Here is a 136979-nt window from a genome sequence, read left to right on the forward strand (position 1 = left end):
CTTTGCAGTATCGGCGGTTTTCTGAGCAGAGATGCTGCCTGCCTCCAAACTGATGCAGTGATTCCCTATTGCTCCCCTTGAAAGGAGCTGGAATCATAACCTAGAGAGTGAGCGAGTGATACGGCTGCTGCACAGAGAGCGACTGCAAGGAAGAAAATTGGAGAGACTGGAATATGTGCCTGCCTCAGCAGCACTGCAGTGGTAAAGCCACTGACTGACTACATGCAGGTTACTGTTCTTTATGCATTGCTACGGAGAACCCAGAAGTCGAGATGAAATGCATCACCCTCCTTTTCCACTGCTTCTCTATTGTCATTATGCATTAATTGCTGAGATTTATTTTCCTTCCTGTGGCTGACTGCGTGCATCTCTTCTCATACTGCAGGAGAGACAGTGAGGAGAGAGCACAGCAGCAGCCTGGTGTCCTGTCCCACAAGGAGGATTCTGCATGATGTGCCAATGCAGTCAGGGGCTGCTGCAGTGGTGCACAGAACCTCTGGAACAGCTGGATTTAGGATTATTAATGCTTTATAAAGGCGTCCCAGGCTCCATCTAGCAATTAGCTGGAGACATCGGCTGCCCTTTGGGGCTTGCTGACTGCTTTCTATTTTCCTCTCATTACTGGTTTCACACTCATCTGGGTCGACAGCATCTGAGCTAGGGGAAGGACTTTCTTGGCCAGAAATTGGAGGGTGCTCCGTGGAAAGTGCAGGTCTGAGCTCTGGAGGGAACTGCAGTCTGACCGGCCATGGCTCAAGCAGCTAAGCAGCTGAAGAAAATCAAAGATATTGAAGCTCAAGCTCTGCAGGAGCAGAGGGAGAAGGAAGAATCCAATCGCAAGCGCAGGAACCGCTCTCGGGACCGGAAGAAAAAGGTCAGTGGCACTGGGGCAAGCAGCCCTATATCCAGATGCCTGCGCTTGTGGCAGTGAGCGCTGTTTGCATTTGGGGGGGTGGGGGGGTGGGGAAGATGGCAGGGGAGCAGTTTAGTCCCTGTACATATCTACCTGCAGTCAGTGCAAGAAAGTCTTCCAAACAGAGGACAACTTTTGGGGCCAGAAATCTGTGAGGGGGAGGTATAAAAAAGCCTGGTGAAGGGAGAAAGGAAGTGAGGGGTTTGTCAAGGCAGCTGAAGAATCTCATTCAGCCCAGGAACAGTTTTGATCTCCACAATAAAATTGCTGGCTTCTAGCTTCATGCAGTTTCCCAGAGTTGCTCTGTGTTTGCAGAGCAAAAGGGCAAGAGACCCCCACCCCACTTCTCTAGAGAAGAAGTGGTTTTGATGTCCTCTCCATACCCTGCTTGATCTCTGCCAGAACACTGAAATCAGGGTACAGCAGGAGCAGACCACCAACAGAGAAAGCAGTTTTGTGCAGGGGACTGTGAGCTCTGCTGCTGCTTAGGTCAGGCTGTGTTTGTGAGGGGGATACAGGTCATCCCTCCCAGAAAAGGCAGGTTATTTGCTGGGAGCAGGTGAGTGGGGGGATCAGGAGAAGAGGTGCCTTTCCCCTCTACTGACACAGACATGCTGGAGCCTTGGGTTCGTCAGCTTTCCAAGCTGTAGCTCCTCTCTGGAAAGTCACTGTCAGTTTTTTCTTGGCACCAGCTTCCTGCAGGAGCAGGCATGTTGCTGAGAAAGCTTTGCTACCCCTTGAAGACCTCTCAAACTGTTCTTCTCACAGCAGGGCCTGAGGATGTATGTGCTATGCACCAACGCAGAGAGGCAGTGAGGAGAGAGGTGAAACCAAGGGTAATCAAGGATATCTGTGACAGGAGGTTGCAATACAGTGATGTCTTAGGTGGGCTTCTCCTCTGCCTTTAGCAAAAGACTTAGAGACTTCTTGTGTGCCCCCTCTGAGCAAAAACCTCACAGCAAAGCTCTACTGCTTGGAGCATCTCAATAGCTGTGTCCTGAGTCTTGCTGAGATGCTGGGGAGAGGCACTGCTAACCAGCCCTCAGGCTTTTATTCTTCCTGCCACGCGGCTGATTCAGGCTGTCTGGGCTAGTCCCGGACACTGCAATTCCTAGATTTCATTCATCACGGTTTCTGGTGAGGGCTCGCTTTGTGAGTCTTAGAGAAAACCATCCTCTTCCCTTCTGCCTCCTCACTGCACACCCCCCCCCCCCAAAGCACAGTGTATGTGTATCTTGGTGATGGCTTGGGACATCCAGAGATACCTGCAAAGTGTCTGGACTTCCTCATGTGGAAGGTACTGGAGAGGGCAGCTCCTTGTGAAAGACCGAGTTGCGCTTGCTGCCAAGACAAATGGTGACAGAAGCCGTGGAGCTGGAGAAGCACCACTGAACATACCCAGAGGGGTCTGCTTCCCTGGGGTGGGACAGACCTTAGAGCGGTAAACAGGCCTTTGGGACGGTCACAGCATGGGGTGCAGAGCAAGGTCTGCTTGCAGGAATCGACAGGGCTCTGGTGGCTGAGGGGGAGGTGATCTTCAGCTATCCCTTCCTGAGTGATGAATCCAGGGAACATGCCGGCAAGGGACGCCTGCCTGGGTGGGCTCGGTGGCTGCCGTCAGGGTGGGCAGATCTCCTGTTCACCCTCCTGTTCCTCTTGGGACCAAAGCTGGGCGTCAGCATGTTTGCTTTTCTCAATGCCAAGACATCTGACCAGGGCAGCCCAGGCGGGGTCTGTGTCTGCAGAAAGCAGCTGATTAGGGGATCAGTGAGCACATTCAGGACAGATGTGAAGTCTGCAGACAGCAGCTAGGAAGTTTGGTGTGGGGTCTTTTAGCTGCCACGGTTTCACGCCAAAGGCTGCTTTCTTCAATGGAAGCTGCTTACCGCATGCAGGCCCGAGGCTTTTCCCTGCAGGACCTCTTAACTCCAGGCTGACGGAGCAGCTTGTCTCTGACATTGCCAGAGGGCTGTAAAGGGGCTCCGATGAGAAGAACCACCAAACCAGGAGATTTTGCTATTAGGCCAGATCTCTCTTCCTAATCCCTGCCCCCAGAGCCTGAGTGTCTCCAGTGGTAGTGGCTTACTGTGCAAGTCTCCTTGGTGCCAGGCTGAGGGCTGCCAGAATGCGTTGGAGTTTCTCATTCTGTTTTGGCTGCAGCATTTGTGGGGGGTTAAACTGTGCCAGCCCGGGTGTCTGTTAGTGCCCTGTGAGTCTGCATGAGAGTCACATCACATCTGTGTGAAAGACATCTCTTTCAAACGGCTCCTGCACCAGCCGCTGGATTGGGCTGAACCCTCTGTTGTGTCACTGGGTCCTTCTGCTCCTCCGCCTGTGCCTGTCAGTTGTCTCCTGCTCCGTGTACAGATACAGGCTCTTTTGGGTAGAGACTGTTTATTTGCTCTGTGTTTGTACAGTGCAGGATATTGGTGTCTTGATTTTTGATTGAGCCCACCATGCGCCGCTGCAATGCAAGTTGTTAGCAGAGGGGTAACCTGTGATCCAAGGAAGTGCTAGCATGATATGAAGCAGTGGAGATGGCCAGAGGAAGGAGGTGATGGCCCAAGAACAAGTTTCTTCCTGCATCCATGCAAACTGATGTTACATCTTGGGGGATGAGAGCTTTGTATCCTTTAGTGTTCCCAGGCATTTTTGTGTGGTTGTGTGTCTCGTGAACTGCATGGTTCAGACCTGCAAGTACCTTGTGTCCTGTGATACCTGCAGGCAGTGGGGTTTTGTTATTTAATACTGTGTTGTGCAAAACCCTTCTCCTTGGACCATAGTTATTTTTGTTGCTTTTTAGTTTCCATGGTAATTTCTTGGCTTTTGTATTAAGTGCATGTAACAAGAACCTGATTGACCTTGTACTGTCCATTTTCATGTTGCATGCCTCTCATTTGTCTCTCAGCACGGGGGCAGACCAAGTGTATACCCTTGTTGCTCCTCCGGTGTTCTCTGCCCCCAGCCTTTGTAACTCAGACAATGAGAGCTGATGTTCAATGTGACAAGGGCTGCACCAAGAATTTAAGGAACAGTATCTTGTCACTCACCTTTGCTCTCTGTGCAGCCTAGCCGCACTTGCATTTTGGGCCGAGCTGTCCATTAAACACCCAGACATGTCCTGAGGAGTGCTCCTGCTCTGGGCTCTGCAGCATGGCTGGAGGTTGCCTCTGTCTGAGGATGGCACCAGGGTGCCCGGCAAGCATTCAGTAGTCCTGTCCATTCCCACATTTAGTGCAAGTGCTGTACTGTGAGGCATTATGGGGTCTAGGATACTGTGTTGGTGGCTTTTCAGGATGCCCTGCTGACAGGCGGGTATGGCAGAGAGCAGCCCCTGAGCAAAGGAGGGTGTGAACTGGAGAACAGAACTTCATTGCTATTAGAGAATTTGCCAAGGATCATCTGGGTTGGTTTCTTGCTATTCCTGCCGCAGTATCCTAGCTTCAAATCTCCGTACATTTTACTTAGATGGCCAGTTCACAGGAGATCAGAGCCACTTGGCTGTAGCTGCTAGGCTGCTTGTGGAGTCTCTGATGTGGCCAGCTGCACTGATAGGCAAGTGGTGACAGACAGTAGCCATATCTGTGCTTTGGATGCAGCACGCTCTCACTTTTTTTCTTGTGGTTGGTTCTGGGAGGTAGCAGTGGTCCAGAATGCTTCCTTCCACTGTAGGTGTGCTGTGGTCAGGCTGCCTCAAGAGGCAGAACGCCTTTGCTTGGAAGTCACGCAGAGCACCTAAAAGTTACAGTCCTGCCTTCTGCAGGATTTGTAGGATCGTAGAATCATTTAAGTTGGAAAAGACCTTTGAGATCATCAAGTCCAACTGTTAACCTAAGACCATCACCAAACCATGTTGCTAAGCACTGTATCTACATGTTTTTTAAGCACCTTCAGGGATGGTGACTCCACCACCTCCCTGGGCAGCCTGTTCCAGTGTGTGACCACCCTTTCAGTGAAGAAATTTTTCCTAATATCCAATCTAAACCTTCCCTGCTGCAGCTTAAGGCCGTTTCCTCTTGTCCTGTTGCTTGTTATCTGGGAGAATAGACCAACCCCTCCCTGGCCACAGCCCCCTGCCAGGCAGCTGCAGAGAGCAATCAGGTGCCTCCACGAGCCTCCACCTCTCCGGACTAAGTGCCCTCGGTTCCCTCAGCTGCTTCTTGTAAGACTTGACCTCCAGCCCCTTCCCCAGCTCTGTTGCCCATCTCTGGACACGCTCCAGCACCTCAGTGTCCCTCTTGCAGCGAGGGGCCCGAAACTCAACCCAGGATTTGAGCTGTAGCCACACCAGCACCACGCATAGGGGGACGATCACTGTCCTGGTCCTGCTGGCCACACTGTTTCGGACACAAGGCAGGATGATGTTGGCCACCTGGGCACACTGCTGGCTCATGTTCAGCCGGCCATCAACATGGACCCCCAGGTCTTTTTCTGCCAGGGAATTAGTGGGATTAGTGGGGAGCAGCACAAAACATTGTGAGGATGTGACATTTCGGCGCAATTTGTGAGGTTGGTCTGTAACTTATTATGTGAACACACTGTTATTGAGTCCTTTTGGAGCTGCATGTGGCTTGTTGTTGTGGTTATATATCAAAGGTTTATATATTAAAGGTAGAAAATGGACCCAATCCCTTCATCTCACACAATGCAGTCTTGAAAGGTAAAAGAAAATTATTCCTTGTAAGAAACTCTGCATAAAACTCCCTGCCTTTTTTCTAGTTGTCTGTTTCCTGGAAGCAGCACACAGACCAGTTTGAGGGTTCATGACTGTCCACAGTACAGGCTGGCACCCATCCTTGGTGCAGTGTTTCCTCTGCATGCTGCAGCAGGAAATATTTTAGTGCTCGCTATTGCACGCTGAAATACATCCCAGCAAGAAAGTCTGGGAGGGTGCTTCAGAGAAGGTAAACAAGAAATTTGTGAGAGAGGGTTTGAAATAGGTGGGAAAGAGAGAGGGGTGTTTCTGTTGGGTAGGAGCTGTGGCAGAGAAAGTTTTCCACCAGCTTGAATGAAGTGGTGGGAAAGGGCAAAGGGAGCACAGAGGATTGAACAATCCCTTTCGTATTCTCAAGTGCGGATAAGGAATAAATGTGAAGATAACCAGCCGACATCAACTGTCAGGAGAAACTCCAAGCTGGGGTGTATGAGGTGAGTTGGGAGGGGGACTAGGTCCTGGATAGGCAGCTCTGAGAAGGCTGAGGTGACTTGGAGGATACTAATGAGAATGTTTTTGCATGACAGAAATTTTGCATGCTTAGGAAGCTAGTGAAGTGTGGGAAGCAGAGCAAGCTATGTAGGGTTTGGAGCAACAGCCACAAGCGCAAACAGACAGAGGAGCAGTTACAGATGATTCCTTAGCAGGACAATCGAATGGTCACATAGGATGTCTACGCGCTTGTGCTTGTTATGTGACAAGCAGAAGAGCTCATTCACCTGCTGTTCACTGATGAGCTGTATCAGGGTGGAACTTAAGTCCAGGCTTAGGATCCCTGACATGGAAAATCCAGGCACCTCTGTCATAATCATGCAATAAGCACATGAGAAACTGGGGTGAGAAATCACTGCTGGAGTGGTACCAAGGAGAAGCCACTGGGGCTATTCTGTCTGCTTGCCTGCCACCCTTTTCAAAGGCTGTCACTAAGCAGCAGCCTTCAGCTTGTGCTGGGTTTAGAGGGACTGCAGAGGAGAGTATGATGGACAGAAGGAGAGCGAAGGATTTCAGCAGACCTAGGCTGCAGATAGCTCAGAACATCCCCAGAATAATTGGACCTCCGAGCACCATTGTATACTCCTCCCATAGATGTCTGGCCTGGTACAGTTGCTGGATTGGGCTACCTGGATTCTTGCATTCCATGGCAGTAGATCCTGCCAAAGACGTGATGTGGCTGTCAGGCACCCAGGGCTTCACTGGCTGCTGGGAGCTGTGTTGGTATCTAACCTGCAAGAAGCTGGAGCTCATCAGCAAGGGAAAGGACCATGCCACCTGCAGAGTCTCAGAGCAAAAAGCTGTTTTGTCTCCTTTCTCTGCCTGCTTCTAGAGCAATAGCTCCAGCTGCAACTTCTGTTGTCTCCCACTGCAAGTTTTGTCAGTTCCATCAGCCAAAACTCATCCTGTGTCTCCTTGCATTGCAAGAGCGATGGCTATGCACACACCTTCCCTGAGAAGGTAACCAGCCTGTGGTGTGGCACAGCATTGAAGAAGGCACCTTAGGACCAGGTGAGATCAGCACTAGGTAAGGCCATGAGGACATCGAATGCTGCAGCTAGGCTCCAGCTGTCGGCAGCAGCTCCTTGTAGCCAGGATTGGCTGTCTGGCCTCCAGTACTCTCTGTCGGAGGCACTTTTTCTGCAAAGGAATTGATACCATCTGCCTGGGGCATGATGCTACTGTGCAGTGGCAGGGAGAAGGGGCATGGGATGTCAGGACAGCCAGTGCCTTTGAGACTCAAGGAAACCCTAGCTTTTACCACTCTGAAAGTAACCAGAAGGACAACAAATTCTAGACAACAAATTAAATGGTGTGACTAGGAATAGGCTCAGCTGTGAGCTATCTAGCTGTTAGGTAGGCTTTCAAAAGGATTTTTCAAATCACAGGACCATCTTAAATCTTCCTGTGGGTTGTGTGTGTGCTAGGTTCAAAGCAGCAGTACGGTGTCAAATCTTTTCTGCTGTAAATGTCCAACGTGTAAAGCTAGGAAGGTGTTTTGTATACACGGCTGCTGGCAAATTGTGGCAAAGCACAAGCTCCTTTACAGGTGATCCAGTGCACTGAGGGATGGAGAAATTGTGGAGGATTTGCACCCCACCTCCGCCCAGCATGCCAAAATGGAACTGCTTTGTGTGACTACAAGGTAACTGTGACCCTCCAAGCTTTGTCAAGGTTGTTGGGGCAGCAAGTCCCATCAGGATTTGGGGAGGATTGCGTCAGCTGGCTGCACTGTCAGGAGATTCAGACCTCTGATTCATAGAAGCTTCATAAATATTTAGTTCTTGCTTTAGGCTGTGTTGGGAAGTACAGGGGCTGTGTGTGACCATGACTTCCTCTGATGCTGTTTATCTGACCTACCACTGGGGTCCTGTAGAAATGGAAATGCTGTCAAGATTAGAAAAAGCATCAGCACTATGATGTATCGTACTGCTCTGTCTGAGGCCTGTGAGGGGGCATTTGCCACTGAGGTTTCCCCTCCGTCTCTCCCTGTGTCTCTCTGATATGGAGTCAGCCGGAAGAAAAGGGGCTATTTCAAACTTACCTTTGACTAAACTCTGTCCAATTTCACTCGCCACTGCTCACAATCACCCTCTAGCAATTTTCTGTTAGGTTGTGATGCAGCATGCACTGGTTATAATGGGAGCATCTGTGCTCCCAGCCCTTGTGTTTTCTTTCCAGTGTTTGCATTAAGTATGGGGGAGGGATGGCAGAGGACAGTGCACAGTGTATTTGTGTGCAGGAAGGAAAACAGCAATGCAGAAATTATACTGATCTCAATGTTCCTTCACAGTGGGAAGGTTACAGGAGTTTCTGGCTGAGCACGATTTGTTGCAATGGGCACAGACCAAGAGCTCTCTCATATGGCCCAATTAAAGAAATCAGACCATTTATACGGTAGCAGTTCCTCTCTGGTGTTTACTTTTTTATTCTTTCACTCTCTACCTTGCCCTTTGCAGAATGTGGTGCCAAGAGAGCCTGGTCTTTCAGATAATGTGAGCTAATATATAATGAACCGTGTTTGACTTGGGAAGTCCATCCCTTTCCCAGTAAATAGTTGTCCGCAAGTACTAAAGTGAGTTGTAAGTGAGGAACAGCTTGTACAGTACTTAGCCAGCAAGGCATTTTAGAGCCTGTGACTGTGTCCTTTCCTGACATTTCCAGGCAGGAGGGAAATGCAGCACTGTGATGGGAGGGGGGAGTGGCTGTCGGGGAGAACATGAGCAGAATACAGGCATCTGGATGTAAAGGATGTCAGGTCAGAGCAGACCCTGCTGCTGCAGGGATTTGCTGATGGGGGAGGAGGTGCTGAGGGGAAGCTGGTGCCATTCTGCACTGCTGCTCTGCAGGCTCTTAAATTATTCAGGTAATAATGGAATCTATGTGGCTTGGTGAGCCCACCAGTTATCAAGGTACTGAAATGATGTGGGCAATGTCTGAAACCCTGTAACATTCAGAAATCTGTTTTGGGAGCAAGTTCTTTCAACTGTGCCCTATCCTCAGTGCCTGGTTCTGTGGCCAAGGTGTCTGCCTGAGCAGGATTCGTGCTGTGTACAGGCAGTGACCCCAGTCTAGAGCAGGTGCCTTCCAGAGGATAAGCAGCAAAGGACAGTGCCTTTTGTGGAAGCCCTGTGGGGCTGTTTGTTCACAGTGGGAAGCTGCCTGTAGTGTGCTGAAGCTGAGGTGCAGCAAGCTAGATCTGAGCTCAAAGGAAAGCAGCTTTACAGAGTGCTAAAATTAGAAGTTTAGTCTGAATTATGCTAATTTGTTTTAATTGTCTAAGTATGTCAAGGTTCTTCAGGAATGTACCCTCTCTGTGCTGGTCTGGAAAGGTGCAGCATCACTGAGAGGCATGATGGAAGGATAGGTCAAGGATTGCAGAGATTTCTGGGTTCCCTGCCTTAATTATATCTCTCTAGCAGTCCTCACCTCCAACTCTCAAAATGCTATGAGGGGACATTCTGAAAACATTAACCCTGGCTTGGATAGAGCATCCTTGTTAAAATCTTAGGTGAGTAGAGGGCAGCCTCCTGGGTGCAGGGAAGTTCCTGACACCTTCTCTCTATAAGGGGACTGTTCAGTATGGCAGAACCATCTGAAAGTTCACATTTCCTTTCACAGCTGAACTATATCATGTTTTGCACCACAATGCTGCAAACAGCAGCAAAATTCAAGCTCATATGCAAACCAAGTTTTGCTGACTGGGTGAAACATTAAGCCAGAGCCATACATGTCTGTGTAGGGGCTGCAAATGTAGGGGACAATGTTGAATCTATGACTTCAAAACGTTGCAGCCTCAGTGGAAAATCTACAGCAGAAACAGAGCAGCAGGTATTCACTTAAGTGTCTTGGGAGGTGGAGGGAGAGAATGCAGCAGCAGGAGAGTATTTAGAAAACAAATGACGTTTCTATATTTACACAGAGATGAAGAAAGGAGAGAGTGTGCATGCGCGTGCGTGTGTGTGTGTGTCTGGGTCACTGAGAACAAGACTGAGCAAAAAGGTACTGCAGCAAGACAAGCAGAAATGAAGGCTGTGGCCCTTCATTGCACTGCGTGACAGGAGTTTTCAGGGCTTGTAGCATGCATTCATGTGCATACGTTGGACCTTTTAAATGAGAAATGCAGAGAACAGAGTACTGAAAGCCTTTGCAGAGTATAAACTATGTTAGATTTTTAACTACTCCGATGGCCTCTGCAAAGGAATAGTAAATATTTTGACCTTTTTGCAGTGTAATTTGTCCAGAAAACTAAGGTTTCCAGATACTTTGCAGGAAATGCATAGTGTATTCATAGTCCGTTTAGTTCTGTCATGATGCCATGCCTGGAATGGGGAGCATTGTGTCTTTCCCAGGACTTGCTGATTGCGGCACAAAGCAAAGAATAAGATAAATGCTATGAGAATGTGCTGTTCCGGTGGGTGAGACAGACAGGTGTGGGGTGAACTAAGGACAGTTTCAGCTTTAACAGTGTACTTCCCAACTTGCACAGAGCATGTCTGAACACAGGAATGATGCTGCCCCTTTCTGTGGCTGCCCCCATGAGCGCTGCGCAGTTATCTGGCTGCCGGCCACAGGCAGCAAAGACACTGACCTGTCAATATATGGCTGCTCCAGCTAGATCTCGTTCCAGTTCTACCCCTGTGTCATGTGGAGCTTTCATGTACCTTGAGGCAGTACAGATGCCTGGCATCCTAGTGCACTGAGGGTCTGTCATCTGTTTTAAGGGACATACTGGGAAAGAGAAGAGGGTAGTATCTGCACCATCACCTCACAGGGACTAAGCTGTCTGCTCAGCTCTCAGATCAACGGAACCAGCCAGTGGTCACACAGGATCTCAGAGCCTTGTCTTGGGTGAGTGTGGTGGGAAATGCTGTACTAGGCTTTCCAAGCATTTGACCCTTCCATTGCCAAATGTGCTGCTGTTAAGTTCAGTGTTTTCTCAGATACTTCAGCAGCTTGCTCTCCTTCCTCTGTCACCAGCAGCAGGCACTGCCTCTGAGGCCTGACATCTGTGTCCTAGCGGGCCTACATTGCTCTGCATGGAGAAACTGTTCTGTTGAGCAGTAGATGTTAGTTTCTTCTATAGCTGTCCTGGTGTTGGACAATAGGCCAGCTTTAAGTTGCTAATTACAGGTTAGCTGTAGTGAATTGCACTCGGAGACCTTGGAATCTCTTGTGCTAATAGGGAGGGTCCTGGGCAATGTCATCCTGGGCATGTACCATCAACCTGCTAGCTCTTCTGGTCTAGCAGCCTTCTCGGTAAAAAGCCGGTGGGGTTCTTGTGGTGAGGTTGTTGTGCTGTTTCCTGGAGTATGCCTTGGCTGTAATCCTGGAGGTATATAGCCTGCTCTGCTGTGTGCCTGGTCTCTCTGACTCAGGAGATTGCAAAAAGATTCTTGCACTGGTGCTTTAGATGGACACTAACATGACTGGCTTTGCTGTTGGAACTGGAGAGTTCAAAACAAGCCAGTCCATTTTGCTTCATTGTTCTTGATAATCTTTTAAAAACAAAGTGAAGCTGGTGTTATCAGAATGTGGAAAGATTCAGAAACTTGCAGCCTTTTTAACACCTTGTATTAGTTGGCTGAGAGAAGCAGAATCTTAAAGTGCAACATACCAAAACTGTGAAAATATATTGCAACACAATGAAAATTCTTACAAGTCAGTTGTCCGTCTTTTTGTAGGTGTCATGCAAGCTGTAGTGATGGAGCAGAGAAATGGCTGCTTTGGGCTGTACCTTGCTTCTGCTGGATAGCATCTGTCAGAGCTTTAGGCAGAGATGAGACGCCAGCCAAGCTCTTCCATTCATCTGAATGGAAGGATGGGTGTGGTGGTGGGCATGGTGAAGGGAATAAAAGGGATCTTCCTTTGGGCTGCCTGGCGATCAGCTGTACTCTGTTGATGACTGAACTGTGAGCTTTTACTGTGTGATGTAATCGTATGCACACCTCTTGCTTCTCTAGGTTCTTACTCTGCTGTTTGAACCGTAACATTCTACTGTAAATTATTTTCATGGATTTGGTTATAGTAGTAAATAGTGTGTTCTTAAACAAGATGCTGAATTTCAATAATCTACTGTCCTTGTGAATCTCTGCATGGAGTTTCTCTTGGTTTTGAATGTTGGGTTTTATTCTCTCTTTCCCCCTCCCATTTGCTTTGTTGTGGGCGAAAGTACTCGAGCTGGCAGTGGGCATGGGAAGTGGAGCATAGGGTGGTGGCATGCCAGAGTTCTCAGAAAGGGAAAATGTACCTAATTAGCTTTTGATGTTGGACATGCTTTTAGTGCAGTGGGGAGTGTTATGGTTCTGCTTCCCATCTTTAATGTTGAAACAGAATTTCTATTCGTGGGCCACTGTCTTTGGCATGGGTGTATTTCAGCTCTAGTAGATGCCTGGATGGGGTCTGTATTTGGCCTTGCAGGCTGTAGTTTTCTAAGCTTTTCCATTCTCCAGATCTTTTCCTGGCAGAATCATCTCAGTTCACAGTGACAGTAGGTTTGGTCCAAGACAGAATTGTTCAGTGGAGCGTGGCATGGCAGTTCTTTTCACACGCAGCTTGGATGTGCCACTGCACTGATGCATAGCAACGTGCTCCTGTTAAAAGAGCAGCATGATGGTCAGCAGGCTGACCCCCTTTCTGTGGGTGCTGGGAAAAATGCTTCTTGTCAAGACCACTGTCACATGGCTGCAGAGCTGAGATTGCAGTAAGAGGAGCTGCAGTATCACAGGACAGAAGTATAAAATATCTGCTGCCCATCAGTACTGTATCAGCAAAACTTCTCAAAACCTGTGAACTCATCCCTGCCAATGGTGAAATACACCTCTCAGACCTGCCAGAGGAGTTCTCCAAGGCCAGAAGCAGCTCAATAAGACACAGACAAGATCACCCTCTCTCCATCCGAAATGTGAGGCAGCAGCATTTGCTGTCTCCTGACAACATCCCAGCATGGATCAGCAGCACTTCCCTGGGGGGCCTCTCAATACACTGCATGGCACCATCGTCAGCAGGAGCAGAGGGGTCACACGAGGGACATTTATGCTGTCTTTTTTGTACTGTGGGTAAATTGCAGATATTTGGGCAGAGAAGCTGGCATCTTTCCCTAATTCGCTTTGCCTTAGAGTCATACTTTGGAGCTAAAAGTACTGTGAGGACACTTGGAGCAAGCTGATCCAGAGGCTCTGCTCACAGCTGCAGTAGTGAAGTGACTTCTTCATGAAGCTTGGAGGTAAGGTCCATTCACTGGGAAGGAGCATTACATATTGGGAACTTTAGTCTGAAGAGACTTCATCTCTGCAGAGGTGGTGCGTTTTGTCCATTTAACGCTGGAAATAAACAGTGTTGCACACAAAGCGGCAGAATGGAGGGTGCCCAGTAATAACATATGAGCCTGTAGTTTGCTCTTGACAGAAAGAATCTGTTGTAACATACTGGGAGGAAAAAGTAGAGCTCAGCAGAGGAAGAAACTTCAGAGTTTCCTTTATTGTCTTTGTGAGATTTCAGGGGAAAAAATAAACAAAGCAAGTAACATGCTTTTTGTCCTCTTTCTGGAGCTGTAGCCACTGTAGTTAGCTCCCCACCCTCAAGGTGTCTGCTGTTTCCTGCTGAGCTTTGCCAGCAGATTACTGGGATAATGTTAGGCTTGTTTAATGATGAAAAGTGCCTGGGAAATATGCATGTATCATTTTTATGTTTGTATTAAAAGAGGTACATGACATGCCAGTGATGTGATTGGGAGCTGCCAGGAGACAACAGAGATTCAAGGAATCTCTCTGGGTGCCCAGCCATGAAAAGAGGGACCTCGTTTTGGCTATGTTTTCAAAGACCAACATGAACAAACACGCATACAAACATGTTGTTTGGAGGATGTTGAAGAGCCACTAAGGGTTGCAAAGAGGTAGGAGAGCAGACTGTGATGCTGGAGGCTTCCAGCAGGCCCACATTCCAGAACACGGTCAGCAGTTAAGGCAGCAAAGCAGCTGTAATGAAACCGGTGTGCTCTCATGTCTCTGCCACAGTTGGCATCCTGGCCAAAACACGTTTCTCAGCCTCGGCCTGCTGGCAGGTGAATATGGTTCCTCTTTTCTTTTGAAAAGAACTTGAGCAAGCCAAAAGATGAAATAATTAATAGGTTTTCTTTAATTCCATTCACAGGCCAGCACAGCCAGGGTATTCACTCAGCTATATACTCAGCAGGTACTTAAGACTCCCCCTATACTCCAAGTTAAAAGGAGGAAATCTGAAGGTTTTAGGTTGAATTACCTTTATGAGCCTGGTATTCGACATCCTCTATAGTTGCTGGCAAAGGTCCTGTGATGCTTTTCCACAGAGAGAGAGAGAGAGAACACATGCATGCACACACATGCGTGGATTGACTCCTCTGTTCAGCCAAAATCTTTCTCAGGTGATAGCATTCTGCTTCCTTCAAGTCCCTTGTTTCTCCAGTTCCTGGGATTCTCTCTACCGTTTCTGTGTCTGCTGAAGGCTGCCTCCTCTTACTCTGGGCATGGAAACACTAGTTTTAGTGAGAGGGTGAATGAATGCAAGGGAAACTTTGCAACTGTGGTATAGGCTGAGTCTTGAAAGTGGTGGAAATGGCAGAGTGCAGGATATGAACGTTCTCTCTGTAGGAGATGGCTACAGGTTTCTGTGTTTCATATTGTAAATTCTGCCAGGACTCTAGCATAAAACCCCCTCAAATGTTTTAAATCTCACATTTCAGACCACCTTGGATTGTACTGAACCACCCTAACGTGGTAGATCAGTAGGGCACGTGGTACGCAGGGGTCAGTATCTAATATTTTCTGGCACTGACAGCATTGTTTTTTTGCAAAGCCTCAGGGAATCCTAGTGCTAAATGCTACAAGAGTATTCATTTTTTGAGGGTAAGTAATTGTGCAGTCCTTCTGAGCTTGGAGGTTTCCTTGCAATGCAGGGGACCTTTGTGAGCTGCTGGAGATGGGATCAAGCAGCCTGCTCTTCCCGTGGTTTGTACAGCCTGTTTGTCATCTAGAACCAACTTCCTCCCTCCCTGCCCATGATGCAGTGGAAGATGGGGACAGCATTATGCTGCACGTTACTTGGGTCTGTTGGCTTTTCTGTGCCCTGTAACAGCCCTCCCTGATTCCTCACTCACTGCTCTGTGGCACTCTTCTGGTGCTCAGCTGCCGGTACTGGCTGCTGGCACTGATAACTGGGAGTAACAGCATCTCATTTTTGAACCTTTGGGGGGGAAGATTTTTTATTAATAACCCGAATAACCCCGTGAAACAGCAGCTTGTCTGATGTTAAATATTAAACTCCACTAAGCGGGTGAGCTGGAGCACAGAAACAGCAGCATGCTGGCAATGATTTGCTATGGCAGGAGATGGCAGCGGTGCCTGCCAGTGTGCATTAATCCTTGCTCCTTGGAGAGTCTTCCATCTTCAGGGCAGTCAGGTGCTCCTCCATGCAGCTCTCCAGCTTCTGAATGGCATTTTGCATGCTTTAAACAGATCAGCACATCAAAGGCTGGCGGATCCTCTCTCTGGCGTTGCCATGGCAGCAGCAGCTGAGAGGATTTGGATGTTTCTGAGATGGGATTTTGTTGCTGGGTGTGTTGGGGCTCTTCACATACCTGTGCCTACTGTCATCACCGACTTGAGCGTGCCTGGTGCTGCCAGTGGCATGTGCATCTCTTGCTGTGTAATGGGATTGTCTGCCCCAGTTTAGGGGTGCTGTGATGCAGACCTCTGCATCGGACTGCTCATCTCAGCTCCCTCTAGTCTGGGAGAAAAGGAGGGAGTCCTTCCCATGCTGCACCACACGTGGAAGTAGGTCAGCTGAATTATACCCTTAGAAATGCTTGTTTCTCTCCACTGGCTCTCAAGGGAGCCCAGACAGTAAGCTCTGCTTCAGCAGTTGACTCTGTAGGTGCCTGACACTGTTACGGTGAGTCTGTCCTCAGTACGCCTGCCCCAGGTGCCTCTTCTGTCCCCTGCAGCTCTGCACATGCAGGATACAGTGGATTTCCAGGAGTGAACATAAAGCTGAGCTTTAAACGTTATGAAAATATGACTTGAGTCTGGCTGGGCAGCCCAATACAGCAGCATGATCAAGGGGTCTTCTGCTGGGTCTTGTCAAGCTGTGTTTCCTTGGTAAAATGCCCCATCCTTATTGTGTGCTGTGAAATTGCCCTTGAGAATTTAGTGCTGGTTTGTGAGCATTTCTCTTTTGGGTGATCCTGGCATCTCCAGCCAGTGTCTGCTGAGGGGACAGGCACATGTGTGATTTATTCTGACAAGCACATAGCAAATGTCCTTTTGGGGGTGTGGTGGTGGACGCTCAGGAACAGCTGGGTGGTTTGATGTAGGAAAGCAGGTAATTCAGAGCACCCTGCCTTCTCCTTGTGCTGCCACAGCATAGACAACCAACCGTCAGTCTTGTGGTCTCAGTGCTGTTGGCCACTGCAGACTAAAGGAGGTGATGAGGTGGTAGTAATAATGCTGTACCATGGTTTGTCATGAGTGTGACAAACTGTCAAGTTCCTGTGCAATCACCTGAATTACTTACAAACTCATCTGCAACAAAAGGTGCTTTCTGTTTTCATTGCCTCTGTGTACACAGTATTAACTTTACTTCCTCAAGGCTAGGCTAGACTCCCTAATGGGGCTGGGTCTCAGTGCTTCTGCAGGCAGGGGCAGTCCAACAGATATATCTGTTTTCTACATAATATCTCTGAAATTATGCTCTTGAAGTAGAAGGTATCTTTACCTGTGGTAGCGGGGCTTGGAACTAGATGACCTTCAAGGTCCCTTCCGACCCAAGCCATTTTATGATTCTATGGTAAATGCAAAAAAGTGCATTTTGATTGCTCATCTCTGAGAATCAGGTAAAGTTCCTGTCTCCAGAGCTATGGCAGCCTACACTAGCTGTAGCCTATAAAACAGGCTTGTCTTAGGGCATAACTGGACTTTTTCAATAGCAGTTTCCTGCAGAAGGTCTAACTGAGGATCTGGGGTATGTCTGGTGTGTGTGTGCAGGGGTCTTCTCTCAGGAGCAACTTATTGCAGCATGTCACAGTATTTTCCCAGACTGTATTAACATTGTCACAGCTCTGACCTGTGCCTGCAGGTGCAAGACAGAGGAGCTGGGGTTCACATCAGAGAAGTAGGAAGGCAGGCAAAAGGATGTTGTTGACAGCAGTGGAGCAAAGACCATGAAAGTCATTATAAGAAATTTAATTTTCTCTTTGTGCATTTACTCTGAGCTAATTTTGCTGCCAGGCTGCAGGAGACCTGTGGGAGATTTTTCTGTAGCATGGCTTTACAGGAGCACTTTGGGGTTCTCCACTGCTGCCTGGCTGGTGACTTGCCAATGTCTGTTCCCTAAACTCTGCCTGGTCCTGCTCTGCAATGCAGAATTGGGTGCTGGACTGAGAGCAAGAGCTGTCATCCACTGCTGACATGCACAAGTTTTCCAGAGTTCATATCAGGGTAAGCTGATCCAGGAACCACTGTCCTCTGGTCCCATTTTTGCTCCCTTTCACTTCCACCTGTGCTTTAGTGCCCTGCCTCTAAGATCACAGAATCATGGACTCACAGAATGGTTTGGGTTGGAAGGAATCTTTAAAGATCATCTGGTCCAGCCACCCCTGACATGGGTAAGGACATCTTTCACTACATTGGGTTGCTCAAAGCCCTGTCCAACCTGACCTTTAATACTTCCAGTGATGGGCCATCCAGGGATTCCCTAGGCAAAATGAGGGTAGTTGAGTGAATATTTTCAGTCTGTATTACTCCACTGGCTCAGAAGCAGATTAAAACGTGAAAGAGTGTGTGATGTCCTTCCTTGCCACTCTCTATTCAGGCTGCCTGCATTTACAGGTAGTACTGGGGTGGCTCCTAGCGAGGGTTACAAGCTGATGCTGGGTTTCAGTGCATTCTGGAAGGATGGGCAAAGCACAGGGACTAGCTTCTGCCAGCCCTGAGAGCAGACTGCTCCTTATTGCTGTGCTGATGGCATCTCACAACCGGGAGAGCAGTGGAGTGAACAGATGTCTTCAGGCTACTTCCCGTGCTGCTGCTGTGTCCTTGCAGTTACCCTGTGTCCTCCTGGGCAGGCAAGCCTAATGTGTTTGCTGGAGCAGTTGGAAGGGCCTCAATACAGCATTGTTGATGCTCTGGGAAGCTGGATTAGCCTCTGTAGGTGCTGAATTAGACTCCTGAATGTCTCAGTAGGAGGAAATTTCAACCAAGTGTGACTCTGAGAGCCAAGCCTGCTGTCCTGAACTCCCCACAGCCAGGGGACTCCAGGACATGTCCTGGTCTGTCTGATGCATGCTCTCGCTGCAGTAAACTGCAAAAGGTCTGAATCCTGCCTGGGGTAGCAACGGGGGATGTTGACAGAGGCAGCATGCCCAGAAATCTGAAAGCTTGTTCCCATCTCTGTATGTATAGGTCTATAGGCACACTAGGCTGCAGGGGCAAGTGTGAACCCCAAGCAGGCTGCCTTGGGAGCGGCCGCAGAAGGGCTAGCTTTGCAGAGGCCTGTTTGACTCCTTGGTTAAGAAGGGGTTTGTGAGTTTGTGTGCGATGTGTAACTACACATGTCATCAGGATTCCTCCATCTTTTCTCATCATCATGCCTTTCTCTGAACTTGACCACTGGCCTCTTTTGGAGCTCAGTTTCACAATCCGTGTACCACGAGGTCTTTGCTGTATCAGGCTCACAGTATCCGTCTCTTGAGACTGTTTAGAGAGCCCTTTCCTGACAATGGTGATCCCTGATCTTTTCCTCTGAAGTAAAACATGGAATTTCTTCTCTGATTGATGTTGCTGCCTGGGCAGAACCTGCAAATGGTCCCACTACCCTGCTGGTAGTTCAAAAGCATTTGCCTGATGTTGCAAGAAAAAGGCTGCTGTTCCAGGAGCTCAGAGCTTGTTTTCCAGCATTTGGATGACATTTGAAGAAGAGAACAGTAAATCATTTGCTAAGCGAGTTGCAGGAAAAATCTCCCCTATTTTCTTTGGTCTACCCACACTGTGGAGCTGCATTTTTACATTACATGTTGAAGAAGGAATGGTGGGGACTGGGTTAGGGAAACAGTGGTAAGAGAAACTGTTTGTGTGTGAGCTCTGTGACTTCTAAACAAGAGTTGCTGAAGTGAGGCTGGTAGGGTAGGTTTGTTGGAGAGATTTTGGAAGAGCCCTCTGTGGCACTGGTGGGGGCTCGCACTGGTGTGGGTACCTAAGTGCTGCAGCACAGAGGTTTAGCCTTCCCAGTGCAGTGTCTTACGTTATCTTAAGAAGTAGGTAAATGAGCCATTGTGAAGCTGTCACAAATATGTCAGGGCCAGTTCCTGGCTGCTGTGTTGTAGAGGGCACAGTTAATGTGTCCAGTGATAGAACAGTTTTGTCTGTACCTGTGCTATAGCGATGGTGACTGCTGGAAGCTTTGTCCTCCTGGGAGAAAGTTCACTTTCAACAGTAAACACCCACACGTCTCCTGTGTGGTAGCTGACAGAGCTTTGAGGGGCAGGTTCCAGAAAGGCTTTGTTCCCAAATTTTTACTGCTGAGGCCAGGGAAAAGTGCTGATTCTGCAGACATTCAGTGAAAAAGCTCCACTGGGAGAAGTGAAATAGTTGATCTCCTTCAATTTTAGAACAACAGTGAGATTCCTGTTAGCTCTGCTACGTCAGTGGAGCTCTGTCCTCACTCTTATTCCTCAGAATCGTTCACTTTGCAAAGCAGCGTACGAGTGAGTATTTCTGGGACTCTGCTTCTCTCCTCCAGAGGCATCTTATGTAATTGAATTAGACCTTAGGAAAAGGTGAAATCATCCTAAATGCTGATCAGTGAGAGCAAGGCTGTGGGCATACAACAGAAATGTGCACATCTCTTCTGAATCATTACTTACCCTCAAATGGAACTCCATGGGTATGAAGTTTTCAAGATTTTCTGCAGATCTGCCAAGCTATTCTTCAGAGCATTGCAGTAACTGGTGAAAGGTGCAGGCTGTTGTACTGTGAGCAGGATGCAGTGGTGCAGGCTGTTGTTCTTGCTGTAATGTTTATATCAGATTGTCCAAGCATTGAAAGTATGGGGTGAGGTCTGAGTTCTTGCTCTCCTGCTCGATGCTCAGCAGCAGAGCAGATTTCTTTCCAAGAGGAGCAGAGTGCAGCCTGCCAGGTGGGGACCATGCATTCATCTGCTTTCGCAGGAGGTCAGTCTGCATTGCCTCCAGGCATGTACTGCAGCCAAGTGCTGAATAGCTCTTCATTTTGAGATCCCCAAATAGGCATAACATTTACGCATCTCAGTGGGTCTGTGATCTTGCAGGACCAATGGATCCAACAGGATCAATAGCTGGGGTGGATTAACTGCAGCCTGATAAGGGGCTTGTTAAGTCTTTCAGATTGGTACCTGCCTGAGTGAAAGCAGGAATCTGCACCATAAGCAGTAATTAAGAAGTGATTTGCCCTTGGCCCATATTGTGGGCATAATGCCAAAATATGAGTTCCCAGAACCAGGATTTTTCAGATTCATGCTGTTAGGTGATGCTTTTTTGCTCTCAGAGCTGCCTGGTCTCCAACACGGGGAAAAACAGCGGTGGTTAATCCTGTGGGTGAGATGTCTTCTGTCCCACTGGATAGGAGAGCTGGATGCAGAGGTTGCTGAACACTTTCTGTCCATGCAGAAACCTTCTTTGAAGCCAGGATAGCACAGAACTAAGCCATAGCATAAACAACGGGCCATGAATATTCCTTTCCTTTGGGAGCTCTGAAACCCTTTCATGTCTTCGTCCTGTGAATCTGACTTCCTGATTTTTTGTGCCTGAATGAGTACAGATAAGATAAATTGGTGTGATGAAATTTTCAGTTGCCTTGCCTAGCTCATCCAAATAATGAGCAAAAAGAATACCTTATGACTCATGTCATAAGATGTCGGAGAGGCACATACCATGAGGCTGTCTTTTCTGCTTAGTATGCGTGCAGGGGGGGGTAAAGGACTGCTAGACATCCCGATTTGGGGCTCAGACTACTTCCTCTCCAGGAACTAAACTGTGGTTATGATGGCACAAGGCAGCTGTCTCTTAGAGTAAGAGAGCAGGCTACTTCATCTCCAAAATCATGCCTTTGAAGGCAATAGTGCACATTTCAAGAAACACAATGTGAAGAACATCTATTCATTTTGTATTTCTGGATTGCCTTTGAGAATCTCACAACTCAAACAGTTTTGAACTGATGGATGATGACCATGAAATGGTTTCTTAGACCAGGGGTGTGATGGGTCGTACTGAGCTTTGCAAACCCAGTCCACCAGATTTCTTGCCAAGTTTTCATTTGTCCCATGCTTCTGGGTGCTGGTTTTTAGAACAATTTGGGGAGAAGTACTTGTAAATTGCCCCCCCCCCCCCCCCCGCCCCCCCCAATAGAGGAGATGGAGAGGGAACTAGGGAGAGAGCAAGGGCTGGAAAATCTGTGCATAGCAAATCTTTCTCCCTCTCCCACCACATAACAACACAGAGCTCCTCCTCTGACAGAAGCTGAAGAGCAGGTGTCAGTGTGCACCTTTCACATGCTTCCTCTGTTGCTCACAGCTGATGATTCCAGCACTTTGGAAGCTGAGGGATTAGCCACTTGAGAGGTGACGCACCAGCAGCTCCTGTGGACTTCCTGTGAAATTATGCATCACTGTGCCAGAAGCCATAAATGCCACAGGAAAGCAAGCTTCAGCCTTGCTGTGCTCAGAGGACTGCCTGCTCTGAGCTGCAGAGCACCCAGTTCAGCACTGCAGAGCATTGTTATCTGCTTATTTATGCCTGCATCATTGCTGTTCTCTCTTAACAGGAGGAATCAGCCTGACAGTGACACTGTTTTTCATCCCAGCTCTCTCCTTGAGTGAGTCTGAGTACCTTCTGTTATCCATGGTTGGGCAGCAGTGGCAAAATTGCTAAGGAGTTAAATTATTCAGCTTCTGTTGCTGACCCAGCTTTAAAATGGCATTTACATTTCCTAAGATAACAGCTTGTTGACCAGAAACAGGGAGCCTGGCTGCTCCTTGGAGCCTCAGCAGGTGACAGGAACACAGGGAGTGTTGTCCCCTTTCTGCTTACAGAGGAAATGCTGGAGCAAGGTGAATGCCTAGTGTACCCTTGTCCTTGTTCCAGGAGGGCACAGTGCATGCTCCAGAGAGGAGCAGCTCTCCTTTGGTGACTTCAGCCCTGGAACCATCCCAGCATCATTTCTCAAACTGCTGAATGCAGGAAGGGATGTACTTCGTTCCCTGAGCAAAAGCACATACTATTTCCTCAAAATACTGCAGCCCACTGTTAAAGAAAGTTATTTACTCTTCTCCAAGGAAATGTGTTTAAGGTTATCTGCTGCACACACTACATTCCCCATTCCCTTAAATGAAAGGAGAAGAACAGCTGAGGACAGACTGGCAGCAGCCAGCGAAGTGTCTGGTGCTGGGTGATCACTTCTCTAGTTACAGGGAAGATACCGACACAGAGGAAGGAGCCTTGCATTCCTTCACAGCTACATCATAGTGCAGTTGAAGAGTTTCTCCAAAGGTCAGAGGCAGAACTTTGTATCTTGAAAAAAACGAGAAATCTTTGTAGCTGAAGGGGTAGTTTTCCTTAAAGACCTCTTTTGCCTTCTAAATTTCTGACAGAGCTTCTCTCAACCTCACTGACTCTGTCTGCAGTTGCTGTTGGAATTCCATGTTTTTATCTCAGGTGTAAACCTGGATTGCAGTGGCACTGAGGCACCAGGGCTGCTGAGTCTCATCCTAGGAGCCATCTCAGGACAGCAGAGGGACAAATTATTTTTCCTGTGGGTATGATAGATATTATAGCATCCAGGGAACAGCACTTAAGACAATACTGGAACCCTGGCTCGCAAAAAAACCCTGAAGCCCACAAGGGTGCACAGTGGCCTAAGTGGGAGTTGACAGCTATTATTCACTGTTGGCCACTTCTTCTCAACATGAGTTTGCTCTTTCTTAGAGAACATTCCTGTTGTGTCCATTGTAAATCGTTTCCCTTTGCAGAGATCCAATTTAACCTTGTGTTAGCTTTTGTGGGTGCAACATGACACTGACCTGTACAATCTCGGAGGCCTTTAAGGGGACATCCATATGCTCAGATGTCACCACGGAGAGGACACAGTAAAAAATCTTAGGGAATGAGCAACCCAGCCACTCTCACTTCAGGATCTGGAAGCAGGTAAGTAGTGTTAAGGCACTGCCTGAGACCTTAGTCTTTTGAGATGTTTTAATTGAAATGGAAAGAGCTCTTGGGATTAAGAGCTATTGATTTATTAGAGCTGTATGTGTTATTTTTCAAGTTTTCCCAGGCTCTGAATTCTCAGACAGGATTATGGCCATACTGTTGGTTTCTCCAGAACCACAGGCTATGTCAAAGATGTTACTGTTAGGTATAACAGGCAAGGTGACGGTGACAAACTGCTACTAAAGCAAGTTGCTCTGGGGTATTAGTTTTCACCATTGATACGTGCAACTCACCAGTCTGCAGTTAGATAGGGGGAACTTCAGAGATGCCTCAAGTGAGGTGATAATGAGTGAATGAGACCTAGTAGAGGGATCAGCAGGAAGTGTTCTGAAAAAAAGTGATTAACAAAGGACAGCAATTAATGTAGCAAAGAGACTGATTCCCTTAGAGATGGAGCCTGCACCAGCTCCACAAACAGCCAAGGAAAGAAAGGATTATTAGTGTATTACATACTCAAGGCAAAATGCTCTGTTCTCCTCCTTCTTCAGCAAAGGGAGGAAGCAGGCACATACCTACCACCTCACAGAACCCTGTTCACTCATGCTCCTACAATCGCCTTCACTTCTAGGGCCACAGCAATGTGACTGATTGTAGAGTTTACCAAGTGAGCTCCATACAGTTGCCTCAAGACGTGTAACTAGTGCCCTGTGATATGCCCATCTGCTTCAGCTGCTGATCCATGGGTCTACTACAGTCCAGTACTTCCAGCCCAAGTGGGTGTCACTGACAGCCTGGGGTACGTCAGTGACCTGAGCTCTTGCTGCCTCCAAGCACCTCCTCTGAGGCATGGAGAAATCGCCGGAGGACTGTTTTCAGGCAAAACTCCGGGTCTCAGTGGGGGAGCAAAGGCTTGGTGGCTTGGCCAGGCTTGCTGGGACCGTGCCTGGTGGCACTGTTTCTCTGTCCCTTAAAGGAGCTCTGACCTGCAAAATCCCTGTCAGGGGCTCCTGAATTTAGGCACTTTTCTCATTTCTCATGGCTGCAGCAAGGCTCTGCCTCAGTGCAGTGGTGGGGACCTGGGACAATTCTTTCCTACCACCCACCACATGGCCTGCAGGCATGTGCCAAAGCACCCTGTGGTTACCACTACAGCATCCCACAGTAACCACTGCTGTCCACACTGTCCCAGGGTTTCCCTCCCTCGTCCATGCTGAGGCTGTGGGCATATGATGTGCACCAGGGCATCCTAGGCTGGAGCCGCAAGGTGAGGGCCATGTCACAGTGCAGGGCTCAGCTCTCCACTCTCATGGGGAGGATGTGGCATCACTGGGTAGCTACAAGTCTGTAGGACTGAGCCAGTCTGAGACTGGTCATCCCTTACAGCCAAAGGGTTTGCCGCCCCAGAGGTTATCCCATGCCTGAATTTGCCTGTAATGGCTTTGTGAAAGTCACCACTGCTGGTGCTCACTGGTGCCAGAGGTGGCACAAATCTAAGCAAAATCGTAGTCCCTGCTTAAGAGAGTTCTCGCAGTAGAAGTGGGGGGACACCCATTCAGCAAATTGGTGGAGCAATCTCATGGGCACTTTTGAGCTGCTTTTCCCTGAGGAGTGGTAGAAGGTAATCCCAAACGGCTTGGAGGGCACAGGTCTTGTTTCTAGGGCTTTGTCAAGTGTGTATGTTGTCCTGGTGGCTGCAGGACCTGGAGAAAGTTTGCATTATGCTGAGGCAGCAGCTTTCAGTAGGCTCTCAAACTCTGGCTGGTAAGGTCCTGTCCTCAGGGTGCAGAGGACTCATATTTGCACTCATGACATGCAGTTATGCAGGGTGCGGGGTGGAGGAGCAGGATCTGAGACATTGATGATGTTGCTCTGTAAGTTTAGAGCAGCTGCGCTTTTTAGAGCAAAGGTAGTGTGCCAGCCAGCAGTTGCAGTGCTCATCCTTTCAACAAATAACATTTGAGCTCTACCTGAACGGGAGGTGGAATCTATTATAGCTCAAATACCAGAGGGATCTCAGACTTTCAGGGAAATGCTAAATTGCACAGGACAAGGGGAAGGTGTTTTCCTTATATGGAGGTAAGGACTCTGCTTTGCTCTAATGCTTCAGTGTGGCCTTTTCTCAATATAAAAATCTCAGTTGCTCTGTAATGCAAAGCATTTTTCCATCCTAACAGGTTCTCTTGATCAGCTTTTCCTGCCTTTCAGCTGATATAAGCTTTCCCAGTAGTGAGCTGGGCTGTTTCATAGGAATTCCCTAAGGAGATGCAGCTGGCAAAGCTGTTGTTTCTTTCTCTCTGAAGCTGCAAGTGCCACAAGCCATGTTTATCTGTATGCTGCCCAGGCCTTTCCAGGTGTGATCACCTCATGGCATTGCACTCACTGATTCGGCCCCAGTGCCTGGGAGGGAGTGCCTTGGCCTTCTTGAATGTGTAACTGGCAAAAAGGGCCGGGTGAATGGTAGCTAGAAGCAGAAACCAAGCTGTGTGGCATCCCTGTAGTCCTGCAGTCACACTTTGTCAAGGTGCCTCCAGTTTAGCACTGGATCCAGGATGGGGACAGCAAAGCACTGGCAGGAGGCTGCCACCCCCAGCCAGGGGTGCTGGGTGAGCCTGGCGCTGCAGCGTGCCACCCTGAGCCTGAGCACGAGGAGAGGGTGGGACGGGAGCGGTCTCCAGGAGGTCTGTTCCTCTGAACAATTGGTGTGACTCCCTTGCGTGTCTTTCAGAGAGGGCATGCACCAACCACTGTGGACCCCTTGCCTTCTTGCTGCAAGCAAGGATCTCCTGAAGGGATGCTGGAGCAGGAGTCTGCTGTGCAGGTAGAAGGGGGGAAGGGGCGCGTTCGTTGTGTTGCAGTAGGCTCCAGGCCCTTTGTAGGGCCTGCTGTCACTAGACTTCATTTGCCACTCCAGTTCCATCTCAGTGTCCTTCATCTGGGACTGTGCCCAGCCAAGGTCTGAAGAGACCAGTGACCTACCTGGGGTCTTCTGCTAACTGCCTTTGGCTCGGCCTGCTTTGTGCAGTGCAGACCAAGAGACAGTGTGGTTCTGGCCACAGAGCTGTTTCATTTTGCTTCGCATTTCTGAAGTTTCATCTTCCCTTGTATAGTCTGAAGAGCAGAGTTCACATATGTGGGCTCCTCCCTGTTTACAGCTCACAGACATGTTTATGAAGCGTGCCTCAGGCATGACACTCTATGAACAACACTGTGTCCAGCCTGGCAGCTCTCCCCGGGCCCCTGACGTGGGACAACCTGTAATCTCCAGACTCCAGGCGGGAGCCTCCCCACTGTGCCAGCTCGAAGGCAGGCAAGTGTGGTGAGTGGTGATAGGGTGCAGCCCTGCTGCTGATAAACCTCTTCCAGACTGGTCGCTCACACTTGGTTCGGCTGCAGTGTTCAGTGTAAGTGGGCTGATCAGAGGTGCAGACCTTGGCTGTCCAGGGTGAGCTGACCTTCTCCTGCAGTGATGCCATGCCTGCATTGCTTGAGGGTGAGTACTTGGGCATGGTAAGGGGCTCACTGGGCAACACTAGAGGGAGAGAACCCAGGTCAGTTCTCAGGGCGTTGGTTTGCATGTGGGAGTTTAGGTGTATCCTGGCCGTTAACATGGACTTAAGTCTGGTCCAGGGGAAACAGTCCTTGTCCCCAAAAGACTGCAGCTAAATGGACCACAGAATGGCAGGAAGGGTTTGCTGCCTTCTTAGGTGGCTGGGAACTTGCCTAAGATCATGCTGGGACTCAGTGGCAGAGCCCGGTGTTGAATGGCTAGGTCCCCCTGGTGCTGTACTCACCTCGTCCTTCTCACCGTTGCTTCGTTGGCAGAAGGGAGGGGCCCCCCAAGTGTAAGGGGTTTTGTGCTAGTGTAATGGAAAATGTTGATTTCTGTGTTATCATCTTTCTTATTTTACCCACCCAAAGCTCTGGGACAGGTGCAGGATGACGTTTCTTTCTAGGCACAGTGCTGTACTAGCTCTACTGAGGAGCAGGTGGCTATGCTGCTGTGGCTTTGCTTGCATGTCCTCACCAGGGATCAGCTGGCAGAGATATATTGCCAGGCCTGTGCTTCAGGTGCTTTCCTGTCAATGCTTTCTTCCCTGCATGGCTTCCGGAGGCTGCACCGCAAGCGCTGGCCAGACCTGCCTGGCTGAACACTGCTGGCAGTAAATCTATTGCAGCCATGTCACAGGGACTGTACTGAGATTGCTCACAGCGTGCAGATCCGAGTAGAAAGCTCCCTTCTCAGTGCTTTTGCTCATGCAGGCAGGCAAAGCAGGTGTGGGCTACCCCTGCTGATGCAGAGGTAGAGGATGAGTCAGAATACACTGCAGAAATTAGGAGCAGTTCGTAAGCATTGCTAGAAGAAAGGACATTCCTCCACAAGGTGCCAGAGCAGACCCTGATGTCTAGACTCCAGCACATCTCCCAAGCACAAGGTCACTGCCCAGAGCCCAGGGCAGGATGGACGCTGGTCTGCAAGATGTGCCTTAGACCCTGGCTTGCATCAGATGGGCTCAGAACATGTGTCTTCTTTCACCCTTGCACTGGCAACCTGCTAGAGCCCGTTCAACTCCCCAGTGTTCATCGCACACACCTGTCTGAGCCATGCCATGGTCCAAGGAAGGAAGTGCATTAGAAAAGTAGGAGGTAAAAAGCAGTTACTGTGCTGCTGCATCTCTCAGCAGCTGTAAACCCTGTTATGTTGTTAGAAGTGCCTGAGTGAAAAGCTCTCGTGTATTGTCTTCAGTCACAGTCTATATGTTTTTCTGTTGAGGTAAAAATAGCTTTTCTTTTTCAGGATACGCAGAGAGCAGAGGCTCCTGCTAACATCAAAGGAGACTGACAGCTTTCCCCTGGGTGTGCATGGCCTCAGCTGTCAGGAGCAGTAGCTGTGTTAATTCTTGCCTTGCTTTGGCTCTGTGTGAAAGGAACAATGTCTTGGTCTCCAGACCTCTGGATCAGCCCCTGTTCCTCTCCTCCACTCATTGCTGCTGGACCCAGCGCTGTGCTTCATTGGGGAAGTACTGGTCTGCAAATGACCAAACAAGATCTTGATGCTACTGCTTACAAAATCCATTAGTAGCAGGTGGGACTGACATAGGCAAGCTTTCATAGAGCCATAGGCTGTAGCACCAAGGGAGCCTTATCAGAAGAGTCAGTCCTGTTTTGTAGGGGCAGCTCCCAAGTCCTTGCTCAATGCTGATTAAGCTGTTTCTGGTATCCACCCTCCTCAAAGTCCTGAAGCTGTTCCAGCTTCAGCAGCTAGCAAAGGGGACCTGTGAGGTGGGAGGAGGAGGGAGCCAAATGACAGTGCAGATGCTCTCTGTATCTGAACATGCTCAGCAGGGACAAAGTTAACCTTGGCCCTGAACTGTACCACCAGTGACGGTCCAGAACTACATCTCCTGTTGAGAGTGCATAAAAATGGGCTTCCTGGAAGCTAGTTACTCATGATTATGTAATGATGGAGGACTGCACATGATGGAGGGGCCAGTCTGGTGCCTGCACCTAAAAGCTTGCCCCCTTTTCAGTACTTTCAGAACACTACTTGACAAGTTGCCTCCCTTCCCACAAACCTGACAGGGTCCCTCCTTTTGCTTTGGGATTCCTCCTCTGCCAGTTGTGCTGAGTTCTCTTCCAGCTCTAACAGCCCCTTGCCGCAGGAACATGAACAGATCTTTCATTTCCCGCATGCTCCAATTTACCTGCTGCAAGATGGTTGGGCTCCCCTTTGCATTCTGGTCTGGGCACATAAGCCACTGGCCTCTGTGGTACCTGCCTTGGGGAGGCCTGGGGCTGTTGTGGAATCTCCAGTCAGCAAAAATGAGCATGGACAAAGGGTTTTCCCAGACTGGTGTGTGAAATGAGAACACACTTGCTTGGCAGATGCTTTCCAGAGATGACCTCTTGTGCCTTGAGTCTCATCAGTCCTATTAAGATCTGTTGGCCTGTCCTAAATCGTGTGGGCAGAGGTGAGGATGATTAGAGAACAGAACCTGGGCATATGGATTTATCTGTCTTAAACCATGGGGGCAGGGATGAGGATGATGGGGGAACAGAATATGGGCATATAGATTTATATTTTTATCTGATGAATTTTCCTGCTGCTTTTGCTTTTCTTTTTCATCTGGGTTTGCAGTATGTGCCTGGGTAGCCTGTTTTCCATGCTCCACTGGCTGCCTGCCTGAGGCTTTGCTACTGTGGCCTCTCTGGAGATGCTGTGCTGTGCTGAATGCTGTCTTCTACTTGGAAGGCAGAAAGCTGCCAGGAGGTTTTGTTTCCACTGCAGGGACCTCTGAGAGCGTCAAGTTTCTGCGAATACAGATAGGAGAGGAAGTTCCTGTAAGGTGGACAGTGTGATTTTCTGTTTCTGGGCATTTTGAGTTGAATCTCCGATTCAATTTTCATGATTGTCCCTGATCATCTTGGAGAGAACCCTAGATGCCATCTTTGACTTATGCTTTTAATCTTACCAGCTGTTCTAGTGTGTTTCCAGGACTGACATGTTCTTCTCATCTGATGAGAAAAGATCCAAGTTACCACCTGCAGACCTGGGCACTCGATATCTGTAAGGCAAGGAGGTCCAAATGAGCCCTGGCTCCAGAGAAATCCCTAGGTTGGCCAACTGCTTAAAAGTAACCACTGCGCTGGTGTAAGATTTTGCTGTCTCTGCTGGAAATAATCCCTCAAAGGTGAGGATCATGCCCACCACTGGACACAAGCCCACATGAGCAAAGAAATGCCAAAGCAAATGCCAAGGGATGTAGCAAGGTTTATTGCAGTACCTCCCCAGCTGGCAGCGCTGACCTTAGGTTCCAGCACCCTGGCACCAGTGACTGGAAGTGACTGGATGATGAACTCCTAGATGTGAGTTGGACCTTTCCACGCTGTTTAGGTAGGATGCCCATAGCAATACATGGCTTTGGTGCTAGGGTTCAGGTTTGCATCTCACTGCCAGTACGGGGGCTCTTTGCTTGTTGGGGCGACTGTGTGCTGCCGAGGCTGCCCAGTGTTTCCTTGCTGGACCTCCTCTGTCCTCTGCTCCATGAGCCATGTCAGCCTGGCTCTGTTTACCCCGCTGTTCACTGGCAGACTAGCCATGTCCAGGAGGAAGTGTGTCTGCTTGGCAGGGCCAAAAGCTACTGCTGCCTCCCCCAGGTAGGGCCAATGGTAAAGCTGTGCCTTCCCCTTAGCAGCAGCACATGACTCTTGGAAGTGGCCCTCCTGTTGCTGTTCCTCTGCTGTTCACACGATTTGCACATCCCAGTTTGCAAAATACCTCAGCTGACTTTGCTCCTAATGTACTCCAGAGAAAGGATGGCACATGTTGCTCCTGATAAGGGGTTTCTAGAGAGTGTTAGAACAATGGAGCTGCAAACAGATGCCTGCAGTGTGCAGAATAGGAGCTGCTAAGCTCCTTGCTGGAAGGAGCACAGGGCTTCCAAAGAATACAGAAAAGGCAAGAGAGTTTGAAGTGCAGAGATATCATTAATGCCAAAGCTCATGAGACAGCAAGAAGCCTGTGTAGTGGTGCTTGCTTTCAAGATCTTTGCTATGAAGCAGCCATAGGAAGCTTTTCACGTAGCAAAGCCTGCTGCTCCTCACTGGCAAGGTTTTCCAGTAGCTATGCCTGGAAGAAACAAAACTGAACAAGTGCCAGGGCTGGCAGGAGGGTGCTTGCCCCAAGGATAGTGTAGACAGGCCTGGTCTGCATCCTTCTGCCTCTGGCATGCAGGGACTAAGGCAAAACTGCCACACAGCCAGCTTCCCTCTCTTCCCCTGCAGGCATCAGCTGGGTGAGCAGACCCAAACTTCCTGGCCGCTGGGTCTGGCTGCTGTTTGGCAGAAAGCATTTTGCTCCTCAAGGTGTGGGAGGTAATTTGTTATTTGAAATTCTGTGCTGCAATTCCTCTTCTCTAGTATAAGAGCAGCACTGTTCTTCAGTGAGGCCAGAGACTCTGAAAGCTCCGTGGCAGAGACCAGGGAAGGGGACAAGCAGGGGCTGAGTGATGAGACTGAGTTGAGACTGAGAATTCCCTGTAGCACCGCATGTTTCAGTTGCAGGCCAGCTCTGGCTATGTGATGCCTCTGGGTACAGAGTGAAGAAATTACAGCCCATTTAAAAAAAAAACCTCACAGTGACTGCAAGCTGCCACACTCTCCCCTCTTTGTAACTAATCCTTGTGGCTTTTCCAATGGAGCAGGGAATCAGCTGGTTTTAAGCATCAAAGCACTTTGTGCGGGCAGTGAGGTCTGGTGGATGCTAGCAACCTCTGACTGGGTGTGCTGCCCCTCACCTGCCCATGCTGTGGCCTGGTGGTTGTGTGGCACTGGCAGGGCTGCTCTCCAGGGGCTGCTGGAGTGAGACACCTGTTGGAAAGGGCACGCAGTCCCTTTCTTTGGGCATCTTTGGCCTTGTCAGTAGCAGGACATGTTCCCAGGGAGTCCCACAGACCCATGTGCACATCCTTGCGGTGGAGGGATCCCAACTCCTCCAGAGCTCCTCAGCAAGAAGCCAGTTCCTCCCTTCCTCATGGTGGGTACTATATAAGCAGCAAAAGGAGTTGCAGTCCCTGCTCAGGCTGCCTTGTCACTCTAGCAGAAGACCTGCAGATAGAAGACACAAGTGGACAGTTAAGGTATAGAGGACAGTGTAGTGTAGCAGGATGCACATATGCGTTTTGCCAGTCTGGAATAGCGTGGCAACTTGCTTCTTGCCTGTCTTTGCCTGTCCCAGAAAACACTGTTAGACCAGAAGTCCCTGAACTCATTTGCACTGGGGATATCCACTTGCATCATTTAGCAGCTTGTACAGAGTGGGCTATTGACATCTTTCACAGAAGGAGGCAATGCTGAGACCCTCCCTTCCTTTTATCAGTGATGTGCAGGAGTTGGTAAGGGCTCCTCCCTGGGTGGGAGTGCAAGTGAGGTAGTGCCAGGAGAGATTAAAGCAGGACTCCAACCGCAGCCTGAAGACAGAGCAGGGTTACTGAACCTCTGTAACTGACTGCAGCCCTTGAAACCCAGCCTGAACCTCTGGTTTGGAGAACTTCCCCTTTGCTTATTGCCTTAGCCACAGCTACAGTGCAATGGGCTTGGCCAAGTCCAGGCTTCTCACGTTGGGTTGAAGTGGCTAGGACATTCACCCAGCAGCAGTAATGCTATGCGGGGCCAGGCTGTGAGAGCAGGAGGATACCTGTGAATGGGAACACAGGACATCACTGATCAGGGCCAGGAGAGGAAAAGGGAAAAATATAGATTGTCAGCAGGCAAGGGGAGCTTTTTCCTGGAAGAAAAGGAAGGAGAATAGAAGCACAGTCCAATGTGCTGTGCTATGGTTGTTTGGTTTGGGTTTTTTTTACTTTAGAAGGTGTTGGAGTATTTTGTGAAGTCCAGATCTGAGGCTTCTCCCCCAGGGAACTGCTGGCAGCAGCCCACTGACACTTCACAGCCTGAACATCTAGAAGTCTGTGGAGCACACCACCTGTGTGTGGGATTTAGCAGCTGCATGAGAGTGCAAAAGGTACACAATGGCAAGTGAGGCAGTTTGTTTTCTCCTCTGCAATAGCTCCTTCCTGGAAAATTGCTAGGAAGGCAAAGGAGAATGGAAAGAAACACTACAAACTCCGAAGAAAGGAAGACCAGCAGAGGCAGTCTCTGCTTCTGGAAGGAGTTGCGGTGTATCCCGGGGCATGTGGGTAGCGAGTGGCTGCGTGCATGTGTGTGTACAGAGTGGGGGGGTGCATGTAGCATGCCCATACTAAGCTTGGTGCTTATTAGTGGATGGTAGCTGTGCCGTGTGTGTGTTGGTATTCAGGTACGCTGGTGCGCTGGCTGGACTCTGTGTGTATCTTTTTGATATGCACATCTGCTTGTGCCCACAGGTCTCTGCGTTTCTTGCTGTCACTGCTCCCTTTTGCTGAAATTCAGGAGATGGCAGTGACCCAATCTGTACCCCAGTTCCCTAGTGAACGAATGCCCCGAGTGATAGGTGGGCACTCCCAACATGCACACTGACACTGGAAGGGCAACATATGCACACCTATTTCCTCTGCTTTTTTTTGAGCTGAGCTATCCCTTCTTCTCTGACTGCATGTGTTTTCTGACTGCTGGTGTCTGATGTCTTGCATCTCTCTATGCACCTCTGAAAGGTGCATGGGGAGCGGAGGGGCAGTACTTCTGAAGCAGTCATGCCTCAGTACTTTCTCCAAGGCCCTTCGCCCCCCCCCTCCCCCCCTGCATCCAGAGGGCTGGGAGGGAGCTGCGACCCCTCTCCTCTGTGGTGGGTGTTACCTGTGAAATGCCAGGCTCCCGGGCATGTCTGTGGGGTTGTTCTTTCTCTGCTGTTCCTGAGGTAATACCTGCAGCTCTGACCCGCTCCCTGCACTTGTCAGCAGTCATCTGCTTTCCGGAGGCAGCTTGGTACTAAATATCCTGTCTGACACAATAATGGAGAGAAAATGAACAAATTCCATTAGCGGCTGGCGATCCCTGCAGGGTCTGCGTTGGAGCGAGGAGGGAGCCTGTATTTTTAGATAGAATGCAATGTAACTTACTGGCTCTCTCAAAGCTGGGGAGTAGATAACCAAGGAGGGAGAGAGGGGACACCAGGCTCAGGTTTCAGCTGAAGTGCCGGACTATGGCAGCACGAAAGGGCAGGTCCGGTCCAGACGTGGCTGTGAGTATACAATGCACTTCTCCTTTGTGCCCACAGAGACCTCCGCTTTGCTTTTCTGCTTGCTTTCTGCCGGTAGACTCTGCTGCTGAGCGTGCTAGGGCTTCAGGATCCCTTTTGCTGCTGGAGCCTGTAGAGTTCTACCATTTTAATCTTCGAAGTTCCGTGCGTGTCCCGTGGGTGGGAGACCCTGGCTGAGCTGTACTTGGACTTTCCAAGGGGTTTGCTGTTGAAGGTCTGTGCTACGGCTGGCATGCTGGCAGTGTAGCTGAGGTGCTACCCTGTCCTTGATCCTGACCTGAGATGCCGAGGCTTCTAGCAGGGTCTGGAGTTGGAAAAGCTCTTTGCGTTCAACCTGTTGCTTGAAGCCGTCAGTGTTTCCTTGCTAGACCCAACAGCACGGAGAGCTCAGAGAGCAGATGTGCACTCCCAAGCAGAGAGCTGGTGCTGCCTTCTGCCCCTTACAGTAGATCATCCTGTACGAGCAGAGCACTGAGGCACCACGTCATGTCTCCTCTGTGCTCACAGCCCTCCGCAAAGCCGGCAGCTCTGCTGTGAATCTGGGGGCTCTTTCCAGATGGACAGGGCTCTCCCCTGAGGCAGTAGCAAGTGGAGCCAGCTGGCACAGGAGGTCAGGCGATCAGCATGTGTTCCCTCTGCATGTGGAGGCTGCGCAGTGGGACAGGGCATGGTGGTGCTGCCCTCCACTACCTGTCCCTCTGACCCTGCGGGCTGCCCCAGAAGGGGCCACAGCACCCAGCCACAGCTGCGGGAGCCCAGGCAGGATCCTGCAGGGTGTGCCTAGCACAGTGGGGGTCAGGACACCCTCTCTGTGGGTCTTCCTTCTGCAGGGGGTAGCAGAGTGATGGGCCCAGGACATGGCTACATTTCTGTGGGGTAAGAGGGTCAGGCAAAAAGGATGGGCTGGGGGAGGCAGATGGAGGAGAGCAGAAGGCAGCTGAGTTATGCTGCTTCGAAGTCCAAATTCAAATGACTGATCCTGCAAAGAGAGGGGAAGAGAGACACCCTGAACCCATGTGGTGCATCATCCTGCCTAGCTCTGCCTCCAGGGCTGTCCTCAGTGGCCATGCTGCTTCCAGCTCCTATCCAGGAGCTTCCTATTCCTGGGTGTTCCTCCACAGCCAGGCTGTGGGCACTAGAGGACAGCTTGGGATGGCAGGATATGGGCTTTTGTAGGACAGGAGGTCCCTTGTTCAGTCCCAGCCTGAGTGGTACAAGAGGGGTTCTGATTTTCTGTTGAGCTGAGGGCAGAGGAGTGTGTCACGCGCCCTTGCTGTGGAAGTCTCATGGCTCTTTGCTGCAGAGAGCCCTTAGGTCTGGACCTAGCAGGCAGGCAGCAGCTCGCAGTTACCAGTCCAAGGTCCAAGCCTCACACAGCCATGCCACTTCATTTCCACCCTGTTGTTCTACAGCTTCTGGTGAGCCATCCCATGGCCTTCATTTGCTGCCTTACACTGCTAAAGTGTTGCTTGCAGTATTGCTGTGCCTTGCCTGGGGTGGCTGTGTTTTAGTGGTGCAGGGAGGCACTGCCTTCTTTCTGTCAGAACAGAGAGTTATGACTTTCCTGGATGCGGGGCGCTCAGCCAGGGTCATTGTCCCTGGTGCCGGCACTCAGACTCGTCACCACAGCCAGCCGTTTCTGGAGGACAGCAGAGATGGGCTCACCACAGCTGTGGCCTAGGCTCCATCCATCACTGCAGTCTCTCAGCCAGGACACAGAGGTGTTTCTGGTTGCAGAGTCCCCTTAGAGGTTCCTCCCTACCACGCCTGCAGTGCTGGGACAAGCTGCAGACCTCATGTAGCTCTCCTGCCCTGTCATCTGGATGGCCTTCACTCTAAGTCCAGGTCCCAGCCCTGCCTCTTCCTACCTGATCTGGGGCACCTCAGTCTGTCCCTGCAGTTCCCACCTTGACCTGCCTGTCTCTGGAGTCATGTTCTCTGCAACTGAGGAGCTGGCCCTGTGCTGGTGATGGGGGAGGACAGAGGGACTCTGTCTCATGCTTTTTCTTTTTTTTCCCCAAGGCCGATACTGCAACTGGTTTCCTGAGAGCTGCAAGATCCGGGAATCTGGAGAAAGCCTTGGATTACCTCAGGAATGGGGTAGATATTAACACCTGTAACCAGGTATGTGAAACTCACAGGGCTTCTGGTGCCACCTCTGGTTCATGAAGCATGCTGTGTGGTGGCTTCCCTGGGCCCAGTGGCATCCACTGCACCCCCTCCTTACAGACTGCTCCCATAGGATGGAGGCAGGAAGGTTCCCCACGGCTGCTTTGCTTACTCTGCTCTGCGTAGCTGACTGGGAGGACCTGCCCTGATCCCGCAGTTCCACTTGTCACGGAGCAGAGAATACGAGTTGGTTGGTAATAAGTTGCTTGGTGGAGGAAGTTTAAAAAAATTGTGGGAGAGGCTGCCTGTCCTGACCTCCCTACCCTCCTGCACCTGTGTGCCTGGCTCCAGATGAAGCATCTGGGGGTCAGACAAAAGAGGTGCTGTGTCAGGTGGAGCACAGCAGCGACTTCACTGCGTGAAGGTAATTTCCTGGGGTTGATCTGCCCTGCAAAGGCACCATGCAGTCTCCAGGCACTTGTCTCCAGAGCTGTGGTGTGCCCAGCTGAGGGATGGGTGCACACCATTCTAGCAAAGCATGGAGCTGTGACTGCCAAGCCAGTGGGGGGATCCCTGGGGTGTGGACTTGAGTGTCCTGGCAGACCCCAACTCCTCTCACGTGCACCACCCCTGCCAGGCTCCAGGCAACCTGCAGCCCCTCATCCCTGCCTGTACCAAGCAGCTGGCACTGGAGCTCCTAACCAGAATTGAGTCCAGGGGAGGGACCACGAAGGGCAGACAGCAGCATGAGAGCAGCCCCTTGCTGGGGAGCCTTCCACAGCTGAACCGAGTAGAAACAGGTCCTATGCTGGAGAGGAGAACAGCTGACCAGAAGGCAGATCTGGAGCATCGTCTTTGGGGCAGGGGGAGCAGCACTAGCTGTACAAATCTGGGGAGCCTGGCAGTGCTAGCTGGAGCATAGCAAAGGGCATTAACAGGTAAGCAGAGAGGGAGATCTGGGGCTCCTTTAGGGTGACAAGCAACTGACAGTTGGAAGGGGCTCAGCTGCTTATCAGAGGGCAGAGGGTGTAGCAAGGTGGCTGGGATGTAGCAGGAGTCACTGCTGGGGATATTCTCCTTGCCTGCAGTGCTCAGGCTTTCAGATTCTCAGAAGTTGCAGCTTAACAGAAGCAGGGGTTGTTTGCAAAATGCCAGTCTTGGTGGTGTAGGAGGTGCTGGGCAGGTGTAGTGCCTCCTGGCCCAGGGCACAGGCAGGTCTGCCCCAGGCAAAAATAGCTGCAGGCAGAATTGTTTGCAAGTAATCGACAGAACGTTTTGTATCTGTGTAGCTGCCAAATGGAAGTGGCTCAGCCTGAGCTGGGGTAGGTACTGTAGGGAAAGACTCAGGGGGCTTGCGCTGAGCAGCAGGGGACAGACAGACTGCACTGTTGGCTGCTTTCCAGAGCAGTAGTGATGCTGGGGAGACTGACTCAGCAGGTAGCACAAATGTATATGCACCTGGTTTAGTATCAAGTGCCCAAATCAAGCATAAGTTCAGACCTACTTATTTGTGCACTGCAGTGGCCAGTGTAGTTACTGCGGGCAGGTTCCCCCAGGAAATGTCACCGTCTTTTTTTCTTTTCTGACTGATGCTATTGTGCAGGGATGCTGGGCTTCTGCAGACCCCTGGGGCAGACTGCAGCTTCCCTCCTCCTCTTTGGAACACTAGATGAGGTTTGGGGAAAGCTCAGGAGATGCTCATTTTTTTCATCCCTGTATTATCTGGATTATTTGTTCATAATCAGCATCCAGGTACTCTCAGACTTCTATGCTGGGGCTGTCTGGGGACATATGGGATTTAGATCAGAGGGTCTTGTAGGGAGAAGAGGTAGAAAGTGTTCAGTTTCAGAGTCCTTTGAAGATGAGTTTTTCCATGGTGTCCCCTTCATGGGTTAGAGGCTCTGACCCCAAAGGTACAGGGTTTGTAAAGAGAGGCCATGTGAGATGCTCTTAGCACTGGGCTGCGGGACTTGGCTTGTACTTGGCACTGAGCAGATTGTGTGCTTGCACCTGGGGATCTTCCAAGTTGCTGTGCTTTATTTCAGAATTTGGCCCAGTCATTAAACCACCAACTGCTCCTCCCTTAGTCTCTCTTGAAGGGGAGAAGAAGCCACACAGAATTGAGCCACAGCAGCAGGCCAGTCACTGGAAGCAGTCACACCGCTCTTGCTTCCACTTAGCCATAAACAAGCAGAGGTAAACAGGTGTTTCATGCACCCACTGCTCCCTTATGGACCTCTGGGAAAGCAAGTCACAAGGAGCAGGGAGATCCTGCTGCTGACATATGTGCTGCAATCCTCTCCAGGAAGGAGTGGGGATGCTGCCACGCGTGGCACATTCGTGCATGCTCTGTGTGTGTAGAAGCTAGAGCAGAGCCTGGCAGGGGAAATCATCTTACTTTGCCTGTTCAGAAGTGGCTCAGAGAATTCCCACCTGTCAGTTCCTGTGGTTGTCTGGAGGAGAGGAGCAAGAGTAGATGGGGGCTGTGTTTGGCCACGCTGGCCCATGCCTTCTGAGATGGGAGACTCCACACGCAGATCACGCCACGGATGTTCACTCATGTCGAATGACAAGCCTGAAAGTGGAGGAGGGATTTCTGCATTGTACACTACTCCTGTACCACTCTAGTGCAGAGGAATATGTGGTTCTGGAAAGGAGTCTGCAAAGAATTAAAACAGGGAGACCCAGCCCCAAGCTAAAGACAATAGCTTTGATCTTCTTCGTCACCCAGAAAGACAGTCCTCAGCTGTCTCCACTGGCCAGCTACAAGTCCTGTTTGCAGCCCGATTTCTGGTGCTGGTGAAGGGATTTAACACCTTGATGGGGAGCACATGGCTACAACAGTATGAGGCACTTCTTTTGGTGACGTCTTTGCACTGGTTCCTGCCATCTCCCTGAGGTTAGATGGCACTTTAGGGTTTCCTTCTGAGGAATATCAGACCTGTGAGAAAGGTCCAACCTCACATGTCCTGTATAGAATAAAGAGGGATATATGTGGTCAGACCTATCCCACAGGCCCTGTATTCTTACTCAAGTGCAGAGACCTTGACATGCCATCTGATCTTCATCCCTCCAATTTAATCCCCTTCATTGCTGCCATCTGCATCAGTGCCTTCATCATTCACCTCCATTGTGTTTCAAATTCCTGCATGCTCCCATATCATCCATGAGGAGCTGGAAGCCTGAGGATGGGTGCGTCTTGCTGCCAGGACCCTCACCAGCAAGAACAGCACTGTGCCAGCATGCGGTCCTAGGGGATAGTCTCTGTTGGGGTGGGCAGAGTGGGCAGTCTGTGGCATGACCCTGTTTTGGTGCAGGCAAAGTGCTAAGTCCTGCCTTCTGTGTTTGTCTGTAGGGCTGTGTCTGTCGCACTGACAGCCAGCGACTGGGATTTCTGGGAAGCGTTTGCAGCACTTAGTGAGGGGAATACAGCACCTTTGAAATTAAGTACATCTTGTGGCGGTTTTGGGTCAGATGATCTGTCAAGACAAAGCAGATATGCAAAACAGCCTGTATTCTTCCTGGAGCAGAAATATCGATGGGCCTCTGGGAAACTATCTCCTGCAAACGTTGTGCTTATTGTTGTAAGGCCAGAGAATAATGATTCCTCACAGGTTTTCAGCATTCAGAAGGTTATTTATGAATCCCTTGTGTAAAAGGATGTATGCTGAGGAGAGCAATCAAGCATCTATCTTGCACTCCAGGCATTTGTCGTGCAAGTGTAATGGAGAAAAAGCATGTGTGTCTGTGGCCACATATCTGACTTGTGAGCTCATGAAGGTGAGGGTGTCAGTGACCATCTGTGTGGGGTTGCATAGATGTTTCTTAGTCAAAGGAGCTGGGCTTGTCCGAGGTGATACGTGCCGTATAGCCAGGTCTGGTTGGGGACTGTTTCCTTTTGGTGGCTCTGTTCTGTGGGTTTTGCAACATTCCCACTTCATTTTCCCTTGGAAGCAGGCCTTTTGTGCTTGAGGCTCTTGGGAATTTTGGAGTTGGTGTGCTGAGGAAGCCTGTGAATTTTTAGGGGTTTTCTCTTTGTGCTTTAATCAGAGTTGAGAAAAAGAATCTGTGAGTCTTCAGCTGTGATCCTGGATAGCTGGTGCTTTGAGTAAGAGAGGGTGGGAAACCTTTTTCTAGTATGATAACACTCTTGAAGCTGTTCTAAGTTTAATTGGAGTGTTGAGTGCTGGAACTGGAGCTTCCCCAGGCATTTTCTGCTCCCCTACCTATATTCAGGTGGGGATGAAGCAATTCTGTGAAGTGACCTTCCAGTACTCTAGAGGAGCTGAAACAGATGGTTGGGAGGTGGAGTACTTGGGCAGGACTGCGTGCTCCCAGGGAGCTGATGTCTCTTTGCCACATGACAGCATTGCGTAGGGGTGAGTAAACATAATGCATCCACCTGGGAGAAGTGAGGGACAAGGGACATTTGCCTTATGGGGAAAAAGTGACATCTGACATTGCCTGCATATTGAACCTCTTTGCTAGCAAATATCCCAGACCTTTTATTCGCATCTGGGAAGCGGAAGAGGGTGTCAGAAATAATGGAGCAGAAGCTCTCTTTGCAACCTTTAGCATGCTGGCTGGCCTGACCCCTTCTGGTCAGGTCATGATGCTAAAAGGGTGCTGGCCAGCCCTCTGCACCTAGTGCACCTCATCTTTTCCATGTGTAGGAAAAAGATGACCTAAACTGGGGGTTTTGACTTCCTGAGAAGTCACTTCATTTGTTTGGGAGCTTCCTGGAACTGGTAGAGCTTAGTAGTGGCACAGCAAACACTTTCTCTGTGCTCTTTGCTGCAGTTAAACTCTGAGGGAGCAAAGCTGACCCTATGCTGAGCACGGGCTGCAGGATGGGGCTGTTGGTAGGCAGTCTGCAAAGCCAGGAAGAAGCCAGCTGGTGGACTGGAAGCTCCTGAACTGTTGTGAATTAAATTTGGCAGCTGCTTAATAAAATCATTGTCCCAGGCAGAGCTTCTCACTGCGCTTTTGTCTGTGTAACTGTTAAGTTTAAGGTTTGCATGTGCACTTACACATCAGCTCTGGTGCATCCTCACTCTGGGCCATGCACAAAGCTCAGCTTTGTGCTTCAAGTCTGAGAAGCCTGACAATCGTGTGCAGGAGCACTCCGAGGAAAGTCACTTGGGCAAAGACACAGGAGCTGACATCAGAGATGTGTCATGAGCAGGGAGGGACTGAAACAGTGCCTGTGGCACCAAGCACACACATGCTGAGCTGTGGTGCCACCCGTCCATAGGAAATTGTCTATGGGGGCTGTGTGTTTTGCTCATAGAGAAACCTTCAGCATTAGTCAGCAGCTCGGCATTCAGCTGTGTGCAGTTGCCCTGGCAGCATGGAGCTAACCATGGCTGTCATGCTGGGTGCCAACGCAGGGCTCAAGGGCAAGGCAATGACTTCTGCTCCCACCAGCCTGGACTTTCTCCAGCATGAGCCAAATGCCCACAGTCGTGTCTGCACAGGAGCTCAGAGTAGGGGCTTCGCCAGAGAGCCCCAGCCCCAGCATGTGAGTAATGCCCCTCTCCCACCTTTGCTTCCTCCAGAACGGGCTGAACGCCTTGCACCTGGCCTCCAAGGAGGGCCATGTGAAAATGGTGGTGGAGCTGCTGCACAAGGAGATCGTCTTGGAGACAACAACCAAGGTGAGGCTAAGGGAGTCTGGTCACATTACTCACAGTTCCGCACCCTGCCACTGCTGCCAGACGTGCCAGCAGTAGCTGAGAATGAGAGCAGTGAATCATGCTGTTTGCTCTCAGCCCCTGGAAAGGCTGTGCTGGTGGCAGTGCTGCTGGGCTGGGGCCTGGGACCCGGGCTCTGATTTCAGCACAGTTGAAGCTGTACTGGGTACCGCCGGGTGGGTGTGAGGTTCTTCTCCGCCCATGCCTCTCCCCTGTGGTGGCCATGGGGGCCACTGAAGGCTCAAGAGGGGAGTAACAGAAGCCAGAACATGTCCTACTACTGTTTTTACTCACATCTCCTCCTGGCACTGGCTGCACGCTCAGGTCAGCCCTTGCTGCCCCAGGGCAGCCCCTTCATGCTGCAACGCTGAGATGGCCTTGGAACCATTGTAGCAAACTTGGAAATCTCTGGTGCTCCTTAAATAGCATACCATTCCCTCCCTGGCATCACCACGGCAGGGAGTGGTTCTTGCTCAGTAACAAGCAAAACAACGCGCAGGCAAGCAGGGCTGACAAATGAGCAGCCTCCAGCACTGTCTGAAAGACTGCGAGAGCAGGAGGGGGCTGGCTTGCCACCTCCCCAGGGCTCTGGCACTCTGGCAGGGCTCAGGGCGTGGAGCAGGGTCTGGCATTCTGCCACACCACCCAAAGGCACAAGTCGGAAGAGCCTGTGTCTGCGTTTTTCCAGCCTGCTTATCATCCCCTAGCTCTGCTGGATGCCTTGGCTACCTGGGCACACACTGCAGTTTTGCCTGAAGACTGCCAGTTCAGCTCCCCCATCCTCCTTCCCCTCCTCATCTCTTGGTGCTGGAGGTACACAGAGCCTGACAATGCATACAGCATTTGCTGCCAGTAACTTCATGGGAAAGATGAAATCACTCTCTTCCCTGGCCAGCGAATGTGAAGGATAGCTGCAGGGACGGAGCATGGGGTGAGGGCCCCACAGGCTTCCCCTGGCCAGCTGCTCTGTTTGCACGTGTGTCAGCACGTGTGTCAGCACGTGTCAGCCTCATCTTCCCCTGGTATCCAGGGCTGCTCCAGCCCCTGAGCGCTGCCCTGTGCTGTCTTTCAGAAAGGAAACACAGCCCTGCACATTGCTGCCCTGGCTGGACAACGGGACGTGGTGCGGGAACTGGTGAACTATGGGGCCAACGTCAATGCGCAGTCACAGGTAGAGTGCCCTGGGGTGGGAAAAGCACCCAGCATGCGTGATAATGGTGCCCTCATGGTGGGAGCTGTGCCTGGCATGGGCACCTCTCTCTACTCCTGTTCAGGGGCAAGGATGACTCTGCCAGACTCCCGGAAGAAGATGAGTATGCAAGTGGTGGGGAGGGATTCTTGAGGGGTGTGGGGAGACCAGCATGGTCTCTCTGCAGAGGGAGTCCATGGCAGCACACACAAGCACGCTGAAGTCATCCAGGGAGGACTCATGGCCAATGCCTCCCTGGCACAGCCATAAGGTCTCCAGCAAACCCTGCAGCTTTACATGCTGTGCCTCCTTCGCTCTCTCTTTCTTGGGCCTGGTGGGGTTGCAAGCTCTTCAGCTTTTGCCTGATGGGAGAAAGGTCCCTGGAGCAAGGGAGAGTAGTGTCAGTGAGTGGAAGGCAGTGTCTCCTCAGCTGGCTCTTGTGAAGCATCTCCTGGTTCTTTCTGGATGTGGGGAGCCTCGGGCTCCAGGTCTCTGTGATTGCTCCACTGTAGCTAGTTTTTTCCTTTTAAACACCCACACTGTGTATGCTTTTGCCCCAGTTCAGTGAGCTGGGGGTGTGGGTGTTGATGGGGTGTAGATCTGCAAGGAACCTAAGACACTCAAGGAAAAGTTGTGTTGATGTGCATGGCCCTGTGTTTGCAGAAAGGATTCACCCCCCTCTACATGGCAGCGCAGGAAAACCACCTGGAAGTTGTCAAGTTCTTGCTGGAAAATGGAGCTAACCAGAACGTAGCCACAGAGGTGAGACCCTTGGGGAGGACCCTGGGGCCCTGCTTGCTGGGGCTGCTGTTGGATGTGCCAGATGCTGCCATGGCTCCTTGGCTCTCCCTCTCTCACCTGCCTCTCCTTGGCAGGATGGCTTCACACCACTAGCTGTGGCTCTGCAGCAAGGGCATGAGAATGTGGTTGCTCACCTTATCAACTATGGAACAAAGGGAAAGGTCCGCCTGCCCGCCCTGCACATTGCAGCCCGCAACGATGACACTCGCACAGCTGCCGTGCTGCTGCAGAATGACCCCAATGCTGATGTCCTCTCAAAGGTGTGTGGCTTTCCCGCCCTGTCTCTGGGAGTTTTCCCACATCCCCAGGGAGAACAGCAGCTTGGTATGCTGTATTTATCCATCCTTTCAGCAGGGAGCATGTGTCTGGCTGGGCTGATCCCTCCTTCTTTCCCCTAGACTGGATTTACACCCTTGCACATTGCAGCCCACTACGAGAACCTCAGTGTGGCCCAATTACTGCTGAACCGTGGAGCCAGTGTCAACTTCACACCCCAGGTGAGTGCAGAGTGGGAAGGCTGCTGGGACGGGTACTGCTTCAGCACCAGAAGAGGATGTTGTGCCACCTTTCCATGTAGGTGCAGCAGCAGCTGCCAGGGTACACTGGAGAGGTGGGACCGTGCAGAAGGTAGCACGCTGATGCGTGTCTGAGGAGTTGCCATTAATAACCAGCGTGGGCCCTTTCTACTATGTCTCCCCTTTGTCGGATGCAGCCACGCATCCCTGGAAGCTCTTTGGGACACCTTGTGTCCAGGCTGAGGGACAGCTGTTGCTGTTGCTGCAGGGCAGAGCTGATAGCCCCTGCAGTTGGTGTGCCTCTTCAGTCCCACGGGTGCAGCCAAATCCATGAGCTGATGCTTTCCTGCAAGCTCTGTGCAGCTTCTGTCCACAGCCTTTAGCTGCAGGCAGGAGCAGGTCCTCACCCTCTCTCTCTCAGCCCTGTGAAACAAGCTGTTCCCCTGCATCGTCCCTGGGCAGGGATTTAGATCTCCTCTGTCCTTTGTTCATACCGTGACTCCTTGCAGCCCCGCAGGGAAAAGAGAAGGGGTTTCTCCCTCTAACAGACTGCTGTTCCTTCTGTCAGAATGGGATCACTCCCCTGCACATAGCCTCCCGCCGGGGCAACATCATCATGGTACGCCTGTTGCTGGACCGCGGGGCTCAGATAGAGACAAGGACCAAGGTAAGACCACTTCTGAATCACCAGCAAGTACGCGGGCCATCTCCCTCCCTGAGCTCCCTGCATCCCCTGTGGACATCTTGCCGGGTGTGTGAGGGAAGGTTGCTGGTGCACTAAGGGGATGGGCCAGGTTTTTCCCTGGTGTACGTAGAGGTGAGAGGAGGCTGTATGGCTACAGTGGGTGCGCCCTGGGGGCTGACGGCAGACTCAATTTTGCCTTATTTTGCAAACAAGTCCGAAGCCCCTGTTACTGTGCTGCCTGAGGGGAGAGCTGTGCCCTCCCTTGCCTATGCTGAGCCCTTGAGCTTTTCTCTCTCCCCAGGATGAGCTGACCCCTCTCCACTGTGCAGCTCGCAATGGACATGTGCGAATTGCAGAGATCCTGCTAGACCATGGGGCTCCTATTCAAGCCAAAACCAAGGTATCCATGGGACTCTGGGGCTGTGCTTGGTGCCAGGTCCTGGGGCAGCGCAGGGGGTAACAAGCTGTGCACAGCTGCTGAATGCCACCCGTGGCTGGGGCTGACTTTCTGGCCTGCCAAGGTATAAGGAGCTTCCTGACCTCCTCCTTGGCCCTAGCTGGAGCCCTTGGCCTGAGGGCTGCATGCTTCAAAGGAACGAGCCCTGAGAAGGGGATGGCCTGGGGACAGCCTGCCCCATGTCAGCAGCTCTTCAGGCCCTGCCTCTGCTCAGCATCGCCTTGCAAGCCTCTGTGAGGGATTTTGGGGCTTCTCTCTGGTAGCACCCTGGGGAGCAAGCCATCATTTCTGGCCCAGAGCTGTGGCCAGGGGAGTGAGGCAAGGGCTAGGTGGGATGCCTGGTCCCCCTTCCTGGCCCAGCCCTGAGGCCCCGCTCTGTGGTCGTAGAATGGCTTGTCGCCGATCCACATGGCAGCGCAGGGTGACCACCTGGACTGTGTGCGCCTGCTCCTGCAGTACAGTGCTGAGATCGATGACATCACGCTGGACCACCTAACACCGCTGCATGTGGCCGCGCACTGCGGGCACCACCGAGTGGCCAAACTGCTGGTGGAGAAGGGGGCCAAGCCCAACTCCCGAGCCCTGGTGAGTGAAGAGGGGCAGGCAGGGCTGTGGCAGGGGAGAGGGAGAGCGTTCTCACTAATGGCTGTCCATTTGTCCATCTGCAGAATGGCTTCACACCCCTCCATATCGCCTGCAAGAAGAACCACATCCGGGTGATGGAGCTGCTGCTGAAGACAGGTGCCTCCATCGATGCCGTCACGGAGGTAGGTGGGTTGCAGCCCAGCCCCAGCTTTCCAGCTGCTGCCTGTCCCCGGCAGGCAGCACTGCAGGGGATGATGGCCCTGTTGCCTCTGCTGGTCCCCAGACACCTCCTTTATTGCGGCTTGGAGCTCTTTGCAGCTCAGAGACTGTTGAGCCTGGCAGCATCTCCCCACAGCCTGCTTCTTGCAGGGCAGGGGGACTGCGGAGGAGGCAGCCATTCCCCATGTTCCCCTTGGCTCACTTGCCAGGCTGCTGGGGCCGGCCAAGCTGGGAACCCAGAGTTTGCCTCTGTGCTGAGGTGTGCCCCAGGGAGGGGGAGAAGGGGGCAGGAAGAGATGTTGGGAAGGCCATCAGTCCCCATTTGGCTCCTGGCCCCTTTCTTTCCACAGTCTGGCCTGACCCCCCTGCACGTGGCCGCCTTCATGGGGCACCTGCCCATTGTCAAGACCCTGCTGCAGCGTGGAGCCTCTCCTAATGTGTCCAATGTGGTGAGTCCCATCTGGCTGGGGCTGTGGGAACCCAGCATGGCGAGGTCGAGCAGGAGATGGGGATTGCCCAGGTCAGGCACCCATTGCTCTCCTGAGCAATCTCTGGTGCCCCCTGCTTTGTGTTGGCAGCGGGAACTGGTAGGGACCAGAAGAGGTTGTGGGTACTGCTCTCCAGTGCTCAGGCCAGAGGAACAACCACAGGAAGGCATATCCCCTCCTATGGCCTCACCACTTTATCCTGTCCTTGGTGCAGAAAGTGGAGACACCCCTACATATGGCAGCCAGAGCTGGGCACACGGATGTGGCAAAGTACCTGCTGCAGAACAAAGCCAAAGCCAATGCCAAGGCAAAGGTAGGCACAGAGATCCTGTGTGATAGTCCAGCTCTGGGAATAATTAACGCAGGTTTCTTTGCTCTCGCTTACCCAGAGCCTGGCTTGCCAGGGGCTGTGCAATGGCAAGAGCAGGGCTGGGGCCCCTTTGGCACGGCAAGCAAGGGACTGGTCCCAATCTGCCAAAACAGCTCTTCTGCCTCCCTTGCAGGATGACCAGACTCCTCTGCACTGTGCTGCACGCATTGGCCACACTGGCATGGTCAAACTCCTGCTGGAGAGCAATGCTGAGCCCAACCTGGCCACAACAGCAGGGCACACGCCCTTGCACATCACTGCCAAAGAGGGGCATGTGGACACAGCCCTGGCCCTGCTGGAGAAGGGGGCGTCACAGACCTGCATGACCAAGGTAGGCTGCTGTGGCCACTGCTGCTGAAGGTGTGACCTGGCTGGGCCAAGGCTGGGCAGGCTGGTGGCACAGTGTCCCTGTCACAGGAGGGGCAGCCTCCTCCTGTGCCGCAGCATGCACCAGTGCTCTCCTCCTCATCCCTGACATCCTGTGATGGGCTGCCTTTCTCCTCAGAAAGGATTTACCCCGCTCCATGTGGCAGCCAAGTACGGGAAGGTGGATGTGGCAGAGCTGCTGCTGGCACATGATGCTCATCCCAATGCAGCAGGGAAGGTGAGTGCTGCTCCTGTGGCAGTGGAAGGAGTGGTGTGGTATGGGGAGAAGCTCTGTCTCACCTGTCTGTGCCCTCTCCCCCTCCCCAGAACGGCCTGACCCCACTGCACGTGGCTGTGCACCACAACAACCTGGAGATCGTCAAGCTGCTGCTTCCCAAGGGGAGCTCCCCGCACAGCTCAGCCTGGGTAAGGCTGGACTGAGTGTCCCTGGGGGTGTGGGGCTGTGTCATGTGTCCGTTGCCTGCTAGCCTGGGGCTATTGTTGCCCCTCATCCCTGGCACTCAGGGAGTGTACAAGGGTCCAGCCACCACTAGCCACTCTCCACACCTGCTGCTCATGCCCGCCTGGTCCCTTGCACCAGTACATGGGGCAGGCAGGGGTGCTGGGCAGCTGACCCCTTCTGGCAGACAGGCTACCTCAGAGACAGTCCGTGCCGGCAGCCTGGTGGCTGTTGCTTGGGGGTCGCGTCTCCATGGCAAGCCCTGAGGGGCAGTGCTGCAGTTTGGGAAACCACACACAAATGTTTGCATGCAGCTATGAAGCAGTGAGCCAGAAAACCCGTGGGCTCGTGAGTGTCGCCCCGCTCTGCCTGAGCATGGGAAACATCTCCCTAAAGAGCAGACCAGCAGTCTAGCTGTCCACTTTGTGTGCAGGATCTGCATCCTCAGAACAGACAAGTGGCTGCTAGTGCCGGCCCTCCCCATCTGGCACTCCTGTCTCCCCCTGCACAGGCTGCCGGCAGACTTGCTGGGCAGGCACTGGGAGCAGCCAGTACCGGCGCCAGATCCCCCGTTGGTCTGCGTCACTAACGGTCTGTGCATCACCCTGGGCAGAGGGTGTCTGCCAGCTGCAGCGTGGCAGCAAAGGCAATGCTCAATGCTCCACAGTCTCTGCCTGAATACTAATCCTGCACATTGTGAGTTTTGCTCCAGAGCTCAGCCAGACACGTTCCGGGAGGTGTCTGTCTGCCCTAGCCTCTCATGTCCAGGTGGCTGAATACTGCTGTAGAAATTCATGTGTGGAAAAATCCAGGACAGCCAATGCCAGTGGAACCTGAAGCAGGTGGTCTTTGAAACCCCTGTGCTGACTTGGCTGGAAGAGTGGGATTTGGCTCCAGTGCCAGGGCTAGGGGCTGCCAGGGAGATGGTTTGGGTGTAAGCCTGCATCCCTGAGCTCTGGAGGCAACGAGGAAGGGCAGGCCTGACCTGGAGAGACAAGGTGACACCTTCTGTCCCTGCTGGTCTGCTTGGCAGGGGCTGAGCACTGCAATGAGCCTCTCTCCCTGCAGAATGGGTACACCCCCCTGCACATTGCTGCCAAGCAGAACCAGATGGAGGTGGCCAGCAGCTTGCTGCAGTACGGGGCTTCTGCAAACGCGGAGTCTGTACAGGGAGTCACCCCCCTACACCTGGCTTCCCAGGAGGGGCATGCGGACATGGTGGCACTGCTTTTCTCCAAACAAGCCAACGGTGACCTAGGCAACAAGGTAAGTTGTCCTGGCATGTCCTGCCAGGCAGTAGCTGACAAGGTGGTAGTCCAGGCCCCAGTGCCTCCCTGCGTTTAGGCAGCAGTGCCCTGGCTAGCAGCACAGTGTTGGTCAATTTGCCAGGTTGGAGACCTGGCCTCAGAGTCTCTGCTGCTAGAGCTGCAGTGATGGCATTGCCACCACGCTGAGATGTCCTCTCTTTGCAGAGTGGCCTGACTCCTCTCCATCTTGTGGCGCAAGAGGGCCATGTGCTGGTTGCTGATGTTCTAGTGAAACACGGAGTCACAGTGGATACAACAACCAGGGTAAAGTGGTGCATTGACCATGGCTATGGTGAAAAATGTGGGGGAGCCATCTCTAGGCTTGCTTCAGGAGGAGCATTGCTTTTCTTTTTCTTTGTGCAAGTCTGCCCTCTTGCAGGCATCCTTACCATTTTGTCTCTGCCTTGGGGACTCTTCCACCTCTTCCCTCCACCTTCCTGGAGGGATGATTCTTGCCTGCTCCCACAGCTCACCCCTGTACCAACAGGCACAACCATGGTGTGGTCTGCAGTGTGCCTTCTGCCCTGGTCCTGGGCTCTCAGGCAGTACCTGCACACATGCCCCGTCCTTCATCTGTGGGGCCTTACCCATGGGATGAGCATACTGAAGCCGGAAGGGAAGGAAGTGCCACTGAGGGCAGGCTGAAACCTGATGTCATTTTTCAGATGGGCTATACTCCGCTGCATGTGGCCAGCCACTATGGGAACATCAAGCTGGTGAAGTTTTTGCTGCAGCACCAGGCTGATGTCAACGCCAAGACTAAGGTACAGAAATGTCCTGTGCTCCAAGGACCTTTCTGCCCTTGGCAACAGCATGCAGGTTGATGGGGAAGGCTTAGCCTCCCTCCCTGCTTCCACTTCCCCTACCCCCACATTGCTCCAAGCCCTCCTGTCTCCATGTCTGGAAGCTTCTGTAGTCTAGCTACAGGCCTGGGGAAAGTGCTGGGTTCTGCAGAGCCATTTTGCTTGCTCTGGAAAGAAGGGAGCCACGCTCATGCTCCAGGCTTGAAGCACAGAGTGAGGCCCCGGGGCACTTCTGGGGCAGCACACACCTGGAACTGATGGCAGCACCCTCTGTCCTCCCCTGCAGCTGGGCTACACCCCTCTGCACCAAGCAGCGCAGCAGGGCCACACGGACGTTGTGACACTGCTGCTGAAGCATGGTGCCTCTCCCAATGAGATCAGCATGGTGAGTACGGCGTGTGCCTGCACCTACTCGCCCCATGGCAAGCTGGGGTGCCTGCCTGGGCTTCCCTGTGGCTGCTGCTCACTCGGTATTTCTTCCCTGCACAGAATGGCACCACTCCCCTGGCCATTGCAAAGAGGCTTGGCTACATTTCTGTCACAGACGTGCTCAAGATCGTCACAGAGGAAACCGATGTCCTGGTAAGCCCCTGGGGACTGGGACCAGGACCCTGCGGAGGAGGGATGGGGCTGGGAGCAGCCCTGCAAAGGTCCACTGAGCATGGCTGGGCAGCGCCAGTGTTGACAGCTGGATGCCTAGCCCAGGGGTGAGAAGGGGGCTGCAGGCAGCTGTGCAGCAAAGAGCTGGCCTCCTCTGACTCTGCTCTGCTCCCGCAGTCAATTGGTGACAAGCACCGCATGAGCTTCCCAGAGACTGTAGACGAAATTCTGGACGTGTCAGAGGATGAAGGTGAGGGGCCAGAACTGGGCCCACCATCCCAGAGATCCGCTGGCTGGCCCAGCATGGCAGGCAGCAGTCTCAAGAATAGGCACTGGCATTCCTGCCGGGGGCCGTGGGGGAACTGTGTGGCCCCACAGTTGGTCTTGTGGAGAGGACAAGGGGAGCCCACCGGACTCCTAGGGTGGCACCTCCTGGTTCAGGTGCTTCCCTGCGCTATGCAGGAGGGATATGACTGGACCTCTCCATGGTCCCGTGCCCCAGGGACAGCGTGCAGAGAGCCCGTGGGCGTGCAGAGCTCACCGCTGTGACCTGCTCCGCGGGGTGGTACCAGCTCCCAGCTCAGCTGCAGCTGGTCTGCTCCTGCTCCCTCCCACCAACACCTCACCTTTGCCTCTTCTTACTTTGCAGGCACTGCTCATGTCACAGTAATGGGTATGAAATGTGTCCCCCCGCCCCAGCTCAGTGACCCATTTCACCCCATGGCCACTAACCACCCGCATGCCATGTCCATCTGCTGTGCCCTGGTGCTGTCCAGCGCAGGCCCTGCTGTCCTGCCCTGCCCACCTGTGTCCGTGCTGCTTGCCGTGGTGTGACTGCATGAACAGGCCTTGCCCCAGCCTGGGGGGAGCCCTGGCTCCTGGTAGGCCCCCAGCACTGTCCCCAGGAGGCAGAAGAGCCTGGTTCTGTGGCAAAATCTGCTGCCCCTCCACAACTGCCCTGTGCTGTCCTGGCCAGGGCAGGGATGAACCCGAGTGCTCAGGGTCTTGGTGCTGCTACAGTCCCCTCTCCATAACTGGGGCTCCCTCCCTGCTTTGGAAGGTGCTGGCCTCACTCCCATAGGGCATTGGCAAGACCCAAACGCTGGTGAACAGCTTAGCAGGTGTTAACTAGCAGCAGGCAGCGTTGGCTGGGCTTCTGCCTCCAAGGGGGGCGTGTGGCTGCACTCGGCCATGTTAGGGCATCCTTCCCATGTCCCCAGGCCTGCCTACATTCCTGTCCCCAGCATCCAACAGTAGGCTGTACTCTGTGCTTGGTGCTGTGGGAAAGGGGTCAGCTAGCAGCTGTGGCTCCTGACAGCTACCACAGCTCTTGTCTCACCGACCTGCAGCACAGGCTTTGGCCCTGCCAGCAGACCCCATCTGGCAGAGGGCAAAGCTGCCCCATGGCTGGCCGAGCCCCAGGAGGCAAGTGTGTGTGGCCAACAGTGGGAGCAGAGGTGGGCCCTGGCTCCAGACCTGTGGAGGGATGGGGACAAGGGCTGCACATGGGTGCTCCATTGTCCTTCTGCCTCTCTGCATGCTGAGCTAGCTCTCGGTTTCAGAGGAGGAGCTGATCACACCAAAGCCCAGGACAGCTGATGCCAGGGACCAGGAGGGCAAGAAGGAGATGCTGGAGTTTGTGACCATGACGACACTGGAGCAAACGTAAGAGGCGCTGGGTGGTGAGGAGGGAGCAGGTACAGGGCACAGGGCCAGCCTGGTGCAGGGCTGGGTTGCCAGTGGATCAGGGATAGGTCTGGGCAAGGAATGGATCACTGAGCCCCTATCAGCTAGCATGGCAGGCAAAGCTGGTTGGTATTGTTCCTGCACCAGGACACGGGTCTGCTCTTGACTTTGCCTTCATCCAATGGCTCTGGAACTCTCTGGGGAGGGCTAGGGGCTGAGGGGCTCAGGCTGACCACTTCAGCGGCTGTCATCCCTCTCCTGCCAGGGTGGAGTCTCCAGCTGTCCTGCAGGTCCCCTGCATCCCACCTGAGACTGTGGTGACCAGAGCAGAGGAGACTGAGCAGGTAGGACCTGTGGAGACAGAAGCTGAGCAAGTCAGTCTGCTGCATGCACCCTCGGTGTCCCCGCAGGAGGTGAGCATGAGACACAGCCTGCCACAGCCCCCGCAGGCATTATCTGCCGGGGGGAGCCCCCTGTCAGCCAAACATGGGGTGGGTGGTGGGGATGGACTTGGTGGTACAGGACTGCTCGGGGAGGGTTATGAGACTGTGGAGGAGTGGGCAGGCCCAGCACCCCCAATAGGTCCCTGTGCCCATGGGTCTCTTCCTTGCCTTATACAGCCCTCCAAGGAGTTTGATGAGGACTCCCTGATCCCCAGCAGCCCTGCCACTGAGACCTCAGATAACATCAGCCCAGTGGCCAGCCCCGTGCACACAGGGTGAGTGCCCAGCCCGTGCGCACTCTATGCATGAGCCAGCTGCAAGGTGCTCACCTGCCCATGCCTCTGCCCACTCCAGGTTCCTGGTGAGCTTCATGGTGGATGCCCGTGGTGGCTCCATGCGGGGCAGCCGGCACCATGGACTGCGTGTGGTCATCCCACCCCGTGCCTGTGCAGCACCGACCCGCATCACCTGCCGCCTTGTGAAGCCCCAAAAGCTGCCTGCACCCCCATCGCTGGCTGAGGAGGAGGGTCTGGCCAGCCGGATCATTGCCCTGGGGCCCACCGGTGCCCAGTTCCTCAGGTGAGCACAGCTAGGAACAGAACAGATGGGGCTGCCCACATCAGGGCCATCCCTCAGGACTGGGGATGGATCTGGGCTCCTCTGGAGTCTCTGCCAACTGGAACAAGACCTCTGTCCATCTCTGCTGCTGGGGCTCTGGTGCAGGAGAGATCCCACCTCTGGCCCGGTGCAGCCTGCTTCTGAGGTGGGTCGTTCCAGCGTAATGGAGCAGTGGCTGTGCTGTGGTAGGAAAAGCCTGACCAGCACGGTCCTGCCAGGCACAGAGCCCCACTTCCTTGAGAGAGGGGTGTGAGCAGCCTTGCCTTCCTCCTGCGGCAGCTGTGCAGCACGATGGGTGGGTGTTCTGCCCAGGGCTGCCTTGCTGCCTGCGTGTCCGAGCAGCAGCAGCGGGTGCAAGCGCTCTTCCTCTGCTGTCTGCAGCCCTGTCATTGTGGAGATCCCACACTTTGCCTCGTATGGGCGTGGAGACCGTGAGCTGGTGGTGTTGCGCAGTGAGAATGGCTCTGTTTGGAAGGAGCACCGCAACCGCTATGAGGAGAGCTACATGGACCAGCTGCTCAACGGCATGGATGAGGGTGAGTGTGCCAGGCAATGGGGGCTTGACACCATGCAGCTCCCCACAGGCAGGGCTGTGGCCGGCCTGGGTGGTGGGATGAGCTTGTGTGGTCAGTGCACCTTGGAGGGGGTGATGGGTAGCAGCCACAGGTTTGGTGTATGGGCATTGATGGCTATGCTGCCCTTGCAGAGCTGGAGACCCTGGAGGAGCTGGAGAAGAAGAGGGTCTGCCGCATCATCACCACCGACTTTCCTCTCTACTTCGTGGTCATGTCCCGGATTTGCCAGGACTGCGATACGATCAGCCCTGAGGGAGGGTGTTTAAAAAGCACACTGGTGCCCATGGTACAGGCCACCTTCCCGGACACTGCTGTCACCAAGGGAGTGAGGTTGGCCCTGCAGGTGAGCCCTGGGGAGCCTGGCCCAGGGCCCGGCTGGGCTCCTGCAGGCAGGGGTAGGCAGCAGGTCCAGGCTGTGCCCCAGCCTGGGGGAGACAGGCCCTGATGCCTGTGCTGGTGCTGCCGGCAGGCACAGCCCGTGCCCGATGAGCTGGTGACTAAGCTGCTGGGGAACCAGGCAACCTTCAGCCCCATCGTCACAGTGGAGCCACGCCGAAGGAAGTTCCACCGCCCCATCGGCCTCCGCATCCCACTGCCACCATCCTGGAAGGACAATCCCCGAGACAGCGGTGAGGGTGACACCACCAGCCTGCGCCTGCTCTGCAGTGTCATTGGTAAGGCTGCCAACCCCTACTGTGCAGGCAGTCGAGCTCTCTGGAGGGGGATGGGATGGGCTGCCTTGGTGGGGTGCAGCTCCTGCAAGCTGAGGACAGGTCACAGCGATGGAGAGGGCAGATGCCTGGGGGATGCAGACCCCAAGCTTACAGAAAGGCAGCATGCTTACCCTTTCTTTCTGCTGCAGGAGGGACAGCCCAAGCCCAGTGGGAAGACATAACAGGCACCACAAAGCTGGTCTACGAAAATGAGTGTGCTAACTTTACCACCAATGTGTCTGCCAGGTGAGTCCTGGGAGATCGTGTGCTCATCTGGGGACATCTGCTGCTCCTTGGGCCCTCCCAGGTTGCAGCCTGTGCCAAGAGGAGCCTCCCCTCCCTGTGCTCATTGTGGCGCTGCCCCATTCCCGTGTGCAGGGCAGTTGCCTCCAGCCTTGAGACCCCCATGCTGCCTCAGCACGCTTCAGGAAACACTCATGACAACTGTGTGTTGCAGAGGGAAGGGGCCGTTCTTTTTACTTGGGTGGGTCCCCATCATGGATGGGGCTGCTCCTGTACCCAGAGCTCTTGGGCACCCTCCGCAGTGCGGTTTGCTGTTGGGGTGGGGGGCAGCTCTCCTGGTGCCACTGGGGAACCTGCCCGGCAGTGCCCCAACCCAGCCCTCCCACAGGTTCTGGCTGGCTGACTGCCCACGCACAGCCGAGGCCGTGCACTTTGCCACAGTGCTGTACAAGGAGCTGACGGCTGTGCCCTACATGGCCAAATTCGTGGTGTTTGCCAAGATGAATGATGCACGGGAAGGCCGGCTACGCTGCTACTGCATGACTGACGACAAGGTTGACAAGACTTTAGAGCAGCATGAAAACTTCACTGAGGTGGCTCGCAGCAGGGACATTGAGGTTTGTCCCCACCAGCATGTTGAGGGGGGCAGCAGGGAGAAGGCTGCTCAAGCGAGGGGAGTCTGATGCTGGTGGAGGGGCCTGACCCCGGCCCAGGGAGGAAAGTCGGGGTTACCTGCCCTGTCCAGTGGCAGGATAAGCGACTCCGCACAGGGTCTGAGCCTGTTTTCTGCTCCGTGCCAGGTGGTAGAGGGGATGCCTTTGCACGTTGAGCTCTCAGGGAACCTGGTGCCGGTCAAGAAGGCCACTCAGCCCCGCACCTTCCTCTTCCAGTCCTTCCGCGAGAATCGTCTCGCCATCCCCATCAAGGTAACGGCAGGGTGCCGAGCTGGGCTGCAGCTGGGGCCTCTGTGCCTGTACGTGTCAAGCCACCTAACCAGGCTCTCGGTGCTCAGGTTCGGGACAGCAGCCGGGAAGCCAGTGGATCCCTGTCTTTCTTGCGCAAGGCCATGAAATATGAGGACCTCCAGCATGTGCTCTGCCACCTGAACATCAGCATACCACCCTGCACCAAGGTCAGTGCCTGGTCTCTGGCACCTCTGGGAGGGGGCTGCAGGGGCCCATCCTGCCCTCAGGTGCAGGAGACAGCCCTCACAGTCTTTTCTTCCTCAGCTGCTCTGCATGGCCACATCGTGCCACTCTGAGGCTGCAGGGGAAGCAGTGGTGCCAGGGCAGAGCTGCTGCCCTCTTTTCAAGCTGGTGACCCCTTGGTTTGTCCCCACTCTCACAGGCAAGTGGCAGCGAGGAGCGGAGGAGGACACTGACGCCGTTGTCTCTGCGGGAGCGATACAGCATCCTAAGTGAGACCAGTTTCGGTATGCAGCCTGCTAGGACTGGTCAAGCCTGGTGGAAAGGCTGGGCTGACCCTGCCGTACTCACACTCGTGGCAGCTTCCTTTTCCCTGCGGGTTTCCTTTTGGTCCTGCATGAGGCCCCCACAGCCAGCACCCCTTTGCCCTCCCCACCCTGGTGTGGGGCCCGGCGCAGCTGAAGCTATGACTCCCTCTTCTCCAGGCTCTCTGAGCAGCACGGACAAGGCAGACCAGAAGATGGTTGACATAGCAGAACAGCTGGGCCTAAGCTGGGCTGGTGAGTCCACACCTGAGGGCTCTGAGGATACACAGCACTCCTTGGAAAGCTGACACTTAGGAAGGCTGGAAATGTGCTGCAGGGTGGTGCGATTATGCTTTGCGCTGTCCAGGGAGCTGGGCCCTGGTGCAGGTGGTATGCACGCAGTCTGCACTAGCTCCTCTGGCAGGCTGTCTTTGCCTCCCAGCACTTCTGCTAAACCGTGAGCATACCGTGGCACTGAAATGAACCTTCTTGCAGCTGTGCATGCATTCAGACACATGTGCAGATACCAGGCTAGGGTTTTGTTCTGAGTTGCACATATTGCTGCTGTTTGTGGAGGCCCTGTGCTACAGATGCAGCCACGTGCCCAGTGGCAGTACCCACGTTTCTCCTTAGCATAAGACACTGCTACACCGGTCACAGCCAGCCTGGGCAGAGGGGCTTCAACCTCTGCCTTGTCCCAGCTCCTGCTCCTGCATGTTCTGTTGTGTTCAGTTGTTGTATGTGATGGGGACTGTGTGTTGGGTCTGGCTGAGCCCTTCACAGCGTCCCTAGCCTTATTGGCTCAGGGGGTGGCAGTGGGTGCCAGAGGGCGTGATGCTGAGATGTGGTGTCTCCCCCAGAGCTGGCACGTGAGCTGCAGTTTGGGGTGGAAGACATCAACAGGATACGTGCAGAAAATCCCAACTCCCTGCTGGAGCAGAGCATAGCTTTACTCAACCTCTGGGTCAGCCGCGAGGGCAAGGGTGTCAAGAGTGAGTATCTGCAGTGCCCTGTTACAGGCACGGAGGTGACAGGGCTGGCTGTGCCAGAGTGTGCTCAGGGGTCACTGGCTGGCTTTACACCACTGGGTCATGCACACCTACGCCTGCCTGGGGGGTGTCTGGGGCATTGCTTCGCTCCCCCAGTGACCAGTTTGCTGATAATGGCTTCCCCCTGCAGTTGAGAATCTGTACACGGCGCTGAGGAACATCGACCGCAGCGAGATTGTCAACACGCTGGAGGGCTCCGGCCGGCAGAGCCGCAGCCTGAAGGGCAGCTGGCGCTACACGGACAGAGACTACTCCCTCTCACCGTCCCAGATGAATGGTGAGTCCCGGCTTTGGGCAGGGACGGCGGGAGGCTCCTGGGGGCAGGGTCCATGCAGACAGAGCGGGGCTGGTATCTTACCTGACTAGGGTGCACCAGCAGCCCACTGGGAGTTCAGTGGGCCCAAGGCATTGCTGACAGACATGGCCCCTTCACCGGGGCTTACGCTGCAGGGAGCTTGGTCTTGCCATACTGACTTCTCCAGGTGGGGTGGTCACAGTTTCCTTGTCCTGACGTGCCAGTGAGAGGTGCCTGGAGCTGTGCGAGCTGAGCGGTGGCCAGGGAGCTCACAGAGTCCTGGCTGTCCAGCTGCAGTGGTGCACCCGGGCTGGGTCCCAGGCAGAGCATGCCTGCGTGTGGGGATGCAGCCAGGGTCAGCTGCAGGGTGTGCCGTCAGGGAGCAGGCTCACCTGGCAAGGGCAGGGCTTTGTGCTGCTGCAGCCCTGCACTGTGTCGCTGCCTGTGTAGCGCTGGCTCATCGCTCTCTCCCTCTCTGTCTCTCCCGTTGTTCTGCTCTCTCAACATGCCACCTAGCACTGTGAGGTGCAGGCACTCCTGTGGGTCACTTCTTTTCACCTCTCTCCTCTGAGCTCATCCTGGCCTGTCCTCCTCTCATCTTCCTCCACTGCCTGTCTCCACTGTCTCCACCTCAGCTAAGCCCTCGGGGAGCTGCGTCCTGCTCCAGCGACTGCACACCACCAGGGACTGCCCCTCTCATGGCTGTCATGCTTGCAGGCGGCCACCCCAGGCCTTCTCTTGCACTGCCCTGCACTCCTTCCCTCGCTGGCCCTGCATTGCTTGCCCCGAGCCAGGCACCCACACAGGGGAGAGGTGCCCCTTCTGTGCTGGGTGTCCCAGCTGTCCCTCCTGCCTCAGCTGCGGCTAGCCATCCCTGGATGCCTGGGGAGCAGAATGGGTTCTCTGACGATCTCCGGGGATGGAAAAGGGGCTAGTGGCTCAGAGCTGAAAAAGGCTGAGCAAAGCCACCTGCCTAGTGGGAGTGCCTGGCTTGGCTGTGGTCTGTATCAGTGTGCCTGGGCTGTGCACATAGCCCTGAGTGATGAGGATGTGGCAACTGTTTGTACCCCCAAAGACTCCAACAGGGCTGTAGGGCCCTGGCTGCATCCTGCAGGGCCTCAGGGTCGTGTGATACGTGCCATCCAGGGCCATCCTTCTCTGCTCATGGTACTGCTTCCAGCCTGCTCCTCTGTTGTGGAGAGTGCCTGCCAGACTTGGCCACCTGACTGTCAGCCAGCTGATGCTGGATGGGGGCCTGTGGGCAGGGACCTGGAGGCTGATGGAGCAGGATAGCAAAGAGGACACTGTCTCCTGCAGTGTGGATGGGGCATCTTGTGGGCCCCAGGCCAGCCCTCCCCATAGGAGTGGGCAGCCCCAGGGCCTGTCCAAACCAGCCCCAGGACTTGAAGGGAGGCATGGTGGCACTTGCAGGAACCATGCAAAGGCAGCAGCTGCTGCGAGCGCGGCCCTGCTCAGCCCAGCCACTGGGGTCTGTGGCATGACCATTGCTGTCCTTGGGGCAGGCATCCTCCTGGAGGCTATTTCCCTTCTCGCCCCACTGTGCTTGTGTATGCGTGAGACGGCTGCTGGAGATGTCGCCTCTATCTGCCCATATAGGTTACGCTTCGCTGCAGGACGAGCTGCTGTCCCCCGCCTCCCTGCATTACATGCTGCCATCCCCGCTGCGTGCTGACCAGTACTGGAATGAGGTGGCCATCATGGATGCTATCCCCATGGCTGCCACAGAACAGGATGCCCTGATGGAGATGTCCGACATGCAGGTGTGGTCTTCGGGGCTCACCCCCTCACTGGTGACTGCTGAGGACTCCTCTCTGGAGTGCAGCAAGGCCGAGGACTCGGATGCCACAAGCGAAGGCCGGTTCCCGGGGCAGCTTCTAGCAGACACACATGGCCCAGACCACATGGGCTCTATGGACCTGGTTGAGGATGACACAGTGGACTCAGATGCCATGAATGGCCTGATTGACCTTCTAGAGCAGGAGGAGGGGCAGAGGCCAGAGGGGAAGATGCCAGCCGGTGATCACCAGCCAGGGACCAGGGAGCAGGACCCAGAGAGTGAAGTCTCTTTTGTTTCAGTTCAACAGAAGGTGCAAGCCAGGATCACAGCATCACCTACCATTAGCCACGTCGTGGAGAAGAGCACTGATAGGTACTGCGGCCTGGGGTGCTGGGATGACTGTGGGAGGGGAGCAGAACTGCTTTGCCAGCTATTGCCCCGTACTGGGCCAGCTGCAATAATCTTCCAGCTTTGCCTGCTTCTCTGCTGGCTCTCCAGCTCTGGAGCCCGGGCATCCCTAGCAGACAGAGCAGTGGCTTGGGCAGAGTGCCTTGCACCTTTCGGGGTGGGAAGATCTTCTTGCAGAGCACCTGGGAGGGACCCCAGGCCCTGCATGTAAATTGTGCTTACCAGAGCCATCTCAGCTTGGGCTGCATCCCCGCACGTTCCCAGTGCCACTGGTCCTGTGAGGTCCCTGGCAGAGCCTGGCGATGCTCCACAGCATTGCCTTAGACCCTTGCAGCCAGGCTGCGAGGCTGTAGGGTGGGTAGGAAGCATGGCAGGGAGGAGGCCTGTGCTCTCTGTACATCTGCGTTTTGTGCTGCTTGTGCCAGGTGCGTGGCAGTGCTGTGAGCAGGGGAGCCCAGTGCCTGGTGGGGTGCAGGATGTGCCGGCATGCCTGCCAGAGGTAGGCTGGTGCTCAGGGTGCAGCCCTCCATGCCAAAGCTGACTGCCTCTCTCTCTCTGTCTCTCTCTCCCTGTCCCTCTCTGGTGCCCAGGCTGAGGGACTGGAATGCAGAAGGCTCCTTTATCTCCTGCCTACAGGACCTGACAGAGGGCTCCTGGCAGGAGGGGGTCACCCGAAGGCTGCTCCTGACGCACACCACAGCCTCCGGGGCACAGGGCCAGGAGCAAGAGCAGGTCCTGGCACCGGCCATGGAGCTGATGCAGGTCAGCTCCGCAGAGGACAGCAACTGGCAGCCCCAGAACCCCACGGGCGGCTGGCAAGATGAGGCAGACAGCCACTTCTTTGGGCAGGTGAGGGTAAGGGCAGGGGGACCCAGACCTACAGGTGGTAGAGACCCCACGCACGGCCCTTTCCTGAGCCTGCCACAAGGCCAGCTGGACACACTGGGTGCTAGTGGAGGCACAAGTCTCCTGCCACACTTCCTGCCCCTGGGGGTGCCTCTCAGCCCAGAATAGCCTGCTATGCTTGATACCTGAGCTCTTGCTCTCCATTTATAACCCAGCCAGCCTCCCTGCCTTCTTCCTTATTGATATCTGCCCTGGCCGCTAGCCCAGCAGCCTGCTGGAGCCAGAAATAGAGCTGGTCTGGGGGCCAGGGGTGGGGGTGGGCACCTTGCCACAGCCACGTGGAGCCGGCAAGCACAAGGAGAGGGCAAGTGCCTTTCCCCAGCCAGGGCACACAGCAGTCCCAGCAGCACAGCCATGCTTGGAGGTGGTTGCTCAGCTCTGCAGTATGCGTCTCCTGAGTCACGTGCAATTCCAGTGACACCCCGAACCCCTGGCTCCTGCCCGGGGCTTTATTTGTCCTGTGGTGGAGGACTGCATGATGCCCTTCCACTACAGCCAGGAAGACAGGTTGTTGGCGAGCTGATGGAGAAGGGAGACAGGGGTGTCCTGGTTAGTGCCTGGCTGGGCATGGGTGGTGCTGTCACAGTCCCAGCCCCATGACTTTGACAGAAGCTGTGAGTGCAAAGGGTGCCCCACCTGCCTGCTCCCTTCTCGCCGCCCCCCCAGCCAGCTGAGCTGGGCAGCTAGGGTTACAGCAGTCCTCCCGCAGAGCTGGCGAGCCCGGCAGGCTGCAGACCCACAAAGCTGCTCCTGCCCTGGAGGTTTTGCCTGTCCCAGCTGGACAGCATGGCCGGGCTCTGAGCTGCGGGCTCAGACCCACTGGGCACACGTGCAGCTGCACGTGCTGAGGCAGGATGTGGGCTCTCCTGGCCCAGCTGCTTATTGCCTTGGTGCTGCTGGCCTTCTTCCTGGTCAGCTGCCAGAACGTCATGCACATTGTCAGGGGCTCTGTCCGCTTCCTGCTCAAACACGCCCACCGTGAGCTGGACAAGGAGCTCGGGGAGAGCCAGAGGCTGGCGGACGATGAGGAGGCTCTCTCCACCAGGGTCGTCCGCCGGCGCATCTTTGTGAAGGTAATGAGCAGGGAGCCGAGGGGCTTCCCCCAGGGCAGATGAAGAGGAGAGCAGTGAAGGGATGGGGCAGGATGGGGCAGAGGCTGTGGGGTGCCTGTGAGCTGTACTGTCCTTGCCTGCAAAAGGGCTCCCCTCACTCCCCCTGAAATGCCCTGATGTCCCTCCTGTCACTGCAGGGGAACGAAGTCCTTCATCTCCCTGGAGAGCAGGTGACTGAAGAGCAGTTCACAGATGATCAAGGCAATATTATCACCAAGAAGGTGAGTGATCAAGGGCATGGTGGGGACAACTGCACGCGGCAGCTTTTCTCCTCTCCCCTCTGCCCAGCTGCCCTCTCCTCCCTGCAGCCCAGGGGCCCACGCAGGGCACTCACGTCCCGTCGTCTTTGGTTACAGTCACAGCACTTCTCCAGCCAGACCCTGTGCATGGGACGGAGGCTGCACGCCATGTGCAGTTTGTGGCCAGGCAGGGTGAGGAGGGAGGCATGGTGCCCTGGTGCCAGCTGTAATGCCCAACTGTGTGGTTCTCCACAGGTCATTCGGAAGGTGGTGCGTCAGCTGGGGCCTGGTGACACGGATGACAGGCAGGAACAGGAAGAGCTGATTCTGGAGGGCTCCCTGCAGGAGCCCCAAGACCTGGAGGCTGAGGATGATCACTTCATGAAATACTCCATTCTGCACCGGGACAGTCTGGGGGCCAAGGTACAGTGTGGCTCATAGTGCCTGCCGGTGTCCAGCACTGCCTCTGCAGGATTTGCAGGCTCTGAGGCTCTGCCACCCTTTGTCCTTCCGCCCTGCTCTCCTCTCCTCTCCTGTTTCCCCTCTAAGGCCTCCAGGGGCAGCTCTTGCCTAGTGCACCAGTCTTCTTGCTCAGTGTCTTCTGCCAACTGACTCTGCCTTTCCCTCTCGTGTCTTCTTCTGTATGTCTGTCTGTCCACCTGGGTGATCTCCTGCTTCCTGCCCCTGTGGCTTCCTCAGGAGGAGATGCGAGTGCGTGTCCCGAAAGTGGAGGTCTCTGGGGGCAGGATGGGGGCTCAGATAGTGAAACGAGCCAGCCTGAAAAGAGGGAAGCAGTGACCCCTCAAATGGCCTCTTTTGAGGTAACCCCACCTTTGCTCTTCCTTCTGTCCCAGCTCCCCATGCTGCTGTCTGCACTGAGCTGCTGGTCATGCATATCCTCCTGGGGAAAGTGTAACAGAGCCGTGCAGAGTCGGGTTGCTGTGCCGCAGCAAAATGCTGAGGGTGGGCAGTGGCATGCCCCTGCTGCTAACCTGCTCCTGGGGCCCAGGGTGTGGGTGCAATGGTTATGGGGTGCCCTGTTCTGCAGCGATGCTCCAGCCAGCTGCTGGTGCTGGGTCAACCTCTGTGCTCAGCACTTCGCTGCGGCTGCAGTGCTAGGGGCTGCTACTGCAGTCACTGCATCCTGAACACTTGGGGTAATGGTCCCCAGTGACAAGGGCACAGGGTTGTTACTCCTGGTTATGCTGAGCTACAGCAGAGGGGTGATCTTTGTCCAAAACCACTCCAGGGAGTGGACAGCATCTGTGTGGGGTCTGAGCAGAGCTGTCTGCATCACGCACGAGCACTGACTGTGCGGTCTTGTGCAGATGAGACCAGCCCTGGGAGCCTGGTGCCCCTGCCTCCCCTTCCCACGGGGTGCAGCCAGGCGCAGGCAGAGCCCTGAGCCAGATGAGGGGTGTCACAGTTCTGCTGGACCATTCCCTGCTGTCTGCTCGCAGCACTTCTGCGGGGCCGTGCGAGCGGCTGCCGCTGCCAGCCACACACGGCGGCACGAGAGGGCGGCAGTGAGGCTGCGGCTCCTGTCGCCGGGAAAGTAGGTGCAGGCGCCCTGGCAGGGTGCTGCTGGTGGACATCGGGACGGTAGGGAATGCAGCAGTGGCAGGGTGCAGGAGCACGATGCTTGTAGGGGTTGAGGTCAGGGGACTTGCCTTTGGCCCAGGCCATTTCTTCTTTTGATCCCCAGTGTGAGCACTGGATCATCCCCCAAGTCTTGCACATTCCCTGCTCCCCCTGCCCTTCCCTGTTGGGTGGGACTGGACCAGGGTCAAAGCAGGGTGGCTGGCACAACACACTTGGACCCAGTTGCATCACTGCTGTCTGCATGCTTGCTGCTGGGCCGGCAGTGCAGCACTTGGGGGAAGGTGCGGCGTGCATGCTCCCCAGCTGCCGGGCACTGCCTGAGCCAGGGAGGAGGCTGCCAAGCAGGGGCTGTCAGTCCTCTGGTCTCTGCTGTACATGCATGGCTGTGCCTGTCTGCCCTCCCTTGCCCTCCTCTTTCCACTGTGTTAGCGGGTGCATGACAGTCAAGAGGCTTGTGGTTGTGCACATGTGTTCATGCAGACCGTGTCCCCACACCTACTGCCTGCCCCACACCCCAGACAGTCCCTGGGCCTGCCTGTCTCTGGGACAGTGCTCCTGCTGCTTTGGACTTGCTGTTTTCCTTGGTGTGTTGTTGTGGCCTGGGGTGTGCATTAGGAACGCATGGGGTCTTCACCACTGTGAGGGTGAGGTGCAGTCACCCTGGTTGAGGCTGGGGGCTCAGAGCTGGCCTCCTCTATTCCCAGAGCCTACAGCAGCCCTCCCAGCACCACATTGCCTCTGGTGCAGCTCAGCACCCGCTCGTTGCTGCTCTCTGCACATGGGACAGCACAGCCAACACCATCTGCGGCATTGCCGGTGTTTGTAGGCACTTAATGGTGCTCCATTGCTGTCTCTCTGACACGTTCCCTATCCCCCAAAACTTGTCTTGTAGCTGGGCAGGATGGGGGTGTGTGGGACAAGCACAGGGTGTAGCAGGGGCTGGGGCTGCCACATACCTGGCTGCCCATCCCCTTTCTCCTGGCTGTGCCACCATGATTGCCTGGTAACCCCATCTCTGTCTCTCTGTCTATCCAGGATCTCACCTCAGCACCAAACCACTGAACTCCAAGCACGTTCTGACACATAACTGGAGAAGAGAGGAGAGCAGAGAGTGAAGGGGAGCAGGGCTGGCTGTACATGTTTCTATAGGCTAATGGCATGATTTCTGTATGAGACATACTTACCATCCTATCCGCATGACTGACTGACTGCAAGACGCATGAGCTACAGTACTTAAAACTGATGGAGGGGCCTCTGTCCCTGCCCCACTGCTGCCAGGAGCCCAGAGACAGCAGCTCGCACCAGGGACATCCTCTCAGTTCCTCTGGAAGGCAAGAGCTGGACTGGCAGAAAACAAGAGGGAAAGAGACGCCACCCTCATGCGTTCACGTGTGTAAATGCATCCCCATGCCGTGCTCCAGCTGCAAGAGGGAAGCTGAGGCAGCACAGCGCTACCCGCCACGGAAGGAGAGGGGGCTTGGACCCCCATCACCCGTGCTGCCTCTGCTGGACTTGCTTCTCGTCCCTCTCAGTGAGTGTTGGGTTATGGGGAGGGCAGCCGTTGCCAGGGGGTGTGTGAGAGGAGGGCTGCAGGGAGCACAGCTGCCCTGGGCAGAGGGGCTGGTGCAGGGCTGCCCTTCCTCTCCCCAGCACGTGCAACGTCTCCTGCCAGGGCAGGGCTCTGGGCTGAGCACTGAGCTCGTTGCTTGTGTTGAAAGTGTAAACTGTACAGCAATCAGCCTTGTGTATATGAACCAATAAATACTATGCAAACCCCTAGGGACACTCTAGCAGTATGTACAAAGCAGTAACAGCTCTGCTCCCAAATACCTCTTCAGGCTGCAGGACGGGCAAAACCTCTGGAGTACGTGAGGGGCTCTGGTGAATGGAGCTGGGAGGCTGTAGGACTAAAAAGGGCATCAGGCTGCCCTGTGCCCCTCTGGCTGAGCCTGGTCTCCCTTCCTGGCCTGAAGCGAGGGGCCCACAGGTGCAGTCCCATGGGCCTGTCCGTGGTGCAAGCCCCAGTTTGTGTTGCCTCCAGCTGGGGTTAAGCTGTAGATCTGCAATGAGGTGCTTGGGGCCCAGGGAGGATGGGTAGTGAGACAGAGTAGGGGATGCTTGTGCCACACACGGGGTTGTGCCTAGCTCTACTCAGCACAATATCTGCTCAGGACATGAGCCAGGAGCTGGCAGGAGCCAGCAGCCCTGCACTACGCACCCCATGCAAGGGCTTCGCAGGGTCCCCTGGCCTCCCTGCAAGGGCACAAGAGTGAGGATAGTCCAGTGACACCATGGATGCTGACCATCCCAGGACTAATCCCTGAGATGTGAGGAGCTGCTCCCCTGGTGGCTGCACTTTGGCCAGGTGAAATGTCCTGCTGCAGCAGCCTGGACCAAGCAGTCTCCCTGGGAGCTAGGGCAGCCCCAGGGCCAGCTGCTCTAGCAGGAAAGCAGTGATGGGCAGAACCGTCCAGGCAACTCTGAGGTGTGCAGTCGGTTGAATCTGCTACAGTACTTGACCCCAGGAGAGCAGGATGCAGGTAGTGGCAGCAGGTCCCATGTCCCTGACTCTGTCCTTTACTTAATCAGTGTGGGGGCCTGGCCTTTGTAGCACAGTGGTGTGGGCATCCCCTGCTCTTTCCCCTGGAGGTGGCCATGGACATGTTTCACGGGGTGCAAGTTTGCTCTCAGTGGCCAGATGCAGAATGAACCCACCTTCAGCTTCAGGCCATGCAATGGTGACCCTGGTAGGGCAGCCCTGTCTTGCCACGGGCGTGCATCTGCTGGGAAAGCCCCTGGCTCCTCTGCAGTCAGGAGGAAGCCTAGCTGCAGCAAAGCAAATGACCCAGCTTAGCCCTGGAGAGCAAAGCACCCCCTTCCCCACCCCAAAGTTGAGCCATATAGACAGACTCTCCATCCATCACCCTTGCTGTGTACAATAACGTCCCTAGACCCACTGCGACAGCTGACTCCGTAGCACCACCGTAGAGTTGTGTGTGGGTCCTGTGCTTTGGCCTTGTATCCGCCTTAGGGAATGTGCTGTGCTGCAACCGTGCCAGGCACCTGCAGTGACATTGCTTTGCGCCCGGATTGCTTGTAGGGCTGGTAGGGGGAGGCTGCACCCGACCTTGAGTCTAGAGAATGCTGCAGTCTGCACACTAGAAGCTTTTTAGAAGTTTTAAAAATTACTTTTATTTCCTTTTTTTAATTGTTATGGAAACAAGCCTTTTGGATTTCCCTGTCTTAGCCCTGATGTATAGATCATTTCCCTGTACACCAGCTATCAGACTATGAATTAATAAAGAAACCAACACAAACTCTGCTTTTCCTCTCTGCTTTTCCAAGGGTGTGAGGGAGACCGAGGCTCCGGGGTGCACCGTGGCGTGGGGCTCCCCTCCACCCGTACCCCATTGCCAGGTGGGCAGGGGCAGTGGTGGGTGCTGGCACCTGTTTGTGCGCTGCCAGACGGCTGGCGAGCCGCCCGGGAGGGTGCACAGTGCTGCCCTTGGCCTCCCCCGGGAGCTTCTGGGGGCGTCAGCGGGGCGGGGGGGGTGGCCCAGCTGCGCGGGGGGCAGCGGCACCGCTGTGTGGGGCCCCGCCGAGGGCACCGGCCTGCCGAGGGCACCGGCCCGCCGCGTCCCGGTGGCGCCACGTCCCGGCCCGTTCCGGCCGCGCTGTCCGGCATTCCGGCCCCGCATCAGCGGCGGTGCCGGTGCCCGGTGCAGGTGCCGGTGCCCGGTGCCGGTGCCCGGTGCTGCTCCCGCCCGGCGCTGTCCAGCGCCCGCGTCCCCCCGCCGCCGGCTTTCAAAGAGCGATTTGTCTGGGCCGGGCCAATCCCGGGCTGGCCCCGCGGCGCAGCCAATGGCGGCCGAGGCCGCCGAGACCCGGCCAATGGGAGCGGCTCCTGCGGCCGCCCGGCCAATGGGGGCCCCGTATTCTAATGGGGCTCATCTTTATCAGAGAAATGTTGGCGCTTCCCAAACCCAAGTTGAGTGTCCGGTGCCGCGGCCACCCGGGGTCAGGAGGGCGCCCGCGCCGCCCCCTGCCCGGGCCCCGGCCCCCGCCACCGCCCTGGGCCGCCCCCGCGGCCACCCAGGTGCCCGCCGGGCAGGGCGGACGCCGGGGCCCGGTAGCCCCCAGGCCGGTGGGGATGGGCTGGCTGTCGCGCCCCTGGGGAGCCGGACTCTGAGGGCTGCCTCAGCGCCGGAGCCATGGACGCCAACCTGCCGGGCACCTTCCTGCTCAACGGCCCCTCGCTGGGCCCCTTCCCCGAGGCCAAGGCTCCCGTCTGCCAGTACTCGGTGCAGAGCTCCTTCTACAAGCTGGGCCCCCCGGGGCTGGGTGCCCAGCTGGCCGCCGGCACGCCCCACGGCATCTCTGACATCCTCAGCCGGCCTGCGGCGACACCAAACAGCACCCTCCTCCCCGGCTACCCCCACGCGGGCGGATTTAACGGACTGAGCTCCCCGGGCGTCTATTACGGGCCCCAGGTGGGGGCCCTCCCCAAGGCCGGTGGCGATTACCTGTCGCGGGGCAGGAGCTGCTGGGCAGAGGCAGCCCCAGACTGGCGGGGCGGCCGGCAGTGCGGCGGCCGTAAGTACAGTGGGGCCAGGGCGGGTGGGTGCGGGCAGGCGGGTGGGCGCTGTGAGCGACAGGCACCCCGCAGAGCCCCGAACCCTCAGCACCGGCGACGGGACGTGGGGCAGCTGCCCAGGCCGCATCTTCTCTGTCACCCAGCGCGAGGCATGGCTGGTCACCCTGCGGGCTGCCCCAGGACCACAGGGCGGCCCCAGCGCCAGAGCTGCTGGACCTCAACCTGCCAGAGGTTTTGGCTCAAGAACAGGGGCAGCTCCAATGGCAAACGTTAACTCTTTGCTTAGTCCCCAGGCGAGCCACATCTGGCAAGGACAGGCAGAGCCCGCCACCCTGGAGATCCCCTGCCGCTCCGGCAGCCTCGCGAGGGCCAGTGCCTGGCCTGGCTCGGGGCAGGGGCAGGGGCAGGCAGGGTGGCCGACCCTGTGCTGGCAGTGCTGCCTGCCTGGTGGCGAGGGCGGGGGCATTGCAGAGCACGTTGCTGCTGTGCCAGAGGGTGGGTGGGACGGGTGCACCCGCTGTCCCGTGGGGAACCCCAGGGGGCTCAGGGCCAGGGGCTGGGTGCAGCTGCTCAGCATCTGCAGCCGTAGTCCCCTTCCCCTCTCTCCTTGCTCTTGGAGTAGGCAGGTCAGGCAGCTCAGCCGTCTGCTCCTAGCACAGCTCTGCCTGCCTTCCCATCACGCGTCCTGTGGGGTGTGGGGCACAGGGGTACAGTGATCCCAGTGCTGTGTGGCTCTGAGGCCGTGCACTGCTGCGAACGACCCTTCCCCTCTCGGCACAACAAGCTGGTGCTGTCCCCGCGCAGGGGGTACACAGCCTGGCACTGGCACAGGGGGCAGCTCAGCACTCCTGGGATGGGGCTGAAGCCCTGAGGCCAGAATACGGTTTTAATTTAGGGTGGAGCCAGCATGGAGGGACTCTGTGGGTGCTGAGGGCTGGCAGGTGTGCTGGTGCTGTGTTCAGGAAGGGGAGAGCTGCCCAGAGCCATGCACCGCAAAGCACCCAGGCACTCACCCACCTCCCTCATCCTTTTCCACAGCCCCTGCTCACCTGGCTGACAGCATCCACAAGAAGAAGCACACACGCCCAACCTTCACAGGGCACCAGATCTTTGCTCTGGAGAAGACTTTTGAGCAGACCAAGTACCTGGCAGGTCCAGAGAGAGCACGACTGGCTTATTCCCTTGGCATGACTGAGTCCCAGGTGAAGGTGAGTGTTGGTACCTGGGTGGCACAGGGCATGTGGTGTGGTGGCTGCTAACTGAGCTGGGCCCGTGGGGTGGCAGGTCTGGTTCCAGAACCGACGGACCAAATGGAGGAAGAAGAGCGCCCTGGAGCCCTCCTCGTCCTCACAGCGGGTGGGGGGCTCTGGTGGAGAGCAGGCAGCCTCTGAGACTGAGGACGACGAGTACAACAAGCCCCTGGATCCTGACTCAGATGATGAGAAGATCCGGCTGCTGCTGAGGAAGCACCGTGCGGCCTTCTCTGTGCTGGGCTTGGGCACGCACAGCGGCTGAGTGCCGGCACAGTCCCCTCCTCTGGGCTGTGGGGCACCTGGCCCAGCCGCCTGCTTCCTGCCAGGGGTGACCCCCCAGCAGATGCCCGGCTGTGGGTATGGGGTGGCTGTTGCCCGCTTCCTGGCAGCTCCTGCCCAGGGATCACAGCTTGCAGGGCTGGGAGCAGCATGCGTGGGCAGCATCAGGCGTGGCCATGCTGTCAGCATTGATACAATAAAGGTCCCAGCCAAGTCCCAGCGCTTGCTTTGTGGCCGTGTGGTCCAGGGTCCCCTCGTGAGGCTGGGCCAGAGAAGGGGCTGGGATAGCATGAATGGGGCAGGGTCTGCGTGCCAGGCAGGGGAAGGGGCTGGGGCTGTGGTTCTGTGTGTGTGGCAGGAAAGCCCACAGGAAGAAGGCAGCCCTGGGACTCTTTCCAGGGTTTTCCCTGGTTTGTGTGTGCATGGGCAGCAAGAGGTGCTGGTTCAAAAGTCACTTGTTGGGGCCTCATGTTGGAACCTCTTAGCAGCAAATAAATATCATTTATCTTAATGGTGTGAGTGGGAGCCCATTCACCTGTCGAGGCTACAGGATTGATGTGGTGTCAATAGCTCCGGTGTGTTTGCCTGCCAACCTGGTGGGCCCCCCTCCCCATGCTGCACCCCTGTACAGCAGGGGATGCACATATGCACACGGGTGTGCATGTGGGGCTGCACACCCCCTGCTGTGGCTCCTCATGGTCAGCCCTTGCACACCAATGGTGGGTGCCACATAGGGCCATCTGTCCCCAGCTGCTCAGGATGCCAAAGGGAGTCCTTTGGCACAGGCATAGTGCTGGGGGCCCAACGAGCTCAGCAGTTGTTCAGCCAAGAGCCAGTTAAGTGCCAGCCAGGTGTGAGCAAACAGACCGGCTGTGTCTTGGGCAGAAATCAATAAGAGATAAGGTGCTGCTGGCCCATCATATACTGATTAGCAGTGTGGCATGGGCATGGAGGAAGTGCTGGGGGCTGCATCCCAAGCTGCTCTCCCCTGTGGCTGCAGGCAACATCTAGGGATGGACTGGTGGCCACGTCCACCCCCGGGGACAATCAGTGCCCCTGGAGCACTGGGGCTTTGCAGCGGCCCTGAGCACCAGCCTTGTGCCGTGAAGCCGTGGTGTGGGGCTGCAGACCATCACTGTGCAACCCGTCTGCCCAGGCCCCGGGGCCCACATTTGGCTTCAAGTCCTCCAACGTGTCACTTTCTGCCACGCGCTGGGGTGGAGGGACTTTGCAAGGAGCACTGACTTCTTGGCAGCACTTTCCCAGGGCTGAGGAGAACCAACCTCATCCCGTAGGTCCCTGTCAAGCCCTGCCGCAGCGAGTGTGGCGCTTGGAATGCTTCCCTCTCAGTTGCCTCGATGGGACAAATGCCAGCGGGTAGCAGAGCTGATAGACCCTTTGCAAGGGCACGGGAGGGCAGGTCCCACGGGTAGTGCAGTGCACGGGGCTGGGGCAGAGGCTCTGTGCTCCATGCGACCCATCTGTGTGGCAGGGCTGGGAGAGCCACGTCACCATCCATGGGCAGCACCAGCACTCAGCAGGAGCAGGCTCCACACGGCAGAAGTGAGGAGCTGCTGTCAGGATATTTTTTTGACATTTTCTAAGCTGCCCAGCGTGGCTGACAATTTTTAATGTACTAACTGCCTGGTCCAGTGAGCTGATTAATTGGTGCTGTGGAGATCAATACAAAACAGAAAATTAAAACAATTTTAAAGTGATTAAGTAGTTTAACACCTGTCTGATGCCACGTCAGGACTGGGAGACAAATAAAGCAGGTGGCAAAGGGCCTGCTGTAGCTGGGGAGGGTGACAAATCGCAGCCGCAGCCTGGCTGCCCTGTGCATTCCTGCAGCTTGGCTGCCCTGTATGTCCCTGCAGCCGGCCGGGTCCCCCAGCAGTGCTGCTCTCTGCAGGCCCCCGGGGCGGTGGCCAGGACCACCCTGCTCTCCTGCTCACTCTGCCCACTGCTGCTCTCTTCCTGCACAGCCAGCACTGGCCGCTTGCTGCTGCGGCTTGCTGCAGCAGAGTGGTTCCCCTGCCAACACCAGGTACTCAGCAGGGCATGCGAAGCCCGGTCAGTGGCAAGCACCAGCTCTGCCCTCCCCAAACCCACCCTGCGCCCCTCAGCTGGGCCCTACCTGGGGCTGGGCAGCCCTGGGGCGTGTGGGCAGGGCTCCTGCCAGTGTGTGGCAGAGCCTGGGGCTGGTAGCCCCAGGGGCGTGTGGGCGCGAGCGCAGGCAGGGCAGCCTGGCAGGCAGATGGATAGCTGCTCCGCTTCAATTCTGCATCCCTTTTCTCCCAGACAAACCCCGTCGGATTTTCATAAATCAAAGCGCCACACTCTTTAATAAAAATTTATTGACTTACAAGTGATTATTTATCAAAAGGCCATTAATAGCGGCTCCGGGAATGATGTGCTACTGGGTGGTGCGTGGAGACTAATAGCAAATCAATGCCAGCATCCGGGCAGAATCCATATGAGGGCCCCTGGCCCCAGCAGGCTGCATGGCTGCTGCAGCCAGAGCCAGCAGCACCTACCCTGCGGGCCGCCCAGCGCTTCCCCCATGGTTATTTATCGCTTACAAATGAAATGATCGATACTTTTAATCTAGAGCTAAATTTATTAACTTTCTCATCGGAGAGAGACATATTGACTGGGGGCATGGGGAGGGGGAGCCAAGGAAAGATGGATGTGTGCCTCCTAACCTGTCCAGCCAGCTCCCTGCCTGCTGCTGAGCATCCCAGCAGGAGCAGGGCTGCTGGAAATGTTCCCCAAGCACGGCGGGGCAGTTGGAGGGCCTGCAGAGCTGGGAGGGCGGGCAGGCTCCTGCGCATCTCCACAGCCTCTGTGACAAGGGCTGGGGGACCCAGCTGTGGGCAGAAGACTTGTGGGCACCCGCAGCTGGGTCCAAGCACCCAGGGGTGCAGGGCACACTGCTGCAGGCACTGGAGTGTGTGTGAGGCCAGCGCAGAGCCCCTGCCCGTGCCTGCAGCGGCTGTGGCGTGGTGTTTGCATGACCTGAAGCCAATGCCCATACTCCCCCCGCCCCAGAGAGGAGGGCTCTGGGTGCACAGTCCTGGAGGACAGGAGGGATGTGGGTGAGTGCTTGGCCTGCTGCTGGCTGGGGAAAGGTGAAGGAGAGCCTAGAGATCCTGCCCAGGCAGCCCCAGCCCAGGGCTGTGTCCCCGTCTGCAGCTGAGCACGGGGAAAGGGCACCCATAGGACCCAGTGAGGGCGGCACTGCCTGGGCACCCCATGGCTCTCTGGGGTAGGGGCACCCTCCAGAGCCAGCCCAAACCACGGCACAGTGCAGCAGCCTAGGCCCAAACAGCCCCCTGAGCAAGGGAAAAGCTCTGCAAGCCTTGGAGCCTGAGCAGCAAAGCTGTTAGGCAAAACTGGGGCTCTTCTCCCCTGGCCAGAGGCTGCCAAGGCTGCCACAGAGGTCAGCAGCAGCTTTTTGGGTAAAAGCACATGACTCAAGCAGGAAATGGAGCAAATACAGCTCGTAAAATGCTATGATTACATGGTATAGAGCAAGGGTCCTCAAACTTTTTTAAACAGGGGGCCAGCGCGGATGAAGTGGCAGGAAGCCATCTGCGGCTGCTTGGTTTCCCTCCCCAACCCCCTGGGGGAGGGGGGGGCGGGAGCGTATCTAGCCCACGGGCCGTAGTTTGAGGACCCCTGGTATAGGGTCACTACAGGGTAACGCACACCTGCTTGGTAACTGACACTTAGCGATGCTACAGGTTAAGTCCCATAATGCATGTGCTATACCCAGCATTGCTTCTACAACTAAAAGATGGTCAAAAACTCTGTATGAATAGAACAACTGCCAAGGACCTAAGGGTTGCACTTTGCTTTTTCCTTTTCTTTTCTTTTGTTTTTTGAAGGAGCAAAGTACAGCCCCATCAGTTAACGGACACCGATGGAGGACTGGTGAACTGGTGTTAGGAGCCATACCTAACGAACTGGGTAAAACAAGTAAACTGAAATGCTAGTTAATAGGCCCTTGATGCTGTAATACACTCCTAATGAAGGAGGGGTCCTAGCCTGGGCAACCGAGGTGTCTGTCAGCAAGGAGTAGTCGTTCTGTCTTCTATTGGTAGCACAGGAGCATAAGCAATACACTTCAGTCCTGTAGATGTTAACTATCTCCTGCTTGGCTTCAGCTGCTTTTGTTCTGTTACCTTAGGTGGAAAGAAAATGGTATCAGGCTTTGTTGCTTTTTCTTCCCCACCCCCCACTCCAGATCAGTTGCCATAGCTGAAGTTGGGCAGGAGAAGAATGTGAAATTGGGGGTAACAGTGAAAAGCATGGGGCCAATAAGGCCATCTCCATCACCAAACACGAACAGCCTGGTTTCTCTTGGCAGGGCTGGATGTTAATGGTGATCATGTGTAACAGATCACTGATAATTGAATGCAATGTTTGTGCAGGTAATGTGTCTCTGTGTGTGTATTTATAAAGGATCCTATTTTGAGCACTATGAGAAGCAAAGGTAAATCAATTAGGTATAGAAATGTTTCCCCTAACTGTATGTTAGCAGATCATATGCTGCTAAGTGTAGCTTTACGTCACTGTAAGGAAGACTGTCCCCTCTCAGGTATCATACTGGGAGCAGTTCAGTTTATTCTTACATTAAATGATGGACCTGGCATAGGTGGATGTCCTGGTTTCAGCTGGGATAAGGTTTATTTTCTTCTTAGTAGCTGGTGCAGTGCTGTGTTTTGGATTTGGTGCCAGAACAATGTTGATTAGCACACCGATGTTAGCTGTTGCTGGGTGATCTTTATACCAAGTCAAGGACTTTTTGGTTTCCTGGGCCCTGCCAGCCAGAGGGCTGGAGGGACATGGGGAATCGGGAGGGGACGTGGCCGGGACAGCTGACCTGAACTAGCCAAAGGGATATCCATACCATATGACGCCATGCTGAGTATATAAACTGGGGGAAGAAGGCAGGGCGGGACATCCGGCATTACGGTGTTTGTCTTCTGAGTAACCATTACGTGTGATGGAGCCCTGCTTCCCTGTGGATGGCCAAACACCCGCCTGCACATGGGAAGTTTGCTTGTGTAGCTTTTGCTTTACCTATTAAACTGTTCTTATCTCAACCCTTGAGTTTTACACTCCTTTCCGATTCTCCTCCCTATCCCTCTGGGCGGGGGGTGCAAGTGAGCGGCTGTGTGGTGCTGGGTTGCCAGCTGGGGTTAAACCACGGCAGTGGAGAATAGCACACCATGGAAAATAGGGTTCCTCTACTATGGAGACAAGTTGTGCATCCCCTGCTTGCACATTGTGCACAGGTAAAGACGACCTAACCGACCCAAGAGAAATGTTTTGAAGCCACTAGCAATGCGCGGGAGGGAAGCTGCACAGAATGGGATAACGTGGGGGTATGTGCATCCTGTCTCATGAGAAAGGTTAGGGGAGTTTCTGAACCCTTCCTCTCTGTTGCTTTCTTTTCTCCATTTCTCTGTCTTGATATAGCGAATAAAAGGAAGCAGGCACTGAACTACCTTGAATCCATGTTAGTATCTAGCACAGGGAAATTCAGATTTCAGGACATTTATGCAGAATAGCTGTCCTGACCTAGGGGACAGCAGATGCCCGCCCCCAACAAACACCACGTGAGGTACAAAGGAAGCACTTCAGTGCTGCCTTCTCTAGCCTTCTAGAAAATGCAAGCAGGCTTCTGCAGGTAGCAGAGAAACAGTATTTGCTTGTAAGAGCAGGCAGAAGACCCAGTGAAAGTGCTAGTTTGTAGGAACATAAGGAAAATTGGAAAGTACAGGTGATGAATGCTCAAATACAAGTTGTTTTACTGAAAAATATACTTGCAGAACTGAAAGGGCAAGGGGTACCACCTCCAGCACAAGATTTCTGTTTCCTTGCAATAAGCTGAGATTATCTATGTACACGTTGGTGCATAACGAGATCAGATCCCACCATTTCCCTCAGCAGACACCTGAAAGGGGATCTCCTGCCCCACATTCTCAGCCTCTCCCACCCACCCTGGGCTCCACCACAGCACGTATTGATTCAAGAGCCCCACCTGCTACACGAGTGACAACTGCCTGGCAACCCGCAGTTCCAGGGGACAGAGGAAGGCTTCCAAGGAGGATGATCCTCACTGCTTGAGGAACCCCAGCAAAAAGGCTGTTATGCAGATGCTGGAGAAGCAATGGTCTGGGTCAGGCTATAACAGGAGGGCAGCAAAAGGAAAAGGAAAGGTTTCTCTTTCCGGAAGTAAAGCTGGAAATGGCCTCAGAGACCACATACTGCTCCTAAGGGGTTTATGCCACACAAATGGGAAGCACAGGCTCACGAAGACTCCCTTGGTTGTCAAGGCAGCTAATTTCAGTGCAGCTCACTAGTTTCTGTGCCATGGGAGACTTGTGACTGACACACATGTACATCAACACACCAGTCCTCCCCCTGGGCTTGTAAACACCGTATGGAAGCAAATGACACCATAAGTGTTTCATTTAATATTGCCCCTGCAAGGGGCTTCACTGTAACAATAACAAGAAGGCATCTTTGCCAAGACCTGCCCAGGGCCTGAAGACTCGAGGCAGTAATAGTGCCTCTGGGAAAGAACAGCCAGAGGATGAAGGAGCAAGTCCAAGCAGCTCTGGAACAGCCAAAGTCCAAAGATTCAGAGCTGCTTCAGACAAGCCCTGGCTCGTGCTGGAGGCAGAGGGCTCTGGCCAGGCCCAACACCAGTGCTGGAGGCAGAGGGCTCATGAGCGGCTCCGGTCTTCATGGTTGCCTACAATCATTTTGCTGTAGAGTTTCTGTTGCTCCTCCTTGAACGTGTCTTTCACCTTCTCCCTCTTTAGTCCTCCATCCCTGGGGAAAGAGTCATACCATCAGAGATGCTGCAGGTGTGCACCATCTGAAATTTCAGTTGGGGCTGCTCAGAGCAGGGCAGAGCTCCCGCAACCACCAGACAGCTACCCTTGTACCTTACAGTGCCAGGGCACGCTGCAGACCAACCATCCCCAAGGGGAGTTACTTTCACACCTTGCTCTGCCAGGAGCTGCACCCATGGCCCCACGCTGTGCTCAACATGGCAGTTCTGTCAGAAGTGTGAGCTGCTCTGATACCACTACAGGAGACTGCCTGCAGAGTCCCTCTGCCCCTCAGATCTCACTGCTTGAAAAAGGAAGTTCCCAAGCTCAACCCACTTCGCTGAGCATCAAGGTAGAACCAGAGTATCCCAGTGCAAGCTGAAATCACAGAATGAAGCCCTGGTGCCCAACACACACAGCAGAAGCAAAGACCTGGGTCACTGCTACAGAAGAGCAGTTTTGGAGGTCACAGGCAACATCCATCTCCATTTCTCCATAGCCCTACTGTGCCCCGTGCAAGACACAAACTTATCTCTGCAGCCCACAAGCACAGACAAGGACACAGGAACAAGGAACCCTGGCACCAGGAAGAGAAAAGCCTGCCTGGACTCACCAGAGCAGATCCACAAGGCCCCCCTGCCTGGCAATGGCTGACTTCACTCGATTGGCAAACTGGACAGCATCCTCTTTGGGCTGTGACAAAACAACACTGTTCAGCAGGAGCAAAGGGCCAAACAGACAGCAGATCAGATAGACCAGGTCCACCTTACTCACCTGCCTGGTCATTGGGGGCAAGTACCAGACACTGCAGACAATGGCCCAGCTAGTCATCATCCTAAGGAGGTAGGTTACCATGCCATATTTGCTGCTGTTCCAAAAGGCATCTCCAAACTGTGGGTCATACTACAGAGGCAGAAGAGCTCATCAAAGTCAGGGAGTGGCTGCACCCTCCCTGAGGCTCCAAGTTCCACCCCAAGCCCAGCAACAGGCCAGCCCTCCCAGAGCACTGCACGGAGTGACCTTGGCTTCCCCCTGCCCTCAGACTGGGCTGTTGACCTAGCAGCACCAAGACCGGGCTGCCAAGACTGAGCTCTCACACAGAGGGCTGCTTGTGCTGTAAGAATGTTTGCTTTGCCATACCTTGATAGCTACAGGGTAAACTGTGGCTCCAATTTCAAAGCTCCCCTTTTTGAACATCATCACAGATGTGTTGTTGATGCACGTTCCTGCAAGAGGCAAGCACAATCTTCTCAACTCCCCTTCGCAAGTCAGTTCAGAAGTCTAAGCTATACAGCCAAGGGCTAGGCCACAGGCACCCAGCAACTGCCCCCTAACACTCACTCCAAACCCTGTTCTCTGTGGGCACAGGACGTGCCGCTGGGACATCATATATCTGACTTCCACATTCTGGGTTCAGTCAGCTCTAAAGATGCAATGTCCCCCTTGCCTCAGGGAAGGGTCTCAAGGCCCTTGGCTGTGTAAGAAGGGAAGGAAGAGAGATGCTGTGCTGTCCCAATGGGTCACCTCCACCAGGTGCCTGTCTGGCCTTGCTCCACAACTCACCTTCTGGAAAGATGAGAATAGGCAGTTTGCTCTTGTCCTGGACGTGCTCTGTTAGCCTAAGTGGAAGAGCGTCACCAGTTAGCACAGGGCACAGCAGCTGTCACTAGCAACCCGCAGAGCATACAGTCCTTATCCTGGGGGCTACCTGGGTGCCAGCAAGTGGCACAGTTCCCAACACCCATGAGGCAAGGCAGTGTCTTCACCCAAGGGACGTGGGCAGCTCCCCCCACTTCCCCAGCCTCCAGACCTCCTCCTGCAGCTAGCAACTGGCACACCTTTTGGCGACAAGGTGACGATCTTTGACCTCAGAGCGTTCAAACCAGACGTGGGGGCAAGCTTTCACCATGGCCCTCTGTATCACACCCATGAGCCCTCCGTGGATCTGACCCACCTGAACAGGGCAAGAAGACACAAGTTACAAGACCAGGGGACACATGAAGGCCCAGGCAGCTCCTAGCTTCACGGCAAAGTTGTGGTTCATCTTTCTACCCTTGCCCTGGAAAGGCTGAGAGGAAAAGTCCCAGGCTTTGACTGGAAGGACAGATGTAGCAAGGCCCAAGTGCTTTCCACATTGCCAGAGGCCCAGCTGGGGAAGCACTTTGCTCTTCTGCGGACGGCAAAGCCCAGAGCTTTATTTGAAAAGCCATGCCCAGATTCCCCTGGTGCTCTGAGTCCCAAACCAAGCTTGCTGGAAAGCCACATGCCATGGGACATCTGTGCACAAGGTCTGAGAGTGCCCTGCGATGTCATGCAGGGAAAAGTAGTTCTGCATGCTCAAAAGCCTTTTGCTGCCTGCTCCTTGTCCCACGAAATATACTTGCTGCTCCCACCACATGTGCAGCCAGGCCCTGGCAGGCAGAGCTGGGGCTGAGGTGCAGACCTTACCATTGCGTAGTAGCCATCACTGGCCAGGATGATCACGTCAATGGGAGATGTGTGATTGGCCACACAGATGCCTCCATTTCGGGGTCTGTTTTCTCTAAATGCAAAACAAAGGTACAGATGAGGACAGAGGAACAAAACATAAGGCCTGCAAGAGGCACAGCACGGAGCAGTTAGTGGAAAGGGACACCCTGCAGCAGACAGTGCCTCCTTACCGGTCATGGTAGGTGATGATGGCTGTGAGGGCGCGCACACAGATCCGGTAACACATCAGGTGGACATGCTTGCTCAGGAACTCCTTACACCTGCAGCCCGGGACAGAAGCTGTCACCCCCTGGTTCTACAGTATCGCCTGTAAGGATGTCACTCAGCCCAGCTGCCCCAGGACATGAGATCCAGGCAAGACTTCACATCTCTCCCACAGGAACACATCTCATCCTGGGTTTTGCTGTCACCTTATGACCACCGATTCTTAACTCGTGAGAAGCAAACCTCAGCCTTTGCTCTCTTCTGTTATCTTTCCTTTCAGAGCCCAGGGCTGAGCTCTGCCATAGGCTTAGTGCTCACATCTAGGCCTTTTGTTTAAAATTACAGGGTGTCTCTTCCTGGGAGGCCACAAATGCCAAGACCACCCACCTTGTCTGCAGCAGGCAGAACAAACAGGCCTTGCAGGAAAACTTCAGGATTCTGAGGTCTCAAACTGCACAGGGGGCTCCCCATTCCCTCTTCCCTCAAACACAAACTCACCTTCCATTTGGCAAATATCCCACCACTGTAGTACCAGTCACCAACAAGCTGATGCCAGTAAACGCCAAGGCTATCCTGCAGGAAGAGGGAAGCTACACGCTAGCATAACCAGGCCACAGGCCCTACTCATCAAGTAGCCCACCTCTCCTGATCATGTTGAACAGGCTCTGTGGAGCTTGGAGACCAGCTGCACTTGCTGCAGTGGGAACATGCCATCAGCACCATCTCGGCAGGAGCACTCACCTGAGGGGCAGGAGGAAGCAGTAGCGGATGAGCACCCCCAGTCCCCAGAGTACAGTGAGGCGCAGACTGATATACTGGAAGTTGTAGTTGGTCCTGCTGAGCAGGTTCCAGGACTCCAGCTCTTCAGCTGAAAACCTCTTGGTCACTTCATCATCCATGATGGTCTCAATGCCTTTGCGGCAGAAATAGAAGATATCTGAGAGCTCAAACTCAGGGGTGTCCAGGGCTTTGCCACTGCCGCTCCGGCGGATCTCCTTGATCTCCTCTTCCAGTGATGTTGGCTCCTTTGCAATGATACCTGCAACATGCCACAGGCAGCTCTGAGCAAAGTATGACTTGCCCATTCAAATGCAGCCGAGAGCCAGGGCCCTTGCTCACTTGCCCACCCTCCACAGGGCCCCCTTCCCTTCTCCAGTTTAGACAGGCATAGACCAGCCCTCCCAACCCCGTAGAAATGAAGGACTGCCTGGGCGCTTCCCTCCCCTTCCTCACAAAACGGACCTCTCCATAGCTCCCTCCACTCCATCTACATGGAGGAGGCTTCCCAGAAAACCTCAGCTGCTCCGAGACACATTTACCTCATCTCCCTAAAAGAATTTTGAACTTCGTATGTACCCATGCAGGGCACAATCTTACCATTGACGTAGGGCTTGTATAATGGATGGTTCTTCTCCTTGGCACCACGCTCTATTCTCAGTGTTGCCCACTGCAAGAGACAAATGATGAGCAAGGTTCACAAGGCTTGTAGCTCCATTTCACACTACCCCTTGTTCTACAGTAGACTTCCAGGAAAGACCATGGTTAAGGGGAGAAGATGGGGCTAAAGCAGGAGGCTTCCATACAGAACTGGAAGAGTGAGTGGTGGACACAACTGAACCAAGGTGGAAGCAGAGTCTGGCCTGGGAGGAATGTTTTTACAGCAGAGACCTGCCTGCCCTGCAAGACAAGAGAACTGATGGGGAGGTGACTAGTACAGGCACAGGACAGCCATGATGTTTGTGCGCCACTCTGCATAGCAGAGCGCCACAGGGAAGCCGAGAGGTCAGTGCTGATATGGCACAGCAAGATTTTCTGCAGTCTCTGTGTCCTGTAGGCTCTGTTGCACCTGGCATGTGGTTGCCACTGCACAGCTTCTGGGTGGACCGTGCATCCAGCTGGTGTGGCCCACACCACAGCGCAGGAAGCCCATCATGGGGCTGGTGCTATTTTTCAACCCTTACTTCTTCCAAGCTCAAAGCAGAGACTGTGTTTTCAGGCTGCTGCTAAAAACATCAGGCCGATGACAGGATGGGATCCTTCCCTCTCAGATTCAGCTCACAGCTGCTGCTGCTTCTCAGCTGACCAGTCAGTCCAAAACTGCAGCAGCAAGCACCCTTAGACAGCTCTGTGGCAGCTGGCTGCCAGAAACCATGCCCAGACTACCTGTTAGCCATAGAAACCTCTCTCAGCTAATTCTCAAGGACACCAGCAAAAACTGCTGGCTGGATTTCTGATCGGTCTTTCTGCCTGCCCTCCAAGTAACCCTCTCAGCTTCACTCTCTTCTTCATTACACAGGCCTGGGAGAAGAAGCTTCTGAAGGAGGACTTGTGTACAGCATGCCAATTGCTCCAGGCTAGCTGCTCCATCAGGGATCTGTGAAGAAGGGGAAGCTGCTGGAAACTCCTGGCAACCCAGTCTCAGCCCGTGCCAGCATCAGGTCAGAAGGCAGTGATGTGGGAATGCTAACTACATATGCAGTTTCCAGCTCATCCAGCAGCTGCCTTTGCCAGCAGAAGGAACTGCAGGATTGCAGAAGATTGCCTAGACACTGCCATCCCAGAGAAGTCAGGAGAGGAGCTCTCACCCAGCAGGTGCTGAGCAGCCTATGGAGAAGGCGTTCGTTCCTTGCAAGCCCAGCTTGGGCTCTATCCTGACTGCATTAGCAGAAAACCCAGACTCCCATCTGGGGAACAGGAGGCATGTCTCCCTCAGCCACCAACAGTGATGTGTAGCCACCACCCCAACCCCTGCAGCTTGGGCTGTCCCCCCACAGGTTGCCAGACTGGACTGCTGTCCATCTGGGCTATGTTTGCAACACTGGCCTCTAGAGATGCGAAAATCTTTCAGGTAAATAACGCTCCTCAAAAATCCAATTCTGAATGACCAAACCTACCGAGTGAATTTTCCACCAAAACTGTAAGCAGTTGGGCCAGAGTGCTCCTCTCACCCACCACAAAGATTCTTTAATAAAAGCTGAAATAGACTTCAAAGTCTTTTCAGAAAAATAGTTTCAAAATTAAACACCAAAATAGATGCTGAGATTAAACATTCCTGAATTGAAGAAAGGAAAAAAACCCAAAAAACAAAAAAACCAAGGTGAAAAGTTCTATTGTAGATAAACCAAAATTCTTACTGATTTTTTCTCCCAGTTCAGTCACTACATTTGAAGTCAGGTCTTCAGACACCTGTGTTAACAAAGCACCTCACAAAGCCCAGGGTCTTCCCACCCGCACCTCAGGCTTTTTGGGAGGACTCAAGAGTTTAAAGAGCTGAACAGTGCAAATTCCAGGGCTGCCTTCCCAAGCCAGCCAGTACAGAGATACTGCTGGGGAAGACCACCCCTGTTCAAACAGCACTAGCCATATCATAAATCCTTTAGCAGCCTGAACTTCATATTTAAGAGCCTAAAACCTCCCTGTCAATCACAGGTCACCCCTTTGGCTTTTGCCTGGGCTGCGAGGGTAAGGTGGTGTAGGATCTTGGCAAAAATTCTCGTCTCACCAGGGACTTGCTTCAAGGAGACACGTTGGCTGTGAGACAGCCCATAAAACCAGCCTGCAAAAGGCAGGCAAGAGAACAGCACGACCCCAAGCTGGAAAATTCCACTTGGCCTCTCTTTAGCAAGAGGGTCAGCAAGGGCTGCTGGTCGTCCTCAGAGGCTGCAGGTGCAGCCATGGCTGCTGGGCCCAGCAGATGAGCAGGCAGCGCTGCTGAGGGTGAGAGCTGTGGGTTCTGGCCACAGACCTCAGGGCTTGCAGTACAGGAAGCCTTGCCTTACCTCCGGCTTTGGCTTCATCCAAACATGACCCGGAGAGAGGCAGCCTGCTGACTGCAGCCTTGCCCCTCCCCATCACACCCTACACCCCTTTTGGCTTCCTTCCATATCAAATTATACCAGGCACACTGCCTTGCCTAGGACATTAACCCACCCAGGCACACACCTCCTTTCAGCACATTGACAGATTCTCCCGCGCCACCGCATGCTTACAGGCCACGCTATATCCTACTGCTTTACTTACAACATTAATTACTGGGGAAAAAAATGCTCATCAACAGAGCTCTAGTAAACTACATTTGGATGAGATGACCCAAACAGGTCATGTGGCACCAGCACACGTCACCAACAAACCAACCTCTCACCCCAGTCACCTGCAATGCTCTGCTGAGGGGCAAAAGCCTCTCTCCCTGGCACAACCACGCTTGACAAGACCCCTGTAAACAGACAGAAAATTACGAAAACAACTTACCTGGAAAATCTTTAATAAAGTTTTCATGTAAACCTTGCGGATGCCAAAGGAGACCCCAAAAATTGCTGGCACAATGATGAAAACCAGAAGCAGAGTGAAGAGGACAGTTATAGAAATCCCCAGGAGATTAACAACCAGGCTGTCAAAGGGGAGCAGGAGGAACATGGTGAAGGGCCCAGGCAAGGCTGGAGCCCTGCAGCCAGACAGAAGGGCTGCCCACAGCAATAAACCAGTCCTCCTGTTATTCAACAACAGTCTCACACATGCACTGAGTTCGCAGCCTGCTCACAGACCCCATTCCAAAATTCACATCCTTTTCAGGCTCTGCAAGAGAGGGAACACAACAGGATCAGGGCAAGCAGTTGGGAAAACAAGCGAACAGTCTGCTGGAAGCCCAGGTGAGTTCTGACAGTGTGGGCTGAGGTGCTCAAAGACGATGGAACACACACAGAGGTTCCTCCATAGGTGTGCAGCGAGCACTGCGCTGACACAACTGCGCAAATGGATATCCTCCCAAGGCGCCGCTGAGCAAGTCCTGCTGTGGGGCGGCTTGTGAAGAACCTGGCAGCAGAATCCCCTTCTGGCTGCTGAAAGCATGCAGAGTCTCTTCACAGGGAAAAGGTGGAGTCCATCCCTGAGCCTGCATTGGAGGAGATCGAGGGAGTTAGCACTTGCAGGAGCCTACTGTGTGCGGAGCTATTGTTGTTCTTTCTGTGAGGACACAGGCAGTAACAGAGATCCTTGCATGACGCCTGGAACAAGTTTAAATCCGGAGGCCCCTGTCATCCACTCATGCTGAAGGGTCATTATAGACATGAATGAAGCCTGTGTCCCTGGAAAGCTCTTCAAACAGCAAGTTGGCTTCTTGGCAGATGAGGCACTCACATGTCACCAGCACTAGTGGAGGAAAGAGAAACCGAAGTCAGGCAAGTCACGGCACCTCGGAGAGATGTCAACTCAGTGAGGGTGGCAGGAAGCCAGGGACAGTGGGCTCTCAAACCTGGAAGATAGCACTTGGGCTGGTCACATCACTCAGAGCAGCTCCTGAGACACAGCAGGCTCAGACTGGCACTCCAGCTACTGCCTGGCACTGTCACCGACTTGGGAATTACCCCTGCTGCCACTCGTCCCGTATTTTCATACCACCCACACCTCAGATTGAGCAGACTTGTCCAGAACCACGCCTATTACACAGGACACTGCAATCTGGTCCCAAGCACAGGAAAGGAGTCAATGGAGTGACATAAAACCCGTCCTCACGATAAAGATCTTATCACTGCTCTCATTTCAGAGGCATCTGAGAGCGCTGAGCTAACCAGGTACCCAGATTCCTGGGAAGGAATCACTTCCTCTACTGCTGTACACACATTTCCCCCACCACCACCACCCCCAGCACACCAGGCAGCTTCACAAACAGCTCAGGACAGGGAGTTAGCCCAAGGGGACAATTAATGACGATGATTAGTCAAAGTGGAACTTGCCGGGGACACGAGACCGCCAAAGTCAAACACTCAGCACTACAGCCCTTCCGGGGCAGGACTGCCTCCATGCCATGGCTATGTGCAAGGCCAACCCAGGTAGTAAAAACAGATGAGTCTGTTCCGGGGGGACTCCCCTCCAGACACTGCTTTCACCTGGCTTCGAGCAAAGGCTTCGGAGCGCCAGCCTGAGGATGGGCTTTAGCCGGTGGGCAACAAGCACGCCGGAGCTGAGGAGAATCTGGAAGATCCTCTCGCTCCCCCCGTACAGTGTCTTCCAGCTGCTGGCATAGCACTGCCACACCAGTGGAGCCAAGAATGTTGCTGGCGCTCCAAGGAACACACACACCGTGTCCTGGGAGAGGCACCTCTGCAGCCACGTGTGTAACTGCCCACCACACCACAGCTGTCACCCATCGGGGCAGACCGGGACTGGTGCTGGCAAACTGGTCAGAGGAGCCCCCCGAGCCGGCACAGGGCTCGGCTATCACGTTCCTGCCCGGTGTCACCCCGCTGGGGCAGGTCACGCACCGGGCAGCCCTCGGGCCACAGCCGCTGGGCCGCTGGGCAGGACGGCGCCGCCGGCGCCCCCGGGCTGGCAGGTCGCCGCTCGGGCCGCACCGCCCCGGGGTGGCAGCGGCACCCGCCGGCCCGCGGCGAGGCCTAGGGGCACGGCGGCCGCATCCCGTACCGACTGCTCCGGGCTGCAGCGCCGGGCTCCGCACTGGCGGCCGCAGGCCGATCGCTTCCACTCGGCCCACGGACACGCGTAACGGCTCCCCCGGGGCCGCGCCCCGCGGGCGCAGCGAACCGCGGCGGGGCCGAGGCTCAGCACGGCGGCCTTCGGCCTCGGCGTGTGCGCGTCGGGCGACGAGCGCCGCGTGGGGCGAGCTCCCGCCGGCAGCCCACGGCCCCGGCCAGCCCCGCTCCCCCGCCCCGGGCCAGGTCGGGCGGCACTGGGCGCCGGGGGGGGCGCTGCGGCGCGGCCCGCACCATGGCGGGGAGGCCGCGCTCGCCGAGGCGGACACCGGTTAACGGTCCGCGGCCTCGCCCCGCCCGGGCGCGCAGACCCGCCGGGCGCGGCGGCCCCAGGCCCGCGCGGGGAAGCCGGGGCTGAGCCGCCGAACCGCGCCGCACGGGTCACGCACTCACCTGCCGCCGCCGCCGCCGCCGCCGGGCCCCGGCTCCGCCCCCGCCACGTGCCGTGCGCGCCCCTGCCCCGCGCTGCGTGAGTTGACGTCAGCGCGCCGCCCGCGGGGCCGCGCCCGCAGGAGCGCGCCGTCCCGCCCGCCGCCGACAGAGGGCGCCCGCCCCCCCCCGCCCCTCAGGCAGAGGCAGCATTCGCGAAGCGCCGTCACTTTATTAACTCCCCGTTACAGCACCAGCGACCGGACGCGACCCCGCCGCCCCCCGCCCCGCCCAGTGACCGCACGGCTGCCCCCGCGGCGAGCCCTCCTGGGGACCGTGGCTCGGGGAGTGCCCACGGCGGCAGGCTGGCAGGGCGGCTGCAAGCTGGGAGGTCTGCCGAGACCCCAGGCCCTGGGGGGTGCACACCCCACCCCAGCCACTCCACACAAGGCACTTGGGCAGCACCAGGACCCCCGTGGCTCACAGGGCTGGCTCTCGCCCAAAGCAGAGATGGGGTCCGCAGGCCTCAGCCATCCCTTTGTCACCCCCCTACTCTCACAGCAGCATCGCCTTGAGAACTGAGGGGCAGGACTTACACCCAGCAGCAGCTTCTAGCCTCAACGGCAGGAGCCAGCAGTGAAGAAGCTTCCACAGAGGCCAGCAGCTGCTTGTATGGCAACAAGCCAGACACATGGAGGAGCTAATAAGAACACCTGTGAGCAGCATCTTCTGCAGCTGACCCCTCCCCAAAGACCCTTGCACCATAATGAGAACACAGAAGGGACCTACACCTCTCCCCATGCTGATTTCCTACCAATAAGGAGCCTGGGTCTCTGAGCGCCGCCAGGTCTGCAAGTGAGAAAGGACCAGGGCGGCAGCCCGAGAAGTGCCAAGATGCTCCCAGGCCCTGCTGGAACTCTTCACGGCATGGGAGGGAGAGCAAATCATGCCTGTGTGGCAGATCCTGTAATTCCTCCCATGGTTGTTGTCCCAGTGGGTGTTCTGCCCACACTGGAAAGAGATGCAGAACTCTGTGGCCCTGCAGGAAATGGATGGCTTGGGCAGGGCAAGCTCAAAAGAGAAGATGTCTGTGTCAGCTGAGCCATATGTGCTATGCATGTACCGGCAGGAGATGTCCCGGAAGCTCTTCCAGCCATCAAAGCTGATGCGGACCATCACCTTCTTCTCATACTCGATGTTTCTGACCTTCACTGTCCCTGACAGGGCACGGTCCTGGATCAGGCAGTTCTCCAGGCAGACAAGGTTGCTGTGTAGGCGGCTGCGGAAAGTCGTGTAGTCCACAGAGGGCTGAGGGAAGTCCAGCACATACCTGCACACTTCTGGGCACAAGTCCTGCAGCCTAGGTCGGAAGCAGGCAAGGTCAGACAGGGCATGCTGTAAGTCACAGAGGTCCTCCTCGATCTTTGAGAAGAAGCGGACAGCCGTCAGTGAGAGCCCTTTCATGTCAGCAAACACGACTCTCTTCTTCTTCTGGCCCTTTGAGCTCTTGGTGCTGTCTCGCCGCTCGGGCTCTGCACTCAGTTTCTGGTTGAGACAGGACCGGAGGGGTTTGCGCCCACGGTTGCCCCGTAGCTCCTCGTAGGAGTTCAGCAGCTTGCGGATGGGGGGCGAGTGGCTCCCGCAGAGCCGCATGGCCAGGTCCACGGGCATGGCTGGGGGCGCGACGGCCCGCGCGCTATACACCTGGAAAAGCCTAGAGGCGAAGAGGGGGTCAGGCGGCGTGTTCCCGGCTGCGGCTCCCCCCACCCCCGCCCGCCCCGCGCTCACTCGCCGCAGCTCATCGCCTCCCGCCCGGTCCGGTCCCGCTGCCGGCGGCTCCGCGCAGTCAATGGAGCCGTGGGCGCGCCGGCGGCCGGGACACCCCGCGGCCGCGGCGGCAGCCAATCAGCGCCGGGGACACGCCCCCCAGCGGCCAATAGGGGCCCGGCGCTGCCCCGCCCCGGCGGGCTGAGCCCGCGCCCCCCCGCCGTGCCGCAGGGCCCCCCGGGCGGCGCGGCCCCCGAGGGAGCGGGGCACGGAGAGCCGGCCGGCCCGGGTGCCGAAGGCCACCGCCCCTGTGCCGGGTAGCGCTCCGGGCTGCGGCCTTCTCACCCTCCGGGACGGGGCAGAGCCCCGCTTGCGCTGCCGAACGCAGCCACAGAGCGGCCTAACAGGAGGCGCAGCACTGAGAAAGCTCCTAACGCCACAAAAACTTGCTTTTCAAAGGCAAACGTGTTCTGGACTGCCAACACCCAGAGGAAGCTACAGGAAGAAGAGGAGCGTGTTCCTCTCACACCGTCTTCAGTGGTGGGAGGTTTGAACCGTTGTTTTACATCCCTTTGCAGGCGCTTGTCTGAAGACAGCTACTTCCAGGGTGTCTGAGCATAAATAATGCCCCAGGCTCCAGGCTCACTCTCTACCAAAAGCAAATCTAACTCAAGTTTCTTACCCCAGATCCTTTGCCCTGAAAAAGAAATTCACTCATGCCTGAGCAGGCAAGAGCCACTGTGGTGTCCCTGACATCTATAATCAAAATCACCTTCTCTGTTTAGCTTGCATGTGACTCCTTGACAGAAAAGTCCGCCACATAAATCAGATCACCCCTGCCCTGTACTACCGGCTAATCTCTCCAGAGCTGTCTAGCCATTTATGTTAAGCAGCCCTGATTGCTCCTGCTGACAGCACAGATTTCCATCAGCTCATGACACAACCCACCTATCTGTATTTATATATGGCTCTCCATCACTACCACATCTGAATGTCTCCAGCACAACACAAGACACCTCTCACAACCACCAGAAGCAAGCTTGAACCCAGTGCCTGGCTGGAAAAAATCTGCAGTTCAGCTCTGGCTTCAGTCAGCAAAAACATCAGAAAAAGAAGTGAGAGACTCAAGATGGCACCATCCCCCTAGAAGGACGCATGGCACTTGTGTCACTGCTGGCCAGACGCTCCTGCCTGAGGAGCAGCAGGGCAGCCATCACCATCTTTGTGGGTGACCAGGAGCCAGATGTGCTCGTCTGGCTGGGCCCACAGCAGCTAGAGACATCTGCTCATGGCCAGGACTACCAAATACCAGCCCCCAGCACCAAAGCAGATCCATCTGCCAGGCCAACGCCAGGCCTCCTGCCACCAGCACACAGCTGACTCACTGTGCCACAAGCCTTGGGCTGAAGCCGTGGCTGGTAACCGCGCCAGAAGCAATGCTCCCCATTTCCAAGGCCAGCACCACATCCCTCTGCAGAGGTCAGCTGGAGGATCAGCTGTAGCATACTCACCCCTACAAGGTTTAACTGCAGCTGCAACTGCTCAGATTACAAACCCAAGCAAGATCCCACGAGGTCATGACAACAAACTGTCCCCCTTATCTCTGAACCAAGGGCTCATGGTCTTGCAAGTTGTCTGCTTTTGAACCTTTTGACTACTTGAAACTTTACTCCACGATTTCCAGTTGTTTCCCCATCGTGTAAGAAAGTTTGTGTGGTAGTTATTGTGACTAGGTAGTATTGTGACTAGGTAGTATACCAGTTGTTTCCCCATCGTGTAAGAAAGTTTGTGTGGTAGTTATTGTGACTAGGTAGTATTGTGACTAGGTAGTATACTAGGTAGGTGTGTGGTAGTATTGTGACTACCCTCCCTGAATCATGTTATATATTTGAGATCAATTTCCTGTAGATATCCAGGAAAAAAGAAATAGAACCACCTTTGGATTACTTTTCCTAATCAGGACTTTCAGAGGACATCACTTTCACAAAAGCCTCATCTTCTTGACAAAGTTGCAGACACTTCCCTTTCCCCCAGCACAGACAGAACAGAGGCTCAGTGTTAGCAGCAAGGTAGTATCCAGTCCCAGAAGTGTCCCAGTATTTAGTCATGGAAGGACACAAAAAGCAGACAGCAGCGTTTTCAGGTATGCCAAAACTGAATTTCATTGAGCCTGACTGGTTTTAGCCTACTAGCCATTGTCAAAAATCCTGCACTGCCTGTGATGACATTGCCACACACCAGCTGCCAAGACTCCAGAGAGGAGCTGTACTGAAGGCACTCTGGAAACAATCAGATTCAGTTAAGATCCAGCTGCTTGAAGAGGACAGGCACCCCTTATGCTCACATTGCCGCAGCCACGTGAGATACAGTGGTGAGGCAAGTACTAGCTGTCTGGGCAATTGTTCAGTCAAACTTAATAGGGCCAAGGAGAAAGTCTTCCAGACGTGTCACCTAGACATTCTCCAAGCAGCTCTTCCGTAGCACACTTCTGCACCAGCAGATTAACAATGACTTTGGCTGGGAGCTTCAGTCACCTCTGTGAAGCTGCCCGGGCTGTAGATATGGGCAGGGCAGAATCCACAGCCCTTTCTGGGGGGCTGGGCAGAGGTATGTGCTAATGATTCCTACGGATTAAACCCAGCCTCCTCTTAATGTCTATACTTAAAAGAATCTTCTTTACCTAAATGGATTTATTAGGAGCACTATAAACCAGGCATGCAAAGCCACTCACCCCACAAGATGCACTGTCACCCCCCACGTAGCAGAGGAAGGGGAGTGTCAAGAGGAGCACCAGGCTGCTCCTCACACAGACAACCATGCAGGCAAGACTGTCTCAAAGGAACAGGAGCCACTGTCTGTCAACGCACATGACAGACACGAAGCTGAAGTAGCATGGGACACTGGCTTCTCCTCCAACTAGAAGAGGCACACAGGGGCCAACAAGGCTGGAGGAACTTTTCCTCTGTGTGACCAGCATAAAGGAATTGCTGTCCCCCTTGCCCCAGCAGCTGTTTCAGCAGAAGGGAGCTTGACAGTCTGTACCTCACAACCGCAATCAGAAGCTGTACCAGAACCTCTCACTCTGTGGAGGGAGGGCATTCAGATCACACATAGTGCAAAGCTGTGTTTTCCTAAGCCCATGATTACAGCTGTTCCATTTTAGTGAAACTGGTTGCTAGTGGTCTTAAATAAGGCATCCCAACAGCTATACACTGAAGCTTTCCAGAAAACGCCCTCCAATTCGTCACTTTGCATTTGTTCTATTGATCAAGTCTCCCTGCACAGGGAGCTGAATGCTCTGCTGCAGAAATCTAATACAGGGCACTGGCCTGATAGGAAGCAACATAAATGACACAAAGCATAAAAGGTGATGTAAAACCAAGACTCCTGTTCTCATGCTGCAGCTATGGACTGTTCTGGGAAAGCTCTGCCAGCCTCATGCTCCAATATCATTCTGAACAACATGAAGGCACCACAAGCTTACAAAACTCCTCAGAGTTCTTCCACAGTGCTCAGCTGCTGACCATGCAGACCACCCTGTATAAGGGCTCCGGTTACTCTGGAGTTCACTGACCAAGGCAGTCTTGAGCTTTAGGATTAGCTGCAATCTCCCTGCAATTAGCTGCAATTAGTGGTGCAATCTCCCTGAAGTCAGCCAGTCCAAAGAAGCAGGTTAGAAAAGGCTGGAAAAGCAGCAAGGCCTCTCACTCTCCTTGCTGGACTTGATCCACACGCAGAATTTCAAAAGGTGAAACAGCAGCACTCAAACCCTCTGCGCAGGACCTGCTCTGGTGTTGGCTTTATGCAAAGCCTGTGCACGTAGCAGAAGCACAGGTTGAAACACAAATTTTACATGGGCAGTATAAAGACCCCATGGCTCTGGCACAAACGCCCTGGGCATGAACCAGTTGCTCTGGTTAAGAGGTTTGTGACAAACCTGTGCATGCTGTCTGACATTTCCAAAGCTTTGATTGTGGTTACACCACTCACAAATCTGATCAGAGAAAACACAGCTCCCCATGGCTCCTGGAGGCATTCACTTCTTGGCCCAGGCCAAGAAATGCCACTGTCAGCATAAGGTCCAGGTAGCAATTCCAAATCCAGGCCTACTGTGCATGCAAGTCTCAGATACCTGTAATGGCAAGGGTGGGTATTTCACAAGGATAGTGCTGTTATGGCCAAAATGCCAGGAAAAAGCAGCATAACTCCTCTCTGGCCCTATTAGAAGGGGCTGTACTGACACAACTGTATCCACACTGGAACACAGGCTACATACACAGAACAAAGCTTGTGCAGCCTGCCTTCCCCAAAGGCAGGGTCTTTCCAACTAAGGACAGACTTGCTGTTTGGCCTGCATAATGTTTCAAGGGAGAAACTGAGGGAAGTAGAAACCCTGAATTAGAACCCTACCTTCATGGCCATATCCTAGCTGTTACTTCGTCAGAAAGACAAAGGGAACAAATCTGGTAAACATTTCACCCTCCCCTCTCACTGCAGGTAACAAGCTCGGGCTAAGTTCTCCACACAGGACCCCATGACTCTCCCTTTGCTCTGAGCTGCAGTTCCCATCCTTAACGTGTTCCAAATCCCTCCTGCTCCTTCTGCAAGAACCAAGATTTGCTCTGCCACCATATATCATCATGTGTAACTTTTTTTCTCGATGGAACATGTGACAAAGATGGTGCAGAAGTATCCCCCCACCCTTGTTGCGGTTCACCTCAGAGGAACTGGCCACTTGCACAACAGCAGGTTGTGTAGATCCTGTGATGAGATCAAAGCTGATGGGGGAAGGCAGAGTTTACATAGCTGGTTGCCACACCATTTAGTCAGTTTCCACCCAATAGCCTAATTTAAAGAACAGTGATAAACTGGAACAGGAATGAACACAAAGCTGCAGGTTTAAAAAGAGAGCACCCTGCTATTTACAAAAGGTGTATTCACCTTTGAGTATAGATGTGCTCTGTCCACATCTGCTGTCAAACCAGCCTGGGATCTAGAGAGGCAGTAGCTACACTTGTCCCTCCCTCAGGACTCCAAGGGGACTATGCAAGGTTGCTGCAAAGCCTTGCTGGAGGGAGTGCTGTGACACAGATTGCCCTCGCTCAGCAGCACCAGAGAGGAGTCTGGCTGTATTCCAGGCATGTCATAAGCAATTAAAGAGTTCAATGAGCTGTGGGGGCAATGAGCCCCTCTGCATCAGCAAAGGTGTCCCGCTGCTTTATTTGCATGTTTTCAAGGGTACTCCTTTCAACACCACTGCTGCCCTCCCCAGCCATGCTGCTTACCCAGGTGGCCCCACAGCCCCACCCAACGTCCCCGATGACAGTGGTGGCTGCCCCCACCGTCACTGCGGTCCTGGCCCCACACTTACCACTCACCCTTCAGATGAGCTGCACCGCTCCCGAAGCCACCAGTGGGGCTATGGTCCTGTATCGGATGAGATGCTGTGAGCCCTCCTCCAGGTCAATGGCGTACTCTCTGCCAAGGACAGAAGTGATGCTGAGCTGCCTCTGTTGTTCTGCTGTAACCCATGTCTCTTCTGTGGGACTAGCTCAGGTACGTACACCATACAGGGAAGTGCCCACCTACCTCTGCTCATCTGTCTCTGGCTCAACCAGGATGTTCTCCTGCCGCTCCAACACCCTCAGGAACACAAAGGAGTCCAGGTTGGGCTTCGGAACTACAGACAAAGGATGCAGAGCACAAGCTCAGTATTCACTTATGCTCTTCTGCAAGACACTGAGCTGACAGAAGGGTACGAGGGACAGCAAACTCAGGGCCAGTAAAGGAATTGCCAGATGCTTCTGATCAGATGTAGTGTGCACAGCCTTGACTTAAGACAAGGCTCAACGGCAGGGGCAGCATGATCTTCTGACAGCAGTATCAAGCCATGTACCACACGGCAGAGCAGTGTTACGACACTGTCGTCACATCATCTTTGCTGCTACTAAGCACTAGCTGGAGGACTACGCTTTTTAACATTTCATGCTCCCCGAAGTCTTCCCCACACCCCTGCCACTGTAATCTTCAGATCACCCCAGAGTCTGGATGCACTCACCTGATTTTAGGAGAGACACTTTCTGTAGGTTGGGTGGCATGTGTTTTAGGGCCACGTTTTTCAGGTAAGTCTCTGTGTTTGCCATATACCTGAAACAAACCATTGGAGCATTTACTGGTTTAATCAAATACAAATTCTCAGGAAGAGTATTGACTCAAAATGCCAGCAAGTAACATCTCCCACTCCCACAGGCATGGCCAGAGGCAAGCCTAATGGCTTGTCCCGGTAATGGGCTCAGAGTTACTGGAGTTATTTTATTTCAGTCCACATGGAAACCTACCAGTAAAACCCATGATTCTTACTGCAAACCTAAGGCTAACAGTCTTAAGAACTGTTCAGCATGATACACGGGCAAGTTCTCCCTCCCTCTTTATAGGTTGTAGATGCATCCAAAACCTACTCACTCTTTAGCAAAAGCAAACTCCTCTGGTGACAGAATGGAAGGCTCCCCTTCGGTTCGAGACTTCTCCTTCTCCAGGACATGGGGGAAAAACTTCTCTATCTGATATTGGAACAAAATCCCAAAGACTGAAACTAGTCAGTAGTTTAGTGCCTACAGTCTCTGCTCTTCTCTTACAAGCACCAGTCCACTGCTGTAAAGGTTTATACAGCAGCTGCAGGCCTGCCCAAATACCTGTTCCTGCCTTAATGAGTGATATAGTCAACTAGGGTCTGCAAGCTACACAACTGTATGTGTACGTGGCAGAACCCAGGCAGAACACGCAAGCACTTCATTGTGTCATCCTGGGCTTAGACGGGGTAAGAAAACACTCATTGCAACGCTGTGATCTCCCTTCATTCAACAGAAAAATGCGTCTAAGGAATTAATTCCTTCCGGTTGCACTTAAGAGGATACAGATAGAGTGTGCTTTATTTAAGTGCCTTGCTGAAGCAGGCGGCCTTGTATGGGTAAAAATCACTCGTGAAGTCACCCTTTTTCATCCCCTGGGCAGCACAGCAAGCATTACCTTCACAAGCCTACATCGCAAGTAGCTGCTGAGCACATAACGGATCCTTTCAATCTCCATGCGGTGAATGCTGACCTTCAAGTCTCCTCTCTTTGCCCGTTTCAAGTTTGCCTCCTGCAAAGAAAGGTAAACAGAAATTAAACGGTTGAAACGCCAAACAAGAAACAGAGTGGAAGACAAGTTTTGTAAATAGAGCCCACAAAAATAGACTGCAGCTGTTTTTGGTGACACAAAGCATACTGTTTCCTTGCATCTCCCAGTCCCCTCTCAAGACAAGCTCGAAGAAGGTACTCAGATGAGCCTTGTACCCCAGCGACAGAGGAGCAGATAACCCTCGTAACCCCAGAGAGACCCAAGCACGCATCTGCCAAGCCAGGCAACCAGGGCCTGCCTACACCACCACCTTAGCCCAGCAGAACCTACCATATGGTCCAGCTGCTCCACAACACACTCGATGACCTCAGGTTTGCTCTCCAGCAGCTCTGGAGCAAACTTCTCATTCAGCCAGGCCTGAAAGAATGCACGATGTCAGCAGAAGCAAGGAACGCACCTGCCACATGCCAGAGTCCCCAGAGAGGCCAGGAACTCGGCCACCCCTCCTCCGGCAAGGCCAGAGGCCCAGCCCCGGCCGCCCCACAAGGGCCCCAGAGCGCCCCGGGCCCCGCGTTCCGTCATCCCCGCCCTGCCCCTGCCCAGGGGCCCGGGCCCGGCCGCTCCCCCCAGCCCGCACTACCTGCTCCAGGCTACGGATGAGCTGCGCCGGGGTGAGCACCAGCTCCTCGCTACAGCCGTCCGAGTCCGCCCCCGGGGCCCCACCGTCCGCCGCCGCCGCCGCCGCCGCCATTCCGCCGGTCTCCCGCCAACCGCGGCGCCCCGCCCCGCCCCGCCTGCGCGCCCCGCCCCGCCCCGCCTGCGCGCCCCGCCCCGCCCCGCCTGCGCGCCCCGCCCCGCCCCGCCTGCGCGCCCCGCCCCGCCCCGCCTGCGCGCCCCGCCCCGCCCCGCCTGCGCGCCCCGCCCCACCGGCGGCAACGGCGGGGGCGCCTGGAACGCCCCGGAGGAGCGCTCACAGCCCGAACCCCGCTGCGGCAGGAGCAAAACTCTCCCCCCCGGGTACTACCAAACAGGACACGGACATCGTTTAAGAAAAAATTTACTAATCCGTTAGTACTCCTGCCAATATTGCAACAGATGTGAAAGGCAAACACTGTTACAGTTTAGAAAAAACAAGTTTTATACAATTAAAATGTTAAACAAATCTCAAAAACCCAAAATAATCAGTGGCTGAGTAGTAAGCCTGGAATTTCAGATCCAGTATTAGCACCTACAGCACCACCAGAAGCCCAAACCGCTCTGCACAGGCCGTCTCCTCCCCTGAATGCTTGAATTCCTTCTGCAACTGCACACTGACGCTCTGAACCAAAACCAGGACATCCTTGCTTTGATATGGGAAAAGGATACAAGAGAAAAATGCTAAACCAGTCTGGTTGGTAGGAACTTTTACTTTTGCAGGGATTGCTGAGGAATGTCAATGTGTGGGGGATACGGAGTAACGCACAGCTCCACTGTTCAATAGTTGCCAGCAGAGAAAATTAAGAAACCACCTTACACAACATCTAAAAGTCCGTCAAACCAATGTTTTCCTATAAATTATATACAATAAATCCATAAAGAAAGTCTTACACTTCACATATTAATCAGAGTAGGGTAGGAATTGTTACGTTTATTGGTTCAGCATCCATTTTATTGTACTTACTGTTTTATGAATGAGTAGACCCCCCTCTTCTGGTGAGCATTGACAGATGCAGTAACAGCACAGACATAGTAGAAAAAACACCACTATTAAACTCCAGCTATTCCTCCCCCTTCTAGGAACAATGAAAACATTGAAACAAGTAACCCCTTGCCTTCTGGTTTTCCATGAGGATCAACACAGGAAATATAAAATCCTCATTGCCTTGAGTCACTTCTTGCCAGGCAGAGGCACTGTGTATCCCCTCACTCCAAGACTGAACTGGAGGGAAGGCCTCGTTTCTGGAAAATTCCCAACTCTGACTTGCAGTTTTCCAAAGCCCAACTGATGTACAGAAGGGTTTAAGAACTAGGGAAGAACAGCACTGTGCTTACGCAACTAGAAATAGACTTCCGTTGGGCTAAGTGCCCTCTTTCTTTCAGAAGAGTATGGTAGCTTTACCACTTTTGGGTTTTTTTGAAAAACAAAACAAACCACAAAAAAAAAAACAAATCACCACACCCAAAACCAAACAAAACCCCCAAAAAACTAAGAAGTGATCTAATTGCTTAAAAGTTTGCCACAAAATGGATGCTGACCAGCCAGGTCACCCCACGTGGAGCAGTTTTAGGAAGTTAGTCCTTGTAGTAGATGGCACTGTGGATCTGGCAGCAAAGAAAGGAATGATGCTCTGTAGTAGGAGGTAGGGGAACTTCGATACAGCAAGTCCACTGTTGAGCTATCTGCTAGAAAAGAAGTTTCATATTATTAGAAACTATTACTAAATGAAACCAGCAAAACCCTACACCAACCTTTACACAGCCACATTTTGTTATCTTAGGAGGTACACAGCGGGACAGGTAGGGTTACCACGTGCTGTGGTGAACGTAACAGCAACAGAAGCCAACACTCCGGATTTCATTTGTCTAACAGAAAATAAAGACCTCTACTTCCTTGCTTCTTTCTGCATAACCATCGTAAATATTTCCAAACTCTTTTCTGCACACATTGCCAACAACCTAGACTTACACTGCCATCCCCATGATCTGCCGAGTACTTAAGACAAGGGATCCCATTAAAATTTGAGCTTTCCAAGAGCAAAGCCTAATGAAAGTTCAACAGGTATTTTGGAAACCTGGTGATAGTAATTTTGCAGTTCTATACTGCATGCAAGTAGCATGATTCTTTATTTTAGCCTCTCTCTTTCAGGTACTCCCAGCACACTTTTCACTTCATAACTGCCACACAGTATCATGAAAACCAAGTGCCTTTCAGCACCTTTTCCCAGTTAAACCTACAGGTTGCTGGCCACTCTTAATTGAAAGCATCATGAGTAAAGATACCAAGGTGAGAACTGGAACTGCATCCAGCTGAAAAACTGCAATTAAAAGTTTGTGTATGCTAGCATACACTCAGGGACAGAGTCATACAGAGGTGTTTTCACTTAAATCTATTGGGTAGGATAAGGTCTCAAATACAGTAGTAGATCTCAGAGTTCCTCTAAATTTACATGCTGCAGAGACCATTAAAGTCTTACAACACGCCATCTAGCCTGTCGTGTCCACTACCACTATACTGGATAGAAAAACACATTTTGTAGAGCCCATGTAGGCTGCATTCACGAACAGATCATTCAGTACAGCGTGCAGGCTCCAAATGAGTAGGAGGAAGTAAAACTCCAGCAGGCTTACTTGAGTACTCATACTGCTTTCAAAACAGGTTTACTGACAACAAATATTTGCAATTCATCAAACTATCCAGAACTTCATCATACAAGTCCTTCTGCATTTCAGAAATTTCAGTTGTTTGAACACTGGCAGAAATAGCTTTTAAGTAATTGCTCAAAACCCACATCACCTAGAACAACATTCTGCAGTAACTGCTATGAAATGAGTCATGACCAATGCCTTGTGCCAAATATATGCAGATGCAGTTGATAAAACACTAACTTGTTTCAACAACAGAATACAAGTGCCATGCAACACAACATCTTCCCAAGTGCTAATAACCACATAAAGAAGGATACTTTGAGACACAATTGGCATCTACAAATGATGCCAAGTTACAAGTCAGAGTTGTTTAGAAACGGGTATGCATCAAAGAATCTTCACCGTATTGCTTTACCAGAACTTATGTCATGGTTTGCTCCAGTATGTGGTAGATTAACCTGGTTTATATGCACTGTAAACACGGGTCAGTCATGAGCAGACTACCAAAAGGGAAATCCTAGAGATACATAGCAGTGGCAGGTTACAAAAAGCACTGAAACAATTTTGTAACAGTACCAAGTCTAGTAAACTTGCATTTTCCTTTCAGGCTGTGTTAAGGCTTGACTCTTGGAATATATCATATTCTTCTAAGATTCAGGACAGCAGGTAAGATATTCTGTATTTATACAGTATCTTACAAAATGTTTCTGAGCAGCAAAGGAGTTCACTGTTCAGTCCCTCCTGGAACAGAAAAGCTACTATTCAACAGAAGTGAATCTTCTATATACTAGCAGCAAGAAGGTAAAATGTAATTACTCCCGTTGATTTGTTCAGGATTCAGGGGCTATTAATATTGACTTCTGGGCAAAATAGAAGGGGATCTTTAACATGCTGTGGTTATGACCTTGATTTCACAAGTGCTCAAAACATGGAGGCTTTTAATATAGACCCTGGCCTGAGGTACCACAGAAAATAACTTGAAAGGAAAAGCTGTATCTTTCACAGCAGTATAGGAAGAGCAGGTGCTAGTATAGTACCATCAACGATTTTTCTTGACTCTTTTTCTCATACTACTAGTACAAAAAACTATCTGGAAATCCAAAATAAGCATTTAATTAGTCACCTATTTTGAAGCCTAGATTTAAGGGTTAGTCTGAAGTTTGTCTGCTCAGAACCTTATGACAGAAAGGCTTCACGAGAATAAAAGAAGATCCTTTTCTCAACAGAACAGAGAACAATTTTGGTAACACTTGATCTGTATTAACATTCAGTGGCATAATGCCAAGTATTGGTATTTCTACTTATTCAGAAAAGCTAGTCCACACAGGATTTATGTGAACAGCCTTTGATTACATATAGTGGTGGGATAAATATTCTGTCTCAGTATGACAGAATCTACCCCTCTGAGCATAGGAAACTGGTTGAGAATGAGCTAGTGTAAGGTTAACATGTACCTGAGACTCCACAGTTTTATCTTCCACTGGTCATACCTCTGTCTTCATAAATGGTAATTTCAATCTGCACAGAAAAGCTATTAGGGAAACATACTATAAAAAGATTATGAAAACATAACAAAAAAAAAAGGCAGAAAAACATTAAGATTTTAGAACCTTTGATCTTTCTGCTTCATACCTGCTGTTTCAAGGCTAGTTTCAGAGCTACACAGCAAACAAATAGTACGCCTAAGAGATGCCCTGTCAGGTCAGATCAGTGATCGATCCAGCCCAGGACTGTTCTGCCAACAATAACACAAGATGCTGTGTATAGAGAGTTTGTGAGCCTTGCCACCTTCTGTTAAATTTCAGGAAAGGCTATGCATTAGACAAACATTAAAACTTCTACAGTTCAGCTACTAAGTCACTAATCGAACTGAAAATGAGTATTTTTTTTCCAGGAGGTGTGTGCACAGAAAAATGCAGAAAACATAATAACTGCATTCTTCTCATATTGGTGACAGCTAGAAGCTATTTAGACAAATACACAAATAACCCAACTGCAAGAAATTAGCCTTAGCACACATTTCATTGGCATTCTGTGTTTCAAGCTGCTCCGGTTTCAATATTCTCAAAAAACGATGTGTGTTAGTCACTCTATCGCTAGACTTGCTATTCAAGGTCTTTACAACCGCTAAAGTAATGAGTAATGACTAGATAAATGCCTGCAGTGTGGTTCAAGAATTGAAGAATAAAGGTTGAAATAAGCCATGCTAGAAGCAAAAGCAAGTTCTAGGCTGGCATCTACTCACAGTGATGTCATATGGCGAAATCTTCGCCAGAACCTGAGCTGAGGGTTGCAAATTAAATGGCGATCTCTTGCTTTCATGTCATTGATTTCTATCCTAACAAGTTCTTCACTTTTTTCAATCTGACAAACTGCATTTTTATAGGTCACTGAAATAAAGGAAGCATCTAAAGTGTTGGAAGTACTCTGTTTATACACATTGGATTTTCAGGAAGTCTGAAAGGATGGATTCCACTTTGATTGTCTTTCGATATGACAAATCTTAATGTACTAAGGGTCTGACCAGAGAGCACTACATAATGGAAACAAAACTAATCACATATTCTGCCATATCACAAACCAAGCATGCCACTGAGATAAAGAGACAGCACACATCACAGATGGACAAAGCAGGAAACAATCTAAGAAACCACAGAAGGATACAACTCTTAGTCCTCTTTCAATGGGGTCTGTCAGAAGGAGGCCCTGAGGAGCATAGATCTTTTCGTTCTGTTCTTGAATGAACTTGGCAATTTTCTTTAGAACCTGGTAACAGAAGAGCACAGAGGTCAGAGTTCCTTCATCAGGCTTCCGCACATTAGAGTCAGAGCCCCAGCAATATTACAGATACAGCAACATTAGGAGAACCTAGCACACAACTAGAGACAAAACTTGCACAATTCCTCTGAAGTACAAGTAATCATTATGTTACTTAAACTGACTAATAACAAGTCTGTCTGATGTATATGTGAAACAACTCTGCAGTAACATCCAGAGTCTATATGGAATTTGTACAATGGTGCAAGTCACAGGAAACTGACCAAGAAATAAGTCTTTGGTTGAATTCTGAGATATACTCCCTTGCAATTAAGAAGGTAAACAAAAGCAGCACACCTTTTCATAATGCGTTTCCATACACAAGAAGATGGTATAGGCAGTCAGACAGGCGAGACACCCTTCAAGGTAAGATTGGCCCCCAAGTTTTTCAGCTTCTGCATAGAGGTTATTCAGTGTTCGGACAGTCTCTTCAAACTGCTGCCTATCAATCTGCAAGAGAAGTCAAGTTTAGCTGTCACATTCTGCACGTTTCAGAGCTCACCGATATCTTCTGCCTTCATTTATTGCCTATTTGCACTTCCATGCTTTGCAGCCACTGTTTAGAGACAAAGTCTGAAGGACACCAAGTTACAGACCTATAGCTCTTCGTTGAGTATCTGCCAAGTGATTAGGCCAATCTGAATTCCAACACAATGTGAACACCAAACAATTAAAGAGTAAAGTAACTAAGCCAATGTGCGATTCAATTCGGGGTGGGGGTGTGGAGCTTAGTTCAGGCACAAGGAGATCTGCTGGATTAAAAAGAGCAGTTAGGGAGTAGACTAGTAACATCTTGCTGCTACAGTGCTGATCAAACAAGTGAGAAGTGCCACGAGAAAAAGAAAAGGCACTAGTAAGGAGTGTTTGTTTTGCTGTTAGTGGAAGATACTACATCTAACAGCATTAAACAAAATGAAAGTACCTGAGACAGTACTTGTGAGGCTACTGAACAGGCCCAGCAGAACTGGCTGGGCTCCACAAGGGAGGACAGTGTTAGTGCACAGCAGCACAACAGTGTACGCTTTATTCTCACAGACATAATCAACACATTCTACATTACTGTTACAAAAGAGAGCTGCTTTCTGCAAGGTTAAAGAAAGTACAACATGCCAGCATTTCATAAACAATAAAGAGAAGCATTTTCAAACTATTTTGCATGTGGCTTTTCACCACAAATTAAAAGTACCTGCTTACCGCAACTGATCAAAAATGCTATTTGGACAATAAACAACGCTATTATGCCAAAAAATAAGCAATGTGCAAAGCAGAATGTGCCTTACACTTTGAAATCATGCCTCTCTGGCACTATGCATAGGGCTGTAATAAGAAGAGAGGATTAGAAAGCACTAGCTGCCTTAAACTTAAAGACAGTAGACGAGATCTTCACACAGCATCCCTGGGGTGCGCCGGAGGGAGAGCCGTCCCAGGACAGGGACACGGGGGAGAAGCCCTCCCGGCTCCTGCCCCCAGAGAGACGGGACAAGGGAGCTGAGGGCTGTGCGGGAGACCCACGGCGTGCTTCACAACAGCGCCGAAGGGGACGCGAGTCTGTCGGGTCACTCGTGGTCGCCGCCGGGCGCCAGCCGGCCCCCGCCTGCACGCCGCGACACCCACGGCGCACGGGCGTCCGCGGGGCCGGGCCCTGCCCCACCGCCGAGCGGGCCCGCAAGCCCCGCTCCCGCCGCGGCCAGCCTGAGCTGCGGGCCCCAGCGGCCCCGGGCTGCCCGGAGGGCTCGGGGCGGGCCCGCCCCACCTTACCCTGTTCTCCAGCTCGGCCGGGAATTTGCTCTGGAACTGGCACCGCGTACCACCGCTGTAGTCGCGCTGGATGAACACCTTGCCCGACACGGGCGCCTGCTGCGGCCTCATCGCGCCGCCGCCACTCGCGGCCGCCGCCCGCTCCGCTCCACCGGGCACCGCCACTCACTTACGGCTGTCGCAAAAGCGTCAGGAGGACGCCGGGCCGGGGAAAGGGCAGGAGTGCGCTCTGGCGCACGCGTCGGGCCGCCGCCGCCGTAGTGCGCAAAAGCAGCTCGCGAGAGAGCTGAGCGGGGGGGTCTACGCATGTGCGCACGCCGCCCGGTCCCGTGGGCTGCGTGGCGACTGTTATAGTTGGATTTGAAATAACTAGAGTCCGAAATAAGTTCACTGAGTGTTTATTAAGGCAGGAAAGAAAAAACAGCGCTGGGCGGCCGGGGAGTCGCAGCTCCATCCAGGCTCGCAAATTCCGACAAGTAACACAGCCCTTTTATCCTCAGCTTCAAGGCCGGTTTAAGCAAACAGTTATGCTCTCAGTCCTGTAGCAAGAAGCTGTATATTACAAAACTAAACTATTTTTACACTAAAGTCTAGACGAAGACAAAGGTTGTCATAGTAACATGAGATTATGGTTTAACATTGGCCTTGAGAAGGTACATCTCGCAACCTCATGGGTAAGTTAACTCTTTTCTCGCCAGACAAAACATTCTCAAATGTGTTGCAGCAAGATCATTTCTTTTGTTCAAAACCCATCTGATCAGCAAATTACCCTTAGTTACTTATTACAGCGACTGTCCCTCCCATCACAGGCACAGCTACCCCACCTGCACGCCGCATGGTATAGCCCGCGTGACGCCCCCCTTCGAACACATGGTATAGCCCTGACGACGCACGCGCGTGCAGCCCTGCGCGCCCCGCCCCCCGCCCCGCGCGCAGACATGGCAGCGCTCCGCCGGGGCCGGGCGCGGCGCCGGGCGGTTTCCGCCGCGGGACTCGGCAGCTTGTGACCGGCGCGGCTCTCCTCCGGGAGCGGGGCGGCGCGGCGCGGCGCTCGCCCGGCTGCGTTCCACGCTGGTTTTGCTGGTGTACGGACCCGCGATCGTTTCCGGGCCCGTTAACTTTCGGCCTCGGGCGGTCGGCGGCTGCGGGGCGCGGGTGGGGCCGCAGGCCGCTCGGGTTCAGGAAGGCCTGAAGGCCCAGCGCGCCCGAGCCAGGCGGGCAGCCTCAGGCCGGGGCTCTGAGCTCTGGGCCTCCCCGGCACTGGCCTGGTGCTGCCGTGGGACTTGGGGGCCCGCAGCCCCGCCCCACGCCGTGCAGCCCCACCGGGGCAGGGACAGGGACAGGGTCCTGCTGGCTGCCCGGGGCAGGGGCTGTGCAGCTGTGCGGGAGCAGCCAGGTCCACCTGTGCCTCCGAGCCGAGCTCTGCTTGGGAGGGCTGTCCCGTCCTGTCCTTTGGGGCTCACTGTGGAGTCACTGCCTCCTCCTCCTGCCTTAGTGTTACACTCTACAAAGCTGCCTTGTCCCACTGCCAGGGGACTACGTGGGACAGGGTTGGACCGGTGGGTCTGAGGTGCTGAGCAGCGAGATGGGCGCAGCACCCCTCTGCCGAGGTCTTTGCCCTTGGCGTGCACAGTGCTGCATCACTGAGCAGCTTCAGAGCTGGGGTGATGGGCTTGAAAAGGCACCATGTACCTTCCAGAGCCTTCGGGAGCCCGGCAGCCTGCATGTGTGCAACAGACATGGGAGATTTGCAAAGAGATAGTTTAGTTTAAAATTTCTTTAGGTGGTGGGAAAATTCACATACTGCAGATAAATGGCCTCTGGATCTCATGACATTATTAAAAAAAAAAATTTAAACTGACAAAAACATAAGGTGAAGGTGAACCTCCTCGGGAGGTGAAATGCTTCTGTTCAGTATAACAAGTGCTGCAGACTCCACAACCCCCCTGAAAAATGACAGCACCCTTTCAGCTAATTCACAAACCAGGGGAACTGGAGAATGATACAGCTAATTGAAGATTTCTGAGGTCTCTATGGCAATCTGTACCCATGGGATCAAAAAACCAAGCAGACGCTGATTATGAGCACAGTTACTGAACCTGGGCTGCAGCACAGTCCTCAGCGAGTATTCATTGAGGTCACACAGAGGTATTGGGAGCAAGCCCTTCTGCAAAAGCCATCAGTGAGTTGTATGTCTGGGTTAATTAATGCAGTACTTGGCAGAAGTACTGTGAGATCTTGAGGTCCAATGGTAGCAAGGTCTTCAGCCAGAATTAGGAAATGTGCCTTGGTTGAACCACCCTGTGTGATCCTTGTTCCTAGTTCTGTGATTTGTGCAAATAAAGCTAATGTCTTGCCTTCAGCGTTCCTGAGAGTCTTTTTTTCTTGTCTGGAAGTTTTGAAATCATGGATGATCAGAGGATACTGTTCCAAGGTTCAGAAGTTAGCTAGTCAGTGACATGTTTAACTAAACAATTATTGGAAGCCATCACTTGGGTGAAAAAAAAGTAAAGGAAAGCAAAGCTTTTGGGACATTCAGTTTCATTATTTGCTTACAGCAGCTGCTCCTTCTCAGTCTGCTGATGCTTCCACTTAGAAGATGATATACAGAACAGTTCCCATGCATCCAGGGAGGAATGAACTCAAGGGCAGACACAGTGGCTTGGGCCATGCTCCATCTCTACCAGGTCAGTGTCAGAGCAGACGGAAGGGCTGACCTGCTTCCCATGAACCGGGGCACTGAGTCTGCTGTGCTGACAGGGAGGCATCCCCAGACATCAGCAAGGCTTACGGAGGGAGGCCACTGCCAGGCCGTGTGCCATGGCTGTGCGGGACCTGCCGGGACACTGTGGCGAGGGTGTGGGGTCAGTGGGCTTGCTGGCTGCAGGACCAGGGGTGTGGGGGCAAGCCAGGCTGTGGAGTGTCCCCAGTGAGGTGCTAGGATGCTGCTCTGTTGGCATTTGTCCACCTCTCCATGGATGCAAACTCCCTTACTGCCTTGGCAGGCATTACCTGAAAACTGTCTTGCTTCAAATCATAACGGGACTTGGCAGAGTGCTAGTGGGCATGAGTCCTGCCTTTCTGGATCTGAAGCTGCACAGGAAGAAAGGGATGCGTGCAAGTGTCTTCCTTTGTCCAAGTGCCAAAAAGAAACCGATGCCCATGTTCTTCCTTGCTGAGCAGCACAGGCTTTCACCCGTCGCTCTGCGGTGAAGTCTGTGGGTCACAGGCTCACCATCTGTGCCCTTCCGTGCCCTTACTGTGGTTTGTACAGATTAATTCATCTCCCTAAACCTCTTTTGTCTTGCAAGAGGATGACAAGAGTTAGCCCTGGAACACTAACCCGAGTGAAGTGAGAAAGCTGTGAACCCTGGGGATCTTTCAGCTCGCAGGCTGTCTCAGTCCTCGTGCAGCTTTGCCCTGGTGCTCCTGGTGTCCGGCTGCCTTGGGGCTAGCATGTAAGGAAGAGGAGAGCTAAGGTCCCTCTGATGCCCAGGGCTGTCATAAACCACAGCACTGCTCTGCCTGCTCCTTCTCACAGCAGTGCTACGGGCTGTTGAGCAAGACAGAGATGTGCCTGTGCTCAGTAAGGGACCATGCACACCTCCAGAGAGCAAAGCTTTTGTGTAAAACAGGGGACTAAGGCCTGGGAGAAAAGACATCATTTTACTGCTTAAATTGGTCTCATATTTTACCTCCAAAACTCCTGCTGTCTTGGTCAATGGGAGCTCTGTTAATTAACTATCAGTGTGGGTCTGAAATTATTACAAATTGGGAAATAAATAAAAAATGTCTGATGTTTCAAAACTTGCTTGGGACCCCCTCTTCAGCACGTGTGCTGAGATGTATTCGGAGGCAACCCAGGCTGTATGGGTCCTGCAGCAGAGCAGGTGTGGAGCGTGTTCTGCCATTCTGATGTGAGCCAAGATTTTATTAGCAATTGTTGCTGCACTTGTTGGCACATCTGCAAATGTACATGGAGCTGAGTGCTGCAAGTGCAAAATGAGTTGACCCATCTCTCTTGAAGAAATGTTCTGCCTTGGTTAGTTCTTGGCATCAACCTGTTTAAAGCACTTCCTTTTTTTTCTGAATCTTTTTCATTCTTGCTGTGAAAAGGATTATGAAATTTTACAATGCAGTAATAAACTATTATTATTTATTAAATGAGAGAGCCCTGTAAAAAATAGAAGGAGAATTCAATCCAGATGCTATCTATTCCAAGGACATTTGAAATTCCAGATGCTGATAGTAAGACACGGTCTCTAATTCATGCTTTTGGAGACAGAAAATACTCCTGGCTGGGTAACCCATCCCTGCTTAATGCACCACAAGCCAGCCTTGTGTTTAGAAGCAGCCATGGTATTTGTCTGTAGGGTTCAACTTTTTTCCTTTGCTGAACATACTGCTCTGCATTTTTATGGCTAAGAGCAAGATTGTAAGCACATCAGATCAATGTTGTCCTTGTGTTATGAAGGTAATAAACCAACAGCATGCAGAACTGGGCAGCCCTGTATGCTGTGAAGGGCTCAGGAGCCCTTGGGTACAGGCATTTGCACAGACATCAGTGGCCGGTGTTGGAAGAAGAGTAATGGCAGCATATTCAGGTTTTTCTGTCCCCCTCTATTCACCGCTTGTTTATTTTGTTGCCTCAAGCAGGCTGTTGTCTCGAGGTGCCATTTCATCTTTAGCACTACCGCTGGCACTCAGGTAGCCTGGAGGGATGCTGATGCCTTTTCAGCCCCAGACCAGCTGAAACATCTCTCCCCCCACGGTGTGAGGTGGCCTTCCCTGGCTTGGGGCCACAGACCTCAACACTGTTGCAAGAGGAAAATCATTTGATCATTATTTACCTTCAGCAACAATGGCCTCTCAGATCTGCAATTGTTTGGAAAAGCTTGACCTAGTCCAGGTTTTTGTCTGCGGCTTTATCTCTGGCTGTAGGTAAAGCTGATGTAAATCATCCCAGGAGTAAGGGCTGAGCATCCCCGGAAAGCACCAGACTTGCTGAAGAGGGGAAGGCAGGTGACGTGGGGCGGGTGCTTGCAGTGCAGGGCTGGTTGTAGGCAGCTGGCTGATGAGACAAGGTTAGTGCAGAGCACCAGCACTGCCAGATCAACAAGTCAGAGGCATTTTGAGAATGTGGGGAAATACCACCTAATAGGTTTCTCTGGGTCTGGAGGCTACGAACATCCCAGACATCAGAGTTGGACTAACCAGGACCAACTATTTCCTGTCAACACAGATGGTTTTTGTCCTTACTGTGTGTCCCCTAGTGGCACACTTAAATAAAGACTGCGGCCATTCCCTGATGTGCAGGGATCTGACAGCTTCCCTGGACATCTGGTTTTTCATACCTGCCAAAACCCACTTTGCCTTCCCACAGGATTTGTGTAAGCTGGTTACAAATTTGGACACAGGTAGTAATGGTGAATCTCAGGTTCAGTGAGTTCAGTTCTTGCCTGCAGGACCATGGCACTTCAGCTTGTGTTTGTTTAAAAATACAACACAGCAGTGGCAGAAAGTGTTGCAACACAGAGGAAGTGTGTGCTGGGCTTTCTTAAATTCATCAGGAGGTAGTGCTGTAAATGGCCTTGAGCTATCGTCCTCATCCCTTCTAGGAGGATAAACCTCTGGTCACCCCTAGCCAGGGGAGGGGGGAGCAGGAGACGGCTGTGCTGTGGCCACGTGCTGGGAGGTGGGTTTGCAGTGCCAGGGTTTGGAGAGACGAGAAGACAGTTTGGACTTTCTGTGGACATCCCCTTGGGAGCTTCATTTCCTTTAAACTCCCAAAATTGCAGATGTTGTTTCTAAACTTTGTGCTGGAAGTATCAGAGAAGCTGGATGCCTGAGCACTTGTATATTGGGTGCATAATAGCTGTACTATTAGCAAGGTCCGGACCAGCCCTCCCAAGGCCCATGGGAGTTTTTCTGGGAGGTCCTGGGACCTGGAGACCCCCCACTGGGGCACTCCAAGCGAGACATACTGAGCCCAGACCCGCTGGTTCACGGATCCGTTGCAGTGTATCTCCGTTCCTGCCAGCAGCTCTCTGGGTACGGGACAAGCAGCAGTTTGATTTCAGGGCAGAGTCCCTACCGAGACGGACTTCTCCACGCAGTAATTGGAAAATGCTAATGCCTAATGCCCACCTTCCAGGGAATCCCTCTTCAAAGCCCTCATGGAGTTGCGGTGCTGCCTTGCCGCTGCCTCCTCGGGGGAAGATGCAGCTCCGCAGGGGAATCACCCTCCTAAAGATCACACAGAGTGTCTTTTAAGTGGAAATTACTGTTTTTTCACAATTAGCTGGAGCAGAAATAATCAAGCAGGGCCACAGCCATTGTTAACTTGTACCTGACCGCTGGAGTTCAGTCTGGCAGGGATCACTTCATTGTGCTCTTCTGCTAGTTTTGCATTTTCTTTTGCTAAAAAGCTGGTAATGTTTACTCCTCCCATCACAAGAGATACGGAAATCTGTTTTCAGATGCTCTTGCACCCCAAGTCAGTCTGTGGCATTTGTGGGCAAATAAATCCCAGGAGTGGCTGCTAGGCTAAACAGAATATACAGGAGGGTGGCAGACTGGGCTGTGGGTGTCTGTGTGTGTATGAAAAGGAAGCAGCACCACACCATTTAAAGATGCCTTTTTCTGTCTGCATTTAACCTTTTTCTTTTTGCTTTTGATGTGGAAACTGTGCTAATTCATCTGGGAGACTGGGAAGGCTACTAGGAGGGGATGCATCCCTCTTTGGTCAGATGCTGAGCACAGCTTGAGAGAGCTGGGGGGCCCAGCCTGGGAGTTTATAAGACTTCCATGAACCTACGTTTTTAGCATTTGCAATTTCCCTTTGCATGCTGGCCAAGCTGGGCTGCTTCATTCACATCACACCGGAGTCTGGTGCAGTATTGTCCTTCCTCTGCAAGAGGACTTTTGATGGCCAAGATTAATTCAGTGCCAGTGGAGCAGCAAGAAATGTTAACCCTTAATCCGCGGCTAGGAGGGCCACTAAGCAGTAAGAGGACCCTGGTTGCTGTGGCAGGGCTCCCTGGTGCCGGGGAGGGGTCTACAGCTTCCCCCTTGGCTGTCCATGCATGAGGACTGGGACAGCCCAGGCTGCATGCTCTCAGGCTCAGGGACAGGTTTTCCAGACCTGCTGCCCCACTGGCATCCAGCACCAACTGCCTCAGAGAGATGCAAGGCACAGCTGGTGATGGACTACCCCCTACTGTAAGCAAGGAAGAAGAACCCAGGCTTATCTTTCTAGCAAAGCACTTCTGGGTTTGTTGTTTGTTTCTTTGCAAACTCCACTGTTGCAAGCCGATTTTGGCCATCCCTGGGAAGGAGGGATGGATTCTGTTGCACCTCGGTAAGAGCTGACACAAGGGCCTGCAGGTGTCAGGATAGCATGGCTGATTTGGACTTCTGAGGCTGCAAGTTAGCAGTCTCCCATGGCCTGTAAGTATTTACAGAGGGAGCAGGTTTCTGATAAAAACAGACAAAAATGCATATATACCGAGGTCAGCTGGAAGCAGAAGCTCGATGAACTCAGGCTTCCATGGAAGGGCAATCATCTGTCAGAACAGCTTGCTGGTGGCTAGCACATCACCCCTTGTCTCCCTGTTGCCAGGCCAAGAGGCTGCAAGTGGTGGGTCAGTGCAGGAGCTCTGCGTGGGCTGTCTGACCTGCTAGGGTTCAACAGCCTTACATCCCATCCAGTGTGGAGACTGATGGATCATTTGTTGTCCCCTGCCAACCGCACCACAATTCAACAAGGAAGAAATAAACACAAAAGTGATGTATTTAGTTTAGTTTTTACAGACTATAGTAAGTAGTGTCCATGTCATGCTCTGGACAAAAGCAGCAATTTTGCAACAAAATACTACGACAAACAGTGCTGTCACTGTGCCCAAACACGCACTCCAGGGACATGTCTGCACCAGCTGGCTCCCTGGAAGGTCTCCCAGGCCTGTGCTCAGGCTGGTGGAAGCTGGGCTTCACTGCACACTGGGGAAGGGACACCTTCGAAGGATGCCCTGGCTGCTCAGATGTCACCTCCAGGAGAGGTACTTGCCATTCCCAAAGGTTGCCAGAAATCAGCTGGCCACAGCCATGGCCAGCTGGTCCCTGCCAGGCTCAAGCCCTTAGCCTGGATATGGACCCTTGCTGCCCTCAGTGCCTGCCTGCCTGGGACCACCCCAGCAGGAGATGGAGCCAGGCTGCCTCCCCATCACCTACCACCACCCCACCACCCGGGCTTTCCAGAGGAGCTGGGCACCCAAGCCTCCTCCTGCCCAGGCACTCTTTCTTGTGCTAATCGGTTTGCATATGTGATAATGACACTCCTAATTTGCTTAGGGAAGAGAGAAAGAGGGGGGAAAAAAAGAAAGAAACCGGGATAAGTGGTGGACTGCCCTAGGAACCCGGATACTGGGCTGCTGCTGCTCTTGCCTCACCCTCCTGCTTCCCACCTTCTCCCACAGGAACAGCCTGAACTAATTAACCCTCTAGCACTCCATAATGAAGGCTAATAAACACCTAATGAGTTTGCTTGAACAAACAGCCTCTGCACAAGCCACAGGAAACCCCCAGTCCCGTGGCACGGTGTGGGGGAAGACCAGGGAGCGTGGGGCTGCCCCTGGCTTCTCCCCTCCTGCCCACCTGATCCCCCTGCTAGCAGCCTGGCCTCTGCACCAAAGGGGGTCCCTGCTGCACAGCGTCAGTCACACAGCATGCTGCCAGCCCCGCAGACCTCTGCTTGCTCCCCCGGCCAGCCTTGCATGCTGAGGTTTCCCCTGCCCACCTCCCTGGTGCCTGTGCCTTTCTCCAGACTTTGTCCTTCCCAGCCCCACTTGTCGCCAGCCGCAGGGCTCGGTCCCCTCGTGTCGGGGGGACCTTGGCTCCGTGGGGCACTGCCTGCCAGCTGTGCAGCAGCCAGCTCTTCTCCAAAAGCTGCGCAGCTTGCACTGTCCTTCCAGCAGGACTCTTGCTCCTAGCATGCAGACCTTCCCCACCCTGCCCTGACCAGCAGCTGCTGGGGACAAGCTCCACGCAGGCTGCAGAGCTGCATATTCCAGCCAGCACAGCACCGTGCAAGCTGCAGAAACCCTGTGATGCTGCCAGGTGTTGCCTCTTCGTTGGGGACCCGGGTCATAAGCATGGTGAAAACAAACTGGGCTCATTCTTCCTGCCAACATCGTGATCAGCATCTTGGCCTGTGCGTCACAATGCATCTGCAGTCATAGCTGCGTCTGTACAGTGGTAAGAAGCCAAGCTCTAAGGGAAATGCACTCAGAAATATTCTGCTTAAAATACTGTGCCAGATGGACTGCATTTTCCTAATCTTTAGCTGGTTCCAATGTGCAAACAGTTAAGATCATAATGTTAACATTTTCTCAGATGTTTTATGTGCATATAAAATATTCTCAAAGAATGTGCTTTTGAATGCAAGGTTTTTTCCAATTACAATTTTACTATAGTTTATAGAAACATAAAAATATGTGTTCGGGGTGTCTGAGATGCTGCTGGCCTTCATTGTAAACTCTGGAGCCCTTGCAATGGAATATAATTGCTACTACATGGGAGATGTCTTTGGAATTTTTATGATTAGGTAAGTGTGCTAATTCTTCAGTCCTGTACCTGGTCACCTCTGAAAACAGCTAACATAGGGAGTTAATAATAAATATGTTCCATCTCTGCACCAAGACCTTCTTTTGCTTTCTGTTAGGGGCTAAAGGCTTGCCTTTGCTGACATGAATGCATTTGAATCAGATACTAAAAATACAACTTAAAGAGCTCGGGGAAACTCTTCAATTGACTAAGTTGTTTAGGTTATCTCCCAGCAAGTGTAAGAATAGATCTGTCTTATCCTGCATGGTGACTTCAGTCTTTTGTAGGCAGGCTTCTGGAGATGTTAGGTGAGAATATATTTCTTCCCTGGCTTAAGTGAAAACCTGAATCAAGAAAGGAGATGTATGGAATTTAATGGATGTCCATTTAAAGACATCTACTGTTGTGCGTTTGGAATAGAAAAGATGGTAAATACTGTGATCACTGGGAATCTTCCAGGTTTGCCATGTGAACATGAAGGCTAAGCATGAAAATGCTGATCATGTAATCTGTCCATTTCTGAAAGACCCATATATTGAGTTCCAGCATTTTATGATTCCATGCCTAAGTAGTTCATAATTTTAACAGGCTTATTCCTATTCAAAGATGGTGAATTAGAATAAGCCTATTAAAATTATATAGCAAGCGTACATGAAAACATAAAGAAAGGGAGTAAATTACTCTGTTAAAGAGAGAAAACCAGGCTCTGTCTACAAGCTGTGTCCGCTAGCTGGCCGAAGTGGCTCAGCCCCTTCCAACAAAAGTGCGGTGCTTTGGAGGGCTGCGCCTTCGGGATCCCATCCTTGCCGGCACTGCCGCTGCAAACAGAGGGAAGGGAAACCCTGTCTTGGGCTTGTGCTGAACCCAGGCTCTTCAGCCTGGATGCCCCATGAAGGTCACACAGCAGTGTACTTGCAAGTTGGGGAACTAAACCAGTTGTGTTAGCTCACACACCTTTGAGGAAAACAGCAATGCATAAAGCCAAGGGGTCTGGAAAACCTGCCTGCTCATACCTCTTTCTTGGGGTGGTGTTTTTCAGGGACTTCCCACCCACAGCCCCCCAGTGCTGCTGTCATTGCTCCAAGGCCACTGAAACAGGGCAGCAGCTTGTTCTCTGTGCTGGGGAGAGGTCAGGGAGCTGGTGGAGGCAAAGCGCCTCGAGGCAGCACACAGCGGTCAATGAAGCAAACCCACGCAGCCCCCAGCCCCACTTGGGTCCCCAGAGCCACAGGGGCATCCCGAGTCCTACTAGCAGGAGCCCCTGGCCCTGCTCTGGGAGGTTTCCCACGGGATGTGTGGTGTGGGCAGCAAGGCTCCTGCCCCGGTGCTGCCTGCGGAAGGTATTTTGAACCTGCACCAGTGGGTATCTCCCCTGATGTTTACAAAGAAAAAACAAGTGCAAAGAACAGGATTCTTTTTGTTGTTTGTAAGTCAAACCAGCTGTGATCTGAGGGCTGCAGATCCTGCCTCTGAGAAACACCAAACGTCACTGCTGCCTGCAGATGTTTGCTCCTTGCGTCACTGCAGGCTGGGCTTCCCTCGCCCTGACCCCCAGGTCTGCAGTTGCTGGGTGTCTCTGGACCCTGGCAGAAGCGCTGCCGTGGGGAGCCCCCCGTGCCATGGGAAGCCCTGCATGCCACAGGGAGCTCTGCATGCTGCAGCGCTGCTACAGGGAGCCCCACATGATGCAGTGCTGCCATGGGGAGCCGGCAGTACCTGCTCCAGGAGCAGCTTGGGACAGAGGGGCTGCCAGGTCCTGTTTGCAGATGAACTGGGATCCTGAAAGCCCAAGGCTCGGAAAAGCCCAGCTGACTCAGGCGCTGGCCCTGACCCTGCTCTGGCAGGGATCTCTCCGGTAGAAGCTGGTGGCATGTGCTGGCTCCACGGCCAAGAGTGTCTGGGTGCTCCAGGCACCCTCTGCAGCTGGTCTGATGCGTGGGGTCCTCGTGGCGAAGGTCCTGTGTGTGGTGGGGCTGCACAATCCTGCTCCCCTCCTGCCAGACCAGCAGGCGAAGCCGAGATGCTGGAGGAGCACCAAGTCCTTGCTGTTAATGAGCACGGTTTTCCACCCTGACATGACCAAACACAGAAACAGGGTTTGTGGAGGAGACAGAAGGACTTTGAAACAAAGAGTCTTTCAGGCCACCTAATGCAGTATAGATCCAAGAGGACAAATCGAATTTACAGGCATAGTTTAGATTGGGAGATATGCTTGCAAAGCCAATTTGTTTCATTTCATAGGCTTAAAAGATTCTAAGTCAGGCCTCCCTGCATGGTTCACATTAGCTTTGGATAGCGGTATTCTGGAAAGCTAAATCTGGAGAGGTTTTGACTCAGGGCATTTGTAATCAAGTAGGGACCATCTAGCATTTCTGCAAGTAAAATATTCCAAGCTTCTGCATGGTTAAGAAAATGATGAATACCTGAAAATGGAGGTATCTATCTGTATTAAATATTTAGGCATAAGATTCCACATGTGTGTCAACAGAGAAAGTGGGAATTTCAAAGGGTGCTGCTTTAAAAAGAAAAGAAAAAAGAAGGAAGCTCTTAAGTAGCACCAAAAAATTAGATATTTTTTTTTCTCTACCAGTTTGTGCTGTTAAGAAGGTTATCAGCTCTATTGTCTGTGACTCTGCAAAACATAAAAGCTGTATGGAGCTCCTATGTGAAACCTCAGCAGTGGGAAAAAGCTTTTTGGGGCAAACTGTGGGTTCAGCAGGGCAGATGCTCCCCAGGCTGTGTGAAGGATCCAGCCCTTTATTCTGGGACTATGTTTCAGCTGCTCCTGTTTCTGTGCAATGCAGCCACTGCCCAAGGACCAGACCCTCTACTAGGTTGTACAGCAAAAATACAGCATGGCAGTGCAACGCACCACAAGCTTTTCAGTTTTGGCCCACCTCCCTTTCGTTCCTGCCACATCAGGGTGACTCTCCCAACTCCACCGCCATCGTGGTTCTGGCACTGCAGCCTGTGGATCCACAGTGCGCTCCGTCCTGTGGGACCCACTGCATCTGATGCTCGGCACGAGCCACACGCAGACCTGGCGGCAGCTCACAGGTCCATGTCCCAACAGCGTCAGTCCTGGCTCAGGTGAACACACTGAGATGCTCCTGGGACTCTTCCCTGAGCCAGGACCGTCTGCCTGCTCCATCTCATGCTGCTTGGCTGTGCGACTCGAGCAGCCAGAATATTCCTCCTGGGCTGATAGGAATCCATTTCACCCTTTCTCCAGTGCGAGGAGCTGCCATGGCTCCCAAGCTTATAGGTTCTGGGACGCATTTTGTGCCCTGCAAGCCAAAAGCAGCAAGAAGACCATTTCAGCACAGGAATAAGCCCCTGGCTCCTGCTGCTGAGCTCAGCTGCCAGCAAAGTTCCCCGGGAAGTAGCACAGCCTTTGTTTGGTCATTAAAGCAGAAAAAGAGAGAGAGAATCTTAGGAAATGCTTGAAACGATTAGGTGATCTTAACTCTTAAGAAGCTAAGCAAATGCAAAGCAATGCCCTGCCCCCCCCCACCCCCCCCATCCCTCAAGCCCCTCGTGCTGCTGTAGAATGTAATCTCATTTCTAAACACACAATTACAGAAAATAAAAAGAAAAGAAAAGAATAATTAATTTCTGCTTCCTCATGCAAATCCTCTGACCAATCATTTAGGGATCAGGGGCAATTCAGCTTCTTGTGCAAATTCCAAACTGAAGGCCTGAAAAAAGCAAGTGAATGGATTTACTTTTCTAAGAACCAGTATTAACAAAGGTTCCATTTTCCATGGTTATGTGCCTGGCCAGACAGCCCTTGCTGACAAGCTCTCAAAAAACATGTGTTGGCCTGTTGAAAAGGCCCCAGTGTTGACTGACAGACAATTGAAGTGACAAATTGTTTCATTGTACTTGGCAGGGAGAGCGCTGTATTAGATAATTATGGTGAGGAGGGAAGCGACAGGTCACAGGTCAGAAGACACGTCTGACCCTGTTTTCTGAAAGCCCTGAAAGGAGCCCATGCCCGGGAAAGCAGCGTGACGCTGCCGGCGGTTTCTCTTTCCGTTGTGATGATTAAGAGCTAACGAAGATGGAGCAGGGACAGGCTTGCTCTCTGCTTGCCCTAGCCCTGGCTCCTGTGAAGAGGGTGCCGTCTCCAGCGGTGGCTCCATGCCATGCGCTGGCACGCGGTGCAGTGAGGGCAAGCTCTCCTGCTGCCCCTTGCCAGCTCCAGCAGAGCCCGGTGCATCACCTGGCTGCTTCGCCAGGGCGGACGCCACTGCCCGGGTATGTGCAGCTGCGGTGCTGCAGTCCTGGCCATGGCTCCGTCCCACCACGGTGAAGGCGGGCAGTGGTCCCCACCACAGTGCTGGACATGCTGTGGGATTGGCACAGGTGGAAAGGTGAGGGTCCCACAGGAAAATAGAAAGCAAAGTGTAAACAGCCAAACAGGCTAAGGAGCATGGTCCTCGGCTATTGCGGACTCACTGCTGCACCTGAACCCCTTCACTTTGGACTGGTGGTTTTAGCATTTTGAGGTGCAGCATCTCCCCGAGCAGGCATCACCACAATCAGCAAAGGCTGCAGCTTGAAACACCATCAACATCCCTTTAAATGGGGACTAACAGCTGCCTCAGTCTGTGCAGGGCACATCTGCCTCCCGTGCCCCCAAGCTCTGCCTGGTGCCAGCCTGGCCGGCAGCACTGGCCGCTGCCTGTGCAAACACAGTGGCTGCACGAGCACCTCTTTAGGAAGCACCAGACCTGTTCACACCGGACAACCCACGAGCATTTTGGCAGGTCTGTGTTTTGAATTGGCAGCAAAATGCACTATGTCCAGTCCTGAATCCCATCCCAGGCAGTTCTGGCTCGGGCATGGACGCCTTCCTGCTCCAGCCTATACAGCTCAGCCTGCAAGCACCAGCAGGACTCACCCATGCTTGCTGGGGCCCGTTTCTTTGCTGGCTGCAACAGAGTACAACTAATAATTATTGAAGCCTCTCTCCCACCATAGAAATAAAATATGGCATGGAATAACAGCACAGCTACTCCATTGAGAGCACTGCTCAACTGAGTAATACCAATAATTCAAAACAGATGAGCCAAAGGCTCAAACACTATAGACTCAGTATCCCGATGTGCCCTGACCTCTGGAACTCGCTGAAAGTTACCTTGAGACTCACCAGAGCTCTTTGTAACTTCTATTGAGGGTTATTTATTGCAAAGCCATAAATATTTGTTATGGATTTTCTCCATCAATCTACAAAATGAATTAGGTTAGAAAAAATTTATGTACTTGGATTTTGGGCATGTGTTTCTCAGGCAGGGGAGAAAAAGTAGGATCTCCATTGTGCTGCAGAGGACAGGCTGCTGCAGAGCTTTGGGCTCTGCTGCCTGTATTAATTAGTTCCCTTCTGCAAATGGTTTAAAATGCACTGTACTGTTGAGAAGGGGGGAGGGGGGGGCAGGGAAGAGGTTCTTCTTTACATCTCTCTTAAAATCTTCCATAAAATTATTTATGGGGGAAGGAAAAGTCTATTTCCCTCTCCTCCCTCCCAGATGCCCTGCTAGCCCATTAAAAACCTGAAATTCAGGGGCTGTTGTGCCCCAGGAAATCAACCTCAAGCCTGCGTCTCCCAGTACCCCACAGAAGCTGGCACCAGCACCAGCTGGGTGCAATGGGGATGGAGGGTGAGGAGCAGGCCTCTTCCCTTCCCAGCCCAAGATGCAGCTGCCTCGGGGCACAGGCACCACATTTTCCCACCCCTTACAGAGAGGACACAGGAACAGGGCTGTTCCTGCCCTGCGGGCACTTTTCCAGTGAATTAAGTTTTTATTTAGGAAAGCGCTTAAGCAAAAACTTAACTTCAAGGATGCTCCGAAGATCCCTGGTGCGGTAGGATTTAGGCACTGGTGGATGTTGCGGCTGGGCGCTGCGCAGGGCCCCGGTGGGAAGCTGGGGAGTCAGCAGGGTGGGAGGAGAGCGTGGTGCTGGGCAGGGGATTCAGCTTGTCCTTCATCCTCCCACTCCAGAGGCTGCAGAGAGCGGCTGGACATGGCAAGCCCTCCCGGGTGTCTCCTCTGCCTCCGGGCCCTGGAGCAGCCGCTGCAGCAGCCCCCTTACTGGCTTCCAGCAGCCCAAAAGCTCTGTCCTGTGCTGCCATGCCTGACGCTTCTGCACGGCCATCCCTGCAGCCCTTGAGGTTCTGGGTTTGCAGCAAAATGGTAACCTACCATGTATTAGAGCTGCTTTTTCACATGCTAATGTGAGATGAAGTACGTTTTTTTCTCTTCGGGACTCAGGGGCTGTGTTTCTTCTTTGCATTCGTTTTACAGGAACCCCAGAAAATCCCGGAAGACCCCACAGGATCCCACAAATCATGCCAACACTTTTAAGCTGTTTGCACTTGGGCTAATGATGCTATTTTAAGAGGTTATTGCTAACAATTAAATCTGCCTGCATTTTTTTGTTGTTGGTTTAAAATTGTTTGTAGCAGCTGTGCTTGCCCCGTATGTAATTTCAACAAGCCCAGGAGAGAATCTGCCTCAGTTTTCTGTGCTGGCTTTTCCCAGTCCCCACATCAGCCAGTGTCCATGAGCACGAATGCGGATGGGGAATAGGTACTTTGGAAGAGTGACCCAGGCAGGGTGGAAGCTGGCTAAATGCTTCTCCAGGCTGCGTTCCCCTGAGTCACTGCTCGCAGTGGGATGACAGCGGGGAACTCTCCCCTGCTCACCTTCTGGGTTGCCTTTTCCAAGCTGCAATCATGGATCCTCCTGCCCTCCTGCCTTTGCTCTGTCTGCCCCTTCCCTCACAGTTTCCCCTGCCTGTAGCTGCCTGAGCCCTGGCAGATGCCATGGACCTGAGCAGCGTCGGGGGGGGGGGGGGGGGGGCGGGCGGGGGGCTGTCCTTGCAGCAGTCTGTGAGCTGCCTGCAGGTGTGCAGGGGCAGGACTGGATGCAGTGCTTTTTTCTGCAGAGAGCCAGGATTTCACTGTTCCCTCTGCTTTTCTGAGCTCTGTCTCTAGCTGGGAGCAGTCCCTGCACTCTCATTTTACTTAAAGGCCGGCTGTGAGCACAGGATCCTGCATCTCCTTTTCGACTGCTGCAAAGTGACAGCACAGGACTTGGCAGCCTGTGTGTCCCTGCAGTGATTCACACCCGGATGGTAAGTCCTGTTCTCCCATGTCTGTCTGTCCAGCCACCCAAAAGCTCTTGAAAAGTTTTGCATGAATGAGCTGGTCGAGCTTTGTTTCTGCTCCCGTGGTTTGCCCTTTACCCTTTGGCCTTTGCCCAGCTCCATGGCCAGGGGAGTGAGGGCTTGGCCACAGATCACTGCACAGCTGGCCAGATGCTCTCACAGAAGCACAAAGAGCTGTGGTGGGGGCTCACAGCTCCTCTGGCTCCCTGGCCCCGGGCACTGGCATGCTTAGTAAAACACAAACAGCTTTTTTCTCCTGCCTCAAGGAAGACTTAAGTGTGGGTCCTGTGCACGGGCTCTGCACGATGCCGCCCCAGCGCCAGGGGAGATGGATGCTGCCCCCCTGCACTCTTGGCGCTGCACCCCATCTCCGTCTTGCTGTTCTCCCTCTGTGCCTGTGCTAATGCAGCAAACCTAAGGCCCTGCCAGCCCCTGGCTCTCACTGCTCGGTGTGAGCCCTGGGTGCTGTGGTGGATCTGGCAGCTCTCAGCCGGTGTGGGGTGAGCTGTGCCTGTGCCGCCGGTGCAGCCTGGCTCTGACAGGGTGCTGGGGTGTGTCGCTTGGCCGATGTGCTGCCACAGGCAGAGAAGAGCTGTCCTCTTAGGTCTGGCTTCATCTAGGACCTTTATCTTGCCTGCTGGTGAGGCTCCGAGGTCTTGGTCTGCCTGCAGTGTCTCCAGTTGCAGGTTTACTCTCTTGATGCTCTTCATGTCCCCCCTGCCCCGCTGAGCCATGCCCGCCAGCCCAGCCTTAAGCCGGCTGGGACAATGGCCAGTGCGGGCACCGGTACACACTTGCTGCCGGCTTGCTGGAAGGCAGCAGACAGGCTGGTGAAGGCACTCCTATTTGCCTTCTCTTCTCTTATGCATACCCCTAGGAAGAAACAGCCTCCTCTCTCATTTCTCACCCATTGTGCAACTAGCCAGGACTCTGCCCTGTGTGGGTGATGCTGCTTTCTCTGCTCATAGGTAAGGTACAGATCAACTGGGGTGTGCCGCAGACCTGCGTGGGGGTTTTTGTGTAGGTGTGTGTCCAGCAGCATCTAGGTCGCAGTGACAACCCAGGCTACACGTGCAGATGTGGGTATGTGCAAGGCTACTTGCTTGGGCACGTGCGCATGCCTGCCTGTGGGCGGGCAGACGCCGCAGAACACAAGGTCTGAAGCAGATGATTTTGTGCTGGGTAACATAGTAGTGGAAAAAGTTGACAGAGGGAGCATGGCAGCAGGAGCTATTTGTTCAATCAATGATTTACCAGATGTGTACACTGTACTAAAGGCTTGTAAACATACTTTAATGGCCAGCTGTAAATCCAGGCAGTAGCAGTGCCAGCTTCATCTCCATCAGACGTGTTTTAGGAACAGCAGTGTAAGGGCTCTGAATCACTTTGTTATAGACCCTGTCAGCTCTGCAATTGTGCATGTAAATCAAAGAACCAATGTCCTTAGGTCAAAATTATTTTAATGTCAGGAAAGGTTTTATGACCAGCAGCTTTTCCTTTTCTGGGTTCCCCGCAGTTTCTTGTCTTCCACAAATGGCATCTCCAGGACATTGGGTTTCCGTCCCAGTGCCCCAAGTGCGTGGCTGTGTTTTCACTGACTATGTTGGAAGTCTCTTTTGTTAATCACTGAAGCAAAGCGTCATTAGTGAGAAGTGCAGAGTGTACACAAAGAGGAACTTGCCAAATTACTAATAAGCAGAAACTCCATCCATCTTAATGAGACAGGGTTAAGAAAATAGCAACCTAGAATACACACAATGGAGCCTTTCCATGCTGTTTATTTATTCATGTTAGAAAGCAGTTCAGAACTCCATCACTGGTGCTGCTCGGAGATTGTTGCATGTTTTCCACACCACAGGCTGCTTATGCTCTTGCAAATTGTTAAGCATGAGAAAGATAAGTAAGTGGATGGATGGCTCAAAAAATTATTAGAGAGAAGATAAATATCTGGTCTCCAAACAAATGGAACAACACAACAAAACGCTGCTTCCAGGCTCTTTTCACTGCGGAGCAAGTCAGGTTTGCACTGGGCAGCAGATGAAGAGAACACACCACTTGCTGCAGGGCTAGCAGTCATGCCTGCAGGTTGGGGAAGGGATGCTGCACGGCGCTGGTCACGCGGTGCCAGTCTGCCGGCACCTCTGGGGTGCTGCCATGCCACCAGCTCCAGGCTTGCACTGCAGACACCTGCGCCAGAGCCATCTGCACTTCATTACACCACACAGAGGAAGGCTGGGAAGAAGCAGAGAGGGACTTTCATTAGTGGAAAGTCAGGTAAAAATTACAAACCCATTTATTTTCTGGTTTTTGTTTTAGAGTCTGGTTTTGGAGAGTCCAAAGAAGAAATCCCAGAAACCCCAGCCGACAGCTGACCTTCCTTTTGAGGCTGAGAGACCCAAGAGCTCTCAAGACACCCAAGAAAATTCATGTACTTGCCTGGTGGCTGATGTGAGTGCCTGCTAAAGGGGCCTGTGGTCCCCTTGGGGTTTGGTCTGTCAGGTCTGCAGGACCAAAGGAAGAGCCGTGGTGGGCTGTGATTCCTGCTGGTGTTGTCGGCTTCAGCTGCTGGAGAGGACTCCTCCGTGTGCAGCACTGCGGGGGGCTGCTGCCAGCTGCCACCTGCAGAGCAGACCTTGGTGATCCCTGGTGATTTCGGGGTGCGGTGGGTTGGTTCCTTGGAGAGAGGATTGCCGCAGAACAAGAAGCATGAGGAGAGGTATCCTTGTGGTGCACAGGTCTCTGGCTTCCTTCCTTTGATGTCCTCACCAAAGCAGCCAAGGGTTCCTGCGCACTCAGTCACCACGGGGCTGCTCCTGGTCTGAGGCCCTCGTCACGTCGGCCCAGCGGCATCATTTATAGCTCCCCACTGACTTGCAGCTCTTCCCCAGGTTACTCCAGCAACACAGAAGGGGTTTGCACCCACACTGAGAGTGACTGCACACCTGTGCTCCCCAGCCACATTTTTCTTTTGTTGGGTAAGAAATGACTTGCAGGGCATTTCATGCAAGCAGCTCAGCTGCTGGCTATTTTATGAACACCAGTGCTCACTGTATGTTATTCAGACAAACTTTATATATGCTACAGACTCTCTCAGCAGCCTGCACCTGGTCCAAGGCAAAGCTGAGCCTCATAGAGAAGAATGTGCTGTAATGCAGCAAGTTATTACAGGATAAATATTTATAAGCCCCTGTAAATATTTGCCATCAGTTCCCACCTGGGACTAGGGGCAAACCATCAGAGTTTCAGCAGTGCTGAAGGCATTAGCTGTTGTAGTTCTTTATATGTTATCTCAGCTAGTAAACCCTTTGTTGATTGTGTTTAGTTATAGCATTTAATGGTGCTAATTTCACACTAACGGGAGACATCAGCTGAAATTGTTGTGTGCCTTGATCCTGGCCCCGCTGCAGGCTGGCTGTTGGTGCAAGCATCCTCTGCAGCCCAGGCGGCGTTGGGCACCATGCCAGTGCAGTGGAGCGGGTCGCCACAGGCCACAGGTGCAAAACCTCCCTCTGCAGATTTTCGTGTTGTGGGGCGAGGGAGCGTTCCTGGCTGCATCACTGTTATTTGAACCTCGGAGCTATCTGCTGAGAAAACCAGAAAGCAAACACAGCAAAACTAACATCCTCCTCAGCAGGCTGACCCTGGCAGGGGCTATCATCTGTCAGCTGGCCGAGGGGGTGTCTAATCTAAAGCAAATATTCCCTGGGGGGTGTCCAGGAGCCGTCCTGCTGCAGGGCTGGCATGGGGGCTTCCTGTGTGGGAACGTGGTGGGAGGGCTGACCCTGCCACACCGGCACTTTCCGTCCTCTCCTAGGCAGGGCATGGGCACCGAGCGGCAGTGCCAGCCCTGGCGCAGGGCGGCTGCTGGCGGTTTTCGTGTTGCCCTGCTCATGGCAGGGACAGCAGATGCCTGTGGACGGCTGGTCTCACCTCCCCATCACTGCTGCCTCTGTTGGAGCTGAGATGGGGCTAGCGCAGCACTGGGAAACTGGGGAAGAAATGCCAGGGCAGGCAAGGCCATGACTCCTCCATGCCCTCAAACACAGCCATAAAACAATGGGCCATGTGCGATAGTGCTTGCCCGATTGTTGCACGGGACTGTTTGGGGGCTCCACTTTGCTGCTCATGCAAGAAAGCCAGTCATTTGGCAAAAATCAGCTCAGTTAGCAGGCATTGTTTGTAAAGAGCCCAGGGCTGAATGGGCTCAGGGCTAATATATTCTATTATCCCATGCCTGTTTCCCTGGGGCAGCATGGAGGGAAACACGCATTCCAGTGCTAGCAGCCAGGGCAGAGCATGCCCTGCCAGCCCCGCGTGCTGACTGGTGGGCAATGCAGCCAGGCAGGCTGGGAAGGGGCCGGGGGGGGGCACTGCGGGGGGCAGCCGAGGCAGGTGGTCGTGGCGCAGGGGCACGTCAGCCTCCAGCCATGCCTCCAGCCATCCCTTCGTCCTTTCGGCACCAGATGCCTGCTGCAGGTGGGTGTGGAGGAGAGCAGCCATGGTGAGTGGAGGAGGCTGCGGTGAGGGGCAGAGCACCTGGTCCCGCAGGCTGTGGGGGTGAACAATGGAGCCAGAAATAAGCACAGTTAATTGGGCTGGGCCTTTCAAAGGGTAGGAGAGGACTGGGGATAGCCGAAATTGTGCGTGTTGCAAAGCATCTCATTATTCAATGAGAATATGTTAGCCCCTGTGGGAGAGGAAGCAATAAATGGCTATAAAGCAAAGCTAAATGATGACATTAGAGACTATGCAGAGATTTAAGAAGCAGTGGGCTACGTAATTATGAATGGAACCGCTGCACAGGCTTCACTCAGAAAAGTTAATGCTCAGTTTGGAAGGGGTTTGTTGGAAGAGCAGCCCTTCTTGGGCAGCTGCTATTATAAGAGGCCTTATAATACTGTGTATTAAGCAATTTAGTGGTCTAGACCAGAACTATTGGTTTTTTTCCTTTTTATTTTCCTCCTCTCTTTTTTTTTTTTTTTTTTTTTTTAAATAAAAACAGTTTGCTGGGCAATTGTATGTGCTGGGCAATTGTATTTCAGTTTACAGGTCACTCTTGGATTCCCATTCAGGCACTTCTGCTGTGACTGTGGGTATCGGATACAGAAGAGAAGAGAACCAGCAAAGACCTTCCCTGGGCCAAGTTCAAGAACTGCCCAGGCTTTGGATGTGGATGGATTTGGCAGCAAAGGCATGCTGTCTTGAGGCTTGCCTGCTTGGATCAAGAGCGCTGAGCTGTGGCGGGCAACCCTTCGAGCTGTGCGATGACTGTACAGTGTGTCCAGGCTTGCAGCCAGTCCAGTAATCAGTGTGGGATGCTGCAGGTGTGCGGTGGCACACATCTCTAAAATGACCACGACGGGACATTTACCGTGTTCCACGTGGTGTTTGCTGAGCTGGGCATAACCAGAATCCTGACTGTAGTTTTATCGCAGTGTTAACTGCTGTTGCCTTCAGAGAGCTCCCCAGCTTTCTAACAGGAGTTTCTCTCCTAAATCCTCATCTTGCCTGCTCACCTATGATGTTTCTATCACACATCACACTAGTCAGCCTGGAACAGAAGGATTACAGCACTGCCAAGTAAATCATGCCCATTGCCATGCTGGAAATGGAGAGGCTCTGAGACTTTCTTATGATCTTGCAATTGAAAATGGAGTTACTTGCCCAATTTGGTTCTGGGGGCTCAAGATGAGCAGGGGTCACGTTCTGGACCAGAGACTCATACCTGAGGATGTAGCACTTGGGTGCAAATACAGATTCTTGAGAGAAATGTGGCCAAACGGCCCTCGAGCAGATCAGTGCCCTGTTCCGTGTACCATACTAGAGCATGCTACTAGGGCACTACAGTATTTTCTACATTCTCAAAATAAGGTATTTCTGTGTTTCTAAACTGATTTTGGTAAAAGCAAATGCTAGACTGTCAGAATTTCCCAGGCTGAGAAGTCCATTTTGCAGCTGTTTCTTGGTGCAAACGGTGATCAGTGCTTTGCTACCATTTCCTGAGCCCAAGCAGCAGCAGAGGTCCTGCTCCATCCAATTGCCTCTCACTGAGCTACTGGCACCTCATGGCAAAGATTTCTCTTGTTTACTGCTGAATTCTCCACTTCATTAGCGGTGCTAACTGGCTTCTCTCTTCTGTTGGCCCTCAGGTGAAAGTGGCTCTTTCAAGCTTCCAGGCTGCAGAGCCTCTTCCATTTACCTCTCAATGAGGTGTAGTTCCTGTATTAAATAGCTCAAGCTGTTTAAGCAAAAGGCTGCAGCAGTAACGGGAGCTTTGTGTGAGCCCAGAGGAGGGAGCGCAGGAGAGCTCCAGTGGACGAGGGCATGTGGGCACTGGGGCTCAGAGCTGCCCAACGGCCACATCTTGTGGCACGAGGACTGAGACAGCTCCTTCTGCCTGGCTTGTGCAAGGGGTGCCCTGCTCTGCCCGTCGAGCACCCGTAGGACTGCACGCCCACGCTGGCGCCTGGGTAGGTTCACAGCCACCATCTCCAACATGTCCAGCTCCTGGCTTTGGAGGGCACCGAGTCTTTGCAGGCCCTCGGGAGCGCAGCACTCTGTGCCTGCCCATGGGCACACTCGAGTCGTCTCCCCAGCAGGGCTGTGCTGTGCCAAGCATCTCCTGCTTTGTCTCCGAGCGGGATGTACAGCTGTGCTGCAAGCTGCTAGGCTTGCTGTGGTGTGGCTCCCGCTGCGAGAAGGTGCCAGTCGCTGCACGAAGCTCTGGACCCATGGCAGGCAGCACTGCTGCCCTGCTTTACACGTGCCCTTTACTTGCAGAGGGTGGTGAGGGACTGGCACTGCTGCTGAGGGAACAGTGGATGCTGCTGTTGCACAGCTTCTGCTTCCCTTAGGACTGGAGCCAGGTTTCCCAGGCGTGATACCTCTTTAAGAAACAGACCAACTCTTTCTTTCTCCGGGGTTTGTATTTTTTTTGGTTGGGTTTTTTTTGGTGGTGGTTTTTTTTTTTGGTGGGTTTTGTTGTTTGTTTTTTTTTTTTTTTTGCAAATACCACAGTTTTTGTTGGAATTTGTCCACAGGGAAATGAGGTCTGCGCGGCCCAGTTCAGGTTCTCAGAAACATCTGCAGCCTTGCAAAAGTTTCCCAGGAGCGCCTGGCTCTCGCCGAGCTGCTCCGCCTCGGGCGCGCTCCCTGCCGCGGCCCCGCGGCGCTCGGGCCGCCCACGAGGGAACCAGCCGCGCAGGGCGACCCTCACCCGCCCACGCCCGGGGTCTCCCGTTGCCCCCGAGCCCCGGCTAGTCGCCCACGGCACCGTTCCGGCGCCCCGGGGGGCCAGGGCTGCGCGGCGCCTCCCTCCGGCCTGCAGCCCGCGCTGCAGGTGGCGCGGAGAAGCGCCCGCTCGGGCGCCGGGGCCGTCGGAGCCGCGCCGCAGCCTGCGGGGCAGCCGCTGCCCTCCCGGTGCCCGCCGCGGTGCTCCCCGCCGGACGCGGAGGCGCGGCGCCGTCGGGGCCGGGCCGGGCCGAGCGGGGCGGGCCGGGCCAGGGCAGGGCGGGATTGGCTCCCGGGGCCGCTGATTGACACCGGAGGGCCAGCGCGCGGCGGGCGGCGCCGCCCTGATTGGCTGCCGGGGGCTCACAAACCCGCGGCGCGGCGCGGCGCGGCCAGACCGGGGCCGGGGCCGGAGTGGCGGCGGGAGCGGGCAGCTCGGCTCGGCGGGGCAGCGGCGGCTGCGGGCGCCCCACGGGGGTGGGTGGGCTGCCGGCGGCGGGCATCGAACGGAGGGGCAGCGAGTCGGCGCCCCGGGCGGAGGTGGGGGCCCCGAGCAGGGCGCATCGGCGGGGGGCGCGGGGGAGGTCCCCGGCGCGGCCGCCGGCAGCGGACGTCGGGCGGGGAGCGGCGGTCGGCGCCGTCGGGGCCACCGTCGGTGGTTGCGGCGATGGGTGGCAGGCGGGGGGCCGTGCTGCGGGCGCTGGTGTCGCTGGCCGCCGGGCTGCTGGCGTGCGGCGGGGCCAGCGAGTACGACTATGTCAGCTACCAGTCCGACCTGGGCCCCTACCCCGGCGGGCGCTTCTACGCCAAGCCCCACCAGTGTGTGGCCATCCCTGCCGACCTGCGGCTCTGCCACAGTGTGGGCTACGACAAGATGGTGCTGCCCAACCTGCTGGACCACGAGACCATGGCTGAGGTGAAGCACCAGGCGAGCAGCTGGGTGCCGCTGCTCAACAAGAACTGCCACATGGGCACCCAGGTCTTCCTCTGCTCCCTCTTCGCCCCTGTCTGCCTGGACCGGCCGGTCTACCCGTGCCGTTGGCTCTGTGAGGCCGTGCGTGACTCCTGTGAGCCTGTCATGCAGTTCTTCGGCTTCTTCTGGCCTGAGATGCTCAAGTGTGACCAGTTTCCCCAGGACGATGTCTGCATTGCCATGACGGCCCCCAACGCCACCGAGGTCTCCAGGCCCAAAGGTAAGGCATGACCAGCACCGCAGCCTTGCTCCCAGCACTTTTCTCTGAGCTGGTGGGGCAGGTGTTAGCACAGGCGGGGCCGTGTGGGACTGACGTGGGTCTTGCAGCAGGAGGAGGCTCACCTGAACTCTGCTTCTTGGCAGCAACCCTCCTCCAGCCTGCATGCACTCTGCCGGCGCTCCTGTCCCGCGGAAGGCAGGACACGCTGCCAGCTCCTCACCTCTGTCTCAGAGCTGAGCCTGGGGGCAGACAGTGCCAGGGCAGGCAGGGTGCGCAGCACTGTGACCCCCCCACACGGCGCCAGGGCTGCGCTCCAGCCCCTGATGGACCAGGGCTTCCACCCTCCGTCCTCCAGGCACTGCACCGCCCTGGCAGCCGTTTCTCTCCCCAGCACAACTCCTTCACTGCCGTTCTCGGCAGCAGTAGGACGTGTGGTCCCGCATGGCAGAAAGCACTGCCTGAATGGAGTAAGTAGTGACAGTAATCCTGGGGGGGGTACCCGGCTTCCCACGCAGTCCTGCGGTTGGAGTCTGGACAGCCGGGGGCTGTGTGTGTGGTGGAAATCCAGCCCTGCCCTCTCAGGTGGGCTGCCCACTGGTGATGGGGCAAGAAGCTTCTCAAGAAACAACTGGGGAAAGTGGATGTGGTTCTTGGTTGTTTCCGTTACGCCTGACAGATCTGTTTGGTGCCAGACTGGATTGTTTGTGTGAGTTACAATGAGTCTGGCTTGTTGCTGAAGACTTAAAATAAATACTACTTTGGCGTTCCGCATCAGAATGCTTTGGAAGGTGGGTGGGAGGGGTGTTTGTAGAGGGAGAAGGCAGGGGGCTATAAAAGAGTGCAATGCTTTCCTGTGTCTGGAGCTTCATTGGAAGGGATGGGCACTCCTGATTTCACGGGGAGTGCAGGCGCTCAGGAGGAGCTGAGGGATGGGGGAGCCACACGTAGGGCTGAGCTGTTGCGGTGGCTTCCGCACTGTGTCCGGAGCTCTCCTGGAGGGAAGGTCGCTCTTCGCAGTGGCAGCTCGTGTGCAGTTACCTTTACAGACAAAGGCTTTATGCTGTGCTCAGCTGGGAGCCCTCGTCCAGCCTGCCGGGGACCATGCAGTATTACCCGCTCCTCTGTGTTCAGGGAGCCCCTCAGCTACGCGGCAGGAAGGGAGTGCATGCTGCGGCAGACGGGTGACACCCTGGGGGCGTCCACGGGGCATGTGGAGGGAGCCCAAGAGCGACAGCTGGAGTGGCACTGGAGCAGGACTGGAGCGGGATGGGGCGGCCGCTGCGGGCAGGCAGGGAGGGACACCGGCTCGACACCTGCCACGGCTGTACAGGAAACCTCTGCTGTGTCTTGGCAGTGGCATCCAGAGGCAGGTGAGGTGTGAAGCCTGTGCCGGGCCGGGGGTGAGGTTTGGCTGCTCTCGCTCCCAGGGACCCAGCCTCTCCCTGCACGGCACTGATGGCAACTCAGCTATGCTGGCTTCTTCGCCGTGGCTTGAGGTTACTGAAGTGATTGCTGGAGGAAACTCTTTGTTTTCCAGGAAGGCTCTAAAATCATCTGTCCTGTGTGAACCTAGACCCTTGGTCAAGACCGCAGCCGCGTCCTGTGATGTGGGTACAAAGGTTGCTTTTATTCCCCAGGGACCTGCAGCCAAGCGTGCTCCTGGGGCAGGTGGGTCTGAGCTGCTGGCTGTACAGCTGCCCCTTCCAAGGTCCAAAATGGAGTTTGAGCTGTTTGCTGGTCATTCATTTTAGAGATGTTAACGACCCAAGACGTGGGAACAGTCTTCTAGATGAGCAGCATCTGCTGAGTTTTCCCTTGTGCAGTTTAACAATGAACTTTCTGATCACCTTTCAGATCTGTTTTGACAGCAGCACTGGGGTGGGACATTACTGGCCTTCTAACGTGCCCATCAGCCCAGTATTTGGGTACCATGCTGTCCTTCACAGGCATCACTGAAATGACTTTATTACAAGGAATTACATAAGGTTTGAGTCCTTTGTGGGTCTGTTGCTGGTCCTGTTTGGGGTACAGAGAGGCCTCGTTCTGCACAGGCTTTAGGGTGTATGAACTTGTTCTTTGAATGTAAATCAGAGCTGGGTGAGTATTGCAGTCACACAGATAAACCAGTGTCTGCTAAATGGCTTCACAAAACCTATGTCCCAAGCACTTTTAAATGAGCAATTTGTTTGCAGGAATGTTTACAGAAAATCTGTCTTTTAAATTGTTGTGCAAATGTGCCTTCTCTTCAGCGTTCAGTGGAAGGTACAAGCAGCCGTGTTCATGTCCCCTGGCTGCTTGAAAGTGTTTCAAGAGGAAACTCTTGCACAAGCTGCAGCTGAGCCCCAGCAGCTCCAGAGGTGTTGGGGCAAGCTCTCTGTGCCCATTGCACTGGTTGGGGCACTTCCCTGTGAGGGGACAGGCCACCTTGCTAGAAAACACCTTCTTCAAGGTGAGAAGGCTGGCCCCCCTGGCAGCCTTCTGGGCTGGACCTGCTGCTCTTAGGTGTGCCAGTTACATGACATTAATGCTGGTTTGTGGCATATTCTCCTATGAATAGCCTTTGGCTGGTGAAGCTCCGTGTGCCACATACGCTGTGCCCTGGGATGCTCGTGCCTCAAAACAGCTTAGAGTGAACAGAGCAAACAAAGTTAATTATGACCACTGGTGTAATGTAAACCAACGCAGCCAGGTCTCCTGCACTGGTGCTCCTGCTTCCGTGCTTCACAGAAGATTTGTGAGCAATGCCAGGGACTGGAGCCGGTGAGGTGCCCGGGGTGCTTTGGCTGCAGACGAGGGGTGCCTCTAGGTGAGTGCGCTTCTGCTGCTGTGGTTCAGCCCTTGTCCTGGTGCATGCGGGTCCTTCCCTCCGCTGGGGTCTCTGCCACTTGAGACCCTGCCTGCAGTTTGCGCACGTTTTCCGTCAGCGCCAGCTCCTGGAGCCCCTTTGGTCTTGGGCACTGGGGTGTGTTTCCTGTTGATTCAAAGAGGGTCAGAACCCAGCAGTGTCCCCCCATTTTCTCTGGGCCCTAATAAGAATGAACCCTTTCAGTGTTTTTTCCCCATTAACACCTCGAAATTGGGATTTGTTTCTGCCTCTCAAAGAGCTGACCTGCTGAATTCCTTTCTGCTTAAGCACAAGGCGGTAAAGCCTGCAGGCCCACAGGATGCATCAGGGGAGTTGCAGATTAATATAGCATTACACATTCCTTCTCCTACCCCTAGAGTAAGCTGGCTCTGAAGCCAGGCATTAGCAAATGGTCAGCAGGGGAAAAGCGAGCTGGAAGCAGGCTAAGGTTGTGCTTGGAGCAGAGCTGTCATCTGCAGAAAATGGGCCTTAGCCGAACCGCAGCAAGCTAGGGAGCAGGGGGCTGTGCCACGGGGTGCTGTGCGCCTGCTGCCGTGGCTGCCTCTGGGCTGCTGCAGCGGGGCTGCCTGAGCCCGGGGACCCGCATCATGGCCGGGCTTCTTGTTGGCTCCTTCAGCCTGGGCTTGTGCGAGAAGGGGAAGGTGAGGTGCTGGATGGTGCTGTGGGCTGGAGGACGTTGGCTGTGATGCCTCAGCAGGGGTGGGAGAGCAGGCAGTTTCGGGATAGTTGTGGCTCCACAGAACAGCAGTCTTCCTGGGGTGTGGAGCTGTGCAGGAGCTGACTGGGCCCCTGGCATTCGTGTTCCTGACTTGGTGTGATAAGGCGTCCCATAGGAGAGAAGCGTTTCCCTTCCCCTTGGCATGGGACAGTGTCCCTGGGCAGCAGTGCAGGCAGGGCCATGCTGCAGCAGGGCTGCGGGAGGCCGGGCTGGAGGGTGCTCCCTGCTCGTGGAGCTGCCCAACATGCAGCTGGGCTGGGCACTGGGTGCCTGCTGCTGCTCACCAAGCCACAGGGGTCGTCCTGACATGGGGTGGCATGCCAGGGGCTTTACCCTGGCACAGGGCTGTGGCAGCCCGGCAGTGCAATGTGTGCGTGGGTGAGGCTGCAGCTGGAGCTGTGCTGGACCGCTGGCAGCGCTTGCCCTGCTTGGGCATCAGCAGGGCTGTGGGGCAGCATCCCCTCTGCAGCGAGAGGCGCGCCAGCTGCGGCTGGCAGGGGTGCGCCATGTGCTGGAGGGGAGCAGGGTGGGCGCGCTGCCCCTGGAGGGGCTGCCCAGGTTGGCTGCAGCAGCTCCAGCCTGCGCAGGATGCTGCTGGCTCCAGGCCCTTGGCGAGGCAGGGATCCCTGCCATCCCGGGTGTGCCGGAGCGTTCCCAGGGGCTGCTGTAACACAGCTAAAACAAAGCTTGTGTTTTCACAAGGGAGCAACGAGGTTTTTTTTCCTTTAGTTGCCTGGAAAGCTCCTAGGGTGGACTGCTTAAAGCAGCAGTGGCTTTTAGGGTGTTTGGCCCGTGTAGGCTTGGCCAGTCTCTCAGCATACACTTTGGCTGCTGAGGCACATTTAAGTGCTTTGCACACTGGGATGTGCAGAGATGAGCTAATGCGTGGCAGGTAGCCCCTCTCGCTCCTGAGGGTGGTCCCCAGCACAGTAACTAACTCCTGGCGTTGCAGCAGAGACAGACCACTGGGGCTGTCACCCTCCTGCAAGCATCCCCTCTCCCTCATCATGAGCTCATTAAATGTGCAGCCTGGATGGAAATATTCTGACTGATGATTTTAAAAATAAAGTGCTGGGGACATCATGTCCCCAAAGGCCGTCTTCTGCCTGTGTCACTCTATGTGAAGACTGTAAAAGTGGCAATTGCGTGCTAGTTTTTTGGAAGGGGAGGTTGCCCCCGTGATGGTGGCTCTTGCAGGTATGGAGTGCTGGGAGCAGGACCAAGTCAGGTGTCAGGTGCTGGGAAGGTTGCCTTGTGACTTGCACATCAGGGTGATTGGAAGGCCAGTTGCTCTGCATGTGTAATTAATAAAGACGTGGTGCATGACCCCAGGGATTAGCATTTGGCACAGAACAGATTTGGGGAGGGTGGGTGAGAGGGGAAGAGCAAGCCACAGAAAGCAAATGTCTTGCCTGAAACCCTGTGTGGCGTCTGTGACTGAGGAGACTCAGCTCTGTGGTTGGCGCGGGTCGTGGCTGTGCCTCCCTCAACGGCTGTTCTCGCTCTGCACCCCTCTTTTTTGGAGACCCCTCTGCTTTTTTCTGTCCAGCCATGCTGCAGGTTTTGCTGGCCTGGCTGATGGCTGTGAAGGGGTGGGCACTCTGTCTGCATGTAGGAACCAGCAGATGTTTTGCTGCAGCACTGTCCCTGAGAGGAACTCCCTTGTGTGGGAAAGAGCCCTCTGTTCTGCTGGACCAGGAACAGAAGCAGCATCTCCCAGCTCAATAAATTTGTCCGCCAGTAGCACAAATCTGCGTCTGTGCTGCTGGGTGGTCTCCACTCTGGCTGGAGATAGAAACCTGGAAACAGATTTTTTTTGTTCTCTGGGTGAAGCGAGCTTTCCTCCCATGATGGTTCCCGATGAAATCTCCTGAGGAGGATGTCATGCCGCCTCTCCCCCCACCCCCCGCAGGCCTGTGGTGTAGCTGGGTTGAAAACAAAAAAAGAGAAGATGTCCGTTCTTGGGGCTGTGCTGGAGTGGCTTCTGGAGGGGGGCAATGCATGGGAGAGATGTGTGGGTCCATCAACAACCCCTGCCACTCTGGGGCAGGGTGGGATGGAGGGAGGCGAGGCGTGCATTGCCATGCGATGCCTGGGCAGCCTGCAGGGTGGTCCCTGGCACCAAGGGGAAACCTGTGCTGAGCTGGGCCGTGCCAGTCCTGAGCCGCCCTGAGCTCTGGGGTAGCTCCTGGCTGGGGCAGCCCCTTGGTGCCTGAGCCATCCCTGGGGAACTGTGTCCCTGCCATGCCGAGGCTCGGGCACCGCATGCCTGCCTTGGCACGCCGTGGGAAGGGCACGTCAGTGGGCTGTGGGCCATGCCCTGCAGTGAGTAGCTCCCCTCAGCTGAGTGCCTGGCCCTGAAAACTGCTCTCCGTGCCAGCGCTGTCCTCTCACTCTTGGCAGCTGCCTGCCCCTGCCTGTGCCCGGCCTTGGGGCCACTGGCAGTGCTGCAGCGGGGTTGGCAGGAGGCTGCCCGTGGTCAGTGCTGCCCTGTGAGCTGGTGGATGGCTCCTGACCCCTGGCAGGTTGTCATCCTGTGGGGCTGGGACCTGGGACGCCCATGGTAGGGTGCCTGGGCATGTGCCCCCCTCAAGGGCAGTGGTCTGACAGCACAGGCAGCCTGGCTCTGTGGTGCTTCTTGAGCTGGCTCCTCACCACCTCTTCTCTCCTCTTTCCAGGAACGACTGTGTGTCCCCCTTGTGACAATGAGATGAAGTCGGAGGCCATCGTGGAGCACCTGTGTGCCAGCGAGTTTGGTAAGGAGGAGCACTGGGGGCATGGGGGGGCTTTCCTGGGGACCACAGGGCAGCGTGGCTCCTGTGTGGGTCGGATCCTGGACCACTGCGTTTCCCTGCCCGCTCCAAGAGCAGTGTGGCCACACTACCCGTGGGCAGCTGCTGTCCTTCCCCAAGGCAAGGCCACTGTGCCTCTAGATGTCAGTGTCGGTGCGCGGAGGCAGGCGACAGGATGGGTCTGGCCGTGTCCGGGACGGGACTGGATGCGTCTAGGATGGGTCTGGCTCCTGCAGCCGAGCACACCCGGGAACCGGGACAGCGGGACCGGGAAGGCAGGGTCCTGGCGGCGGTGCCTGTGTTCCTGCATCGCCTTGGCCACAGAGCTGAGCATCCCTCCTGCCTTGCCTGGTGAAGCTCCACTGGGGACGAGGCCGGAGCGTGGGCTCACCTGTGGAAGCAGCGATGCTGCAGGCTGCGAGGCCCCACTGCTGCGAGCGGAGTGCCAGATGGTGTTGGTCTGGAGTCTGGCGATGGAGCAGAGGTGGCAGTGCCTGTTCTTTGGTGAGCTCGGTGGGGTTCATAACTTAACCCTGGTGTTCCTGTGCCCATGTGTGCTTGCAGGAATGATGCATAGCATGGACCCTTATTCTGCTTGCGATCATGAAGGAGCAAACCAGCCTCCTCCTTCCTGACTGCTTGTGCTGCTGGGTTTCTTTTTAGCAAAAGTTACGCTGCTCTTGTCAAGTCTAGGTGTAAAACCCCAAAGCCAGTCTTGTTCTAGCTAGGGCCAAGCAGTGAGCTTAAAAAATGCAGAGCTACTTGAAAGCTGTCTCCTAAATATATTAGGACTGAGTAAGTAAGTCAGGCAATCATAGGTAAACAGAACTTCATTTCAAAAAAAAAAGGTATTGCAGAGAAAAATATTAGCTTTCTCAGATCAAACTCAGAATTAACTGGTTTTGACATCCTTGCTGGTGTATGTAACTTTCCCGGAAGGTTATTAAAGGCATATTGAACAAGGTGTGCATTCCTTGGGGATTAGCACTTGAATGCGCCCTGTGCCAAAGTGTACTATGCAAACCCAAACCAGCTCTGCATGCTGGTGTATTACCCTTTCTGCTGGAAATGAATTCTCAACTCTCCTGCAGACTTGGTATGCCAAAAGTCCTAAGTTCAGCACAGACTTTTTCTAACAGGGAAAAGCATCAACAGGAACACCCATGTAATAGTTTCCCAGGAATGTGTGTACTTCTGCCTGCATCGGGTAGTGGACACGTGGATTCGATGTGGTTGGGGAGCCGGGGGTGCTGCTTGCCCGGTTGTTGGGCTGAGCACTCGGAGGCGGGTGAGCTGGTGTGTTCTGAGCTCAGTCCCGGGCAGGCATGAGATGAGGGATGAACAGGAGCTGCCTCTGCCCCACCATGTCCATGGGGTGAGACTGGAGAGAACTTCCCAGTTGGCGGGGGGAGAGCGAACAGCCTCTGGGACCAGTGCACCTGGTTTGGGCAGGGGCCGGTGCCTGGGTTTGCAGTGGCACAGAGGCATCGCCCCAGCCCAGAGGCTCTGGGCTTAGGGACCCCTGTCCTGCAGGAGGAATGGGGGGCACCAGCTGGGTGGCAGCAGCGGCTCCCTTGCTGACAGGTCACTGCAATACCTGTCGCCTCCCCGGAGGAGCGCGATGAGCAACCCAAGGCAGCGTCCTGCTGGTGGGCAAGTGCTGGGGAGGGAAATACAAGCTTAACCGCATGCTTGTCATCAGCCTAAGCTGCTAAATATTCTCCTCGTGCTCTGGGACAGTTACACAATGGAAAGAGGAGGCCAAACCAGAAGTATTCACAGCCTTGGTGGAGCGGCTTGTGACATTGGCTTGCCCACAGAATAAGTTGGTCATTGGGAAATTTTGTGGTGACAGCATGTAGAGGATGGAAGTATTTCTTGGCAGGTGGCATCCTGGGTAGGGCTGTGGCTAGTGGCCAGAGACAGTGTTACTGTGCGCCACGAGCAGCAGAGGTCATCAGACTCGGTTGTGGTGGGAACTCACTGGCATGGATTTTCAGTGGTGTAGGCTTCATGCAGCTGCATTTGTTGTTTTCTTCCTTCTGTCACTGTGCTTTCCCTCCGCCACCCAGGAGGGTTCTGCGTGCACGTAGTGCTGCCTCCAGACGTGCCCGGTCTGTAGCCAGCTGGGGAGCTGCAGCAAGGGGAGAGATGTGACTTGTGTCTTGCCTGTGCCCTGGAAGTGAAGGCAGTGCAGGGGTGCTCCTCGGGATGTCCCAGTGGTGGAGAGCAGCCAGCAGAGGAGGCATTGACTTCTGGAAGTTTTCT

General features: G+C 53.8%; 7 protein-coding genes across 18 annotated transcripts in view; 3 read left to right on the plus strand and 4 right to left on the minus strand.

The window, feature by feature from the left end:
* Positions 1–733: 733 nt before the first annotated feature.
* On the plus strand, positions 734–67125 carry ANK1 (ankyrin 1). 11 transcript variants are annotated; one of them, XM_055696023.1, is made up of 45 exons: positions 26686–26821; positions 32696–32851; positions 36047–36148; positions 41692–41790; positions 42899–42997; positions 43679–43777; positions 43891–44076; positions 44215–44313; positions 44900–44998; positions 45318–45416; positions 45861–46058; positions 46142–46240; positions 46628–46726; positions 46980–47078; positions 47269–47466; positions 47641–47739; positions 47829–47927; positions 49030–49227; positions 49434–49532; positions 49934–50032; positions 50358–50456; positions 50561–50653; positions 50849–50921; positions 51321–51344; positions 52021–52128; positions 52234–52336; positions 52623–52770; positions 52978–53075; positions 53155–53379; positions 53800–53954; positions 54125–54336; positions 54463–54667; positions 54856–54952; positions 55338–55566; positions 55750–55875; positions 55962–56081; positions 56297–56381; positions 56580–56654; positions 57260–57391; positions 57579–57725; positions 59361–59913; positions 60540–60798; positions 62105–62188; positions 62462–62629; positions 64844–67125. In XM_055696023.1, exons 1-45 carry the CDS (start codon positions 26798–26800, stop codon positions 64868–64870), a joined length of 5994 nt encoding a protein of 1997 aa, XP_055551998.1. In that variant the 5' UTR covers positions 26686–26797; the 3' UTR covers positions 64871–67125. The 11 variants fall into 11 exon arrangements, 10 of the variants coding, with proteins under 10 accessions (XP_055551999.1, XP_055552005.1, XP_055552004.1 ...); XM_055696024.1 differs by lacking the exons at positions 26686–26821; positions 32696–32851 and adding an exon at positions 734–874; XM_055696029.1 differs by lacking the exon at positions 32696–32851 and having other exon boundaries at positions 26667–26821.
* A 690-nt stretch (positions 67126–67815) lies between these two features.
* NKX6-3 (NK6 homeobox 3) lies at positions 67816–70147 on the plus strand. The gene is made up of 3 exons (XM_055696156.1): positions 67816–68401; positions 69441–69610; positions 69687–70147. Exons 1-3 carry the CDS (start codon positions 68020–68022, stop codon positions 69915–69917), a joined length of 783 nt encoding a protein of 260 aa, XP_055552131.1. The 5' UTR covers positions 67816–68019; the 3' UTR covers positions 69918–70147.
* A 6252-nt stretch (positions 70148–76399) lies between these two features.
* On the minus strand, positions 76400–83892 carry GPAT4 (glycerol-3-phosphate acyltransferase 4). Its single transcript, XM_027803685.2, has 12 exons — positions 83728–83892; positions 80857–80926; positions 80221–80518; positions 79978–80052; positions 79446–79535; positions 79234–79327; positions 78624–78739; positions 78349–78404; positions 77926–78011; positions 77560–77688; positions 77399–77478; positions 76400–76783 (listed from the first exon to the last, which is right to left on the minus strand). Exons 1-12 carry the CDS (start codon positions 83890–83892, stop codon positions 76675–76677), a joined length of 1368 nt encoding a protein of 455 aa, XP_027659486.1. The 3' UTR covers positions 76400–76674.
* A 2668-nt stretch (positions 83893–86560) lies between these two features.
* LOC114014227 (protein phosphatase 1 regulatory subunit 3C-B-like) lies at positions 86561–89830 on the minus strand. The gene is made up of 2 exons (XM_055696076.1): positions 88122–89830; positions 86561–88047 (listed from the first exon to the last, which is right to left on the minus strand). The coding sequence occupies exons 1-2, from the start codon at positions 88133–88135 to the stop codon at positions 87144–87146; spliced, it is 918 nt and encodes a 305-aa protein (XP_055552051.1). The 5' UTR covers positions 88136–89830; the 3' UTR covers positions 86561–87143.
* Positions 88011–95989, minus strand: GINS4 (GINS complex subunit 4). The gene is made up of 8 exons (XM_014279126.3): positions 95860–95989; positions 95550–95636; positions 95127–95240; positions 94563–94660; positions 94159–94247; positions 93690–93780; positions 93479–93578; positions 88011–88047 (listed from the first exon to the last, which is right to left on the minus strand). Exons 1-7 carry the CDS (start codon positions 95968–95970, stop codon positions 93482–93484), a joined length of 687 nt encoding a protein of 228 aa, XP_014134601.2. The 5' UTR covers positions 95971–95989; the 3' UTR covers positions 88011–88047; positions 93479–93481.
* Positions 95990–96260: 271 nt separating this feature from the next.
* GOLGA7 (golgin A7) lies at positions 96261–103390 on the minus strand. 2 transcript variants are annotated; one of them, XM_055696077.1, is made up of 5 exons: positions 103140–103390; positions 101679–101831; positions 101229–101330; positions 100019–100082; positions 96261–97598 (listed from the first exon to the last, which is right to left on the minus strand). In XM_055696077.1, exons 1-4 carry the CDS (start codon positions 103248–103250, stop codon positions 100035–100037), a joined length of 414 nt encoding a protein of 137 aa, XP_055552052.1. In that variant the 5' UTR covers positions 103251–103390; the 3' UTR covers positions 96261–97598; positions 100019–100034. The 2 variants fall into 2 exon arrangements, with proteins under 2 accessions (XP_055552052.1, XP_055552053.1); XM_055696078.1 differs by having other exon boundaries at positions 96261–97601; positions 103140–103343.
* Positions 103391–127533: 24143 nt separating this feature from the next.
* The window catches only part of SFRP1 (secreted frizzled related protein 1), an 18480-nt gene continuing 9034 nt past the window's right edge, over positions 127534–136979 (plus strand). Inside the window, exons 1-2 of the mRNA XM_014279068.3 lie at positions 127534–128335; positions 134598–134675. Coding sequence (XP_014134543.2) covers positions 127810–128335; positions 134598–134675 — 604 coding nt within the window. The 5' untranslated portion in view covers positions 127534–127809. The remainder of the gene's footprint in view (positions 128336–134597; positions 134676–136979) is intronic.

This window comes from Falco cherrug, chromosome 18, assembly GCF_023634085.1.
Source record: "Falco cherrug isolate bFalChe1 chromosome 18, bFalChe1.pri, whole genome shotgun sequence".
NCBI classification, from domain to species: domain Eukaryota; kingdom Metazoa; phylum Chordata; class Aves; order Falconiformes; family Falconidae; genus Falco; species Falco cherrug.

What these genes read in the sequence shown, in the direction of transcription:
- ANK1 (XM_055696023.1), top strand. Translation starts at nt 26,798, where the DNA reads ATGCCATGCCTGCATTGCTTGAGG. An exon ending in CCATCGATGCCGTCACGGAG is followed by an intron (nt 46,241 to 46,627) that starts GTAGGTGGGTTG and finishes TTCTTTCCACAG; the next exon opens with TCTGGCCTGACCCCCCTGCA. An exon ending in GGACGTGTCAGAGGATGAAG is followed by an intron (nt 50,922 to 51,320) that starts GTGAGGGGCCAG and finishes CTTACTTTGCAG; the next exon opens with GCACTGCTCATGTCACAGTA.
- NKX6-3 (XM_055696156.1), top strand. Translation starts at nt 68,020, where the DNA reads ATGGACGCCAACCTGCCGGGCACCTTCCTGCTCAACGGCCCCTCGCTG. An exon ending in CGGCCGGCAGTGCGGCGGCC is followed by an intron (nt 68,402 to 69,440) that starts GTAAGTACAGTG and finishes CCTTTTCCACAG; the next exon opens with CCCCTGCTCACCTGGCTGAC. An exon ending in TGACTGAGTCCCAGGTGAAG is followed by an intron (nt 69,611 to 69,686) that starts GTGAGTGTTGGT and finishes GTGGGGTGGCAG; the next exon opens with GTCTGGTTCCAGAACCGACG.
- GPAT4 (XM_027803685.2), bottom strand. Translation starts at nt 83,892, where the DNA reads ATGTTCCTCCTGCTCCCCTTTGACAGCCTGGTTGTTAATCTCCTGGGG. An exon ending in CGTCACCTTGTCGCCAAAAG is followed by an intron (nt 78,405 to 78,623) that starts GTGTGCCAGTTG and finishes TCTTCCACTTAG; the next exon opens with GCTAACAGAGCACGTCCAGG. An exon ending in TGCCCCCAATGACCAGGCAG is followed by an intron (nt 77,479 to 77,559) that starts GTGAGTAAGGTG and finishes GTTTTGTCACAG; the next exon opens with CCCAAAGAGGATGCTGTCCA.
- GINS4 (XM_014279126.3), bottom strand. Translation starts at nt 95,970, where the DNA reads ATGGCGGCGGCGGCGGCGGCGGCGGACGGTGGGGCCCCGGGGGCGGAC. An exon ending in TGCGATGTAGGCTTGTGAAG is followed by an intron (nt 94,661 to 95,126) that starts GTAATGCTTGCT and finishes TTCCAATATCAG; the next exon opens with ATAGAGAAGTTTTTCCCCCA. An exon ending in CCAGAGACAGATGAGCAGAG is followed by an intron (nt 93,579 to 93,689) that starts GTAGGTGGGCAC and finishes TGTCCTTGGCAG; the next exon opens with AGAGTACGCCATTGACCTGG.
- GOLGA7 (XM_055696077.1), bottom strand. Translation starts at nt 103,250, where the DNA reads ATGAGGCCGCAGCAGGCGCCCGTGTCGGGCAAGGTGTTCATCCAGCGC. An exon ending in CGGCCGAGCTGGAGAACAGG is followed by an intron (nt 101,832 to 103,139) that starts GTAAGGTGGGGC and finishes CTTCTCTTGCAG; the next exon opens with ATTGATAGGCAGCAGTTTGA. An exon ending in TTGAAAGAGGACTAAGAGTT is followed by an intron (nt 100,083 to 101,228) that starts GTATCCTTCTGT and finishes TTTTCTGTGCAG; the next exon opens with ATTGAAATTACCATTTATGA.